Genomic DNA, 118,248 nt, shown 5'->3' on the forward strand with positions numbered 1-118,248 from the left:
GTCCGTGTCACAGGAGCGCGCCCCAGGCACCAGTGTGCCGCGGCCCCATCAGGGACTGAACCCGCTCTGGCACCTGAGGGTCAGGTCCTGACTGGCCTTCCTTGCCCGGCCACCAGTGAGGCGCGGGGATGGGGAGCCCTGCGAGAACCTGTGTCAGGTGGGGTCTGCCGTGGGCCAGCCGGTCCAGCCCCTGCCCGTGGCGAGAGCCGGCCTCATAAAAATAGTTCCACTGTTTCCCCAACTGAATTTTCCACCCAGCCCATGAATAGGGTCATTATGCAACAGTGGACACTGCACTGAGGCTTGCCTTCTGCTCCCACGGTCCCCTCCCTGGCCGGGGGGTGGGGTGGGGGGGGTGGGGAGAAGCTGGCCACCCCAACATGGGAGTACGCCTGAAACAGGCAGGTGGGGGTACTGTTCCAAGGGCCAGTGTCAGTGGAAAGGCCCCCGACTGCAGAGGCTTGCAACTGGCCCTCTCCACCTCCTCAAGTCTGCCATGAGGGAAGTTCTGGGGGGGCATGAGGATGACACACAGGAGGTAGGAAAGTTGGAGTCTGAACGCGGGGTGGGCGGGGGGCTGAGCAAACCAGCAGAAGCTGCCTACCGCCCTCCCTAGAGAGAAAATCCAGGACAGGCCCAAGTGCGGGCCTCAGGTGTCCCCCCATAGGTTGCGTCAGGGAAAATGCTGCATATCAACTAGGAGGCAGGTGGCCATCAGCCCGGACAGATCCGGAGAGGTCATTGCTGTGTTGGACCGTATGGCTCTGTGGGACATAGCTGGGGCTCCAGCCCTGCACTGGGCCCCTGACTGCCTCATGGCTTGGGCCACGAGTCAACGTGGTAACTGATCACACGCCCGTGACAGTGGACACTGGGCACCAACAGGTCCAGCCGTGGCAACTGGCGGAGGACAGGCAGCATGCTGACCCTCGAGTCTGGCCCACCCAGGAAATCCCTGGCAGGATCTGAGTAGCTGCGGCAGATCTGACCCCCAGGCCTTGGGTGGGACCCGGAAGGGGTGCTCATGGTCCCTCCATCCATCTGCAGCCAGACGAGTCAACCCGTGGGAATCCGGCCTGCTTCTGCCTCCAACCCTATCACCCGTCCCCGGCCGGCCTGCCTTCTGGGGAGGCTGGCGGGTTTTAGAGCTCAGCCTCCTGCTGCCACACTCAGCATGCTGACTTCACTCCTCTGCCTCCTCCAGGGTCCGCCATCCCCACAAGGGGCAGACCGGCTGTTTTTAGCACATGGGAAGTTATGTAAGGGAGGCCTCTCCGGGGCAGCTGGGGTTCGAGCGCAGGTGTGTCTGGCACACACCCACACACACCTGCAGAGCACAGGCTGTGACAGAGTGCGGTTGGGGCAGAGGCAGGTAGAGGCCCTCTCTTGCCTCAGTTTGTCTGTGTAAAATGGGGGTGCTGACTTATGTGGGAGCACCTTGTTGGGAAAACTCAGCTCAGAACCCCTCAGCATCAGCCCCCACCCTCCTGATCACCAAGCACCCTGAGTCACAACTAAGGGAGAAGTTTCCGAAGACAGATGGGGCCAGCAGGTCCTGCCAAGACCTCACTCCGACCACATTTGCTGTCTTCCAGGTTCCCAAGGCCCAAGCTGCCCAGCCCTCTGGCCATAGAGCTGATGGCCCCAGCAGTTGAGACAGGCGTGGGCAGCTCGGCTGGCAGCAAATGACAACTGAGACCCTCTCAAACTCCAAAGTCACCCTTTTGGAGCACAAGGAGGAGCTAGCCCTTTCTGCCAAACTTCAGCCCCTGCCTCTTGCACCAATGGCCCTGCTACAGTTAGAGGGATGGCTGTCTGTGCTCACTCCTGAGCATCTTGGCTGGGGGGGCCCATGGCTCTGTGTGGGAAGAGCTACCAGGATACCACAAAGGTTAGAGTGAAGAAAACATCCCCTGCCTGTGGGCTGCTACTCCCTCCCCAGGCCAGGGCTCAAGAGGGGGTCCTGAAGAGCCAGCCTGGAGGTGACAGGCAGGAAGTGTTCACACACCCCACCCCTTCCGGGGGAGACACCTGGCCAGACCCTGAGCCTCCCCCCCCTGCCCACCGCCTGGCTGGAGGCACCTCAGGGAGCCCCTCTGGGCTCCCTGGAACCCCTGCTTAACCCTGTGGTCAGTGTTTGAAGGGGTGGGGAGGTTCCCCATTTGCACCAAGAAGGCCCCTCCCCCTCCCAGAAGCGGGTGGGCCAGCCCACAGACCCCCACCAACCCACATCCACCAGGAATCCACCACACGTGTAGAATCCATGGGCTCAGACTTCACCTCGGTCACACCAGAAGCCCCAGGACCATCTCTAAGCTGCCCCCGAGGGAGACGGGTACCCGCAGGTGAGTAAGCTGAGCCTGGGGAGCCCCAGGAGACAGCAGGCGCCGACAGTCTCTGGGGCAGCCCCGGCCTGGAAGGGGATGCTGGGCACCCTAGGCTCAGCCTCAGTGAAGCCTATCCCTCAATGTCCCAAAGGGGGTGAAACTCAGTACGTGGGGGCCAGCCATCCTACCTTCCTTCTGGGGAGAGGGGTGGAGGATCTGGGGCCACCTGCCTGTCCCTTCTCTGAGGTGTCCTCACATCCTTCAGTACGGTTCTGGAGGGTGACCCCATGGGCCTCCCCTGCGGCAGGAGCTGGGGTCACCCAGTCCTGTCCCAGCCTGCACTCCTGCTCCTCCTGGGGCCGGGGAGGCCTGGGGAGGCAGGAGGAGGGAAGCACCAGGAGGGGAAGATACAGTCTCCTGGCCTGGTGAGACAGCCAGAGTGCTCTCTGCCCTCCCAGAGGTGGGCTCTGGGGTGACCTCCTCCCCCCACGCTGGTCACCGATCCTTGCCCCGGGCGCCTTATGCGTGGGCCCTTCTCAAGCTGTTTCCCCAGGATGAGGGAAGGAGGGTTTGTGTCTTCTGCCTTGAGCCCCTCTGGTACAGGTCATCATCACAGGCTTGCCTCTGTCCCTGGCCAGGGCTCCCTCTCCCACAGGAAAGTAGGGGCTCCTGTTCCCTGTAAGATGCCCTTGGCTGGCTGAGACTCTGGCTAGACTTGAGCCCCCCAAGACCGGGGTCTCCAGGACCCTCCTTCCTGGAAGCACCCTTCTTCAGCCTCCTGAGCCACAGGTCACTCCTGCTCTGATTACCCAGAGCCCCCAGGGCCCTCGCCTCTGCCTAGAGGCCTCCCCGAGGACAGTGTGCCCCCCATCCCCTCGGTAACATCACCTAGCCCACAAAGGAAAGCTGCTCTGTAGAAGAGGGCCTGTGCTGAGTCTGGAGAGCCTGATGGGGGCTTGGGGAGGGGTATCCACACCAGTGGTGTTGGCTGGTCCCACCCCTGAGTCTTGAGCAGGAAGAGCAAACTAAGGCCCATGTTGCACTTGAGGTTGATTAATTTGGGCACGTTCACATGGTAAGTGTCGGAGCCGTGACTCACCCCCCCCACCCCGCTCTTCCCCAGGCAGGTGTGACGCCCTTCCCCCAGACGTCAGCAGGGGCCGTCTACCTCCAAAACCAAGGGGCTGATGGCCTCACCCCTCCTCAGAGCCAAGGCCTCCCCAGCAGGGCCTATGGGAAGCGAGGCCCCCTTCCTCATCCCAGTCCAGGCCCTCCACACTGATTTGGGGTGGGGTGTCAGGAACCTAGAGCTTGCCTCTGTGGGGGAGCGGGGGGCAGAAGGGCCTGAGCCACACCCTCAAACCTGGGACCAGGCTGAGGGTCTGGTTATTGGGATGTGAGGTTTCTGGGTCATCCTGGGGACATGTTGGACGCCCCCCCCCCGGGGCCAGAGGTGGCAGGGCACCCTGGGACTGGGGGGCACTGGGCACCCTGCCCTCAGCACAGCGTCCAGCCTTACCCGGTCACACTGAGGCCCAGGACTTCAACCCCCATGCCAGCGTGATCCGGCCCCCGAGTGTGCAGTGCGTTCTTAGCGTGCGGTGTGTGGTCTTAGTGTTTCTACGGCCAAGACGTGTGGTGTGTCATCTTCGTGGGTGGTGTGTTGTCTTGGTGTGCCGTGTGGTCAGTGGTGGCCTCCGCGTCTGCTGGGCAGGGGAACCGTGTGCCGCAGGGCACCAGGTGCCGCCTCCACACCCAGGGCCTGGGCTGTCCCGCCGTTCGAGCCTGCCCCAGTGGCTGGGAGACCGGCCCTAGACACCGGGGCTCTGGGAGCGCAGGTCCCTGCCTGGCGTCCCTCGGTCACAGACACCCGTGGTCGCAACGTGAGCCGGGCAGGCAGTGGAGGGCCGGGATCCCTTGCTGGCCTGTCAGGAAACCGAAGCGAGGGGCAGCGGGTGTGTGGGGGGGGTTGGTTGCTGCCACCAGAAGAGCAGGTGTCTCACCCCTGAGAGATCTGAGCTTTGGGAGCTGGGGGAGGGGAGGGTCTGCTCCGCGAGAGGCAGGTGAGCCGTGCAAGGGGGTCTCAGCCAACACAGACCTCTCCTCTCCCTCTAGAAGCCAGGAGCCCCTCATCCCCAGACCTCACATCCAGGGCTCTGTGCAAGAAAAGCTCACCGGGGGAAAGACCCCCAGCCCTGCCCTCGTGGCTTCCCCTTCCGGGTCCGGAGTGGGTGTGTCTGGCCCTGGCAGATGGGCCCCTCCCAGCCTCATCCCACGCCTAGCCAGCCTGATATAAGGAGGAGGCTGCCGGGCCAGTGTCGGGCCACGTCCCACGCTGTCTTGTCACCTCCTAGAGCTGCCATCACTGGGGCCACCGCCACGGAAAATGGAGGCACCTGCAGAAGGAGACTCTGGCTTCCAGGTACCAGCGGGGAAGCCCCCTGACGTGGGCTTCCTTTCCCATGGTGGGGGGCAAGGAAGGAAGGTCATCCCTCGGGGTTTCTGGAACCTGAAGGGGAGGGGGCTGTGTCTCACATGTCACCCTGAGCACATGCAGGCACTGAGGGCAAGAGAAGAGGGTCATGCGGTCCCCACCAACCGAGGGCTTGGTACGTGTGACGGGTGTATGTGACTATGTACACACTTGTGCACATGTGTGTGTACAAGGAGGCCAAGCACCCCTGCTGCTGCTGCATCAGACTTGGGGCACCTCCGCTCCCTCAGTGCATCTGGGGCCATCCCAGGTCTGGACCCTGCCCTGTCTCAGGAAGCCCTGAAGCCTCTCAGGGGTCCTCGAGGTCCCCATTCTCCAGGGTGTCCCCTCTTCCTACCCTGCCAGCCCCCACCGAGCCAGGAGGGGGCTGCTTTGGGCTACATGTCTAGAGGAGGGTAAACATGGTTGCTGGAGTCAGAAAGAACTTTCTGGAGCCCCTTGTGCCTAACCTACAACACGCAGCTGAGGATCCTGGCCCACCCTGAAGCCCCAGTGTGATCCTGGGGGGACAAACATACAGGGGCAGAGCTCTGTGCAACATGAGAGCCAGCGTGAGGACCCCATGTTGGCACCCACTCCTGGCCGGACGTTGGGGAGGCCCACAGACTTGAAGCGGGGAAGGAGGACCACCCACCCTCCCCATGTGCCTGTGGCCCCACACGGCCGGCTGGCCTGCTCCGACACGCAGTTTCCCAGAGCGCAGGGGAACAACCTGCTCAGGCCCACCAGGCAGGGCACCTGCTGGCTGAGACGCAGCAGGGGCTTCCCCGCTCAACCCCCTGCCCAGGTGACTCAGGAGGGGGCCAGAGCTCAGGAGGCTCTGCCCTGGGTGCAGGGAGGCCTAGTGATTCAGACCAAGAGACGGACGGTGTGGGAAGTCCCCCGGAGGCCTGCGCGGTGACTCCACAGGTTTTTGGGAAGAGTAGGCCTGGCCTCGTCAGGGTCCCATGTCCCTGTGTGCTGGGGGTCTGGGGGTCTGGAGGTCCTGGGTCTGTGGCCCTACTTCTCCAGGGCCCTCAGGTCCCCACCACTGACTAGCCCACTGGCCCCCGCCCACTCTTCCTGAAGCCCGCGTTTCACAAACAGGATTTCCCTGGGCACAAACTCAGCAGATGCTCCCTCACTGGGGTCCAGAGCACTGAATGGTCCTCAGGCCCAACCTTTGGCCCAGACGTGGCCAGAGCAGCTCGGTTCCATCAGTCCCAATCAAGCATGGCCATGCTGGCCACTAAGAGTGGGTAGAGGCCACTGAAGCGCAGAGGCTTGTCTTTGTAGGGGCCCCAGACCTTCAACATTGGCTCAAGGCCCAAGGACATAATACAGTCCCCACCCCAAGCAGGTCGCCTGGCCTGCCCCTCTCTAGAGGCCCCTGCCCCGTGTGAGTGGACAGCGACAGGGACCCCACCACCAACAACAACCTCAGGACTGCATGCAAACAGGACCAGTGAGGGCTTGGACCCCATGTTCTCTGCTGTCCCTGTCCCCACCAGCAGACCCCACTATGGCTGCAAAAAGGCCTGCGGAGGCTGCCCGGTGCCCTGCCCTGAGGTGGGGGGCTGCAGGGCCAGTCCCAGGCCCCCTGCTAGGGCCTCTTTGGAGCATCAGGGGGCTGGGTAGTGCCATTGGTGACCGAAGGACAGAGATGGAAGTCCTACCAGCCCAAGGTGAGGAGGCCCAAGTTGGAGTTGGGCCAGGCAACAGACTGGGGCCACACTAAGGCCGCTTCTCGGACACAGGGAGGAGCCACGGCCTGCACAGCCACAGCCGGTGGTTCCCTGACAGTCCACCCGGACCAGCGGCCGCCGCCAGCCCTGCAGGAGGACAGGCAGAAGGAGGGGCTGGTGGAGCTGCCCACGTCCTCCCGGGAGCTGCTCACCTTCTTCTGCACCAACGCCACCATCCACGGTGCCATCCGCCTGGTCTGCTCCAGCCAGAGCCGCGTCAGGACGGCCTCATGGGGGCTGCTGGTGGCAGGCGCCCTGGGCGTGCTCTACTGGCTCCTCTTTGCGGAGTACTGGCCTTACCCGGTGGTTGCCACAGTGTCGGTGCACTCGGAGCCCAAGCTCTTCCCAGCCGTCACTCTGTGCGACATGAACCCGCACAGGTGAGGGGGCCGACTCCCACCTCTGCGGCACCTCCCCGGCTGCGGTCACCGCGGAAGGCCAACCGGGTCACAAGGCCCAGGCCGCTGAGGACCCCACCTCGCTCCACCCTTGTGCCCAGTTGCTCAGTCGGGAACCCTGAGACCTCTGCTCCGGGCCGCAGCGGCGAGGGGGTGGGGGCACGGGGGGGCGGGCCGTGTGTTCAGGGACAAAGAAGAGCCAGCTGGGGCTTGGAGTGATCGGAGCCACCAGGCCTGGGCAGTCCGGGCAGGGTGAGGGGAGGTGGGAGGGAGGTTCCAGCAGGGCAGCCTGGAGCTGGGTCCGGGGTGGGGAGCAGGGCGACATTTCCTGTGAGGAGGCAGAGGAGCAGGTAGGAGCTGGGGTCCAGCCAGGGGGCCGGTGGAGTCCACACGGGGTGGGGGTGCTTCTAGGGTATCCAGGCTGGTCTCTGGGATCAGCACCAAGGGGGCCGACCCTACTCTCCCCAGCAATACTTTGGGACTGACGTGGGGGCTCTGACTCACCTCGCACCCCCCCCCGCCCAGGCCCCGCTCAGTCCGCCACCACCTGCAGGTCCTCGATGAGTTTGCCCAGGAGAACATCCAGTCTCTCTACAAGTTCAACTTCAGCAAGAACAGGGACGTCCTCTCTGCAGCTGACCCGCTCCCACAGCCCGCCTTCTACCTGGACCGCAGGGTCCGCCTGCAAAGGCTGAGCCGACCCGGTGGCCAGAATAAAGTGGGTTTCAGACTGGTGAGTGTCCCTAGCCCTGCACGTCCGGGCACACTGTCCCTCTGCGGATCTCTGAGTGGGGGCAGGCGGCTGAGAGGGCCGTGCTGACCGGCCCCCCACGGCCCTCAGTGCAACAGCACAGGTGGGGACTGCTTGTGCCGTGCCTCCGCGTCGGCTGTGACCGCTGCCCGTGAGTGGTACTGCTTCCATTATGTGAATGTCTTGGCCCTGATGCCCACCGCCCACGAGGACGGCCACCGCAGCGACAGAGGCCACTTTGTCCTCTCCTGCCAATTCGATGGCCAGGACTGCCAGGCCCGGTGAGTGGGGGGCGGGGCAGCTGACTGCAGGCACGGGCACCACCCCTGGGGTCCGGCTGGCGGCAAACGGCTGCCCACAGAGGTAGGACAGGCCGTGGTCCCTCGGGCTCCACGCAGTGGGGTCCTGGGCCGAAGGGGTGCCGGTAGGAGTGTGGTCCCCGGTTCCAGGCACTTCCGGACGCTCCACCGCCCCACGTACGGCAGCTGCTACACCTTCGACAGCGTCTCAGCTGCACAGCACCCAGGCATCGCCCGCGGTGAGTGCCAGCCCACAGCCGAGTGGGGCGGGAGACATCCAGGCCGGCCTGGCCTCACCCCCTTCCCCTCCCAGGGATCAGCCTGGTCCTCAGGGCTGAGCAGAGGCACCACCTGCCTCTGCTGTCCACGGAGGCCGGCGCTAGGGTCATGATTCATGGACATGACCACACGCCCTTCCCGGAGCACCAGGGCTTCAGCATCCGGCCAGGGACCGAAACCACCATCGGCGTCCGAGAGGTGGGTGGGCTCACGGGAGCCGGGGCAGAGGAGGGGCCCCAACCCTCCCACTCCCCACCTCCCTCCCCAACCCTGGGGGATCAAGGGCAAGGACAGCTGCCCTGAAGCGTGCCCCCTACCCTAGGACGAGGTACGCCGGCTGGGGAACCCCTACAGCCACTGCAGCGAGGGCGCAGCTGGTGTAGACGTAGGCCTGCTCTACACCGCCTCGTACACCCTGCAGGCGAGTCTGGGGCCGCGGTGGCGGAACAGGAGCTTCTCAGGACGGACAGGGAGGCCGGGAGAGAAGGTGGTCCGGGGAGGGAGACCTGGAGCCTGGGTTGGCCCTGGGAGAGGGAGGCCAGGGGAGGCTTAGGGGAAGGCCCAGGGGAGGTAGAAGGCAGAGACGGGGAGTTGGGGGGCAGCAAGGGAGGCACCCGGGGAACGGCTGGCCAAGGGGGAGGGGAGTGAAGGAGGGGGCGGGGGGGCAGGTGCACTGCTGAGAGGGAGGTGAAGCAGGCCCTTTGTGGGCCCGGGGGAGGCATGACCGCCTCTAGGACCTGCAGCTCACGCCCCCTGCTGTCCCCCAGGCCTGCCTGGTGTCCTGCTTTCAGCAGCTGATGGTGGAGACCTGTTCCTGCGGCTACTTCTTCTACCCCCTGCCGTCGGGGGCCGAGTACTGCAGCTCCGCGAGGCACCCGGCCTGGGGTGAGAGTCCCCCACCGGCCACTGGTGGGGGGTGTGGTCAGGTCTTGCCAACCTGCAAACCTCACCACCACCCCCGGGTCGATCCTGGCGGGTTCATCTGTGACAACCCCCCCTGCACCACCACAGGTCACTGCTTCTACCGGCTCTCCAGGGACCTGGGGACCCACCGGCTTCCCTGTAGCTCACGCTGCCCCAGGCCCTGCAGGTGGGTGGCTGATGTGGGGGCTCGGGGTCAGGGGCTGCCGCCACAGCACCCCAGCAGGAGTGTACCGGGGGGTCTGTCTCCAGGGAGTCTTCCTACGAGCTCTCCGCCGGGACCTCCAGGTGGCCCTCCTCCAAGTCAGCTGTGAGTGCCCTAAAGGGGTGGGTAAGGGACGGACAAGCCGGTGGGTCTCCCAGGTCCCAGAGGCCTCACCCTAGACCAGCCTGTGGTCCCCGCTCTGAACACCTGCCCCACAGCGCCCTGAGGGCTGTGAGGAACAGTGGTCCCAGTGAGCCTTCTGTGCACAGGACTGGATCCTGGCGGCGCTGGGCAAGCACGGCCACAGGAGCCTGAGTGCGGTGCACGCCCCCTCCAGAGGACACGTCCCGGCCCCTCCCTCTGCCAACCTTGTCCTCAGTACCCCTGCCACGCGGGCGCCCGGCCCAGCCCCTCACGCCTCTGCCTTGCCGCAGGAGCAGCGTGGCCAAGGTGAACATCTTCTACCAGGAGCTCAACTACCGTCGGGTGGATGAGACCCCAGTTTACTCGGTGAGCCAGCCAGGGACCCACGGCCTTGGAGGGGCTGGAGCAGTGGCGGGCCAGACCCCCCAGGGCCCAGCCGTGGGCACCTGCTCACCGCCCCCCGATGCCTGCAGGTGCCGCAGCTGCTGTCAGCCATGGGCAGCCTCTGGAGCCTGTGGTTCGGCTCCTCGGTCCTCTCTGTGCTGGAGCTGCTGCTTGACGCTCTGGCTCTGGTGCTGCTTCGGGGCTGCCGCTGGCTCCGCACAGCTCAGGGGTCCCAGCTGGGGGCAGCCACAGGGGCACCCCCCGCGATCCCAGGAACCGAGCAGTTACCCACTGACCGCAGGAATATCCACCATCCGGGGCGCCCTGCTGGCCTCGTGCCCCGCAAATCCTTCCAGGAGCTCTGGCCGGAGTCTTTGCTGAAGAGTTAGGCCACACAAGCGCCCCCTGCCCCACGGCCGAACCAGCAGGAGCTTATTCTGATCCTGAGGGATGTGGCTGCAGCAAGCTCTCCCGGCTGCCCACGGGGAACCAGACCTGCCCCCCAGAGCCACCGCCAGGCAGCCAAGCCAAACCCAGAGCCAGGGAAGCTGCACTGGGGCCTCCAGGCAGGCAGGCAGGAGGGTGCCCAGCCCACCGGGCACTCTCATCAGCCGGCTACCTGCCCAGCAGCGGCCTCAGGGACGCCCAGGGCAGCGGGGAGGGGAGTGTCCCTACCTCTCTGGATTCCCATGTCTAGTTCGTGCACAGCTGGGAGTGTGGGTGCATGCAAGGGGGGAGGGGCCTCCACAGCGGAGTGTGCCCGTGTGGTTGGTGTCACGTGAATATATATGCATTTCTAAGCGTGTCAACACGTCTGTCTATGCCTGTGTGCAGCGATGCACAGGCATGGGGCAGGAGGCGTCCTCAGCTCGGGGCAGGTTGGGGAAGGACTGCTTTGCAGTAAATTAGCCATTCCACCTGGCGGCTGCCTTGTGCACTCCTTCCCAGCAACCCTTCCTGAGGGACCTGAAAGCCCCAGGCTGCTGCTCCACCTCTGGGAGAGACAGACACACTGTGGGGGCTGGGGGAGAGGAGGACACGGTGCCCACGGCCAGCTTGTGGGGTCAGGGCTTGGCCGGGAGAGAGGACCAGCCCGGGACCACACTCCTTGGTTAGTGTCTCTTGCTGCTGCTCCCTCCAGGGGACACAATCCAGGCCAGAGAAAGGCAGGGAATGGGGGCTGGGGGTGTAGGGAGTCAGTTTCCATCGAAGAAGCCCCAGGGCCGCCCGCAGGGCCCCCAGCAGGCGGGGCCTGGGTTCTGGCTTACCGCATCCTTTGGGGGCACTCAGGGCCACCCCTCAGGGGAGGCAAAAAGGGCCCAGAGACACCCCCTCCCCAGTTGAGAGAGTGGAGGAAGGCAGGTGAGCCAATGACAGCCGTTTATTATTAACTGTGATCTGGAGCAGGGGGCGGGTCCTGCCAGCCCGAGGCCCTGATGCGGGTCCTGGGGGGGGAGGTGGGGGTAGAGCGCAAGCAGGGAGAAAGAAGGAAGCTAATTCTGCTCTTTAGGGGTCACAGCCAACAGGCAAGAGAGTTGGGGGGGCTGGGTCAGCACCCACCTTGCCGCCCACGGAGCCTCCCTGGACAGCTTTTGCATAGTGACCAGACAAGCGGCCTTGGCCAGACCAAGGCCGCAAGTTGGGGAGAGGCCCAGCCACAGCCCCAGGGCTCCAGGAAGGTGACTGCAGAATGAACAAGTTGGTGGGCCCTGGGGAGCTAGCTGAGGGACCCCCTGGGGCCCCCCCAGGGCCCAGCTAGAGGGCTGAGGCTGGAGAGGGACAGGGCAGAGCGGCAGGAGCCTCCCCCTGCAGCCGGCAGGGCCAGGTGCCGGGGCAGGTGCGTCAAAGTCATCCTCAAGAGTCCATGGAGAAAAGACGCAAAACAAAGTGAGAAAGAAAACCCGCTCGTTGTAGAAAACCCGCTCAGTCTGTGATAAAGAATGTCGGATGCGGGGGTGGAAAGTGCCAAAGTCCTTTATGCACCGGCTCGGGGCCAAGGGACAGGCCTCTGGCCACCCAGCACTGGGGCCTGCGTGGCCAGCCGCATGGCCTTGGGACGCCTGCGTCCAGCCAGGGTTGAGGCCCCAGGCCGCAGCCCACCCCCCAGCACCCAAGAAGCCCAGCCTGGATGCCGGTCACTAAGTGAGGTACGTGGGTTGATTCCCTGGATGGGCTGCCCCTTCAGCCCTCACAAGGCGCTGGTGGCCAGCCACCAGCCGTAGGGCCTAGCGGAGGGGCTCTGGGGGTGTAGGAGGGACCCAACTAGCAGGTCAGTGTTCTACGGCAGTAAAGGTGGGGCCACGAGGTGACACAGGCCCTGAAGGCAGAGAGGAACATGAAGTGACACAGGTCCTAGGATGGACGGAGGGGCACAAAGTGACACAGGCCCCCGGGGGGGAGGGGCATCTGAGGGCCAGAAGGTGACACCGGGCCTTCAGAGCAGTTTGTGACATGAGCAACCCAGGCGCCCGAGAAAGGGGTCACCTGAAGAGCAGGGTCCCCAGGGGCGGTGATGGGCACCAGGTGACGCAGCACCTCCCAAGGGGAAATGTGGGCTTCTTAAGACTCAGTGTTGGGGTGTCTCCCAGCCCGAGGGGCTGGGACAGCTCCGAGGAGGGCAGAGCAGGCAGCCCGGGCTGCAGGGCCGCCCAGGCACCGATCCGTGGCCAGCACAGCGGAGCGGGCGGGGAGCGGCGGTCCAGAGCCGGCCGCCCGCCCTAGCTCTCCTCCAGGTGGAGGCTGATGAACTCCTGGATGCACCTGCGGTACTGGAGCTCCGTGGGGCTGCTCCCCGCCAGGGGGCCCGGCTGGCCCGCGGGCGCCTCGGCCTCTCGCATCTCCTCGGCCATGCGCGCCAGACGGAGCCTGGGGGAGGCGCCGGATGAGCCGCGCCCCACCCCCCCGCCCTGCCGGGTCCCCCTACGGCCCCGCCCCAGGCCCCGCCCGCGCTCACAGCGTGACGATGTCGGCGTTGGCCTCCTGGATCGCGATGCTCAGCGGGTCCTGCTGCTCGTGGTCCAAGGCATGCTGGTCAGCTCCCCGCTTCAAGAACAGGCAGACCTGACTGGAGGGGGGAGGGGACAAGTCGGGGCTGGCCAGGGGCAGACCAAGGCGACCCCCTGGCCCGGCCCCCACCGCGGGCAGGAGGGGCGACGGAGACTCACCCCGTGCGTCCCAGGAGCGTGGCGTGGTGCAGGGGCGCCCGGCCCCGGCTGTCTCTTTGGTTCACGTCTGCTCCGTTTTGCAGAAGGAATTCACAGACAATCAAGGAGCCCTGGGGACGGAGGACAGTTCAGACTCACCTGGGAAATGGCCCTTTGCTGGCTTCCAGGAGGGTACCAGGGGTCCCCGTGTTGGCGCCACATGAAAGAGAGCTCTGAAGATGCACCTGTGTCCCATGCAGCATCCCCCCGACCCCCGCTCACCCCTAACACAGCCTGCACCAATGGCGTCTTGCCCTCGTCCTCCGCGTCGGCCCAGTTGACCTCTGCCCCGTGTGCCAGCGCTGTGGCCAGTGCCGGGAGGTCTCGAGTGCGCGCAGCACGGTGTGCCAGAAGCCCAGGGTGCAGCTCACGCACGTCTGCCAGGCCCCAGGCCTCAGCCTCTCCATCCGCCTCACCGCTGGACTCCTCGGACTCTGCACCCTCTACGGGGAGGGGTTAGGTCATGAGCTGCCACAGGACGGAGCCCAGAGCGGGGTTGTGGGAGGGCGGGGCTGGGCAGCGGGAAGGCGGGGAGGCGTGCACCCACCCTCCTCAGTGACGCTGTCCACCACGGAGCCTGCGCCGAAGGCCAGCACGTCCGAGCTGCCATCAGAGCTGCCTCCTAGGCCACTGTCGCTGCTCAGACCTGCGGGGTCCAGGGACAGATGGGGGGGGTGCTTAGAGTCCCTGACTCCACCCAGAGCCCTGTGGAAAGGCTAGAGCTCACATCCATCCTCCAGGGATGGCCCCAGGGATGCGATGAGCCCCCAGGAGCGGAGGGGAGCCCTGCCTAGGATGGGGGTAGGGGGAGAAAACAGCTCAAAGGAGCCAGAGGAGCTCACACGACAGCACAGCCCCAGGGAAAGCCCCGCTGTGGGAGGCCGGCCCCAGCAGGACTGATGGGGTGAAACAACCCTGAGCCATGCAGGCCTTCCACTGAGTCTGTGGCAAGTGCACGTGGCCAGCCCACGCAGCAGCTTCGAGGTCTTCACCGGGAGGGCCCGGGGACACCTCCGGCCCACCCCTCCCCCACGACATCCAGTGAAATCTCTGATGGTTTCCCTAGGGCGGCCCCAGAAGCAGGAATGGTGAGGCATCGCCCTCTGCTGCCGGAGGCCATCCCAGTCACCGCCCCAGCCCTGTCAGTTCTTGGCCTGGGTCCATGCCTTCTGCCCACATTGCCCAGAAAGGCTCTAGGGGTACCCTGGACCCACTGGGTACCCATAAATCATTAGCAGGAACCCCTCGGTCGGGAGCCCTGCTTGTAGCATTTGGACCCCAGCTCCAAGAGGAGCTGGCAGAGATGCACAATTGTGTCCCACATTCGGTCTCCAACACAGCTGTTGGCTCCCAGCATACAAACGCGTGTGCACACACACACACACACACACACGTGCACACGGACACATCCACCTGCATATATGCCTGTACACACATTCAGCCACAGACCCCCTTTACACCCACACGCACTCACATACATGCCCTCACTCCAGTGTGCAAACCACACATGCAACTCACACACACACTGTTGCGGATCACGGCCTCAGCCCTCCAGCTCTGGCTGAGTAACCCCAGACCCTCCGGATACTATCTCAGCCTTAGCCCTGCTTGACCCCCAAGTTTTCCCCAGCACCAACCCAATCCTTCCTGCAAGGGACACCTGTCCCCCACTCTCCAAGCGAGTGGCTGTGGCTGTCCACATTCACCCACCTTACGGGGAGCCACACCCGGTCCCTGCTCTGCTGCCCCGATGGAGCCAAGGGGACGGGGCCGCAGGGGCCAAGGGCCTTCACAGCACTTACTACGTGGACCGGCTGCAGCAGCCCCTGCATCAAAGTAGGAGAAGAGGGAGTCCAGCTCATCTGGGCAGAAGAGAGAATCCCGCCGAAACTTGCGCTCCACAGCACCTGAGGCAGGGAGATGGGTAAACTGAGGCACAAGGCAAAGTAGGGTGCCCAAGTCCTGCTGGGAGCCTCTGCCTCCCCCCTGCCCTACTCCACCTTGATTCTCCTGCGGCCTGAGCTTTGGCTGCTCATGCCCCCCCCGGAGCCTGCTTCCCACCCCTGCACGGCTGTGCGAGCTGAGGCTGCAGCCTGCGGATACCTGAGGACAGGGCAGCCACGGAGGGCAGGACAGGCTCCAGGCGGACCTTGCGGCGTGCAGCGGGGGCTCGGGGTGAGCTGTGGTGGCGGTGGCACTTCTGCACCCGCCAGGGCCGAGGGGCCTCCCGGGCTGGTGCTGAGGGCACCTTCCGCAGGAACTTCTTTTCTACATACTTGTCCTTGATCCAGGCCTCCTTGTCCTGCCTGGACAAGGGGTGCACATGAGGCCGCACTCATGCGCGGGGGCTCCCTTGGCCCCATCTCGACCGCCCCCCCACCTCACCTGGAGCTGCTGGCTGTGGGCTTCCTGCTGCCCGGCCCCTCGCACTGAGCCTCGTAGATCTGGTTCACAGTGTTGTTTCCAAGCTCACACATCAGCTAGAGGAGACACGTGTGCAGGCGTCAGCCCCGGCTCACAGGCCAGCCCCCACCCCCCACCAGCGTGGCAGCCTGGATGGCCTCATACACACCTTCAGCAGCTCCGGCTCCCATGAGTCCAGAGTCAAGGACCGCACCTTGGAGCAGTGGACACCCAGGCTCCTGGACAGGGAGGAGGCAGGGGTGAGGCAGGGTGTGGCTCCACCCCAGCCTCCACCTGTGCCCCGCCCCCAGCAGGCCCACCTGTGGATGCCTGAGCACTCGATGCAGAGCAGCACACCCAGGTTGATGCTGGCCCAGCGGGGGTCAGGCTGGCCGCAGTCCCCACACTGGCCATTGCCAGCGACGTTCTGCACGCGCTGCAGCAGGCTCTCCCCCTTGACGCCGCGTTCCCGAGAGTCTGTAGCGGAGTCGATGCTGCTCGTGGAGGGAGACGCCGTGCGGTCCAGCCTCTGGGGGTGCGTGAGGGGCCGCTCAGCCCTCAGAAGCTCCGGCCTCCCTCCCCAGCCCCAGCCAGAGGTGCCAGCTCAGGGGAGGACAGCGGAAGCCTCAGCCTATGTGCCGTGGGCGTGTGCACACCCACACTCACGATGCACACGCCGCCCATACACGGAGCCCCGCTCCCATCCCACATGTGGGGGCCGGCTCCCTGCCGCACGCCCCCGCGCTCATACACGGGGAGGGCGCTCAGGGGCCCCCACCTCACTGTAGCAGCTGTCGGGGCTCTCCCGGTAGGCGGATGCAATGCTGGCTTGCACAGCCCGGACCCAGGCCTGCCGCAGCTTCTCCGAGTCAGCCTGCAGCATGCAGCTCCTGGAGGCAGGGGACCGTCAGGCCCCGCGGGCACGGGCTCCATCCCCCTCCTGCCCCGGGGCGTGCCTCCGCCTCCTTACTTGGTGGGTGACACGACCTCAAAGCAGAACCGTCGCTCGATGTCCTCGCAAGGCTTCACGGAGCACAGACGCAGGTCATCCACCACCACGGTCAGCGCGTCCTGCGGGCAGCCGCACCATGGCCCTTGTGCCCCGCCCCGGCCGCGCACTTACCGCTCCACTCTACGGACACAGACTGAGACCCGAGCGGTCTCTGTGCCCTGACTGTTGAGGCGCTGTTCCTCAGCCCACCCCAGGGTCCCAGCGGGGAGGGGCCGGCCGCCACTGACCCAGCCCCAGCAGCCCTGCAGCGCACCTTGACCTTCTTCTGGTAGACCAGCTGGCTGTTCTGGATGGAGAACCAGCGCCTGGGTGGGGGCATGGGCCAGGAGTGGGTCAGGCAGGGCCAGCCCCGAGTCTGCCCCACAGACCCCCTGAGAAGGCTCCTCCCTCACCGGTTCCATGTCTTGAAGGCATTGCTCGCCCTCTTGAAGAGGTAGCCCTCCATCACCACACCACTGGGCGCATCCACATCAAACTCCACTTTGGGCTCATCATAGGAGAAGTCCTGGGGGCGGTCGGGGCCTCCGTGAGTATCCACCCCTGCTTGTGAGGACACTGTCGCCTTGCCAGGCTCCCCTGAGCCAGCGCTGAGGTGAGGCGCTGCTCTCCACAGCCTCTTCCTGACCCCAGCAGAGACGGTTGCCCTGAAACCCCACGGGGGGGGGGGGCAGACACCTCACACTACAGCTGGGGGCCCCCAGAGCTCCATCACCCACCCCCAACCCCCAGCCCTGTAGGGACAGCAGGCTCTGGGACCAGGAAGGAAGCTGCCTGCCCCCACCCTTCGTCCCCGTTCAGGCTGCCAGCTGGGCCTGTTCCAGCCGGCCCCACAGAGCCCCATTCACAGGGCATGAGGAGACACTGAGTGTTGTCCTGTGTGTCCGGCGGTAGGAGAGGAGCCTCAGCCACCTGCTCCCCTGGCTGAACGGGGGCAGAAAGGGACAGCTGCTGCCCTTCCCGGCCCCCGAGGGGGATGCGGTCCGGCTCAGCCCAAGTCCTGCCCGTGCCAGCCACCGGGGACAGCGCAGAGCTCGCGGGTGCTGGGGACGCCGAGGCCGGGAGGTGTCCTTGGTGCTGAAGCTCCCAGGGGTGGGGGAGGGCAGAGGCCCGCCCTGCCCGGGCCTCCTCTTCCCTCACTCCCCACCCTGGGCAGGAGCCCACTCACCTGCAGCAGCGTCTGAGAGGGCCGGGAGCAGGAGGGGGTGTGAAGAGGGAGAGAGAGCCCGTGAGTGACTGCCCGCCTCCCACCCCGCCGCCAGGCTCCCAGGGATCTGGAAATAGCCACTCCCAGCTGCAGCCCACTTCTACCCTGGGGCTGTCTGGGTAGGTGCCAGCAATTGAGGTCTCCAGGCCACTCCTAGTCTCCCTCTGTCCCCCAGGGCGGACCTCTAAGGGACTGTCCCAGGGCTGTCCCTCCTGCTAGGCTATGTTGAGGCTCCTAAGGATGGAGACCTCTCCCTCCGGGTGCACATTTCAAAGAGAAGCAGTGTCAGCCCCCACAGAGTGGGCGGCCTAGAGAGGGAATAAGGGGGTAGTGGTCTCTTGCCCACCCCCCACCCCCCGTTCATGCAGGGAGGTCAGGGGCTGCAGGGCCTCACCCGCTGCTGGATGGCGGCGTGCTTCCGCTCCATGTCCCGCTTTTCCACGGCTGAGTCGATCACCAGCTGGTCTAGCTGTCGGGGAGGGGACCCAGGGAGCGGGGTGAGCACTCTGCCTCCAAGACCCCGGGGGCCCCACCACAGCCTGCAGGCTCACCTCGGCTGCCAGCTTCTTCATGTAGGGGTCCAGCTGGTGCAGCAGGCTATAGCCTTGCTGGAAGAAGCTGTACTGGGCGTGCATGAAGGACAGCATCTGGGGGTGGGGGGTGGCACAGGGGGGCAGCCCTCAGTAGCCACGACCAGAGGGCCCGCCTGGTGTACTCACATCCCATACACCTCACAGGCCTGTCCTTGCGGCCAAGGCCCCCTCCTCCCCGCCCCCTCACCAATCACTTACAGAATCCAAGATTTCAAACTTCTTCTTGGCCTGGAGGACGTTGATCTGCAAGGGGACGGTGGACAGGTGAAGGGCGTCGGAGCTGAGGTAGCTTGTGACCTGTCCCTTACCACGGTGTCCTCCCAGGCTGTGTGTGGTCCCCTGCAGCTTATCTCCAGCTCCCCACCCTTGGGCTAGCCTCACCCTTTCAAGGTCACAGTGTCCTTCCCCTAGTTAGGACTTGGGTTCCTCCCATGAGCGAAGACAGAAGTTCTTACACCTGTTCCTAGGCTGCCCAAGCCCCGGTCAGCAAGATCTTCAAGGCCTCCGCCTACGCCTGTGGCCTGCACCCACCCCCACTGCTGTGCCTCTGCCTGGGCACCCCTCATGACCATGTTCCTTCCCGAGAGCTGGCATCTGAGGTTTTCTGGAGCCAGAGGGGCTGCTCTGAACGCTAGCTCTGTCTGCAGAAACACAGGAGGAGCTTCCCACCCACTGCAGGCCTCACTACAACTTGCCCGGTGGCTGACCTGGAGCACATAATCCAGGGCCAGGTGACGGAAGCACTTCCGGGTGAGGGTCAAGGCACCTGTGGCCTCCTCTACCTCATGGGGACGGTGCCGTGGGGCCTGGGCATTCCTCACAAGGGACAGTTCCATGTCCTCTCGAACTTTGTCAAACTGCTTCTTGGTCTCCTTGAACTTCCGCACGTCCCTGGGGACCAGCAGGTGTCAGGTCAGGGTCTTGGGAGGGGTGCGTGTTGCATCTCCACCTTAATGAACTGCCCTCCCTTCCCTAGGGCTCTGTCCCAGCAGCCCCAGCCCCCAGCCCTGGCTCACCCCCTTTTCTTTTCCTCTCCCCCCTCCTCTTCCCTCTCCCCCCCCTCCTCCTCCCCCTCCTCCTCTTCCTCCCCCTCCCCCCTTCCTCGTTCCCCCCTCCCTATCCCTCTTCCTCCCCCTCTTCCTCCTCCCTGCCCCCCTACTTTTCTTCCTCCTCCATTTCCTGCTTCTCCCCCTTCCTTTCCCCCCCTTCCCCCAGTCCCCCTTCCCCCTGCCCTTCCCCACCTTACTCCCAGGATCAAGCCGGTCTAGGGAGACCCCCTGCCCCACCCTGGACCTCGCACTCACACTCAGATTCAACTCAGCATCACTCAGGGTACCACAAACACCCCAACTGCACACAAGCTCAGACGTCCACCCAGCCCACACCCCTTCCACCGCCACCCTAATTCCGTCTATAGCCCACCCCAACCCTCACCCTTTGCCCGAGGCCCCCCTGGCTACCCTGTGTGCTCCAGGTACTTTCCTTGCCCGCAGCCTGGTCCCACCTCCAAGCCTCTGTTCCTGCTAAGTCCTCCACCTAGAGTCTTGAGGCCCTGGGCCAAGGCCTCGCCTAGGCAGGCCCCAAGACCCCCCCAAATCAAGCATAGCTGTGTCTGCTTGCTACTCCATCACAGGCCCACCACCAACCCCTCCAGGGCCCACAGAGGCCTCCCTGGGGGTCTGAGGACCACTCACTCTTTGACAAAATTGTGGAGCTGCTGCCGCACAGACCTCTGGGCCTGGTCGAACAGGATCTGGGGGCGGAGGGAGGGAGGGAAGCGGTGTTAGGGTCTACTCCTCCACAGCTCCAGGGGCCAAGCCCCTGTCCCTCCAAGTGAGGACGAGGGAAAGCCCCACCCAGCCCCGCCTGGGCCCCAGCTGGTTGCCCCTGTGGAGCCTCCCAGGGTCCAGGGGAGTGGGTGTGGCCCCAGGCCTGGGTTGGTGCCCAAAGGCCACAGCTGTGACCACCTGCCCATCTCCGCTACTGGCTCGCAGCCAGGCTAGAGATCAAAGCTCTCCCCGACGGGTCCCCCTCCCTCAGCACCACCCCATGCCGACTTAGACACGGCAAGCACACACAGGCCGCTGGGTGACACCCACCGCCCCCCGGCCCTGGAGGCCACCTCAAGCATAGCCAGGCCTACAGGAGAAAGGATCAGGTCAGAGCCCAGAGCTCTCAAGGGACTTGACCTAGGGAACAGGGGAGGGTGATTTTCAGGAGCTGGAAGGCATCCCTAAGCACAGATTTGGCCCAGAATCAGATGCCCCCATCACGGGAGGAGGGCTGGGCACTAACTAGGAACAGACAGACAGACGGACTGGGGAGAATGAGCTCTCCTGAGCTGGTTTATTTCTAAACTTCCCCTGCGGGGGTGGGGCTCCTTGTTTAGTCTGGGGCTCTGGTTCCCAAGCCCGGGTCTGACCACCCACACAGGCCTCAGGCCCTACTCTGTGTGTCCCGGCTAGGGGCTCTGAGGGGCTCGAGGTCACCCAGCCCCAGCCTGGGTCACCGTGAGGCTGGCAGTCATTCAGGGGCCCTGGGGTCAGCCAGGGAGGCACTTCTACAGCCTGGCCAGAACAACTGGGGGGTCCTGGATGAGCCTCTGAGTATCCCCCACCCGAAGACCCCACTGGCCTCAGACCCGGGCTCTGTTGCTCCCTGCTCCCACCCCCAGAATCCAAGTACCTCCCCTTTGTCTGGCCCTAACCTGGGACACCGCAGAGCCCCTCAGGGACACCCCCCACCCCCGGAGACCGGAGGAACAGGAACACGGCTTCCCAGCAGTGGCCAGCTCAGCTCCCCGTGAGCCAGCAGAGAGTCGTTCCAGGCTGGGCGGGGCCTGCGGGGAGCGGGTGGGGGGGCTGCCTGCGTGGGAAGCCAGAGGGACCTGCCCTTGGCAGGTCCCCCCCACTGCGGCCAGGGCTTACCATGTGGTAGTTGACCATCTCCTGGAGGCTGTCTCCAAACCTCTGCAGGCATTCCTGGGGGCGACGGGGGAGAGGAGACCCCAGCTCAGATGAGACAGCGCTGTTCCCAGGGGCGGCTGACACCCTCGCCCCCAGGTCTCGGAGCTACGCGCCCCCGTGGTCCAGTGCAAATGCCCAGGGCTCCCAGTCAAGCAGCTGCCAGCTTGTGCCCACCCATCCAGCGGTCAGAGCTCAGCTGCCCCCTCACCGAGATGACGGCGTCGCCCTGGCACTGCTGGGACAGGTCCCGAACGCCACTCAGGAAGAGCCTGTTGGTGGTGACGTAGGCCTTGCCGGCCTCGATCATGCCACTGCACAGTTTGACCAGCTATGGGGGATGGAAGGGGCCACGTTCACGCTGCCTCCAGGGGCAACCCTCACCTCCTCTGAGAAGCCAGGCCACAGAGGTGGGAACCGCCCAGGGGCGGCCGGAATTCTGCTCAGGGCCCGTCCGCGCCTGGGACACAGCTGTGCCTGAGGAGCCAGCCTTCTCTCTGACCCACTGTGGCTGGGAGCACAGTGAGGGGCTCCAGAGCAGAAGGCCAGAGCAGGGGAACCCAGGGCGGGAGCTGGGGGCTGGCAGGATCTGCCAGCGAGGGAGCTCAGGGATGCTGCCCCTCCTTTCTCCCTCTCCTCCTTCCCCAAGCCTGTCCCTGGGGAGCACCCTCAGCACCCCCTCGCCCCACAGATGGTGGGAGGGGCACACCAAGGCCGACCCCCACTTCATGGGAGACTCACACAGGCCAGCACATGGGCGCCCTGGGACAGGTACGGTGGGCCACGGTGGGAGAGACAGGGACAGCCCCAGGCCCTGTGCACCGCACACAGAGGGGGCACGCCCTGTGCACACACGCACACACACACACTCTCGCACACACGTGTGTCTGTGCAGGGACGAGTCAGGGCCCGGCGCGGGGCGGAGAGGCACCCCGGGACCTTCACCTTGTCCAGTTTGCCTTCCATCTCCACCACGTCCGTCTCCACCTCGTCAACGGCAGCCCTGCAACGGGAACGAGGGTGGCTGCAGGCCCGGCCGCCAACGTGGGGGCCAAGGCTCAGGTCAGCGGGGGTTTCTGCGCCCTGTGCCCCTCGCCTCCTGGGGACGATGAGCGTGCGGTAGGAAGGGACTGCTTAGCTTCCGGCTACCTGCTCCCGTCAGCCCGCCGCTGTCCCATGCTCCCCAGACATGGAGGAAACGGAAGCTGGGAAAGGCAGACGCGCCCCTGGGCAGAGGGTGAGGCTGGACCCAGGCCCAGCTGAGTCCAAAGCCACGCAGTGCCCACCACCACCCCAGGCAGGAAGGGGCCTGGCCAGTTGCAATGTCCCCATCTGGGGTCTGGCTAATGTGGCCCCAGGGAGGAGTCAGACAAGCCCCCAGGGATAGAGGGAGGGGATGCCACTCTCCCAGCCCAGCCACTGCCTTTCTCCGAGGGCACCTCAGCCCCACCATGGGCCCGCCAGCTGCCCTTGGGCACCCTGGGGCGGAGCCGTCTCAGAGCCCGTATGGAGCAGCCAGTTCCGGCAGCAGCAGAACGGGTGCCCCCTGGCTCCTCCAACCTCAGTACAGTTTGCCCAAAGGGAGCAGTGGGACAAGCTTCAGGGGAGTGCCCTCCCACCGCAGCAGCCTGACAACGGGGCTGCCGCAGGGAGGGAAGAGTTAACGAATGACATCACCAGAGAAGCCACAGACGGGAGAATCCCCGGAAGGCGAGGCAGATGGATCAGGCACGTGACCCCCCTCCCCTGTTCTGGGAACAGGAAATAGGGAAAGAGGGCCAGGATCCCAGCACCACCCACCCCACCGCCCCCCCCAACCCGATCAGCTGGTGAACTGGGCCCATCTGGCCTCCTGGGGATGAAGGACAACAGGGCACGAGGGCCAGGGGTGACAGTGGGGGCCCAGGAGTGAGAGGCAGGCCTCCAGGGACAGGTCTTGGGTGGGGGCAGGGCAGAGGCAAGGCCATCCAGATACAGGGGCCCTCACTGCCCCCATGGCCCGCAGGAAGGCGCTGCGTTCCAGGGGTTCCCAGGCCTGGGAACCCAGTCAGGGTTCTGGTCAGGGACTGTCCCTCACAGGAGGCGTACCGCTTTGCCGGCCCACAATTTGTGGAGCTGTTGGGAGGGAAGCAGACGGCTCCAGCCAGGGACTGGACGTTCCCACCACTCTCCCTGACAGGACACAGGTTCATTCCAGCAGGGCTAAGGGAACTCTGAGCTCCAGGGAAGGGATAGACCACCCCCCCCAGGAGCAGACGCTGCAGGACCCCGGGCCACCCCAGCCCCCCCAACCCAGCAGATGCAGAGAGCTGCTGCACTCGGGCAAGGAGGGGGCCCCCCCGACGAGGGTGGGGCCGCACCGGATGCTGATGAATGTGTTCATGGGGGCAAGGAGGGTGTTCTGCAGAGAGCCAAGAACCCGCACCCCGTCGGGGGAGCCCCAGCCTCCAAGGATCCGAGGCCTCCTCTTCCGCCCTCCCTCCAGGATTTCTTCAGCAGCTTGGATGACAAGGAGGAGGGTGAGGCAAGCTTCCCCACCAAAGCCGTGACTCAGCGCCTGAAGCCCCACCCAGGAGAGGGGGCACCTCCCGGCCTGTCTGGAAGGGTCTGGACTCTCCCCCATGCACCCCAGGGCTGTGGGGCTCTCCCCAGGCCACAGGCATGCGTGCATGGTCCCTCTTCCCTGGGCTGGGGCCACCTGGCCTCACATCACTGAGCACAGCCTGCACCCCAGCCCCACTGTGGCTCTCTCCAGGCCTGCCCCCAGGAAGTCCCAAGTTACCCTGCAGTGACAGGGTGAGGGTGGGAGACAGCGGGACCCCAGGAGAACCTCAAACCCCCGTTGAATCTCAGCCCAACCCCGAAACCCACACAGTGTGGCTTCTGTGGCCCAAGAGTCATTCAGATGAATCTCCTCAGCCCCCATCCCGGGGCCCAGATGGGCACTTTTCTGGGGAAGCCCCTCCCGTCAAGGGAGCAAGGCAAAACACAGGCAGGCACTGCGCCCCCAGGGGCCACAGACAGACCAGGCTAGTACAGGAGAGAAGGCCTGGAGGTGAGTGGGGTGCCAATGTCCCAATCCGACCACTCAGGAAGAAGGACCACGGGGCATCTGAGCAACGAGTCAAGGTGAGACCAGGGTGCGTCAGTCAGGACCAAGGCCACAGCTGAGGCCCTGGCTACACCTTCCCCCCTAGCCTGGATCCTGGAGGACAGTGGGCAGTGGTGCAAGCCCAGGATTGTGGATGCCGGAGTTGCTCACAACCCTGCCAATCAGTCAGCAACAGCAGATGGGACAATGCAGAGAATCGCCCCCAAACCCTCTGCGCTGGGGCCCCTCCCTGGGCCAACCTCTGGCCCCTCATTCCTAGCGTTCCCAAGCCTTTTCTCCCCTGTGTGATGGTTGTGCAAGTCAAGGGACGCAGGGCTAAGGGCACCAATGCTGAAGCTCACCAGTGCACACACACGCAGGTCTGCCGGCACACCCAAGACTCAGCAGGCACACATACGTATGAGCAAACACACATGTGCTCATGTGCAAGCAAACGTACCGGGACGCAGTCACACAGGGTACACACAGACACGTGTGCCCATGGGCAAGACACACGCAGGTGCAAGCACACGTAGGCCTAGTGCCAGGATACACGGGAACAGACTAACGTGTGCTGTGTGCCAAAGCTCATGTGTGCAGGGTAAACGCATAGCACCAGTAGGCACCCACGAGAGCGTTAGGGAGGGACAGGCACACATGCAGGCAGCAAGTGTATCAGCTGGGGGGGGCAGCCCACCCACACACTCACGCCAGGGGTCTGCACATCCTGGGGGGCCAGAGGAGCGGAGCTCCCACACATGCACCTGCCACACTGAAGGGGCTCCGGGTGCCCAGGAGTGAACATGCCTGCACTCCCGGGAAGGACCAAAGAGACCGACCCGGTCCTGGGCACAGGGCAGAACCCCTACCCAAAACGCCCACCCCTCCAGGCCCCGAGGTCACCCCTGCCAAGCAGCTGGCCCCAGGCTGAAAACGTGGCTCCACTTGCCTGACCCCGGTGCACTTCTCCCCGGGACAGACGCTCCTCGCACCCAGACAGCCCGGCCAGAGCAGGGCGGGGGGCTCTCAGCCCCGTGCAGGTGGCCGGCACGAAGGTGCAGACACAAAGCTGGGGCGGACACTCCCACGGAGACGTGTCTATGCCGGCGGACACCCCACCCCCACGCGAACAACCTCCGTGCGAGGTGACCAGCACAAGGGGCATCTTTTGTTCAAGGCCTTTGGGCCCCGGGCTGCGGGCTTTGTCCGAGGCGGGGTCCTCCAGCTCCCATCACCGGCTCCCGCGCCCGCCACAAAGGCCGCAACGACACCCCCTCTCTCTGCGCCCACCCACGGCGGCCCCGGGCGCCCCGAGGGGGTGGCGACCCCCGCCGACCACAAAGGGCCGCGCCGCCTCCGGGGGCGCACCTGAAGCGCGGCGAGTCCTTGATGCACTCCTCGAACTCCACCGTCATGGCTGCGGCGGCGCGCGGCGCTCACTGGCAGGAGGACCGCGGCGCTCCGAGCAGCATCCCCGGCCGGCCCGCTCGTCCCGCAGCCGGCCCGCCCGCGCCGCGCTCGGCGCCCGCCCGCCCCGGATTGAGGCCGCCGCGCCGCCGCCCCGCCCCGCCTGTCACCGCCGGGGAATGTCGCCAAAGTCCGCCGCCCGCGCGCGCCGCCGGCTGTCACGGCCGGGGAGCGTCGCCAATGTTCACCGCCCGCGCGCGCCTCCCGCTGTCACGGCCGGGGAGCGTCGCCAAACGCCTCTCCCTGCGGCTCGGCCACGCCTGGCTCCGGCCGGGACGCCCCGTCGTCCCGCCCTTTAGTTCCCAGGCCACCGCGGGCTGGGAAGGGAGTCGGACCCAGCGACAGCCGGACTGTCCGAGGGGCGCGGGGAGGGCGGGACTGCTCGCGCCAGCGGTGCGGCCGTTGCGCAACTCGGAGCATTTGCAAAAAACCGCTTGCGCGGAACGTGGGGACGGACCCACTCCGGGGCAGTAGGGCGTGGGTGAGCGGGCGAGAGGACGGACGAATGAGTGCACGCCCACGGGAGCCCCTCCTGGGCGCCGCGGTCAGAATCCGGCCCATGCGCTCTTCCGCGACTCTGCACTTTGCACCCACTCCCTTAGTTCGGCCCCGCCCCCGCTCCCACCCCTAGAGGCCAGAGGGCGGGTGAGGGCCGGACCGCCGAGACGGACAAACGCTAAGGCGCAGGCGCGGACGCGGGCGTGGCCATACTGCTTCCCAGCGCGCGCACGCGTGAGCGCAGGACGCACGTGCGACCCCGCGGAGCCTGGGCGTGCAGAGTCTGGCCGCGCTCCGCGGACTCCCGCCATGGGCGCTGCAGCAGGCTCGGGGACGGCGCGCTACCTCGTGTACTTCCAGTACTTGGGCACGGAATTTAAGTACGTCTTCCGGGCCTCCCCTCCGTGCCCGCGGCCCCGACGTGGTGGTTGGTGGGGGGGGGGGCGCTAAATTTAGGACCCGCAGGTCCGGTCACCCGGCGGGACGCCCCGGGGAGGGAACAGACTTGGAGGGCCTCAGAGGGCGGGGCATGGCCCGAACTCCGGCCGCTGACCCGGGCCCGCCTCCGCCCGCAGCGGGGTCGCGGCCGTCAGGGGCTCCCAGCGCGCCGTCGGGGTCCAGAACTACCTGGAGGTGAGCTCTGCCGGCCGGCCGCCCGGAGTGGAAAGAGGGGGACCTGAGGGAGAGGCAGATGGGAGACCCCCGCGCTGCCCACCCCGCCCCAGGCTGCTCTGTCCCCGCAGGAGGCTGCAAAGCGGCTGAATTCGGTGGTGCCGGTCAAGTTCACTATCTCCAGCCGCACGGATGCCGGGGTCCACGCCCTGTGCAACGCGGCTCACCTGGACGTCCAGCGCCGCTCAGGCCAACCCCCCTTCTCCCCAGAGGTCCTGGCAGAGGCTCTCAACGCCCACCTGAGGCACCCGGCCATACGGTGAGCACCCATCTGCGGTCTCCAGACTGGTCTACGGGGGGGTGGAGGCCTGAAGTCAGGAAGGACTCTCTGGGAGGGATAGAGATACCAAGGGGCCACTTGGGTGGGTGGCAGGATCCTTCTGGTGTATGTAATCTTGCTCCCACAGGGTACTGCAAGCTTTCCGAGTACCCGGTGACTTCCATGCCCGCCATGCAGCCATATCCAGGACCTACCTGTACCGTCTGGTCACTGGCTGCCCCCGGCATGACCACCTGTCCGTGTTTGAGCGGGACCGGTGCTGGGCACTGCAGGCAGAGTGAGTGTGGATGGGAGGGGTGGGAGGGGGCGTCAGACCCACCTGCTGGCCACTCCCTCCCGACCAGTCCCCTGGCTCCCTGCAGCTGCTTGGATGTGGACGCCATGCAGGAGGCCGCCCAGCACCTCCTGGGGACGCATGACTTCAGTGCCTTCCAGTCAGCGGGCAGCCCTGCCATGAGCTCGGTGCGCACGCTGCGTCGGGCCTCCGTGGCCCCTGACCCAGGCAGCCCCTTCATCCTCCCCCAGGAGAACAGGTAAGGAAGGACACCCCGCACACTGGTCAGAGGCTGAGGGAGCCTGGGTTGAGCACTTGCCCTGCAAGGGTGGTATAGAGGCAGGACACAGTGGGGGCTGGGGACCCCCTGCTAGCCTTCATGGAGGGATCCTAGTCAGCTGAGTGGCACCGCCCCAACAACCATGAATGAGCAGCTGTGCTCTCCCCCCAGGGTGGGTTCCTGCCTTGTGTGTGTGGGGGGGGGTGCACGGGGGCAGAGAACAGAAAATGCTTTCTCCAAGGGCTCCCTGCCCTGCCCTGCCCAGCGTTCATTGTCTAGTAGATGGATCTTGGCAGCTACTGAAAAGGCTTTGCTGAAACAGCAGCACCAGGCCAGTGGTTCCAGCCCTACCTGGCAGAGGGTTGTTTCCACTGCTCCCAGCACTGTCCCTGGGGCTCTGTCCAGTTGTCAGCTTTTGACTTCCAGGACCTTCCCAGTGTGAGCCAAGACTGAAGGGAGGAGGAACTTGCGTATAGTCAGCTGAAGAGCACCTAGCCCGGGGCTTGGGTCTCTGCTAGATGAGCTGGCCACGCTCACCTCCCTCAGATGCCCCAGCCTGCCCCAGGACCCCCACGCCTCAGCAGCGCCTCCACCTGAGGGCCCTGTGCCCACTGCCAAGGCCCCCAGTGCTGCCCCTCCCACTCACACTGTCCCTCCCAACAGCTTTACTTGAGGGTAGGGTGGTCAGTGGAAGCCCCTGGGGTAGAAGAGAGTGGGAGCCTATCTCCCCCAGATCCCTCCCCCTGGCCACCTCCTTGTCTGGGGCCACAGTGTGGACTTGGGCTGCCTGTATTTCTAGGTTGCAGTTCTGGAACCTGGAGTTTGAGAGCCAGTCCTTCCTGTACAAGCAGGTGGGCTCTGTCCTGGGCCTCCTGGGGGCAGGGGTGGCCTGAGGGGCTGGACGCCTGTGGCAGTCTTGGCTTTGGGTTGCAGGTGCGGAGAATGACAGCTGTGTTGGTGGCTGTGGGGCTGGGGACTTTGATGCCTGCTCAGGTGAAGGTGATCCTGGAAAGCCGGGACCCCCTGGGCAGGCACCAGGCACGTGTGGCCCCGGCCCATGGCTTATTCCTCAAGTCCGTGCTATACAGGAGCCTTGGTAAGGTGCCTGCATGCGTCCCTCTGACTGACCCCCTCCTGAGGGGGCGGGGCTCCCGGTGACAGCACAGCTGAAGCCCTCATCCATCCTGCTGGCAGGTGGGAATCCAACCTCTGTTCAGCAGGAAAGTGAGGAAGCCCCAGGTTGGCCAAAGAATCCCCACCTGGAGACCAGAAACCCAAAAGCAAGAGGCCTGGAGTAAGGTTCCTCCTTCCCCTGGAGCCCTGACCCGGGCCATAGGACCAAGTTTCCAGTAGAGGAAAAGCAAGTTTCCTCAGGGAGGAGGGAGGGGGCTGAAAGGCAGGAGCTCTGCAGCCCAGATGAAGCTGTGGACTTAAGCCAGGCCCAGCCTCTGCAGAAAACCTCCTGTGCCCTGCAGGGCTTGCCGCACGGAAGCCACAGATAACCCGCAGATTTCACGGCTGAGGTCAGGACGGCCCGGACACACAGCCTTGCCGCCGGCCCTTGCCCCGCTCTGCACGCCACATGGGCCTCCGGCACCCCACCTCCCTGGGCACCCCGGGCTGCTGCGGGTGAACTGCAGGCAAAAGGTTTGCGCATCAAGAAGGGCACAGCCACGCAGCCGCTGGTTCCGTTTTTACTGGAAATGAACACCTCAGGAGTGTCCCTCCACCCACTGGGGGCTCGGGAATAGAAATAAAGAAGAGAAATCAAGTCCCCAGGCCTGTTTCTTTCCTCAGCCAAGTGTGGCCAGTTGGGCAGGCACAGGACACCGTGGTCTTGTCCTCACAGACAAAAGCCATGAGCAGCCGGGGGCTCCGTGTCCAGGGACAAAGAGGGAAGAGCTGAGGCACAGACACAGCCCTAGAACGAAAGCCTAGGTCCCTTTGGTGACCTGCTGACCTCAGCTGGGGGCCTGGGGGAGGCCCTTCTTGAGCAGTGACGTGAGGTAACTGCCCAGCTCTTCATCCTAGAGCCAGATGCAAGAGGAGACCGTCAGCACATCCTCCCTGAACACACCTGGGGCTGGAAGTGGGGCTCCCTGGGGCGCAGCCCTCACCTGGTAGGTCCAGGACACCAGCAGCACCTTGGTGCCTGGGTCCTCTGAGTGGGCAGCAGCCTGGATGAGGATGGATTCCACAGTCACGGACCCATCGGGAAGGTGCTGCACGCAGTGGTCCTTGAGGACGCTGCCGGGAGGCACAGTGAGACCCCCAGCTCGTGCCCCGCTTCTTCCCAACCCGAGCCACAAGGAGCGGGGTGCCTACCTCTTCAGGTGGCTGTAGACCCGCAGGGCTGTCTCCTGCTCCTTCCGAGGGTCGTGCAGGTGCACGCGGCAGGTGAAGCGCAGCTGGTGCTCAGCCAGGCCCAGCTCCTTGAGGGCCTGCTCTGAGGACACGAGCCGGAAGTTCTGCGGAGCAAGAGCAGGTCAGGGGGGACGGGGGGCACCCCTCAGCCCCTCCCCAGCACGGGCCACTCACGCTGTCCTTCATGATCAGGGTGCCATGCAGGAGCCGGGGCTTTTTGGCGTCAGGAAGCAGCCCTGTGGAGAAAGGGGCAGGGATAGGAGCTGGCCGCCCACCGTGCCTCGGCCCCGCCCCTACCCCGTGTGCCCTGCCTCGCATACCCTGCGCCATCTCCCGCTTCAGCAGCCCCAGCGAGACGCCCACGGGGATGCTGGGGCTTGTGGGCAGCGTCACCGTCTCACCGTTGGCCGGCATGTAGCAGCTGACCCCTGGGCAAGAGGGGGAGCGGCAGAGAGCCTCAGTCCAGGCCGTCCGTTCCGACCCTGGGGGTGGACCCTGCCCACATCCCCCGTATCGGCCCAACCCCCCCTCCCCGCCCCGTGCCTGGGCTCGGGCTGCCTACGGAGTTCCTGCTCGATCTTCTGCTTCAGGAACTCCATCTTCTTGGCCTCCCCGTGCACCAGGAGCACGCTCTCGGGCTCTGCCTGGCCCACCAGCTGCATGATGCCCTTGGCATCTGCGTGGGCGCTGAAGGACATGTACTCCACCTGCATCTTGACCTCCAGCTGTGGCGTCGGACACACAGGCCATTAGCACAAGCGGCGAGCGCCAGGGCCTCCCTGCCAACCCCGGAGGGGCCCGTGGAGCTGCCGGGGAAGCGGGGACTCACCACCTGCCGCCCCTCCATCTCCAGCTTGCGCTGCCCGCTGAGGATCTTATGGCCCACGGTGCCTTGCACGCAGTAGCCAGGCATGATGACCTGCAGGGAGGGCGGCCAGGTCCTGCCTCGGGCTTCCACCCTGCCCATCTGAACCTGTACCCTTAATGGCCCCTTTCCTTTGCCAGTAGCTCCCTATCCCAGACCCCACTGCACCCGGGGGTGCTCAGGGGTCTCCGCACAAGCCCACCCAGGCCTGAGCACCCCATCAGCTCAGGACGCATCACTGCCTGCTGCAATAGGTCGACCCAAAGCAAGAGTCTGAGCCGCCGCGTGAGACACCGGGCCCCCCAGGTTACTGAGCCCTGTCCTGACAACCAAGTGTCCCCAAGCCAAACACAGCCCCTGCTCCTCCACCTCTCTGCCCAACCTCACCGGCCGGCCCTCCCGGGAGGCGGACCTCTTACCATGTTCTTCTCATTCCCTGCCCACTTCCGGAAGATCTGCAGCGACTGGCCAGCGTGCAGCATGCCTGGTGTGGCGAACACCACCTGGGGGGCGGGGGGGGTGGGCAGGGCAGTAGCCCGCCTGTCAAAGAACCAGCACCGGCCATGGGCCCAGCTCCTCTGCCCTGAGCCTTCTGCCCTGCACCTGCCACAGGCCCTACCTTCTGACCCCCACCTCATCTTCCCCCCCCCCCCGCACAGCACACCCCACTTCCTGAGGGAGAGCTGCAGGCAAAGTCCCCTCACATGTCCCAGACACGGAGGAGGTGCCGTGTGTGGACAGTCAGCACACGCCCCAGCCCAGGGCAAGCATGACTCAGCTACAACAGGCACCAGCTAGACATCCCCAGCCCCTCCTGGCCAGGGCCTCACCATCGGACCCGGGTTGTCAGCAAATGCTCGGTCGAAGGCTTTGATGTGCTTAAATTCAAACATGTTCCTCTGGACAAAAGTCTTACGGATCTTCTGGTTGGTCCAGGTTATGAAGAGCTTGTAGTAGTGGTTGGCCTTCTCCGTCAGGCCCGTGGAGAAGTAAATGGGGGCCTTCAGGTTCATGCGCTCCCTGTGGACAGTGCAGGGACCACAGTGGAGGACGCTGCCAGGGAAGGACCAGTCCACGTCACCCTTCACACCTTCAGCCTGGGTTGTGTCTGGCGGAAGAACAACTCCCTGATGCCCCCACCTCGGCCCACTTCCTTCTATAAAATGCTGGTTCTGATGAAGGGGACCCAGAGCACATGGTTCAGTGGGGGTGCCCGGTGTGGGAAAGCACAACACAGGCCTCCCAGCTTGGGCGGGCACCCCACAGGTATCAGACACCCTGACCTGATAGCTGCCAGGGATACAGACTGAGGACCCTCCCAGGCTGGACACAGGCATCCCACGGATGCCCACTTAGGCCAGGGTTCCCAGAACCCAGTCTGGCCGCACCTACCAGAAGGTCTCCAGCAGGATGCACAGCTCCTGAGCGCGGCCCAGGGCAAAGACAGGGATCAGCACCTGCAGGGGGAGGGCGAGGCGGGCTCAGGCAGGAGTCCCTGGCAGCGCTGCCCACCCAAGTTAAGCCACATCTGACCACAGTCGGCAGGCAGCCGTGCCCCATGGCCGCCTTCTCAGGGAGCAGCTGCTCTACAGACCGGCCCCGCTGGGAGCCCAGATGGTCAGAGGCTGCGTCCACCGAGAGCTCATAGCCAGGCACCCCCAAGAGCCAGAGGCCCTTTGCGAACTACAGGCAAGGCCCCCATACTCTGCCAGGGAGTCCTGGCCAGTCCCGGTCTGGGATCTGAGGTGACAGGTGAATAAACACCCCACTAGTCTTCAGAGAAGTTTTTTTCTTAATGCTGAGCAAGTCTCCCTCCCCGCCATGCCCAGAACGCCTGGCACTCGTCTCCTGACAGGCCAGACGTGGCCAGAGGACTGTGCAGGATGGTCAGGGTGGGCACATGGCCCAGAGACCTGCCTGGCACCTGGCCTGCACCAGCTACCTTCCCGCCACGTTCCACGGCTTCGTGGACTTTCTTCAGAAAGTCCCGCTCCCGGCAGCGTTTGGAGTCCCGGATCGTCGTGGCGTAGGTCGATTCTGTGATGAGCAGGTTGGGACGGCACTTGTCAATCCAGGCAGCGCTGCAACAGAGGTGGACGTGGCCAGAGTTGGGCGTGGCCGGAGGTGGACAACCCAACGTGGCTAGGAGCGACACAACGGACCACAGCCACGGCTTCCCTGGACCCAGGGGCAAGCAGCACTCTGGGGGAGACAGGAGAAAGAGACTCTGCACAGGGGACATGTGGCAGAAACCAACACACGGACTGCCCCAGCCCGCAGCACATCCACAAGCCTCACTGTACTCCTGAGGGTCCCCGCAGGATGGAACAAACACATCAGCTTACTCACCCCAAATGCCGGTCCGGGGTCATATTATAATCGCCCTGGCAAAGAATGTGGCAGTGAAACGGGTGGCCCCTCTCCCCAGCCAAGCGGTAGCCCCTGTCCCCCACGGGCTTCCACTGACCGTGTAGACCACAGACTCTGAGCCCACTTTGATCTGGAACATGGCTGCCCCCAGCACGTGGCCTGCATAGTAGGCCTTGATTTCAAGTTCGTCATCCACCTACAGAGGAGAAGACTCAATCAGGTCTTCAGGGTACGCTGGGCAGGTGGTCAGTTGAAGAGGGTGGCAGAGGGACCAAGGAGGTGGACACTGGGGAGGACGGAAGAGGAGAACACGGTTCCAACCCTCTCATCACTTCCTGTTCTCACACCGCGTCCCGTTCTCAACCATCAGCAACAGGACACAAGGGAGGAGCTGACGCCACAGAAAACAAGAGAAACGACCGTCTAGAGAAGCAGACTCAGGACTCCCAAAGCTTTCAGACCCAGAGTTTAGGGCTATGATTAACATATTCAGGAAAATGAAAGATAAAATTAAGAATGTTGACCAGAAAACTAGAAATTATTTTTAAAAGCAGAAATTCTAAAACCAGAGGCACCAGAAATTCATGATCCTGGGGTTCTGGGATCGAGCCCCACATCGGGCTCCCCACTCAGCAGGAAGCCTGTTTCTCCCTCTCCCACTCCCTCTGCTTGTGTTCCCTCTCTCACCGTGTCTCCCTGTCAAATAAATAAAATCTTTAAAAAAAAAATGTTCTAAGACCTTTGCATTATCTACAGGCAAAATCTCCAAATACCTTAGATTTTTGTTGTCATGGATGCATTTTGTAAACTCTACCACTATGAGAATTACAAAAGTATAAAATTACTAGCCAAATAAAAGGGAGAAACAGAGGGGTGCCTGGGTGACTCAGTTGGTTAAACATCTGCCTCTGGAGCACCTGGGTGGCTCAGTGGGCTAAGCCTCTGCCTTCGGCTCAGGTCATGATCTCAGGGTCCTGGGATCAAGCCCCGCATCAGGCTCTCTGCTCCGCGGTGAGCCTGCTTCCTCCTCTCTCTCTGCCTGCCTGTCCGCCTATTTGTGGTCTCTGTCTCTAATAAATAAATAATTAAAAAAAAAAAAGTTCTTGCAAAGTTGAAATTCTGAAAATTAAAAACAAGCAAACAAACAAACAAAAATCATCTGCCTCTGGATCAGGTCAGCATCCTGAGGTCTTGAGATGGAGCCCCGCTCAGGAGGGGAGTCTGCCGCTCCCTCTCCCTCCGCCCCTCCCCCCGATTGTGTCTGTTCTCGCTCGTTTGCTCACTCTCTCTAAATAAATAAACTCTTAAAAAGAAGAAAATCAGGGGACGCCTGGGTGGCTCAGTTGGTTAAGCAGCTGCCTTCGGCTCAGGTTGTGATCCCAGCGTCCTGGGATCGAGTCCCACATCAGGCTCCTTGCTCGGCAGGGAGCCTGCTTCTCCCTCTGCCTCTGCCTGCCTCTCTGCCTGCCTGTGCTCGCTCTCTCCCTCTCTCTGACAAATAAATAAATAAAATCTTTAAAAAAAAAAAAAAAAGAAGAAAATCAGAAATCTTAAAAGACCAATCCAAAGAGCAATATGAGAAAGAAAAACACAGAACAGGCAAGACAAATAGGAAGCAAATGGTAAGAGCAGAGCTGAACTCAAAGTTCTTATTAAACGCAGGGTCCAAATGCTCCACCTGGTAAGTTACCAGGAAGATTAACACCAACAAACCGTCTTCTGCGCGGGCCCACGGCACCGGCGGGATGGGCACGGGCCCGTCTCCATACGGCCAGGAAGCTCCACGGCCACCGATGAGCTCAGAAGTGACACGAGAAACAGTATGAGAAAACCCGTTTGGGAACAGCCCTGGGGGCCGACCCTTGGGGAGACACTTCCCATGCAAAGGGAACTGTGCTGGAAGTAGGAGTTGAAGCCAAATAGTCCAATTCTGCCATCAGAAGTGTGTCAGGGTCCAGCTGATCAAGAATGGCAAAAACAAACCCAAGGATGGCATCTGAATTTTATCAAGGAAAAGGATGAAGCTGTAGGTGCTGGATTTGGTCACAAAGGTCATGCTGTCGGTGACATCTTTTTTTAAAGATTTAATTTATTTTATTACATATTTGACAGAAAGAGAGGCAGGAAGAGAGAGGGGAAAGCAGGCTCTCAACAGAGCAGAAAGCCCGAGGTAGGGCCCGACCCCAGGACCCTGAGACCATGACCTGAGCCGAAGGCAGAGGCTTCACCCACTGAGCCACTCAGGCGCCCATCAGTGACATTTAAGATTGTCAAAACAGGGGCGCCTGGGTGGCTCAGTTGGTTGGACGACCGCCTTCAGCTCAGGTCATGATCCTGGAGTCCCAGGATCGAGTCCCACATCAGGCTCCCAGCTCCACGGGGAGTCTGCTTCTCCCTCTGACCTTCTCCTCGCTCATGCTCTCTCTCACGGTCTCTCTCTCTAATAAATAAATAAATAACATCTTAAAAAAAAAAAATACAGATTGTCAAAACACCCAACGTCTCTCTTCAGCCTTATACAAAGGCAGAAGGGAAAACCCAGATCCTAAGTTTGATGGTGAAAACGTGAGAGTATTAAATTTTCATATGCCAAAACACCCACAAAAAACAAACACACAAGCAAATTACATGCCACTTAAAAGAGCTACATTTAAAACACGATGCAGGGGGCGCCTGGGGGCTCAGGTCATGATCTCAGGGTCCTGGGATCGAGCCCCGCATCAGGCTCTCTCTCAGCAGGGAGCCTGCTTCCCTCTCTCTCTGCCTGCCTCTCTGCCTGCTTGTGATCTCTGTCTGTCAAATAAATAAATAAAATCTTTTAAAAAACACACACACAGACCATGCAGTGAAGCTGAAAGTAAAACCACGGAAAAAGACACACTGTGGCAATAGCGGAGACGGGAAGGTGAGGATGGCGTGGTGTTAGGTGTTATGAGAACAGACTTGGAGGTGAAAAGTGTTATTAAAGATAAACACGCATCGTGCTGACAGTAAGTCCAAGCAGAAATACCTGAAAATACACAGATACCTACGAACAAGCAAAACCTACTGACTCTAAGGAGAAAAAGACAAACCCACAATCTCTGTGATACATGTCACCCAATTTGATTGCATTTGCCTGCTTAAAACCCTTCACTTCCTTGCTGACCCACACACAACAGTTACTGAGGCAAAACCCTAACCCACAGGCCAGTACCGGCTGCCCTTCAGGGCTTGTCCACTCAGTGTCCAGTCTCTGCCCCCCACCGCCCCAGCCTGCACACCCTCTCGGGCGCAGCCACGCACAGAGCCGGGAGAGCCGCGGAGGCCCCACAAGCTTGATGGGTGCTTGGCGCGTTGCCTTGTGTACCCGAATCCGGGCCGGGACCCAGAGTCTGGGGCAGAAGCGCATGCGCTTGCCCCCTGCTGCCTCCTGGTGGACAGCACCCAACACAGAGTGAGACGGCGTCTGGGAGGACCCTGACCTGGACCGTCTGGTGGAGGTGGACAGCTACCACCTTCTTCATACAGTCTTTGATCATCTGGGACGTGAAGAAGTTAGCCTCGCCCTTCTTGTCCACAGCAATCTTGCGGTAGTCCTCCAGCAGGATGGGGCAGATGGCCTGGGTGGGGTGGGTCATGTAGATGGGCCCGTCATAGCCCACCATCTCGCTGAAGTAGGGGAGGGCCCCACAGTGGTCCAGGTGGAAATGGCTGCGGGGGCAACACAGGTCAGCCCAGGGCCACTGCTCCCCAACCAAGCCTGCCCCCCTCCACAGGCCTCCACACCAGCAGAGCCTCAGGGTCATTCCACCCCAGTGTACAAGTGAATGTACACTGACTCCCTCGTGCGCATCAGATGCCCACCTCAGTACCCCAGAGTGACAAAAACTACTACCGTCCTGGAACTTGGAATCTAAATGTCCAATAAATCAGTGGGCATTGATGAGATAACGCTCACGTCAGACAGACACATGTTCTATAGAGTAGTGACAAGAAGCTAAGAAGGGGACAGGGCATCGGACAGTCAGCATCTCTGGCGGATGGGCAGGAAGACCCCATGGCATGTGAACCACAGCAAGAAGGCACCGGCAGAGGGACGGGAATGCTGCGTGTCCACGAGTGGAGCAGACCGGGCTGGGGATGGCCTCCCGGCCATGAGCCGGTTGCCCAAGCACAGCCCCATCGTCCTGGGGCAGTTGGGGCTCAGGGTTCTCATCCGTGACACTCGGGGCACAGCCAGTAGGCACACACAGCACAGTGTGCCCCTTGCTCCACCATGCCGACCAAAGCCCACCAAGGAGCAACCGAGGACACTTAGGTCTCAGGCAAACCATCCAGAGTCAGGGAAGGGCAGCTCCGGGGGCTTGCCATACAGACAACCTAGAGCAGAACCCGGGCCTGGGACACCCCACAGCCTGCAGCCTTCCCAGGCCCTGAGTGGCTCTCCTGGGCTCCCAAGTCCTCAAGGTGGGGCCGGATGCAAACCCGACTGGTGCCCACCTGATGATCACACAGTCCAGAAAGTCGGTCAGCCGGCCATTGCGGGTGATGTAGGAGAAGTCAGGGAAGCGCCTCTGGCAAGCCAAGAGAAAGGGTCAGAACACAGTTACCCTGGGTCTGCCAGCACTCCAGAGAGTGGCTCCCAGGAGTGGGGAACGAGGGCAGAGGCTGAGCCTGGCCAGCCACAGCATGGCCACTGACTGCTCACAGCCTCCAAGAACACACGGAGGGAACAAACTGCCAGAACTCATCACCCAGCCAGAAGGCGTGCCTGGGGACCACCGGGCTGCCCCCTAACTCCACGGGAGCCCAAGAGACCCAGCTCTGGCACAAACCAAGCCTTCCACACGGGGTCCTCCATCTGTCAAGTGATGGGGGGGGCCTGCCAGGGAACGCAGTGACCCCAAGCCCAACTGCCTCCCGCCACTGCCCACTTTCCCAGAGTCCCTACTCCGAGGCTCTGACGCCTGGGGCTCTGCTGAGAACCGCAACAAGGAGCAGCTGACTGAGGTCCCTCCAGGCCGCCTTCCCTCAGGACTCACGTCGTCATTGAAGCCCATGTGCATTCCGCAGTCCAGCATGACGTTCTTGCCTGCGATGGAGACCAGGATGCAGCTCCGGCCCACATCCTGGCCGGCCCCTGAAAAGCAGGATGGGACAGGCTGCTGCCACGCCACAGCCCTCTCCGCGCCGCTGCAAGCAACGGCCCCGCCCCAAGAACAAGGTCCAGCCACCTGCCTCACAACCCCACTGGGAACTCTGGGTCCCTGACCCTGCAGAACCCTCGGTGGTCTGGGAAAGCCCCGCGGCTGCTGTGCTGATGACGTGTGAGGCAGCAGCTCCCCCGTCTCTACACTCAGGCCAGTGAAACGTGCAGGTCGGGGCAAAGGGCCAAGGCTGCCAAGGGAGCTCCACAGCACATGCCCTCCCCCACCACACCTCCAGCCTCAGGCCCTGCCACTACCACCCAGGTCAGATGGAACAAGACCCCCACTTCTTGAGGGGGCAGCCCACCTGCTGTGGCTGACAGGAACCTTCAAAGGCTGGGGCTGTGTAGCAGGTGCTGCTGGACTGTGGTCCTGGCACTTAACAGGGCTAAGCCGGAGCCCCACAGGGCATCACTGCCCCTCTTGAAAACTCCACTGGGGGCACACGTGGGCTATGGAGCCCTCTCCCCAGGACCTACTCCCAGAAGGCATCAAGCATCTCCAGGTGGTGTCCCTGCAGAGGGACACCTGTGTGGCTTTAGCCCAGCCATGGGGAGACCTGGCCCGAGCTGTCCAGCAATGACCAGTTACAGTGGCCACAATGCAGATGGCTCACTACCACATCCCCGCAGGGCACCCAGAGCCCAGAACTTAACCTGAGTCCTACCCACGTTCCTGACTTCAAGCCCTACCCATCTGTTCCAGCCACAGCAGGCCACATTCCAGCCACCTCCAGTAGCCCAAGAAGAAAGGTACACAGCCTTGCAGGGCCTGATGATAGCAAACGACCCACATTCCATCTTGATCCTACAATCTTCCGTCTGCCAGCCAGAGTCAGCGCCTTCTGTTAGCGCCATGCACGTCAAGGTGGCCCAGAGCAGGACCCAGACTGGTCCTTGAGAAGCTTCAGTGACCCGTGAACAGTAGGTGACCCCAGCCAAGAGCTTTGTCTGCATGCTTCAGGCCACCCAGCCAAAGGCCTGGAGATCTCTCAAAAGCCTGCTCCTGCCCCAGCAGAACAACGTCAAGGTCTCAGCTGACTGCTCCCTGCTGCACCTTTAGCCCTCGAGCTGCGCCCAGCGCAGAGGCCCTCCAGACATTTGTGATGGGGTAAAGGGAGGGCTGCCCCTCTTTACAGAGGATGTGAAGGCACAGAAGTCATGGGATCACCCCATGGACACATGGATCCTAAGCATGGGGCCCCAAATGGTTTTCTGGACTCCAGAGCTCGGTTCTTAGGCACTGACCTCTACTCCCAACAAGAACCACAACCACCCCAGGGAGCAAGGAGAGTGGCCCAAACAGGGCTGCAGATGTGGGGAACAGAGTCTAGAGCACACACAAAGAGGCAGGACTCAGAAGAAAACAAAGATGACTTCACGTCTGCAGAGTTTGTGTTTCAGGGAAAGGAGACAATGACCATGTGGATAAGACACACACTGAGTCCATCAGGTAGAGTTTAGGCCCTGGAGAAGATTAAGGCAGGGGAGGGGACACAGAAACTTCCAGATCCACACCAGGGGGAAGTCCTCCTTAAAATGACTTCTGAGCAGGGTGGAGAGGGACAGCCAGGAGATGGGAGGGGCGGCCGTGCAAAGCCCGTGGGGCAGGAGTGACCCAGGCGCCTCTGCACCTGGCCCACATGACCGGCGAGCCAGGAGGCAGAAGCTGGCAGAGGAAGACAAAAGTGCTGTGGCCTTGGGACCTGCTGGAAGACAGTGGGTGGTGAGAGAGCCAAACCGCGAAGGGGCACGATCCGAGGCGGCCCCTGGAGGGCGCCAAAGGCAGGGGAGTGTGGGGTCACAGCAGCCAGAGGGGCATCCGTGCCAAAAGCTATGAGAGGCTGTTGAGGGAGGGATCTGTCCGGCACCGGACCCGTGCAGCAAGGATGTTCAACAGCTCGTGTCCCCACGCGGGCCGGGGGTGCTGCATGACGGCGAACTCACAGCGTGAGGACGCATGCAGAGCTGTGCGGAGCATCTGCACAGGCACACGCTCCCCACGCATGGCCCAGTGCGGGAGGCAGGGCCCAGGGCAGCACGGAGCACAGTGCAGGAAGAGAGCCCAGAGAGCGCTAGAGGGCTGGCCTCCAGAACGCGACCTGATAACCCCCGTTGTTCCTGGGGCCCTGGGCTCTCAGGGACCTTCCCCACTCGGTGCTCTGCACTCTTTGGGCTTTTACAGCTTCTACGAAATGCAAACCTTCCTTAGAAGCAAAACAAAACAAACGCCGCCGCAGAGCCCCGGTGAGCCAAGGCTGAACGGCGCGTGGACGGCTGGACTGGGTGAACGGGAAGCCGCAGGCACCGGGTGCGAGACCGATGCAGGAGGGCAGCGAGGGCCACCTCGGGCATCAGGGCACGTGGACAGAGGCCGGCGCGGCGAGGACGCAGGCCGGGGCTCTCGGGGTCGGCGTCCGGAGGGCGGACCCACCCTCCTCTCACGGCGAGAAGAGCTGGGGACGCAGCAGCACAGCAGCGGCCGACCCTCGGGAGGCGGAGCCGGCCCGAGACCTCCGCGGACGGCCGCCGCGGGTCGGCGACCCCGGCCAGCCCTCGGAGCCCCCGCGGCTCGTCCCCGGACCACCGCCCGCCCCGCGCCCGCGAGGCCGGCCGAGCGCGCCTCACTCACCCAGGGGAGTGACCCTGATCTCGGGCATGCTGCCGGGCGCGCTCCCACGCCCGCAGCCTCTGCCCCCACCGAGCCCGCAGAACCACCGCGGTCGCAGGACACCCAGAACCGAGACTCCGGCGCGCCGTGCCCCGACCCGCGGCGACGTATCGCGCAGGCGCAGCCCCAACGGCGCCAGCTTCCGGTGCGCCCGCCGGAAACGCCTGCCCACGCGTCGAGCCTCCGGATTGGGCAGCCGGTAACCAATCCCGGGCGTCAGGGAGGCGGCCGGGGGCGGGGCAGCGGGTCCAGGGGCAGCCGCGGCGGGGGGCGGCGGCGGCGGCGGCGGCGGCGGCGCAGGTGAGCCACAGGCCCGGGCCCCGGGCGGGGAGCAGAGCTCAACCGAACTCGGCAGGTGGGCCTGGGCGTCGCCAAGGGGCCAGGCGGAGGAGGGGGCGACCGAAGGCCTGGCTTCCACGCCGCCCGGGTCCCGGGCCCCTGCTTAATCCCTGGGCCTCGGCTGGAGCGGGACCTGCCCAGGACTAGGCTCTACCCGAGCGCGGGGTCCGAGCCCGGCGCCACCTGGAGCTCCCTTCCCGAGCAGGACTTGCAGGGCTTCCTGGACAGGGCCTCAGTCCTACCCGCTGGGCCTGGAGGGTGTGGGGCTAGGGTGGGTGCCCTCTTCTCCCGAGGGCCTTCAGCCTGCTGTCAGCCACAGTGGTGCGGCGCTCAGGCAGCCCTCCTGCCGAGACTTGACCTTGGGGTTGTGGGCTGACCCTGGGGGAGCCTTGGTGGTGCCCTGCATCACCTCCCCAGAGTTGGCAGGCTGCCTGGCCCGGGCTGCACAGCCCGTGTCCTTCCTGTTGTTTGCAAGTTCTGAAAAGCTCCCAGCAGCTCCTCTGCGCTGCTGGCTCAGGTTCTAGACAGGAAGGCCAGGCGCACAGGATGTCTGGTGTCCAGGAAGGTAGCCCTGAAGGCCTCAGGAACGGAAGACAGGCCCTGAGAGAGGGGAGGGGTGTGCCGGAAGTCTCTCGAGCTCCCGTCTTCCTGAGGCCAGGCACGACTGTCCCCCACACCTGAAGACAGGATGAGCTCACCTCTGGGGGCTCCGCCCAATGCCAGGAGCCTCCAGGGCCTCAGCAGCCACTAGGCCCCATCAGATGCCCCTGGCATCCTGGGTGGCGAGTTGCAGCTGAGTCCCCAGGGACTGTCAGAGCCCAACCCCCGTGCCAGCCCTGGGTGCCCAGGAGGACAGAGGCTGGGTTGCCCAGTGGCACCCATTCAGTGTGTGGGCACTTGCATGTTTATGGAGCGAATGTATGAATGTGAGCAGAATTCAGGGTGGGACTCTGGCCTCAGGCACTTCCGGAAGGTTCCTTGGGGCTGGGAGAGGGCCTTGTGGCTGTCTTCAGACCTTTGGCCCAGCTGCCCTTCTGTGTGGCACCTGAACCGCTCCAGCAGGAGTGAAAAGATCGGTGTCTGTCAGGCCATGCTGACCTCGGAGCCTCTGCTCTGGCCCAGGATGCAGCAGAAAAGCCAGGAAGCGCCCAGCCCACCTGGCCACCCTTCCCGGCCCTCCGCCTTCCATAGTACTTACTTTGTTTTTACCTACCGTGTTGGACTTTCCCGACTTTCTCCAAGAATATCGCCCTGACAGGCAGGGCTGGCTGTTTGTCTCATGGGCCACCCACCCTGGAAGGATGCTTGGCTCCGGGCAGAGACGTGGCTCTGGTGTTTGACTCTGGTGAGAGAAACAAACAATAAACGAGCCAAAAAACGTGAGTGAAGATGTTTGCCATCGATAAGATGTAGCAGAGTGGTTTGACAAGGCTGAGTGACAAGGAGGGGCCGTGCTACGGTCTGTGGGCACGTGTTCCAGGCCCAGGGCAGCATTGGTCTTTGTGTCCGATCTTGTGGCCCAGGCAGAGGGAAGTAGGCTTCTGGGGATAAGGGCACTGACGCAGGCATGGGGCCCAATGTGGGCTTTTAGTGGGGGGCAGCTGGGTCCCAGCAGTTGTTTTCTGACTGCTCTCGCCTCCCCCCGCCCAAAACAGTGACCCAAGGAGTGAGCTGACTTGTAGGGAGACAACCCAGCAGCCTGACCTCCCACGTGTTCCGGCGCAGAGTGAGAAATGGACGGCTTGGAGTCGGACTTCAACCTGAGGGTCGTCTTGGTCAGTTTCAAGCAGTGTCTCAACGAGAAGGAGGAGGTGCTACTGGATCACTACCTCGCCGGATGGAGGGGTCTAGTCAGGTGCTTGGAGGGGCACCGCCTCGTGGGCGCCCCCGCCCCTGTGTATTGTGCTGGGCACAGCCGACTCCCGCCTGCCTGGGGCTGGTCAGCCGCTCTCACTCACCCGTTGGCCGGCAGCTCCTGCAGGGGCGCGTGTGCTCCAGGAGGCAGGGTGGGGGGCAGTCTCCCCTGCGCCTGGGCTGAACCCCTGCTTCCCCTTGAGCAGGTTCCTGAACAGCCTGGGTGCCGTCTTCTCCTTCGTCTCCAAGGACGTCACTGCGAAGCTGCAGGTCATGGAGCGCCTGCGCGGCGGCCCCCAGCGGGAGCACTACAGCAGCCTGCAGGCCATGGTGGCCTATGAGGTGGGCCACCAGCTGGTGGACCTGACGCGGCGCTCCCGCCACCCGGACTCGGGCTGCCGGACGGTGCTCCGGCTGCACCGTGCCCTGCGCTGGCTACAGCTCTTCCTGGAAGGCCTGCGCACCAGCCCCGAGGACGCCCGCACGGCTGTGCTCTGCACCGACTCCTACAACGCCTCGCTGGCGGCCTACCACCCCTGGATTATCCGCCGGGCTGTGACTGTGGCCTTCTGTACGTTGCCCACACGCAAGGTCTTTCTGGAGGCCATGAACGTGGGGTCCCCACAGCAGGCTGTGGAGATGCTGGGCGAGGCCCTGCCCTTCATTGAGCGAGTCTACAGTGTCTCCCAGGAGCTTTATGCCAAGCATTCCCTGCTGGATCTGCCCTGAGGGCCAGCGGGCCGGGGCCGGGGCGCGGGAGGGGGCAGCCAGCACCTGTCAGTCCTCCCACGGAGATCTGTGGGTGCCCCAGGAATGGGAAGAACACTGTCCTCCACTCGCTGAGCTTGATTGGAGCCCCGGGCCCAGCGTGGCCCACCCAGGCCATGCTTCAAGCCTGCGGTGCACAGGCCACGGCAGAGGACACGGCCCCCGCAGTCTACGCCTCCCCTGTCACCTTGCTCTGCCGGGAGCATCTTTGCTTTACCCTCAGCTGAGATATACATGTGTCCAGTCGGGCCTCACCCAGATGGCGAGGTGCAGAAGGCAGGGCAGGTAAGGGGCAGGATCAGCATTCATGGGAAACCCAGAGAAGCTGCCCCTGCCCGCGAGCCAAGTCGTGAAATGAGGCAAAGTTCCAAGGCCCTGTGGCACAGAGACCTCACCCTGCTTGCCGGCAAACACATTCAGCAGGTGCCTGTCCCCAGGACAGGGATAGAACCCTTGGGCAGCCGTTGGCAACGCAGGCTCTCTCCCCATCGCTCATCTCCTATTAGCCAGGGACCCACATATCCTTGGCAGCAAGAGCCAGGAGCTGAAGCCCTGAGTGGAGGCCTGCCCCGCCTCTCTGCACTCTAATCAGCGGTCACGCCGTCCGTCAGGTGCTCCCCCAGGCAGCTGCCTGTGAGTCTGCATAGCACAGCCCACAGCTCTGCTGGTCCAGGGCTAGCCTCTCCCTCCCCGTCATCCGGCAAGAGGCTGTGTTCCCTCCTCCCTGCCCCACAGAGCTCAGGAGAGCCAGAAAGAGATGGCTCATGGAGGGAGCCTGGACTAGAAGCCTAGCCGACAGGCCAGCCGTCACCCAGCACTTGGGGGCCTGACCTCTTCTACTGGCTCTTCACTGTGAGCTCAGGCCCTCGAAGCCGAGGGGACCATACCCACCACGCAGCAGACGTGCACACGTGTCAGCCGGCAGAGACCCTGGGAGAGTAATCAATCAGGTGATGGTTTTTCCAACATCAATAAATGCCACAGAGCAGGCAGTGTCCTCTAGGTGGAGGTGATTGTGCGGCAGCAGCTGCTTCCCGAAGGGAGGAGGGATGTGACCCCATGCGTCAGCCACGGGGATGTGAGGCCTATCCTGGCCACAGTGGGGCAGGGGAATGCTACCTGTCTGTGCTTGTGTCCCCCAAGCCCCCACCAAGGTCCATGTCATTATCCACATTTTGGATATGCCCACATTTGGACATTTTGGGGCTGGGTTGGAAGGGCAGGTGTGAGGCCAGCTGGACAGGCTGTAGGGAGAAGAAAGACCTTCGCGGCCTGCGGCCTGTGCAGGGAGCTGTTCTGAGCCTCAGCAGTGGTTGGGACAGAAGGAGGATACGTGTTGGGCAGCATACTCTTGGACACCCCAGGGTCAGACCCAAACAGGGTCCAGTGCTGGGTCCCCTCCGCCACCTCCAGGCCTGCTGCTTGGGCCTGTCCTGCACGGACCACAGCACTGTGTGGTGCCCACAAAGGCAGGTGACCGTGAAGGCTGCTGTGTGCACCCGTGTGCATACGGGCATGCGGGAGCCACACACGGCAAGTGTGAACTGTGCGTCGAGTGTGTATTCTACACACACACGTGCATGCCTGAGCACGCATGCAGCTTGGTCCCTCCCCACGGGCAGCAAAGATCAGATCCCAGACCATCTCCAGTAAACATTCGCCAGGGTTGAGACCATCCAGAGCTCCCACTCCACTGCAGGGGTGTCGGTAGCCTCCCTCGTTCCTCTGGGTACCTCATGGGCACCCAGAGGTGACACAGCTGAGCATCGTGTCACATCCCTGGGGCACCCAGAGCCTAGGGAGGAACTGCAGCTGGCACATCGGTCGGGCTCACCTGCACACACCTGGTGCTGACCCAGATTCCGAGGCCCATTTGGTTACAGCCTTTCCTCCCTTGTTTGCATGCACAGCCCTGCAATCCCCGCTGTGCCCTCTGTCCCCCGAAGGAGGCACCTGCTGTGTTAAGAGCCCAGGCAGGGTGTGGGCAGATCCAGGCTCAGGGTCCCTGAAGTTTCTGTCCTCAGACCCTGAGCAGAGCGACAGCCCAGACCTTCAAGTTGCACTGTCCTCCCACAGTCCCCGTCCTGGGAACCACCCACCCACCCCCGCCCCAGCCCAGCCACAGGATGGAGAGCCGGCTGCTGCCCTCCTGGCTGGTCGCCCTGAGCCTGCAGGTGTAGTCATGCCCGCATCCCCCCCTCCCCCGCATCCCCTCCCCCACTACTAACAGTCCTGCCCAGGACTGGAAGATGTGTTTCTGTCCCTACTACTAGGGACACCAGTACCACCTCCAGGCAGCTGGAGACCCCAGGATCCTCTAGCAGAGAAGTCCTGAGTGTCCTTCCTCTTTTCCAGGAAAGGGGAGGGTGCAGAGGGGCTCGGGCACAGCCAGGTAACAAGGTCATGGTCCGTGGTTGCTCAGAGCATGCCTGCCCAGGTCACTGTCAGCCAGAGAGCCTGGTGGGTGGCATCAGGACCAAAGAGTGCAAGGAACAGGAAAGCAAGGTGTCCCCAGGGCCCCTGGGCGTGGCAGGTGCGGACAGGTGAGGATTTTGCTAAGCAAATCCTCTGCTCTCCCCTGCCCCAAGTCATATCGGGGCCCCATTCTCTCATTCACCGGCCCCGCTGGAAGCTGGCACCTGCTATGCTAGGCTGGACTCTCCTGGGCCTCACGGCTCTCTCGGGCCTCGGGGCAGGCGCCCCACTGTGCTTATCCCAGCAGCTCAGGATGCAAGGGGACTACATGCTGGGCGGGCTCTTCCCCCTGGGCACAACTGACGATGCTGGTCTGGGCGGCAGGATACAACCCAATGCCACTGTGTGCACCAGGTAGGGAGGTGGGGGGTTGGGGAGCAAGGGTGACGAGGGTGGGGCGGCTCAGGTCTGGGGTCTCTTGAGTGGGGACAGGGTGTTGGCCGCCCACAACCCTGCGTGGCCCCAGGTTCTCGTCCCTCGGCCTGCTCTGGGCGCTGGCCGTGAAGATGGCCGTGGAGGAGATCAACAACGGGTCCACCCTGCTGCCGGGGCTGCGTCTGGGCTGTGACCTCTTCGACACGTGTTCAGAGCCCGTGGTGGCCATGAAGCCCAGCCTCATGTTCATGGCCAAGGCGGGCAGCTGCGACGTGGCCGCCTCCTGCAACTACACGCAGTACCAGCCCCGCGTGCTGGCTGTCATTGGGCCCCACTCGTCCGAGCTCGCCCTCCTCACCGGCAAGTTCTTCAGCTTCTTCCTCATGCCTCAGGTGTGCCCCCCTGACCCCCCGGGGCCCCCGCCCCCCGCCGGCCCCCCCCGCAGGAGGCCCCACCTCAGGAGCTGCCTCGCTGTCCCTGCAGGTCAGCTACGGGGCCAGCACCGACCGGCTGAGCAACCGGGAAACCTTCCCGTCCTTCTTCCGCACGGTGCCCAGTGACCGCGCGCAGGCCGAGGCGATGGTGGAGCTGCTGGTGGAGCTCGGCTGGAGCTGGGTGGCTGCGGCGGGCAGCGACGACGAGTACGGCCGGCAGGGCCTGAGCCTCTTCTCCAGCTTGGCCAACGCCAGGGGCATCTGCATCGCGCACGAGGGCCTGGTGCCGCTGCCGCCCGCGGGCAGCCTGCGGCCGGGCTCTGTGCAGGACCTGCTGCGCCAGGTGAACCAGAGCCGCGCACAGGTGCTGGTGCTCTTCTCCTCCGCCCGCGCGGCCCGCGCCCTCCTCGGCGACAGCATCCGCCGCAGGCTCTCACCCAAGGTGTGGGTGGCCAGCGAGGCCTGGCTGACCTCAGACCTGGTCATGACGCTGCCCGGCTTGGCCACGGTGGGCACCGTGCTTGGCTTCCTCCAGCAGGGCGCCCCCATGCCCGAGTTTCCGTCCTACGTGCGCAGCCGCCTGGCCCTGGCAGCCGACCCCGCCTTCTGTGCCTCGCTGGACGCCGAACAGCCCGGCCTAGAGGAGCACGTGGTGGGGCCGCGCTGCCCGCAGTGTGACCACATCACGCTGGAGGACGTATCTGCGGGGTTGCTGCACCACCAGACCTTCGCCGCCTACGCGGCCGTGTACGGCGTGGCCCAGGCCCTCCACAACACACTGCTCTGCACTGCCTCAGGCTGCCCCCCGCGGGAGCCTGTGCAGCCCTGGCAGGTAAGGGCGGGGAGCCGCCACCCCCACCGCCCATGCTCTGGAGGAGGAGTTCCGTGCGGAGTTGGGGCTGGAGGCAGCTGCTGGCCCAGCACTCCCTCCACCTGCTCCCACCCACCCACCAGCTCCTCGAGAACATGTACAACATGACCTTCCACGCACGTGGCCTGGCACTGCAGTTCGATGCCAGCGGGAACGTGAACATGGATTATGACCTAAAACTGTGGGTGTGGCAGGACCCGACACCCGAGTTGCGCACTGTCGGAGTCTTTAATGGCCGCCTGAAGCTCTGGCACTCCCAGCTGTCCTGGCACACACCAGGGAACCAGGTGAGCCCCCCTCACCCAGAAACAAGCTCTAGCTCTGTCGGGGGGGATGGGTGGGGTCGGGAGGACGGGTTGGGGGGACCATCCCTAGTCTGGGGGCACGCCCAGCCAAGCACAACCTGAGCCCCAAGACCCCGTGCCAGCCGCCTGTGTCCCAGTGCTCCCGGCAGTGCAGGGAGGGCCAGGTGCGCCGAGTGAAAGGCTTCCACTCCTGCTGTTACGACTGCGTGGACTGCAAGGCTGGCAGCTACCAGCGCAGCCCAGGTGAGCAGCTCTCCCAGGCCTGCTTGAGCTGAGGATGAGTGGGGACCAGGGACACGTGCGGTCTGTGTCCTGGCTCCACGGCCAACTCTGAGGCCAGAGCAAGTGGGTGGGAGTGAGGCCGAGGGGCCGGTGCCCACCCCCCAGTGCCCCTTCTTTCCTCCCACACCACAGATGACCTCCTCTGCACCCAGTGTGAGCAGGACCAGTGGTCCCCAGACCGGAGCACACGCTGCTTCCCCCGCAGGCCCACGTTCCTGGCATGGGGGGAGCCAGCCGTGCTGGTGTTGCTTATACTGCTGGGCCTGGCGCTGGGTCTGGTGCTGGCAGCCCTGGGGCTCTTCATCTGGCACTGGGACAGCCCACTGGTTCAGGCCTCAGGTGGGCCATGGGCCTGCTTTGGCCTGGCCTGCCTGGGCCTCGTCTGCCTCAGCGTCCTCCTGTTCCCTGGCCGGCCAGGCCCTGCCAGCTGCCTGGCCCAGCAGCCACTGCTCCACATTCCACTTACTGGCTGCCTGAGCACACTTTTCTTGCAAGCGGCCCAGATATTTGTGCGCTCGGAGTTGCCACCCAGCTGGGCAGAGCCGCTGCGTGGCCGCCTGCAGGGGCCCTGGGCCTGGCTGGTGGTGCTACCGCCTCTGCTGGCAGAAGCGGCACTGTGCACCTGGTGCCTGGTGATTTTCCCGCCAGAGGTGGTGACGGACTGGTGGGTGCTGCCCACAGAGGCGCTTGTGCACTGCCGTGTGCGCTCCTGGGTCAGCTTCGGCCTGGTGCACGCCACCAATGCTGTGCTGGCCTTCCTCTGCTTCCTGGGCACCTTCCTGGTGCAGAGCCAGCCGGGCCACTACAATGGCGCCCGTGGCCTCACTTTTGCCATGCTGACCTACTTCATCACCTGGATCTCCTTTGTGCCCCTCTTTGCTAATGTGCACGTGGCCTACCAGCCCACAGTGCAGATGGGTGCCATCCTCCTCTGTGCCCTGGGCATCCTGGCCACCTTCCACCTGCCCAAGTGCTACCTGCTGCTGTGGCGGCCGGAGCTCAACACCCCTGCATTCTTCCTGGGAGATGATGCTGGAGTACAGTGCAGCAGCAGTACTGGGGGGCAGGAGACTCGGGGCAAAAACAAGTGACCCCTGACCCAGGGACCTCACCCCAGTGAACCCAGACTTAGCTGCGATGCCCCCAAACCAAGTTCCTATGAAGCAAGCCCAGACTGTACCCCAGCTGCTGAGACCACCCCCAGCCCTCGATCCTGACTGCAGGCTGACCGCTGATCTTGACGCCACAGCGATCCTTGGACCTGAAGCGCCCATTTGGGGCCCCAGAGCAGGGCCTACCCATGTGACCCAGTCCCAGTGGTCCAAAAAAGAGGCCCATAGAAAGACTCCTCAGGGCTCCTGTAGCTCATGCCAAGAGCTCAGGAGAGCCCCCAGCCAGATCACCTGAAGCTCACCAAGCTGGGCATTACTTGCCTGGCCAGGCCCAGCCTGGAGCCTCCAGTCAGCACCCCATCCAAGCATCACAGGAATGGGAGGTTAGTGGGTGGGCTGGAGCTGCTCTGACCCCTCTGCAGGGGCATTCAATTGACCGTGGGCCCCCAGAGTGGGACAGGAATGGTAAGTAGGGTGGGGTCCCACTTGGGGGAGGATGGGGAGCACACCCCACCTCCTCTTCTCTCCGTGGCCCGGCCTGAGCTGGTAAAATGGGGTCAGATGGCCAGCAGCACCGTGGACAGAGCCTGGGGTCAGCACCAAGGCCAGCACCCATGGCCAAGACCCCTGGAGCCAGGAGCTAGCACCACGGACAGAAGACCAGCCACTAGGACCCTGCCAGAAGCCAGGACCAGGGACAGAGCCCCGGTGCGGACCAGAGACCCAGAGGACAGCACCCGGCCAGTCCTCCGTCAGCTCTCAGCCAGGCCCTGGGGAGGCTGGACAAGCCTCCACACTCCAGCCTTCTAAGGTACCCCGGAGAAGAGAAGAGACACAGACCACACATCCATCCCATAAAATTAAATGCTTTTTAGTCTTTAAAATAGCATTTACACAGAAGCAGCTCTATTAACTATCTGGACGGACACTCCGACTTGATACAGTATCTACAGCGCAGATGTGTGCAGGCCAGAAACGCCAGGAAGGAAGCGGCGTGAGAGGGTGGGCAGCCACCCGAGGGCAGCAAGGAGGAGCAGGCTGGCTACCCCCTCTTCCCCACACCCTGCCCCTGCAGCAGCTGTGTGCATCTGGGCCCCTTGCCCCTCAGGGTCACATCCCCACCACCACCAGCCAAAACACGTCCCCCTCCCATCTACCCCCTCGCCAACCCTCCCACTTTCAGATGGGACCTGTGTCCCTGCATTCAGTCCGAGACCCGGTGGGGGCGGGGTGCTGGCCACCACCTCCCCCAGAGCACACAGGCCAGGCAATAAATAAATAAATTAGATCCCTACCCTGGGCATCCACAGAGGAGCCTGGGGGCTCTGATTCCACCTTCAAGAAAGGCCAACCCAGCCCAGGCAAGAGTGGTGGGGCCTGTGATTTGAGCAAAGAGGGGGTGCAGGCCCACTAGCCACTCCTCAGCTTAGTCTGGGGCTCTGTGCACCGCTCTTTAGGCAAGTGGGGGGTCTCTGAGGCACACCCCAAGGGCACAGGGTCTGTACGGACACAAGCTGCTCCAAATAGGAATGGACGGACTGCTGAACTCAGATCATGGTGGTCTGGGCTGCCGTCAGCCCCTCGCCCAGCCTGCTCCCACTCTGTCCAGGCCTGGGCCCCTGACATGGCCCCTTGCGTGCATGGAAGCACAGGCTGGCCTGACCCAGGACAGCCACCAATAAGGCAAGCTCACAGGAGCCCCAGAGACAATGCCCTCCTGCAGGACCACCGGCGCCCCCACCTCGGGGCCGAGCTGAAGGCACTCTCTCCTCAGTCACATGATGTCAACAAAAAATTCACAGGGGTTTCCCATGGCCTTCTGGAAGGACTGGCGGCTGCCTGTCAGCTCTGGGGGAACAGCAGCCAGCTCCCGGACAGGCGGCCCCCCTGGTGGCCCCCCCACCACTGAGTAAGCCTTTGTTAAGGGATACAGTGGGGGTAGCCCCGGGGCAGCAGCCGAGGCCTGGCTGTGTGGGCTGCTGCCCCGGCTGAGCTGGCTAGCCGGACGCTCCCGCCAGCTGCCACCACCGACCCCACTCGGCGCCGTGTGGTCCGACTCGCTGCCACTGCCTCCGGCTCCAGCCGCCCGGCGCTCCTTCTCACGGCCCAGTGCCCGCCGGCTGCTCCCGCCGGCGCTCCGGGTGGACCCACTGCTTTTGCTTCCTGGAGTCAAGGACAGGGGACAGAAATGAGATGCTCAGTGTCACGCCACATCCCTGCCAGGGTGACCGGCCATTGCCAGGGAGCCAGGGACAGAACCCGGTGGTCTCAAGCAGGGTGGGTGTGGGAGGGGGCAGCCATGCAGACAGGAGAGCAGGGCTGGCCCCACTCAGAGAAGCAAGAGCAGGAGCAGCAGCAGCAGCATCAGGCTGGGGGGAGGGGGGAGGCAGGGCGCGCAGACGCAGGCAGGCAGGGACACTCCGGGGCCAGCTCAGTGCCCCCCATCTCACCCCAATGCCTGATCTTGCAGCTGAGAGCCTGAGGCCCAAGTGAGGCCCCGTGTGCCCGGTGCTCCCGTTGGCCATCCTGGGCCCCCCACCCCCAAGACCCACCTTCCGTCCAGCCCCAAGGCCCTGGCCAGTTACTCAGCTCAGCCCCCGTCCTGGGCTCCCAGGAAGAGCAGGGACCCTGAGAAGGCCAACTGGCCGGGAACATGCCGAGAGGGACGCCGGGCGGGACCCTGGCTTACCGGCCCGGAGGGTCCACTCCGCTAGTCCTTCAGTCTAAGGCTTGCTCAGCACAAAGTAAGGGATAGCACGAGTTACACAGTGGGCCCAGCCCGGACACCCGTTCCCGCCTGCGGCGTGTGCCGCCACCAGCCGGGCCTGTCCAGGATCTGCAGGCGCCCGGCACCAGCTTCCTCTGGGCCACCGCTGCCCTCTGACCTGCTCTCCTCTCCCCCATCCCTGTCTGCCTCTACCAGGCTGACTGCCTGACCTCTGTCCCCTGGCTTCAGTTTCACCAACAGCCTCAGGCCACTCCTCTAAGACGCCCCCTCCTCAGGGACGCCCCTGAGCTTCCTGCTCAGCTCTCCGTACATCCTAGGGTGGGTCCCCAGTTGTCTGTGGGACTGTCCACCTCTGGCTCCAGGCCAGGTTGCAGGTGCTGGAGGCAGGCGTCTGTTCTCCACCGCATCCTGGGACCTCTCTGCCGCCCTTCCCCAGCCCGTCTCCTGGCCTTCTGCTTCTGCTGCACCTGGAACATCAGCACCTCCACGACACACAGCCCCCAAGTCTGCAGAGTTCTCCCCATCCTCCTGAACCACTCACCCCTTCCAGAAGGAGCTCACCCAGGGCCTCAGCACAGAGCAGGGAGGAGCGCACGGGGCGGGGGGGCGGGCACACACGGCAGAGCCAGGCGGCAGGGACAGTGGGGAGCTGGGCACCCAGCATGCTGGCTCTCACCTTCGCTCTGCTGACTTCCTGCGCTGCCGCTACCATAGCTGAAGCCAGGGTCCTGGTACGCAGGTGGGAAGCAGGGCGGGGGGCCCGGGTACTGGTAGGGGTAGCCCTGACCCAGGGGCCACGGGGCGGCCGAATGGGGCAGGGGGGCCAGCGTGTCCTGATCCGAGGCCCCGCTGGAGCCGCTGTTGAGGTTCAGGGCTGCGAGATCTGGCGGGAGGGGTGGGCGGGTGAGGGCAGTGTGGGTGGGCCCTCGGGGGACCCCCGGCCCGCAGCCCCCCACTCACTGCTGCACACGTCCCCGAAGACGTAGTAGCACTGCTCCGAGAAGGTGATCTTGTTGACCGTGTGCCGCAGGAAGCCCCGCTTCAGCATGCTGCTGGCGTACTTGCGAGCCTCGCGCCGCTCCTTGAAGCCCTCCACGTGCGTGTACAGCCAGTCCACCACGTCCGCCCCTGACCCGGAGCGCACGTCAGGGCCCAGAGCCTGGGGCCCCGGCCCACCCGCCTGGAGCCAGCCCCCTGGCACCCCTCACCGATGACAGCGTTGGCGATGGTGATCTTGAGCCACATGCGGTCTCGGATCTCCAGGCCCGAGTCTGGCAGCTGCATGACGCGCACCACGGCGCCCATGTCACTCTTCACGGTCAGAGGCGTCTCCTCCAGTTCTGCAAGGCACAGCCCCCGCCCTCAGCCCTGAGCAGCCAATGGCAGGGAGGGCTGGGATGGGCCGTGGGGCCAGCCGTGGGGACCGTGCTCTGGGTTGGGTCTGCGGTCACAGAACCCGGGCGGTGAGGCTATCCAGCCTCTGTGGGTTCCAATCCCACCACAGCACAGACCCTCACAGGGGCGGGGAGCAAGGGGGGTCAGGTCTTTGTCCCCTACCCCTGCAGATGCTTCCTCAGGATCTTGGGCCCAAACCCAGGTGAGGCCACGCCCCCACTCCACCCCTGCCGCCCCCCCAGACCAGAGCCCCACAGGGAGAGGCCTCCTCCCCTCCCCCACTCCGCTCGCAGGCCTGTTAGTCGTGTTAGCTGCAGGAAAGCCGGGTGGGGGCCAGGCACAAGCCCCGCCTCTGCTCTCTGGGGGTCCCCAGGGCTGGCCTGACCCCTCCAGGCATCTTTCAACCCCACCACATGGCCACCCAGCTGGAAGGAGGGCATGCGTGAGGGCAGACACACACGTGTCAGCCACAACCGTCCACATACAGGCCCTCCGCTGCAACACTGCTGGGTGGGCGCCCTGGGGCCTCAGGTCCCTGCTCCCCTGAGCTGCCACTTACGTGGAGCGCCCGGCACAGAGCTGGTTAGTGAGGAGGAGCTGGTGCGTGTGACAGCACTGGAGCAGGGGCTCGTACCATAGCGCGGCAGGGCTCCGGTCAGCGCCGCCGTGTGGGACAGCCAGGCGGCGGGGTCGATGGGCCGGACCGGGTCAGCTGGGTGGCCGCCGTGTGGTAATGGACGGACGGACGGACAGACAGACGGACGGATGGCGGCGCACGATGGAGCACAGAGGCACAGAGGAGAGGACCTTCAGGCTGGGCAGGCGCCCTCACCCCCCCTCCCATAGCAGCCCTGCAGGATCACTCACCCCTCGGGATGGTGAAGTAGCTCCGGGGGGTCGGGTCCCAGCACTTGGCCACCGTGAGGCTGATGGGCCTGTGGGGTGCAGCGGGTCACACAGGCGAAGCTGCAGGGGCCCCAGACGCGCCCCGCCCACCCCTCCACCTCACCCCGTCTGGGACACGATCTCCCGCAGCACCCGCACCGCGTCATCGTTGCTCATGTTCTCGAAGTTGATGTCGTTTACCTGCGGGGTGACGGGTTCAGCGTGGTGGCTCGGCGAGCTGGCCTCGCGGCACCCCCAGCTCCTCCCCGCCGCCCCATACCTGCAGCAGCATGTCCCCCGGCTCGATGCGCCCGTCGGCCGCCACGGCCCCGCCCTTCATGATGGAGCCGATGTAGATGCCGCCGTCGCCCCGCTCGTTGCTCTGGCCCACAATGCTGATACCCAGGAAGTGGTGCCTCTCTGCAGGGGCGAGGGGTGAGCAGGCGCCCCCTGAGGGGGGCAGCCCCGCCAGGGGACCCAGCACCCCGCGGGGGACCCCAAGAAGGCCTCACCCATGTTGAGAGTGACGGTGATGATGTTCAGGGACATGGTGGAGTCTGTGATGCTGCTGAAGGAGGAAGCCTGCAGGGCGACCCAAGTGAGGGCCGGGGAGCAGGGGCTTCATGGGGTGCCCCCCCCCCGCCCCACCCCTGCCCCGCCACCACCTACCCGGTCCGCCTGCCGCAGGCGCTGCTTCCGCCGCCTCCGCTTGTGCTTCCGGATGAGCCGGGAGGACGTGCTCTGCTCCGTGGAGCTGCTCAGGCTGGGGGAGGGGAGGGGCGGGAGGGTTGGGGGCCTGGCCCAGGACTGCAAGGCAGGGGCGGGGTGGAAGACGGGACGCCCACGCCGGCTCCCAGGACACCCCCAGCCAGGTCGGCCTAGGACGAGCTGGGGTAGAGTCTGCCCAGGATTAGGCTCCGCTCCGGTGTGGACACGGCCCCGCCCACGTGACCCGTACCGGCTCCGCACCTCGGTGCAGCATCACTCAGGCAAGACGAACACACAAACGCTGGGGAAGCCAGTGCGCGCGCACACACCCGTCCGCGCATAGATACACGCTGGATCACACACCCCCACGCGTGTGCACACCCACATGCGACAGGACTGTGCACGTGCCTGCTCACACACCCATGCGGGCACACGCATCACACACACACAGGCATGCTTGTGCACACCTGGGATATGCTTGCACACACATCTGGATCCACCCACCCACGCACACCTGTAACACCCGCACACGCACATCCATGTGCACACACACCTGTAACACCCACACACATATATCTGCGTGCACACACACCCATGCACACCTACAGCATCTGCACACACCCGCATGCACACACCCACGCACACCTGTAACACCCGCACACGCACATCCATGTGCACACACACCTGTAACACCCACACACATATCTGCGGGCACACACACCCATGCACACCTACAGCACCTGCACACACCCGCATGCACACACCCACGCACCGGCTTGTGTTGTCATCCTCATCGGAGTCGATGAAGCTGCTGGACTCGAGTTCGCTGCTCAGCACCGCAGAGGCACTGTCGGGGGGCAGCCCCAGGTCTCGCCGCCGGTCCCCCCTTGGGTGCCCATTGGTCCGGGCAACTGTGGGGACAGCAAGTAGGGGAGCCGGCCATGGAGTTCCCTATGTGGCCTCAAGCACCAACTGACCTGGGAGCCCGCCAGGGGACGGTGGGGCTGCTGGCGGGGGGCAGTATCCCTGGGGTCCTGGGCAGACAGGCCTAGGACCTCCACTCTTGGACCCCCATTGGTTTGGGGGCACTACTGGGAGGAGCCAGGGTCATAGGGTGCACCACGGGGTCCTCGTCATGTCTAGGATGCGGCTTCATTACCTTCTTCACGGTTCCGCCGTCGGGCTCGCTCCCGCCGGTGGCTGACCAGAGACTCCGTGCCAGTGTCATTGTCCATCCCATCACGGCTGCTGGCTACGTTGGGGCTGTGCCCACCAGAGAGGGTGGGCTGGGGCAGTCTGCACCGCACCGCAGTCTGCGCTGCGACACCCTCCTGGCTCCTTCCCTCCTCTCCCACCCACACACCTGCCCAGACTGGGCCTTCCTGCCCACCCCTCCTCCACCGACCATGGGTCCCTGGTTAGTCGCCTCTTCCCCTGACAGGCCTGGTAGGCAGCAGGCCCCTCAGGACCACCAGGCTCAGACCCCCCGCCCCGCACCATCCTTACTGGAAAGAGGGTGGCCGGGAGTCCCCGATGCCGCCCGTTCTCTCAAGAGGTGGGGGCCGGTCTGTGTGGCCATCAGTGCTCTGAGACCCGGCATCTGAGTGTGCGCCCTCGGCCAGGACCAGCTGCGGAGGACAGCAACGGCTCAGGGATACCCGCCAGCCTGCCCCCCACCCACATGGGTTCAGCCCAGCCCATCCCCCTCCCTGGCCAACACCCTTCTGCCAACATCCCATGGACTCACCCAGGAGACCACACGGCCATTGAAGCAGGGCAGCTTGGCGTTATCATCGGAGATCTCCTCCTTCACGACCCTGTGGGCAGACAGTGCTGCGAGACCACGCGCAGGAGGGCTGGCTCCCACCAGCGGGCTCTGGGGGGAAGACGCCCCCACACTCTCAGCCAGGGCGCGTGCCAGCCCAGGCTGTCCAGCCGCATGCCCAGACATCAGTCTGTGTGGATGCCCCTGCCGCAGCAATGCGACCTGGGGACCCTTGTCACTCTTCTGTGGACACCTCCCAGGGCCCAGGTCAGAAGGAGGTCCAAACCCCTGACCCTCGAGTGGCAGAGAGTCACCTCGTCACGCCTATAATGCAAGCGTGTGCCCTGCTCTGTGTTTCTGTGCCCACGGAATGTGGCTGCACAACAGCGGGGCTCTATCTGGCTTCTTCTGGCTTCTGGTCACCTCCTCACCCCCCAGACCCAGCCCCAGCCCAGAACAGGGCCTGATTCACAACAGGCCTCAATACAGACGTGAGGATAAGCAGACCACACGAGCACAGGCAGGCCGCGAGAGGAGGGCACGCAGACCTGAACGTGCACACGGAGGGCAGGCCACCGCCCGCCCGGCCCGTCCCCCTGGCCATGGAGACAGAAGCAGACCCCACTCTCTGCAACAGCCCAACTCAAGGCCTGAAAGGACAGCCAGGCACAGGCCGCCGGGCCCACTGAGAAGTCCCAGCCTCAGAGGCCAGCAACCAGCCCCTGGCCTGGTGGTGTGGGGGTGGGGACGGTACCCAGGCAGGACACAGAAAGCCAAAGCAATGCTAACGGGGTGGTAAGCCAACAACACTGTGGTCAGACACAGGTGGGGCATAGGGTCAGCTGTCGGATCCAAAGGGCTGAGGAAAGAAGCAGCCAGCATGGTTCACAAGGGCCGTGCGGTGGGGCAGGCAAGGGTTATGGCCCAGATGCACCCCACACTGTGGCCTCCTTGAGGCCCAGGGATCAGGGCAGGCAGGGCCAGGCCTGCAGCAGGAGGCACCCCGAAGCCCTACCCTCCTCGAGCCCAGCCCTGCCCAACACCGTGGGATTTCCACACGGGGGACTCGGGCCCAGTAGAAAAACAGGAGCCAGGAGAACAGGCAGGAAGCAGCCTTGTGACCGGTTGAGCCTGGACACTGGGACTCTGCCAGTCCTGGGCAATAACAGGTGGCAGGAGGCCTCCACGGGGTGGGCACGCCACACTCCAAGGGAGCGAGGCCCAGGTCCGCCACCCACCACTCAGGCTCCAGGAGACAGGAGAGACAGGGCCAGCCAGGGCCGGAGGGGGCACCCTGCCAGTATCCCGCAGCAACCCTGACACACCCCTCTGCATGCCAGCCATGCAGGGAGCAGAGAGGCGGGCGGGCGGCGGGACGAGAAGACCCTGCATCGGCTGCTCCAACCAACGCAGGCACCACAGCTGAACAGAACAAGGCCCCCGGGGAGCCTGGGACCCAGCCCGGGACTCTTGGCCACCAGAAGAAGACCTAAGGGGGCCTAGCACCACCTGGGGCTCTGCCAGCTGCAGCCAACAGACAGCTGTGCAGCCAGCCCTCCTGGGGCCCAGCGGGCTGAGAGCGAAAGCAGCAGCCAAGACTCGGGAAGGATGTGGCTCCTGTTCCGCGGCCCAGGTGGCCCAACTTCCCCTGCCACTGCCAAGCCCCTGCCCTTTCTGATTCACCCCGGGGCCAGCAGATGAGCTCCCAGCCCTCACTGCACGGAGCCTGCCTGGCTCCCCCAGCGGCCGATGACCCTCCTGGCCTGGGCCTCCAGGTGACCAATCACCCAGGGCTGCCCGAGCCTCAGTGCCCCCCACCCCTGCATAAATGAGCCCCCAGAGCCCAGAGTCCCTGCTCCCCTGCCGGAGGAACCCAAGTCCCCCAGCCCAGCGCGACAGGACATCCCGCCTTCCACCTGAGGCCTGGAGCAGCGGGGGGGGGGGGGGGGGGTTGGGGGGGCACCAAGGCTCCCACCCAGTTAGGCCAGAACAGCCAGCAGGTGGGGGTGGTGCCAGAGCCTCCAGGACAAGGGCACAGGTGCCTTCCTCAGGATGCACGATGCTGCCCACCACTGCCCAGCGTAATCTCTGGGAGCTCCAGGCAGAGCCAAGGGCAGGGGAGGCCTCAGTGGAGCCTAGGGGAAATGCCTCCGAACAGCTCTGGGGCTCCCTCCCTGGCCAGGCCTCACCAGGGGGAAAAGGAGACCTCGGAAACAGTCTCTGCCGACCCTTGGGGCGCCCGCCCAGGGGCACCCCCCCCCGGGCACCGCGCCCCCAACCTCAAAATTCCTGGCGAGATCCCACTTAGCCTCAAACTTGTGGCTGTCCGGCCCCGCCCGCCGCCCCCGCAGACTCGCCCTGGCAAGGAATCTGCCCAGAGCAGGGCCCTTAGAGCCAAGCACAGCCACAGGGGGACCCCCAGGGCTCCCAGAGGCCACGGCATGCCATAGGCCAACCCTTGCCTATCTTCAGAGGCACAAGGTCCCCCCACGAAACTCCTGCCACGGAGCAGGAAGATGGCAGAGCAAGCTCATATGCGACAGAGGAGATCTCAAAGACACCCCCCCCACATGCCCCCACAAGTCAGGGATCCTCAGCTCCCACTGTGCCTCTGGCTGCCCCTCCCCCCCAAGCCCCCCGCCTCCTGACCCTAGAGCTCCCCCAGGCCGTGGCCCTGCAAGCTCCAGGACAAGGGGGTCACGGTCCTCTACACCCTGCCATACGTGCCTCTCTGGACCCTCCCAACACCACTGGGGGCGCTGAGCCCAGATGGACCAGCTGCAGAGGGCAGAGTGGGCCCTCGCCCAGGGAGGCTGGGTCAGGCCCAGCCCCCACGCCCTGCCCCGCCACCCACAGACGGAGGGCTTCAGAGACCAGAGCTCCTGGCCCAGAGATGGAAGCACCCGGGCGGCTGCCAGGCAGATAAGCTAGGTGCCAAGTCTATCCAGGCCTGCAATCAGCAAGGCAGCCCTGGTAGTACGGGACTCCAACCTCTGCCTCACATCAAAAAGCCCCAGACTCCTCCCTGTGCCACCGCCCACCAGAGCCAAAGCTTGGCACCTCTGGGTCAGCCCACCATAGCCCCAGGGACCTTCCCCAGCTTTGCTGTGACCTGCATGGGAAAAATGGGAGGTAGGCACAGGAACACCCCCACTCACTCGGCCAAAGATGGGAGTGGGACCCGGCGCAGAGCCAGGTGGCCAGGGCCACGCCTCAGACTCCCCTTTCCCTTACTAAGTGGCCAACCATGGCTGGGAACAGAGGCTCGGGGAACTCAAGGCCTGGCCTACAGTGGGATGGTAGGCTGGGGAAGGAGGCCCAGGCTCACCAGGGTGGTCCTCACAGCCCCTGATCTGAGACTACCCCTCTCATGGTGGGGCCACTGCCCAGCCCACCCAGGGTGGCCGAGAATGCACGCTCCCTCTCTGCCCCTCTCCAGTAGCGGTGGTTAACAAGAAAGTCTAATTGTCCAAACTTCCCTCAGGCCTCCCAGAGAACTGCTGAATGGCCCCCGCTTGACCTGACCTGGGGCTGCTCAGGGTCCATGCAAACCAGAGAATCCAGGAAATGGCTTCAATGTCAAAGTCCCGAGACACACTCACACACAAGGACACAGGCTGCCTGAGGGCGGCCAGGCACACCTGCTCAGCCCATGAGGCCTCTAAGTACCCCACCCTCCCCCAGCATTGCTGAGCTGGGGACTCAAGTTACCCACGGCTGTGCTGGGTCAAGCCTCAGACAGAGCTTCAGGCGTACAGCCGGCCTCCTGCTCACCGTCCCAGAGGCCCTGCCCAGTGGAAGCGGGAAGTCCCCTCAGCCAAGACAGCCACCACTAGGGCTGGACATGGGGACATTGACCCAGAGGCTTCTGGTGTCAACAGATGGTCCAGGCTGCTCCCAGGAACCCAAGTACTATGTGGCTCAACAAGCACAGAAGCCCAACAGAGAGTGCCCTTCAGGCGGCGGGGTGTGTGTGTGTGTGTGTGTGTGTGTGTGTGTGTGTGACAACCCTTGGCCCTTAGTGATCCTCAACCTCTGCTTTACCCTCAGTACCCTGGAGGAGGGATCCAGAGGGAGGCTCTCTTGAGCCTCTGGAAACTTCCGCAGACTCCTACAGACAAATCTGTGCTCGCTAGAGATCACCTCTTTTCCTATGCTAATTACAGTGGACCCACTGGGCAGCTAGGACCCTGGCCTCATCCCTTCCCTTCCCCCCGACATTCCTCTGACCCCAGGCCCCAGGAATCACAAGCCCTTCAGGTCAGCCCTATAAGCACCTGCCCTCCACAGAAGGGGGCAGGGGGACCCTGAGTCTGACAAGTGCCAAGCTCACCCTGGGGCACGGACCTTGACCACCGGCAAGTCAACACACTCAGCCACACAGGCCCCGGGCCCAGAGCGGGTGGAGAAAGGAGGACCCTCGTCTCCCCACCGCCCAGCGCTCCCAGGCTCCTGGGCAGGCAGCCAGGGCCCCAGGCGTCCCCAGCTCAGGGCACATCCAGGCTGGACGCGCGGCACCCCCGGGGAGCGGAGGCACGGCGCCCGGTCACAGTCCCAAGACTCCCCAAGGCCCTGCCCCGGCGCGGACAGGTGCGGACACCCGTCCCCGCGCACAGGCCCCCACGGCCCACTGACCCGAAGTCCTGGTCCATGGACTTGAAGAAGAATTTGTAAGCGTGCACGGGCCGGTTGCTGAGCACGTTCTTGAAGTCGGCCAGCGTGACGCGCTCGGGCGCCACGGGCAGCTTGACCAGGTACGGCGTCTCCTCCTCGTCCATGTGATAGATGATCTTGGTCTCCGCCATGGCGCGGCGGCGGCGCGGGGCCCGCGCGGCGCTCCCGGCCCGGCCCGGGGCTCGGACGCCGGCGCCTCCCCGCTGCCGGCCTGCGCCCCGCCCGCCCGCCCGCCAGCCGCTCCCGGCCCGGCCGCTCCCAGGCCCCCGGCGCCCCGCCCGGCCGCCCCGGCCCCACCCGCCCCGCCGGCCCCGACTCCGCTCGCGCCCCGGCTGCTGCCCCGCGGCCCGCGGCCGCCCATCCGCCCCGGCCCGGGGACGCAGGCAGGGAGGGCGCGCGAGGCCCGGCCGCGTCCGCGCGCCCCGCCGCCGCCGCCGCCGCCGCCGCCCCCTCGGGCCGCGCAGTTAAAGGGACCGCCGGCCCCGGGCCTAAGCGCGCCCGCCGGGGGGCGCCCGAGAGCGGGCGGGGCCTGACGTCACCGGGCCGCTGGCGGCGCGGCGCGGGGCGGGGCTGCGCACGCGCGGAAGGGCCGGGGTGGGGGGCCGCGTAGTCAGCGGCAGCGGCGGCGGCGGCGGCACTACCGGCGCGGGGCTCCCGCCGCTCTCCCGTGCCCCGCCCCCGCCCCCCTTCTCCCGTCCGGGGTCCCGGGTCCGGCACGCGGGACGCCCCCAATGTGTTCGGGCCGTAACCCCTGCTCGGCCTACGGTGTCGGCCCGTGGGCGGACAGGCGCGCGTCCCCCGGAGAGGGCTGGGGAGCCCCCCGGAAGCAGCCCTGCGGTCCGAAGGGAGACCCCGCCCCAGGCGACGCCAGGTCCCCCGCCGGGGCCCCCGCGGGGGTCGACCGCACCACCCAGGAGTAGGGTTCCGGTTCTCCACCCCCTTCGCGAACGCTCCGGGGCCCGTGGGTGCTCAGAGTCGGGAGGCGTCCCGGTTACGTCGGCGGGCAGCCGGGGGGCAGCACGGGAAGCTGCGGTCCCTGTGTGCGGGCGGGAGCCAGAGACAGCTCGGTCCCGCGCCCGGACGCCCGCTGCGTGCCCGCGCGTCCTCTGCCGGCGCCACAGAGGCTCCGCGAAACGCGCGCCGAGCGCAGGCGGGAGTGCGTGTGCGGCTGAAGGCGGCGGCGGAGGTCGGCGCCGGCCAAGTGCGCACGCACGTGTGCCCAGAGTGCCCCGGGCCAGGCGCTTCTGGCTGCGGGCGAAGATTCCCCCCCATCACCGCCTCTGTAGATCCAACCAGGCTGGGGTCCTCTGGGGACCAAGGGAGACCCAGAACAGCAGCCCTGAGGCTGTGGAGGCTCCAACCACACGCTGACCCCGCGGGAGGTAGAGGGTCTCCCCACCCCCCACGAGGAAGACTTGAGGCCTGTAGAGGGAGTCCCACATGGTGAGAGTGAAGGCCCTTAGGACCCGAGAGTGATCATGGTGGAGGATGACTGATGCCCCTTGCAACCTGTCCCCGCCGACACTCCCCCTGAAGCTGGCTGGAGCCTGGAGCTGTCCCAGATGCCGAGTCATGACCGTCCCTGGGCAGTGGATCAGCACAGGAAAAAGCGCATCAGTCCACCACTGACTGCAGGAGCCAGACTTTGAAGGAGAGCCGCTGAGCTCGGGCTAGAGACTGCCCCCAGGTCAGCCTATAGGCCAAGGGCACTGGCCTCCATCCCCCTAGGCTCTGGTGGGGAGAGAGGACAGGGCTCTGTGAGATGGACACTCAATCAGCAAAGCATGCAGCGTCTCCCCTCGGGTCTTGGTTTCCACAGAGGTAATCTGGGGAAGCCAGGTAGCATGGCCTTGGAGGAAGGGTCTGCCGGGGCCTTCTGCTGGGGGTTTAGGGGAGGGAGACAGCCCCCACTCTGAGAGCTCCCAGGAGACCAGCATCCCCCAGGCCAGACACCAGTGACTGCTGGTCCCACAGATGCAGGTCTGATGCCCCCTCTGCTGCCCGCCCCCCAAACCTCTCTTTCTCGCGTTGCTGCACAAGTCATATGAGAGAGGCCGGTAGCCAGAGGCTAGAGACCAGTACCAGCGGTCTCTGATGTGGTCAGCCTGGTCCAGTGCAAGGAGGAGTGAGTCTGGGACGCCTGGGTGGCTCAGTTGGTTAAGGAGGAGTGAGTCTGTGGTCAGAGCAGTGCAGTCACTATGAGGCCAGGGGTCACCAGGCTGGGAGGCAGGCAGGCAAGCAAGCCACAGCTCGCTGGACCAGCCCCCCCCCCCCGACCCCAGCCAGCCTTTGCCACGGTGGGATCCTCGCAGGTGTGTGGTGAGAGGACAGCCACTCCGAGGTGCTGTCCGAGCATTGCACAGCTGACGACCCTGCTCACATCCGGAGTCCGCACATTCAGGCAAGAGCCGGAGCCTAGGGTGCGGGCTGCACACTCCTGCCTTGTGTCTCCCTCGGTACCTTATTTATTTATTTATTTATTTATTTATTTATTTATTTGACAGAGAGAAATCACAAGTAGGCAGAGAGGCAGGCAGAGAGAGAGAGAGAGGAGGAAGCAGGCTCCCCGCTGAGCAGAGAGCCCGATGCGGGGCTCCATCCCAGGACCCTGGGATCATGACCTGAGCCGAAGGCAGAGGCTCAACCCACTGAGCCACCCAGGCACCCCTCCCCCGGTACCTTTAAATAATGACCACTCAGAACTGAGCCTACAAAAAAAAATCAGTGATCACCTTATAAGTAGTAGGTGTGTGCCGTCCTGCTGTCTCTCTCCTGATCCGGGATGCAGGACTGCCCTTCTGAAGCCTCGCTCAGCACAGCCCCGTTCTGGGATCTGTGAATACTCTTTTTTTTTTTTAAGATTTTAATTTATTTATGTATTTGACAGAGAGAAAGGTCACGAGTAGGCAGAGCGGCAGGCAGAGAGGCTGACAGAAAGGCAGAGAGAGAGGTGGGAAGCAGGCTCACTGTTGAGCAGAGAGCCCGATGCGGGGCTTGATCCCAGGACCCTGAGACCATGACCTGAGCCAAATGTAGAGGCTTTAACCCACTGAGCCACCCAGGCGCCCCTCTGTGACTAATCTTGTGACTTTCCTTCCTTCGTGTCCTGAAACTCTGCCTTCCTCACAGCGGCCCTGGGGTTTTCACTTCGCCAGAGTGGGAGCTTAGATGCCAGGTTACCTGCTGACCCTGTGTGGCTGGCTTGTGCCCCCTAATTCTGCCAGACAATTCAGCCAGACATTACCTGCAGTCTCAACACACCACCTCCAGGTTCTAGCATGGGGTGACAGACATCCTTTCCCACTTCCTGCTGCCCTGGGAGAGTTTTGGGGGTTGAGGTCAGGGCTGGGGAAACACAACTGGCTGCTTCCTCCTGCAGCCCCCTCCTGCGCCCTCACCAGCGTCCTGCTTCCTTTTGTCCTTACATATCCAATCCCATCCTGCTGCTCGCAGGGCTGTCCTCCGAGCAGGTCCAGGCTCCCCTCTTCCTTGTCCAAATAAGCCCTCAGAAGAGAATCTGGAACTCCTTTACAACCCAACCAGGAACAGTGACACGGGATTGGACCCAATGTCGCTCTTCCCAGGATACCTGGACTCAGACCTCCCACTCAAAGAAATGGGTGGGGAAGGAAAGCGTCTTGAGGTTCCCAAGGCCCAGACTCCGCCCCCCAGGACATGAAGTGGGAGCCACAGAGGCATACCTGGGGCCAAGTCTAAAAATCACGTGGTCTTTATTGTGATGGTGGCCATCTCCCAGGAGGAGCAAATGTGGGGTGCTGGGTGTGGCAGCACAAACCGCTCTAGAACCATCTTTACTCCTCCCCTGTCCTCAGCCAAAACAGAACCCAAATGAGGTCTCAGCCCCAAATGCCAGCCCAAGGAGGGGCTGCTGGGGTGGGGGGGAGTCAGAGTCAAAAGTCACATGGAGCCCAGTGACTGTCAAGGCACTTGCTGGAAACAAAGCTGGAATAGGGCGGGAGGCAGAGAAGCTCCAGGGCAGGCCCAACACAGAGCAGAGGGGAATTAGCCTGCGGCCTGGAGTGTGCAATCCTCAGGTCCTAGCTGTAGGATCCCCCTAGAAAGGGGCCAGGGTGCTAGCCCTGAGGTTGACCTGAGCTCCAGCCCATAGCGGCAGGAGCCAGGAGAGCCTGAAGGATTGGTGAACATCAGTGGGGTCGGGGCTGTGCCTGGGGTGGGGGGTGGGGCAGGACCACCAGGGAGTGTGGGAGCCAGCGGGCACCTGCTGAGGGCTGGCGAAGAGGCCGCTGCAGCTCAGCAGAATCCCAGAGAGCCCGCTGCTGCCTGTGAGGATTGCGATGGCTCCCGGGAGAGGCGCTGGAGGCAGCCTTGCTCTGTACAAGTCCAGGCCGAGTTCCAGGACAGCGGGACCAGCCGCTGGAAGGGGGTCGGGTGAGCCGCATGAGGGTCAGGAGGTCATCCTCCAAGGTGGATGGACAGGAGCTGGCAGGGCCGCTGGCCCAGCCAGGAGCCCAGGATCACCTCACTTGCAGTACTCCTTTCTGAACTCTGGAAGCCAAGGGAACAGGTGGGTGTCTGCCCTCTGCCCCTCTGTCACAGGGGTAAACACAAGGCAGACATCTAGCAGGACTGCCCAGGGACTCCTCCTCCTGGAGCTAGTGAGTGTGGACCCGGTGAGGACCCAGCCCTCCTAGTCGCTCACCTCTGTCCAAGTCAATGTTCTTTGTGGGAAGTGCGCTGCGGCCCAGCTCAGCCCTCTCCTTCAGGATGTTGTTTTTGTAATCTGGTGCAGGAAGAGGGCAGGGTGAGGCCCCCCGGTCCCCAGAGATGTGCCTCCCCTACCTAGCTCAGGCCTGGGAGCCGCAGTCTGCACCTGGGTTCTGGGGCCCTCCCTCACCTAGCTGGGTGTCCTCACTCCTGTAAAGAGGCTGGTCTCCGGTGGCCACAGCCAACTCTGCCATGTTCACATCCTTCCTGGAGGCGGAGAGGGTGGTAGGCAGTTAGATCAGGGCGGGATGCGGGGGGGGGGGTGTCTGGTCCCCAGGAGAGCCTGGAGGGGACACTCACCCCTTTGACTTCCCTGATTTCTTGTCCGTGTATTCGTACCCTGGGGAGGAAGACTCATGTTGGGGGCAGTGTCACCCCCTCCCCAGCTCCCTCAGCCCCCAGGAACCCTCCCATCCCAGTTTACCCTCGGCCCAGAGCACTCGCCCCAGGCCCCACCCCCAACTGCGGGGGGGGCTCCCCACCCTGCGGACCCGAGCCCCAGGTCACCTCCGCGGCGGCGCTGGCGGGCGGCCAGGACGACGGTGATAAGCAGCAGGATGAACAGAAGCAGGGTGGCCAGCACGTAGCCCAGCTGCTGGAAGAAGTGCGCCCGGCCCTCGGGGACTATGACGTTGATGACACTGCGGCCGCGCGCCAGGGTGGGATCTGCTCGGGTCGTGCGGGGCGGCGTCAGGGAGTGCGCCGCAGACCCACCGAGCATGCACCCAGCCGCCCCCGCTGCTGCAGGGGACTCGGGAAGGGAGGCGGGGCCGCGGCCCCAGGGGCCCTCCCCTCGGCGAACACCCAGGGCCCCGTGGGGGGGCGGGGGGGTGGGGGGGCACGGCACCTGGGCCAGGGGCGCCGCTGTGGCTGGAGCCGTTGCCCGGCGAGTCCCGCGGGGGCGGCCCGGCGACGGGCTCGGTGACTCTCAGGTGGAAGGTGCGACGCTCGTGCAGGCCGCAGTAGTGATGGTGCAGGTGGCAGGAGTAAGTGCCCTCGTCCGCGGGCTCCAGCGGGTCGATGCGCAGCGAGAAGTCGCCGCGCGCGAAGGCGTCCGCCCCCACCGCCACGCGGTCGCGCAGGAAAGGCGGCCCGTAGGCTCGGCGCTCCCCCGACGCGTAGAGGTCCAGCAGGCGGTCGGCGCGGTCGTGCGGCACCCCGGGCGGCTGGCGGTCCCAGTGCACCACCTGCTGCGCCTCCTCCAGGTGCCGGTCGGTCCACACGTGCGCGCGGTTCACGCAGGTGAGCAGCGCGGGCGCGCCGTGCTCCGCCACCAGCACCTCCTTCTCGCCGTCCCAGTGCGCGCCGGCCTCCCGGGCTGCGGGTGCGGGCGGGTCAGCGCGGGCGGGCGGGGAGGGAGCCCGCAGGGGCGCGTGCCGGGGCGGGGCGCAGTGGGGAGCACACTCACGGTTGTCCGTGACCTCGAGGCGGACGGCCAGGCTCTCGTACAGGTGACAGTAATGGTGGTGCAGGTTACAGGTGTACAACCCCGCGTCGGCCTCGTCCACCGCTGCGGGCCGGCAGAAAGCCCCGCGGTGAAGGGCGCGGCCGGCCCCGCGGCCCCCGCGGGCCCCCGCCGCGGCGCCCAGGCCCCTTACCGCGGATGAGCAGCGAGAAGTTGCCGTCGTGAAAGGCGGAGAGCGGCAGCAGGAGGCGGCCGCGGTCGCGCGGCTCGTACACGCGCTGCTCGCCCGCCGAGTACATGTCTACGAGCCTGCGGGCCGGGCCGCCGTCCGGGCGGCCGCTGAGGTCCCAGTGGACCACGCGCTGGCGGTCGTGCAGCCGGTCCTGGGTCCACACCATTCTCGGGCTCTGGCAGCGCAGCACGGCCAGGGCGCCCGCTGCCCAGCTCACTGTGGACTCGGACACCACGGAGCTGGCGCCTGGCGCGGGCCCTGAGGGCACTGGTGGGGAGGAGGGGTCACTGGGGGAGGGTAGGACCCGAGGGGAAGGGGTAGGATGGGTCTGGCAAGACAGGAGGGTTAGTGTTGTGGTTTCCAGGGGAGGGCAGTCACTAACCTGAGGACAGAAGGACAGCAGAGCCTGGAAAAAGCAGAGAATCGCACTGGGGAGGGGATGACCTGACCCTTTGCACCCAGGTCACCCACCCAGCCCCAGACCCCCCACTTGGCTGCCCAGGTTCCATTACACACCTTGCTGAGGTGGGTGTTAATGATACCCTCTTTTTTTTTTTTTTTAAGTAGGTTTTATTTATTAGAGAGCATACAAGTGTGCGTGAGCACATGGGGGAAGGGGGGAGGGAGAGGGAGAAGTAGTCTTCCCCTTGAGCAGGGAGCCCAAGGCAGGGTTTGATCCCAGGACCCTGAGATCGTGACCTGAGCCAAAGGCAGAGGCTTAACCAGCTGAGTCCCCCAGGATGACACCGTTTTAACAGGTGGGGACAAAGTCAGAGAAGCCAGGCAGACAAGATGGGGGAGGGGGTTCTTTTAGCCTCCCATGGCGTGGGCACAGTCCCCACAGCCCCACCTAACCCTCACAGCCACCCGCCTAGACTGTGGGACAGCTCTTGCCCTTTTGGGGGTGAATGGTAGAGCCAGCTCTGGAGTGTGCTTGTCACCATGGCGGCAGGGAGGCCACCAGAGCACCAAAGCATGACGCTCAAGGCTTTTTCGGGGGCTTCTGCACATTCGTGTCCAATGAGGTACATGCACCTGTCAAGGACCCTGCCACCCCGCCCTCGAGACTCCTCAGACGGCTGGGCAGCCTGCCCCACCTCCAGTTCTCAGGGCCGGAGCCCCCCAGCCGTCCTGAAGCGCAGAGCTCTAAAGCAGGAGTGCTGGACCGTCCACACCCCACAGGCGAGTTCCTGCTCCAGAGATGGGCTGAGCGCCCAGGACCAGGAGGAATGTGCCGGGTCAGCAGGCCAGCCCAGGAGGCGGGCTCAGGAGGCCTGGGAGCCAAGGGGGTGACTAGAACAGACCCCGAGAGCCCCACCATTCCCAGGCCCCCTATATCCCCCAACCCACTCCTCTTCTGACCACAGGAACAAGTGCAGACCTGAGGGGTTTTCTGGAAGAGTGGGGTGGGGGAGGGACCCCAGTGAGAGGCACCTCCCTGCCCTTCTTGGCCCTCTGGCTCCCGAGTCCGTGGAAGTGGAAGCCGTGTGAGAGGAAGTTCTGGTGGAGATCTCACATAAAACCTCACCCCCTCCTGGGTCCTGGGGGCCCCTTATCCTGGTGAGCTGCCACCCTGAGCACCCCCACCCCAGACCCAGCCCCTTCCTGGCAGTGGGAGCGCCCCACTCCTCCGCACTCAAGCTCAGACAGGCAGCTTTGCCCAGAACACAGACTCCCGAAGACTCCGGACCCCCACCCACCCCGCACTCACTCTGCAGAAGCACAAGTTCCCAGATCATAACCTGAGGCCGCAGCTCCATGGCGCCTGCCTGGCCCGACTGCCTGGCTTTGTCTCACTTCTGTTCCAACTCTCCAGAAAAACAGCCCGGCCCCCTCCCCCTCCTTAGCCCCCACCATGACATCACGGAGCCCTGGGCGGGGTCAACAGTCTGCAGACCGCCCCCTCTGGCTCCTGCTGGTCCCTAGTCCTCCCCTGAACCTTTGGCTGGCCTCCTGAGGAGGGGTAGGAACACAGGGCCCTGCGTCCAACGAAGTGAGGAGAAATCAGAGTAGAGACCCTGTCCCTCCTCTGGCCCAGGTACTGGAGAAGGAGAAGGGGACAGGAGGGTTGTGTGCTTGGTCCCAGATGCTGTGGGGTGGCTGTGACATATGAGGCCAATTGGGGCCGCTGCAGGGTGGGGCTCTGGGGTGCACATCATCTCACGTGCACCTCTGTCAGGGGAACCGGCCCAGGGTGCTCCCCTGTGTGGACAGCATGGGCAGGTCCTCCCTTCTGTGCACATTGTGGAGCCCGGGATGTCCCTCCTATCAAAAAGGCATCTTGGGACTGGTACCCCCAAGGAGCCCAGGGTGCCAGACCTACCCTCTTTCCCTCTTCCCCTCAGCCTCCTCTGGGGGCCCGCATTTCTTCATTTGTGAAAGGAAATGAACAGTCACACCCACCCTGGGTGGGGGGCAGGCTGGAGGCTCCCCTAGGACAGGATGATGGGCTCTGTGGCCCAGCGGCACTTTTACCGCCCGGAGGGGCCTGCCAGGGCATGACGATGGTCACGCTGAGCACCGAGGGGCAGCGTTGACCAGGCCCTGCCCCGGGCCTGGACCTCCATCTGCCCACCATTAAGGAGGGAGCTTGGTGTCCCTGAAACCAAACCCTGGCTAGGATGCTCCCGGTCCAGGGTGGAGTGGGAAAGGCGGGTATGGGAGCCTCCCCCACAGAAGGTACAAATTTGAGCTCTGGGAAAACTTACAGAGTCACATAAACAAATGCAAAATAGCAGATCACACACTGTTCCAAACCCACTCTTTCTAGTTAAGCAAACCTCAAAAAGAAAAAAAGAAAAAGAAAAAAATCCAAACAACCACTAGAACCCACAGTGCATGTTTTAGACTATCCATTTGCACAGAATTATGGTCACAGCCCCAGTCCCTGGTGGGCAGGGGTGTCACCCCGGAACCTTGTTCTGGCCCATTTCCTCAGACAAGCAGCGACTCCAGTTCAGCTGGACCGTCCAGCTTCAGGCAAGGTGGGGGGACTCAGTGCTACAGCAGAGGGAATGACATTCTGAGGGTGTGTGGAGCCCCCGACAGTGGACCCATTTCCTCAGCAAGACTCAGGCCCTGGGGGTTGGAGCCCTTCTTCAAACTGGAGTCAGAGCTGGTCCTGGTCCCAGCACCTCCCTGGGCCTTTCATTCTGGAAAAACAAGCCCCGCCTGGCCTTGAGGCCTGGCCTCTCCTCCTGTTTGTTTAACTGGTTTCTATTAGCCCGTGACCTCCCTTCTCTGCGCCAGCCCCTGTCTCTCCATCTCTGTCCTCTGTTCCCGCCTCTGTCTGCTGGGCAGTCTCTCCCCCATGGAGGGAAAATGTCCAGGCCATGCTGGAGAGAGGCAGAGATGGCCCAGCGCCGGCCCCTCTGTCAGCTCCCAGCCCTGAGCCCGGAGCCTGTGGGCGTCCGCCCTCCCCCAGCAGGGTCCCTGGCCTCGAGCCCTGTGGGGCATTCCCAGCAGAAACTGAGCCCTCACCTGGGCCCAAATGTGTAAGTCTGAGGGGACCGCCACTGTGGGGAAGCTGACCCCCAGGCACCTCTGGGAGAGAAAGGACAGAGGCAGTGGAGGGCTCCGACCCCCTCTTCCCTCGCCGGCTCTGCCCGAGGCCAGCAAAACCCCCACTTGCCACAGTTATTACCACGGGTGAGAGTGGCGTCCGGCGGGCCTCCTGCCCCTTTCCAGGTGCCCGTGGGTGGCTCATTTCCCGTCTCGCCTGGCACCTCCCCTCCCGGAGAGGAGCGCGCACCGGGACAAAGCTACTGACATCAGCAGTTGCACCCGGAGCTCTAGCCACGCCCCCTGCCAGACCAGAACCCAGTACCCACCTCCCCTCTTCTAGGGAGGTGTGACTGGCGGAGGCAGGCGTCAACCAGCCCCACTGAGAATCAGGTACTGGCTCCCGCTGCGGGGGACTCGGACATTCCAGGCAGCCAGGCTCGCTGGGAGGAGAAACCACAGGCATCCCGAGCCGCCACGACACAGCCAGACGGAGACACGTGCCCACACCCACTGTCCTGTCACTCGGCAAATATGTGCTGAGCGCCTACTGTGTGCCAGGGAGCCAGCAGCTGTTGGAGGGAGGCAGACAGACGGCTAAGATGGTTTTCATGCGTGGGAGAAGTGCCATCAGGAGACGAAAACAGGGCAGCTCTCCCTCCACGGGACGGACTGGGATGGCCTCCAGGTGAATGTCCAGGCTGGTGCCGGGGGAGCTGCCTCCTGGGTGGGAGAGCAGAGCTAGGTGCACGGGGAGCGCTGGGCGGCGGCCATCTGGCCCATGTGCTGAGTGAGCGAGTCAGGCTCAGAGGGTCTCAGTGAGGAGGACGTGGTCTGGGGATGCGGGAACGTGCGGTGGCTTCGTGCGCCAAGGGTTTCCGCGAACAAACGGGAACACAGGCCTCCGGGCACACGGGGGCACACCCCCTGTCCTCCCCTTCAGGCCTCCCCTCAGGAGCCAAAACAATGCCGGAAGAGCCCTGGCGCTTTAAAAAAAAAAACAAAAAACAAAACAAAAAAACAGGGCATCTGGGTGGCTCAGTCAGTTAAGTGTCCAACTAGATTTCGGCTCAGGTCATGGTCTCAGTGTGGAGGGCTCCCTGCTCAGTGGCGAGTCTGCTTGAGATTCTCTCTCCCTCTGCCCCCCACAACCTCGTGTCCTTGATCTCTCTAAAAAAAATCTTAAAAAGACGAACGAAAGGGACACCTGGGGGCTCAGTCAGTTAAGTGTCTGCCTTCGGCTTGGGTCCTGATCCCGGGATGCTGGGATCGAGTCCCTGATGGGGCTCCTTGCTCAGCGGGGAGCCTGCCTCTCCTTCTGCCCCTCCCCCTGCTCATGCTTGTGCACACACACACTCTCCCTCTCTCTGACAAGTAAATAAATAAATACAACCTTAAAAAAAAAAAAAAGAAGAGGGGCGCCTGGGTGGCTCAGTGGGTTAAGCCTCTGCCTTCGGCTCAGGTCATGATCTCAGGGTCCTGGGATCGAGTCCCGCATCGGGCTCTCTGCTCACGGGGAGCCTGCTTCCTCCTCTCTCTCTCTCTCTGCCTGCCTCTCTGTCTACTTGTGATCTCTGTCTGTCAAATAAATAAATAAATAAATCTTTAAAAAAAAGAGAGAGAGAAGAATATGAAAATAATAGAGACATTGTATCATGAACCAGCCAATCTTTCCTTTTTTAAAAATTTTTTTTAATTTTTAGATTTTATTAATTTGACAGACAGAGATCACAAGTAGGCAGAGGCAGGCAGAGAGAGGGAAGCAGGCTCCCTGCAGGGCAGAGAGCCCGATGCGGGGCTCGATCCCAGGACCCTGAGACCATGACCTGAGCTGAAGGCGGAGGCTTTAACCCACTGAGCCGCCCAGGCGCCCCCCACCCCACTTTTAAAAGATTTTTTTTATTTGTTGGACAGAGAGAGCGAGAGAGCATAAGCAGGGGAGCGGCAGAGGGAGAGGAAGAAGCAGGCTCCCCGCTGAGCAGGGAGCCTGATGTGGGGCTCGATCCCAGGACCCCAGGATCATGACCTGAGCCGAAGCCTGAGGCTTCCCCGCCTGACCCCCCAGGTGCCCTGTGCTTGTGATTCCTTTGAGCATCTCGGCTTTACAGCGGGCGTGGAGTCGCGCTCTCCCGGGAGGGAGGCTGCACGAGGACAGGGTGCTCCCGTGGGCTGGGCTGGGCCAGCTGGGTCAGCGGTGCCACAACACACTGTCCCTCGCCCGCCTGAAAGGGTTGACCCGGCCACCGTAACCTTCCCCCAGGGCTCTCAACAGGGAAACCTGCCCCCCCGCAGTGGGCCCCGGCCGTGCAGCCTGGAGCGTCCCCGTCACCTCACGCGCCCAGCTCTCCTACCTGGACCCTCACTCACTGGACCTCATCATGTGGGTCTGGGCTAAGCTGGATGCTCCCAGGCCGCCTGCTTGGAGATGGGTGGGGTCCGCCCGAGACCCACAGGGACACCCCACGGAGGCTGAGCCTGGGTGAGGGAGAGGCTCTTCCTGATTCAAGCAGGAGGCAAGTGGCCTCCCTCTATCATTGCCGACACTCCGGCTCAGTTTAGCCGCAGCCGTCCGCCTCTCCCGAACCGGCGTCCGGCTCCGGGGACTTGAGTTCATCTACATGCACAACATGCACGTCACCGTACCTTTACCAGCCAAACGAGACAGGACCTGAAAAATCCAACGTTTTTATATAGTGAGCGCTAGCTCTGTCGTGTTTGGGAGTTTCAGTATCTCTAAAAATTACCCACTATTTCCTGTAGCCTCTGCTCCAGAACAAACCACCTTGAAAGGAACTGGCTGTACACCGGCCAGCTGGGGTGAGGCGTGAGCACGGAAGCCATTCTGCACGGGATCGTCCTGGTGGGCGAGTGACCCCGTGCGCTTACCAAGATTCAAGGAAGAGCACAGCTCCGTGTGAGCCTCAATGCACACAGAGTCGTAAAAAAGCTAGTTTAGGGGACGCCTGGGTGGCTCAGTTGGTTGAGCAGCTGCCTTCGGCTCGGGTCGGATCCCAGCGTCCTGGGATCGAGTCCCACATGGGGCTCCTTGCTCCGCAGGGAGCCTGCCTCTCCCTCTGCCTCTCTGTCCGCCTGTGCTCGCTCTCGCTCGCTCGCTCTCTGACAAATAAATAAAAAAATAAAGAAATGAAAAGCTAGTTTAGGAAGTTGGGAGGACCGGAGTGAATCAGAATTCGAAGAAATGACCTTGTGTAGAGGGTGGCGACGTGCTGACCCAGGTCGCTTCGGGATGAGAACCGTTGCAGGGACGGGGGACTGGGCGCGGCCTCCTCGCTGGCTCTGGTCTACCGAGCCCGGGGCGCCAGCGATGGGCAGCTCTGCAGGTGCCGCCGCCAGGCTCGCGTCTCCGTGCTCGGAGTGAAGCAGGGAGAGGCAGCTCCAGTGACCTGTGTGGTCGCGGGGGCAGCCGGGGACAGCAGCCGCAGCTTGTGCTCGGGCGAGCACGCGACCAGCCTCCTCCCGCTCTGCCGCCGCGAGGCCACAGGCCACCGGCCCCCGGACCCTCGTTTCTGAGACCGGCGTCCGGCACGAGGAACCAGGGCGCCTCGGAGAAGCGGCTGGTCTTGGGACTGGCGGAAGGGACCGGCACCACCGCCCGGAGAACCGCGGCGCCGGGGGAGGCGGTGCTGGACCCTGACGGGACAGCGATGCGCCGGGGCCGGGCCGCGGCCTCCAGGGACAGTCAGCGCAGGTGCTGTGGGTCGTGACCCACCGGAAAGTAAGCATCACGGCTCCACACCGATTAAATGAAGCAGGAGAGTCCCCGATCGCGGTCAGCGAGCGCAGAATCGCCGAGGGCAGCGCCCCAACCCCCACTGCAGGGCAGACCGCACCGCGTCCGTGACCTTCCATCGCTCGGGACTCCGTGGGTCAGGAATTCTGCCAGGACAGCTCGTCGGTGTCCCACGCGGTGGTGGCGGCCAGGACGGCTCAGCGGGGGCTGGGATCCAGCCGGCTTCGCTTTGGCGCCTGGGCCTCAGAGTGGCTATCAGGTGGGTCCTGTCTCCCGGGACCCTCCTCTCTGTCCACTGCCCCCCCCCAATCCACATGGCCCTTTCTCTCCCCACTGGCACCCTCTGTCCACGTGACCCACTCCCTCTGCACAGCCTGCTGGCATTCAGGAGTCTAGCCCAAGCTCCCTTCCACTGGTGGAAGCTGCCAGGCCCCTCACACCGAGGCTTGGCAGCTTCCACCACACTCTGTGGGTCAGAGCAGACCCAGCCCTCAAGCGGAAGGGAGGTTGACCCCAGCGTTCAACAGGAGCAGCAGCGAAGTCACACTGCCAAGCAGCATGTGCCCAGGGAAGGGGAGGTAATGACGGTGCCTTCAGAGAGAACATGCCACGGGAGCTGACAGGTAAGTGACATGATGAAGTGCAAGTAACTCGGAGCACTGAGGTTCACAGGGAGAGAGAGCCGGTACTTGATATAGTTAAACATACGTGTGTGCATTTACACGACCTTAACGATTTTTTGGAAAAATAACTTGCCTGGGGCACCTGGGTTCATTCAGTTAAGCCTCTGACTCTTGATTTCAGGTCAGGTCATGATCCCAGGATCGTGAGTTCAAGCCCCATGTCAGTCCCCATGCTGGGTACACAGACTACTTTAAAAAAAAGAGAGAGAGAGAGAGTGCAAGAAAAAGAACTTACCTGATCTGTAAAACCAGACCAGGAAATCTAGTAAAGTTTAAATGAACTTTGCATCATCAGTAAATAACTCAATTTTTCCAGAAGCTATAACTTCCTATTATTTTATACCCACATAATTTTTTTAAGGATTTTATTTATTTATTGGACAGACAGATCACAAGGAGGCAGAGAGGCAGGCAGAGAGAGGGGGAAGCAGACTCCCCGCTGAGCAGAGAGCCCGATGCGGGGCTCGATCCCAGGACCCTGAGATCATGACCTGAGCCGAAGGCAGCGGCTTCACCCACTGAGCCACCCCTCCACATAGTTGTTTTAAATCAAAATTATAAAACCAGTCTAATTTGTCCAAGGGTTCACCTTGATTAAAAATATGACCTGAGGGACACCTGCTCAGTGGGGGTCTGCTCCTCCCTCCCCCGGCTGCTCCCCCTGCTTACGCTCTCTCTGACAGACAAAATCTTAAAAAAAAAAAGTATGATCTGAACTTTTTCCCAATAGAAATTGTTAAACCCACATTTTTCAGCCCAACATTAAAACAATGTTGAATTAATGCTCCCATGAAGTCAAGTCTTCTTGGTGTTCTTTGCTCCCCGTATGAATTTACAGCTCTTTGCTTCTTAGGCAACAATCAACCGTTATCTCCCATTTTTTTGGTGAGGGGGGATGCGGTTGTGTTCTTTGTTTTTATTTTTAAGCTGTGGATTCCGCAAGAAAATGACCTTTCTTAAAGGGTGAACTTTCTTAAGGGATTAGAAGCTCAATTTCTTTCTTTCTTTTTTTTTCCCCCCCTTTGGAACTGTCATGTCCTCTATTTTAAATCTAGCAAGCATGTATTAGCCTACTTAAGCATCAAACTTCAGAGACTTTATAATCGTATACATTTTTGGTTCCCACTAAGATGGAAAATTATACTAGTGTGCTCATAAAATGTTTCTGGTCATACAGTCAAGAATCTAATCGGTGTTAGGAGTGCCTCAACACCTCTCGACCCGCCGCGGAGAGCCTTTCCCAGGGGCCCTGGCCCCCCGGACCCATGCACAGCCGCCTCCCGTGCTGTCTGGTACAGAACGATACACTGGCCCCTGGCGCCTCCTGCCACGGACCCGGCCTTGCGGCTCCAGATTAAATAGAGCACAGGGCATACTTATAACGAAAATTACTTATTGCATATCCGAAATTCCAGCTGAATGAGGGGGCCTGTATTTTTACTCCTGAAGCTGCTAGCTGTGCCTGGAACCAACCATGTCTCTGAAGCATCCTGGGTCCCACGAGAAGTGGAAAGGACCTTCGAGACCCCTTCTGGGCCTCGGCCAGTCCTCGTAAGTAGACAACCACGTTCTACCATGGCAAAGCCAGTAACATGGAGACCAGAGTCAACAAGCAGGAGGAACCACCTCAGAAGCAGACACTAGACGGGGCCAAGGAGGCAGCGAGCCTGGGAGAGCATCATTAACATCCTCACAGTCGGGGACGTCAGGCGGGGACACAGGGCAAGTGCTGTTAAAAATATCCCACATACCCCCAAACAAAAAGTCTCTTAGGAATTAAAAACGGCAGAGCAGTTTTTTGTTTTGTTTTGTTTTGTTTTACTTCATTAAATGGGGCCACCTGGGTGGCTCAGTGGGTTAAGCCTCTCCCATCGGCTCAGGTCATGATCTCAGGGTCCCAGGATCAAGCCCCACATCGGACTTCCTGCTCAGCGCGGAGCCTGCTTCCCCCTCTCTCTCTGCCTGCCTCTCTGCCTACTCGTGATCTCTGTCAAATAAAAAAAGAAAATCTTAAAATAAATAAATAAATACCAGAAGAATCGTCTAAGAGAGCTTAAACTGCCTCTGGGAAGAGTGGGGGGGTTCCCTTACCCAAGCATCACTGAACTACTGACCGAGTTAGGCACACACAGGCATAACTTCTATTAAAATAATTTTTTTAAATCAAGTTCTGAAGCCAGCCAGACTTGTAGCTGAATCATGAATGCCTTTTGGGCACGTGACGGCAGGCAAAGTCCCCTCTGTGGGCTGAGCACAGACGGACTGGGCAATGTCGCCGCTCCTGCAGGAGCCCAGCACACCTTTTGTGCCTGGAATCCACTCACTGGTGGCCGCCAGCCCTCGTTCCGCCCTCTCGACCCCGGGGCATCCCTCCTCGGGAAAACATATTCCCCGAGGGCCGCCGGATGGCTCAGTCAGTTGAGCATCTGACTCTCGGTTTCAGCTTAGGTCCTGACCTCCGGATCGTGGGATCCCGTCTCCTTGAGATGCTCTCCTTCTGCCCCTGGCTCAGCAATAAATAAACAGTAAATAAATATAGCAATGTTTATTGCAATAAAGCAATAAATAAATAAATATAGTTTTTTTTTTTCCTAAAAAGAAACTGTACTCCATGGAAAGAAGGGAGAAGACTGCGCAAGAGAGGAACGTGGTGACCCAGAAACAGGACCCAGTGGGTGGGGCCTGGGGCAGCCCAGACAGGGGCCACCGGGAGAATCATTTGAGAAATTGGACCAAACTGTGACTTTAAATTCTGTCAGCAAGTCTGGGGCTGAATTTTGATACATCAATAAACAAACATGCAGAAGGAAACAGGAAAACCAACAGTTGTCTGAGAAAGGAAGGCCACGGGAGCCACCTCTGTGACAGACCCCGGACGCCGAAGCAGAAGCTGCTGTTTTATTACGAGCTTTGCAGAACTTCACGTGGAGCTACAATCTTACCTGGCTAGCACGTTAAAAAGAAAAGAAAATTAAAATAAATACAAAGTAAGGAAACCAATAGGACCAAAATGAATGGGCTCCTCTTGGAGGCCAGGAGGGGCCCAGAGCACCCAGCACCACCCCCCACAACCGTCTGAGCCCAGAGGACCCTGTGCTTACCTGACCCACCTCAGGGAGAACAGGCGTGAGAGGGACAGGAATCCCCAGCTCTGCTCAGCAGGAGGACCCTGGGCAGGATCAGTCTCCTCCTGGACCAGATTGTCCACACCAGTGTGAGGCCAACTCAGGGCAGGCCATGGCGGGCACACAGGGCGCTCCCCCCGCGTGCCGTTGGAGCTGAACCCTGCGTTCCCAAATTGCCTGGGACAAGTGTGCTCCACAATTTTACTTATTTATTTATTTACTTATTTTTTAGATTTTTATTTATTTATTTATTTGACAGAGAGAGAGATCACAGCAGACAGAGAGGCAGGCAGAGAGAGAGAGAGGGAAGCAGGCTCCCTGCCGAGCAGAGAGCCGGATGCGGGACTCGATCCCAGGACCCTGAGATCACGACCTGAGCCGAAGGCAGCGGCTTAACCCACTGAGCCACCCAGGTGCCCTGCTCCACAATTTTACACTCTACAAGATGCCATTAATGCCACCTGGTCACCCAGCTCAACCCTGGCGTCAGCCACGTTTTGGAGGTTCTCCAGGAGTTGGCCCAAGCTTGTGCCTGGCCCGAGGGCTCCCTGCACCTTGGCCTCGGGGTCCTGCCAGCCCTGCTGTTGCCCCCCACACCCCCGACTCCCCATGGGTCACCTGGGAATGTTCGGTGCTTCCCGCCCCCGTGCAACCAGGAGTGTTCGTCAGCACACGCAGACACACATAGGCCATCCCACATCCTACAGAGAATCCCCAGCCTCCAGACGCTGTTCAGACGGCCCCCCGACCCCCCTGAAAGCATCCAAGTCTGGGCCTGGACTCTAGTCCCTGCCTTAACACTCAGCTGTCGTGTGACCCTACGTCCTGGATCGGTTTCCTCCACCAAATGGCCTTGTGAGGCGGAGGTCAGCAGGGGACAGGTACATGGGCTGGCCTCTAGGGGCCCAGCCAGGTGGCAGGGGTTGTCACCTGCCGGCTCCCACCGTGAGGCTAACTCCAGACCCAGCTCTGGACTCCTCAGCCCTATCCCAGAGGCCACAGCTCAAGAGCCCTTCAAGGGCTTTTCCCACAACTCAGCCCTAGACAGGATGGTTCCCTCCCGCCCCTGCCCACCGAGGTTCCAGCAACCTTTCTCCGTGAGCTCAGCTGGCCACGGCCAGGCCCGGCGAGCAGGCCTCCTTCTGCAGCCTCTGTCCCACTCTGAGACGGTCACCCACCCCAGCCCGCATACTGCTTGGACGGCAGGAAGCGCAGCCGTTCATGGCCCAGGGGCCCTGCAGGTCATCCGCCTTAAGCAGGCCACAGTCAGCCCCTCTCAGGGCCCAGCACCCGGCCTCAGCACCCTCCCCTTCCTGGCCCCTTCCTGGCCCCACTGTGTAGTCAAGAACACCCGGAACATACTGGCTGGCACGGAGCGGCAGAGGGACAGGCATGGGGGTTGAGTTGATGCCTCCACATCAGGCCCAGGAATCAAGGCCCTCAGCAAGTGCCCAAGAACACCCCCAATAGCTCTGGCCCTGGCTGGTGTCTCCTCTGGCCAGCACCCCAGCCCTACACAACGCCAGGAGGGGCCTCTGACACACCCCTCCTGCCCCTGCCGTTTCCCCCCGTGGCGGGTGTGGGGCCTGCAGGGAGAAGGGGCAGCACATCCCACAGGCTGGGGGGCAGGGCAGAGGCCCCATATGGAAGAGGGAAGTTTCTTATAGCCTGGGAGGAACTGCAGAGATAAAAATAAAGCACCAAAATTGCCTCCTGAGGTCGTGGTTGGGGCGCGAATACACCCAAGCCACAGGCAGGACGAGATCTGCACAAGGGCAGCCCAGGCAGTGGCGGGGGCGGGGGGGTTGGGCAGGCTCAGGACCTGACCCCATGGGAGCAGTGACGTCTGGAGCAGAGGTCTCAGCCGTGGCACCACTGATGTCTGAGAGACGTCAGACTTGCAGGGTCGGCTGCCCTGTGCATTACAGGGCATTTGCAGCCGTACTGCCACACTCCCCCCACTGTGTCAGCAGGACCCCAACTGAGACAACCAGAAATCTCTCCAGACGTGGCCAGGTGCCGTACCTCAGCCCCCCCCCCACCAGGTGGCAGAAGTTGGAGCAAGGGCTGTGTGGCGCCCTGTGGCTCTGTGGCTTCCTGCACAAGCTGGCCGCTCCCACCTCCTGGAGTCCCCAGCCGGCCACGCTCAGCTCGGGCAAGATCCTCGTCTCCAGATGGCGGATCAACTTAGCATCCATCCAGTTGATGGCGGATCAACTTAGCATCCACGGGGGGAAGGGCGGAGAGAGCTACAGGGCAGCCACTGTGACAGGGCTGGGAGCGGTCATGGGTACCCAGCAGCCGTGGGCACTGCCCAAGGGCGCCACCGGCAGACGGAGGCCCTGCTGAGAGGCCAGGCGGGTGAGGCCATGCTTGGTCCTAACAGGTCACGGTCCTCTCCACCCCAGAAGGCTCCATCACTGGGCCCTGACACCTCTGCCCCCACCCTGCAGCCCCCAGATAGGGAAACCAAGACCCAGGAAGGGTGCCTGGGACCCTAGTTGGGGACCTTCCAGGGGCTCCCTGTGTCTTCTCAGGTGACTGGGCTGGCAGGATGCTGACCCCAGGGGCTGGGTTCACATCACCCTCCTCTGCCACACCCAGCACGTGCATGGGCTGTGTCCCATGACCCACAGGGACTCAGACCCACCCAGCAGTTAGAAGCCTGGTAACCGGGGCGACTGGGTGGCTCAGAGGGTTAAGCCTCTGCCTTCGGCTCAGGTCATGATCTCAGGGTCCTGGGATGGAGCCCCGCATCAGGCTCTCTGCTCAGCGGAGAGCCTGCTTTCCTCTCTCTGTCTCTGCCAAATAAATAAATAAAATCCTAAAAAAAAAAAAAAAGAAAGAAAGAAAGAAAGAAAAAGAAGCCTGCTAACCTAAATGGCTGGCTGCCATGCATGGGGCAGGGGCCTGCCCAGCACCCTAAAAGAATGTGGGGTGAACTGCACAACCAAGAAACTGCAGGTTACCCCTGCTCCTCCCCACGATCTGCCTGATGTGCACAGAACCCAACCCCCACTCCCAGACACCTCTCTGTGACGAGGCAAGACCTTCCACAGCCCCATGAGAAGTGGTGTAGCTCTAAACGGGTTCTGGGGATCAAGGGAGAACACCAGCATCCTAAGAGCCTCTAGCGGCCGGCCCAGGAGAGATGCACCCTTCTCCTGGCCTCTAAGTGTGCCCTCAGGGAGCCAGGCAGAGCCTGAGAAGAGCCTCTGCCACATTCAGGGCCTCTGGCCTAGCTCCCCTGCCGGCAGTCCAGCCCTCGCCCAACCTGGCTGCGGTGGTCCACGGGCTCACGCGAAGTCTCCAGCTCCACCAACAGCACCACTTTCTCCGCCGCCCCCAACCCCGCCAGGGCACACCCTCCCAGCCATCCCTTCCCGATCAGCCCCCAATCAGGGTCTCATGAGGCAGCAGAGGCCAAGGGAGATCAGGGATCCCCAGCCCTAGTAGAGCAGGACAGCTCGGAGAGCCACTGGAGGTCTGGGGGGACTGCAGGGTCCCATCCATCATCTCTGGGGGCAGAGCCTGCCCCTCAGTCTTCCCCATGAGGTCCTTCCTGTCCCCTCCCAACTTAACCACACTCCCAACTCCGTCTGGGCACCCCTAACCCCCCAGCATTGGCCCTTGGTACTTCTGCCCCCAGCGTGTTAAGAATCTGCCTCCCGCAGTAGAACATAAGTGCGGAGACAGCAGGACTGGGCCTTTGTCCGCAGCTAAATAGGGAGATTGTCACTCCTGCTCCTTGACACCAGGACAAGGGCCCTCTTGGGGAAGGGACCCCAATCTGCACCCTGGGACTCTTGTGCCTCCGAGAAAACCAGAGGCTGGCACCAGCATCAACCCCAAGATCGCTCCCGCTAGGCAGCAGAGGGACCAGGTGCCCCAGGGCACAGCTAAGTTCCTGAACATTTATTAGTGGGTCATCAGCAGCAACAGAGGTGGCACAGAGCAGAACCAGACTCATTTGCTCTTCAGGTAGATCTTGGGGGTCTGCCAGCCTGCAGGGGCCTCCTTCAGGCCTGCCTTCAGCCAGATGCGCCTCAGGTCTCTCTCGAACTTGATCTGCAAGGGAGGGACCACCGATGGGTCTGAGGCACGGTCACGCGTGCTCAGCCGCCTTGCCCCACCCTAGGCTGAGAGGCCCGCACCCCACACTTACCTGCTTCCGTTTCAGGCGTCCTTCCCGCACCTTCCGCCGCAGGAACCGGGTCCTCTTGACCAGCTTGCGGTACTTGTGATGATTCATCTTCCGCCTGCGAATCTTCAGCACGTTCTTGCACTGCATCCCGGGGGCATCTGAGACCTCCTCCATCCCCTGCTCGGCCCCTTCCCCCACTGGGCTGGGTGGACACTCATAGAGCAGGGATGGAGCCACCGGCCCTGGGGCCCTGGCCGCTAGTGTGGGTAGGAGGTAGTGCGCGGTCAGCCAGCTCTCCAGAGGACTGACAGACATCTTCCTGGGGACCAGCATCTCCTCAAGCTCCAGCTGGAGCCCCTTGCCGGGGACGGAGGCAACTCCACTTGGCGCTGTGGGCTGGGTGCTGTAGCGAGGCCTGCAGGCGCGCCCACCTGGCACCCCCGACACAGGCCAGGGCCCACCGCAACCTGCAGGAAGCAAGACCGCACAGGCACCAGCCACGCAACGAGGCTCGAGCGCGGCCAATCCTGCCTCGGGGACTGGGCAGCAGAGCCGTGTCCCCGCCGGAATTCAGGCTGATGTTGTAAGGCCCGGACTTTCCCTTTGTGCTCCTTGGACGATGGCGAGGAGTTTGCGCGGCCAGGCCGGGGCCTCCAGCCGGTGAGGCCCGGCCAGCAGCGGGCCGCTGGGACTACTCACCCCACAGTCTGCCCGGCCGCCTTGCCCCCCACGGGGCCTCTTACCTGCCCGAGGAACAGCCCTCAGCAGCCGAGAAGTCAGGCGCACCAGGAGCATGGTCCGTGGGTGGTGGCGGCCCCAGTGGTCCGCGTGGCTGGAACACAGGCGCGCGCGGGGGTCACGCGGGAGTGGCCGGGGGGCGCGTGCAGCAGCCCCGGGGAGGCCAGGACTCCCGCAGCCCGTCCCCCTCATCCCCCTCGTCCCGCTCGTCCCCCTCTCCCACCCCGTCACGCCGCAGGGGGCGGTTCCCGTCGGGCCCCAGCCTCACCCGGCCGCCGTGCCCCCGCAGCCGCGGCCGCCCGCCGACCCTCCCCAGACCTGAACCGGGGGCCTGAAACTGACCGCTCCGCCGCCCAGTGCAGGCACTTCCGTCCCGTCCCCAAACCGGCCCCCGGTCCCGCGTGCGGCCGCCCGGCGCGACCCACTCCCGGCGCCCCCTGGCGCCCTCCCGGTGTCCGTCTGCGTGTCGGCGCTGGGGCCGCCGACCCCGGAAAGCAGCCGTTTCCGGCCGGAGGAGCGGCCCGCCCCGCCCACAGCCCTAGGCTCGGCCTCTCCCTCGAGGCGGCCAGAGAACTACATTTCCCACAATCCTAAGGGGGTTACCCCGTGCGCCTGCGCGGCCCGACCTCGCAGTACGACCCGAACGGCCAATGGCCAGTCGCCCAGAGCGAGCGGAAGTGGCGTTGGCCCCCGCGGCGGAAGTAGAGGGACAACGAAGCGGCCGGGGCGGGTGTCGCGCCGGGCCAGGGCAGGAGTCCCTCCGGAGGCGCCGGTGGTGCGCGGAGAACACGGGCCGTGCGGAAGCCGACGAGCCCCGTCCTGTGCCGTGGGGGGTGGGGGGTGCAGACCCGGAAACCGCAGGCAGTCCGCCCTCGGTCTGGCTGAGTTTGCGGGGACAGTGGACGCTTCTGCCCCGGGGCCTTTCGGGAGCTGCCGCCCTGGCTCCGAAGTAGAGAGGTCTGCTAAGGCGGCCAAGAGCCCCCCGGACGGCAGGTGCTGGGCCGCGCTGACCCGCACCCACCCAGGGGCGCCCACCGCCCAGGGCTGCTTGCCACTGTCCCTCGGAGCCGCTCTGGCCTCGCCCAACCCTCCCTCCCTGCCCCGGAGGAAGCAGCCTGGGTCCCAGCTCAGGCTCAGAGCAGGCCTTCCACGAAGAGCAGCCGCGCAGCTCGGGGCAGACCCCAACACGTTAATATTAGAGATCAGAGGCCGCGGTGCAGACCGGCCACTACAACGGGGCCTGCACGCCGTGCACAGAACAAGCAAGCAGGACAACAAACCACACACTCTGGAACATCCAAATGTCCTGAGTAGAGAGAATTGTTTATTTAACCACATAAAATGCATATATAGGAAACTTCTCTATTTGGGAGCTGGTGGCCTGCACTCAGCATCGCACAGATAAAAATATACGACTTTCAACACAGATCTAAATACCTTCACATTTTAAAAATCAGAATTCTCTACACAAGTTTTAAGCTAACAATTCAAGTTCTGAGTTCTCATGTATAGCTTTAACTTGTAGTAAACACATGTTTATTTACAGGGTGAATGGAGAATAAGGGGCGTTTAAGGCCATTTTCTCACTGTGAAACACTGCAAAATATGTACATAAGTACAACCTAATATAGGCAAAGGTTCTAAAAGTCATTTTCTTGGTTTAACGTAATTGAGTATTGGTATGGGAGTGAAGACACAGCCTGTCGTTAGCACCAAGCCACACCACCAGGATGTCCACATCTGCTTCCACAGGGCTGCTGCTGAGGTGGGCCCTGTACTGGCACGATGAGGGCGTGCTGTGCCCAGGCGCGCTGTGCCCAGGCCGGCCTAAAGGGCACCTCGCCGGCCTCTTGATTCCATCTCCAAATTCAACACAAGGTCCAGAGCCAACATCCACTTCCAAAGAGCTGCACCACAGGGCCGGTCATGCCACAGTGCGCACACCAAGGGTCAAAGGGCAGCGCTCTGGGAGCCCAGTGCCTCACCTCCGATGCCTGCTGTGCCCAGGGTGATCCCGCTCGTAGCGATGGCTCGTTCGCTCGTAAGACCGGGAACGCTCCCTGCGCTGATCTCTATAGTAATGACTTTTCTTCTTATACTTCCCGGAATTCTCTGCCCGCTCCCGGGAGCGGCTTCGAGAGCGGGAAGAGCTCCGACTCCGGGACTTGTGTGGCTTCTGGGTGGGGTACTTGCAGTCCTTGGACTTCCGGTAGCTCCTCACCTTGGAGCCTTTGTAGGGAGCGCCTCTGTGCGCCTGTCTTGGTGGGGAGTCACTTCTGCTCCGTGATCGGCTCTGTGACTTGGACCCGCCAGACGTGGAGCCACTGTCACTTTTTCTGTGAGGAAGGACAGCACCACCAAACAGGTGGCCACTCACTCCAAGCACCCCGGAGTCAGGAGTGACTTTCCTGTGAGGGGCAGCCACCCTGGGGAAAACATCCCTTGTCAGGGGCAGGCGCCCCCACCCCCGCAACCCCTGAGTAGCACGTACCTCCTCTTAGGAGAAGCAGATCGTGATGGGGACCTTGAGTAGCTCTGCTCTCGACTCCCGCTCCGACTTCGGCTCCCTCGCCCCTTTGGCAAGCTACAAATGATGGGAGCAGTTACAGGCTTCAAGTCTCTCCAGCCAACCCCAAAGGCCTACTGGGAGCTTGGGTACTCACCCATTCACTGGGCTGTCAGCCTTGACTTTCTTCACACCCTCCATTTTCCTTTTGGCGTTCTTCACAGAGAGTGGGGAAGGCTTGTTTCCTTTACTTTCTTTGGGGGATTCTGCTAGAATCAAATACAAGTTAAAACCTAACCACCAAGAAAATGTTCTGATTGAAAACACATTAGCAGAACGAGAGAATACTAGGTCTATGGGACTTACGGAGACTCCCCATTCCCAGCCTGGGACTCAGAAGCTAAATATGCCCCCAAAAGACACAGAAAAAGCCACCTGTCTCACTTTCCCTCAGGGACTGGAGATGTACATCATGCTTAACTCTAATATGACCCGAAGACACAATCTACCACCCCGGATTTATAAAATTTTCATCAGAAGACAAGTTAATCAGGCGGGCTGGGTTTAAAAAAAAAAAGGCATTTTGGAAAGCCTGTCCACATTCCTTGTTAATGAAAATGTTAAAACAAGGGGAGCCTGGCTGGCTCACTTGGTGGAGCAATTCTTGCTTTCTCAGGGTTTTAAGTTTGAGCTCACTGGTTGTAGAGATTACTTAAAAATAAAATCTTGGGGGTTGCCTGGGTGGCTCAGTGGGTAAAGCCTCTGCCTTCAGCTCAGGTCATGATCTCAGGGTTCTGGGATCGAGCCCCGCATCGGGCTCTCTGCTCAGCAGGGAGCCTGCTTCCTCTTCTCCCTCTGCCTGCCTCTCTGCCTACTTGTGATCTCTGTTTGTCAAATAAATAAATAAAATCTTTAAAATAAATAAATAAAATAAAATAAATCTTGGGGCACCTGGGTAGCTCAGATGGTTAAGTGTCTACCTTCAGCTAGGGTCATGATCTCAGGGGTCCTGGTATCAAGGCCCACATTGGGCTCCCTGCTCAGTGGGGAGTCTGCCTCTCCCTCTCCCCCCTAACGCGTATACATGCATTCATTCTCTCTTTCTCAAACGAATAAATAAAATCTTAAAGAAACCTTTAAAAAGAAACAAAAAGAGAAAGACAATATAAAAACGATCCAAATCCTTTAGGAGGATCCCTCACTTCAAACACCAACAGATGTCTGCTGGGGACCCTGGTGTCTGCAGACTGCTCAGGCCAGCAGCAGACACAGCTCCACGAGAAGCCTGGCGGACAGGAGGCCCACACCCCGTTGCACTCACCCAGCTTGGGGGCGGGTGAAAACCCCGAAGTGCTGTCCAGAACCCGGGGGCCGGCAGGCAGCAGGCCCTTGGCTTGGGCCTTGGCCTCCTCCATGGCACGTCTTCTCTTTTCAACCTCACTTTCCAGGTGTGTCAGATCCACCTACGGAGTCAAAATCCGAAACAATTCAGAGCCGGCTGCTTCTAACAAAATACAAATGTGTACGTTACACGAAAACAACACAGAACCTTTTTCCGAGTGTAAAGCTGCAGGATTTTCAGGCAGATCTCTTGAATTTCTTCTTCAGTTGCTCCAAACAGAAGGAACCAGTGGGGACGGTTGGGCAGTGGGATCTGTGAACACAAACACCTTGTGAGCACTGTCCTGCGCGGCCGACAAGACGGCAAGAAAAATACACCTGCGGGTCACCAAGAGAGAGGCTTTTCTTGGCATACGTGAGCATAATCTGAAAAACACTATGCAGAAGTTGTTTGGAGGCTGGAGAAAGCAGCAGACCAGGACCCCCTGCGGGAGCACAACACTGACCTCCAGCGTCCGGGCAGCAAGATAAATGCAGGCACAGGCGATGCTCTCGGGCTGGAACCTCACGAAGACATCTGTGCGGAGGCTGTCATTCATGTAGTTCCTGAAAACCAAATGCAGGAGGACTGCAACGGCCCGGGCACCCCCAGAATACCCGTGTGCGTCACCTAAATACAATCACTACTCTATGCGGTCTACTCCTAGGCTTAGAGCTACACAGTCCTGTGAGGCTCAGGATTCCTGGAGAGACATTCTAGCTGCTTTTTGTGACTATAGGACAGGAAAACAGGGAAATTACTGGGGAGAAAAACAAACCTAAAAAGCTGGCTGAATGTCAGACAACACATGTTGCTATGAAAGAGAACCGACTTTAACTTTACTTTTCCCTCAACTTCTGGCTGTTCTCGTGCAAAGCACAATGCCTCAGAGAGAAAATGCCTACTGTAGTGGCTGAAATGTACTTGATGAAAGAAATCTAAATGCTCAAAATCCATAGTGCAGAGAAACATGCAAACTCAAATGAATGGGCTGAGCAGGCAGCCTGCGAGGGCTCTTCTGTGACAAGCCGTCCTCTTGCATCCCTTTTCCTTGAAGAGGCGCTCGGGGCCTGGCCCTTCTCCTTCCATGAGGGAGTCCACTTGGAAAGGGAAAACACCCCTGGGCGCATGGGAACATCAGGCAGAGGAAGGCTCAATGCCCAAAGGGAAGTCCTCTTCTCAGGCTTATCAAAGAACCGTTTCCAAATTGTCCCATTTCAATAACGAGTCTTGAAATGAACATTCATAAAATCAGACAAAAGCAACAAAACACTAGAAGTTTCATCATAATCAATACATTTAAAAAACATTATGATACTTTAGAAAATACAAAAATACAAAACATTTGCATTTTTTAAGTATAAGGGTTTTAAAATTGACTACATTGACAACATTTTCCTTTAGATATTATTTGTCTAGGATTTAATAGCCCAAAATCAGGATCTCATATTAATTTCATCAATATTGCAAAAACAACAATTAATTCCATGAGAAAACAGTCGAACAAATGATACATTTGCTGCTCCTAACATACCCCACTACTGCAACCATTAGCATCAGGCCACACCCACAGGGTAGCCAAGTCCCACTGTGTGATCTGATTCAATCCACCCCCACTCCCACCCCCACCCCCACCCAGTAACTCTGCCCTAAGCCCTGGAGAAGGTGACACCCAAACCCACTCAGACTTCTCAGTGACATATTCGACATATGCCAACTCGTGGCACCTGGCTCTGGAAGCTCCTGCTCCAGGCATCAAGAGATAATCAAGGAAAAGACCTACACGGCGGCACCAAGGCCGTAGGTCTCAGATCACTGCCAAGTGAACAGTTGAAACACTTCAGAAACAGAAGCATCAGTAACTTCCTTGGCTCTAATAAATTTTCAGTACTCAAGTACTGATAACATTAACTTTTAAATCGTAAAAACAAAACAAAGTCCTTGAAATGTGTATTTAAACTTACTGCTTATCTAAGTTACAATATGAAGTGTCCATGAAATAATTTAAAGATGCACACCTTTTACTAGAATGTGTCAACACGTAGCTGTTGAGAAGAGCAACTTTAGGACTTCCAGGAATAATGACATGATCCCATACTGAAGGTAAAACTTAGCCAGGACATGTCATTCAGTCTGAATTCCCATCAGCCAATTCTTGTAGCTTTCCATAGCATTTTTTTTTTTTTTTTTTTTTTTTTAAGAGAAAGGTACTGCATCTTTATTGCACAGGTACAGCAGTTTTAAAGGGACAAAATTCAAGTCAAGACAGTTAACTCTAATCAATACAGTTACCAAAGCACGACAGAGGATTAACAAGAAGCACAACCGTCAGAGAACCACAGCAGCAGTCGGCCAGCACTATACTATCGTGCGCATACCACCATCTAGAGCCAGCCTTCGGTGGAGAGCCTGCACGGGATTGGCTGAGGACGGCCGCTGTCCCTGCACCAAAGCGCTTGGACAGTAGAGGAGAAGTCTTAGTCACTTACCCTCAGAGGCTACCCTTTGATTGAAAGAGTACAGAAAAGAAAAGTCAAAATAGGTTCTCTATTAGATATGGCATAGCACCAGACAATTCAGGCAGCAAAAATATGACCCTTACAGACTTAACTCCGTGGAAGAAAATTCACAAACACCCAGCACTATTACTTCAGGATTCATTTCTAACATATGCATTGTTAAAACCAGTCCCCAGATAAACTTTATCCTGACCCTTTCTCCCATAGGATCCTCTTTAACAAGAGGCAGTTAGAAGCAACTTCCAAGGAGATACAAGACCACTACCTGGACAATGGCACCTGTGGGAAAGATCCCAGTGTGCCAAGTCAACAGCCCTCAAAGGGAAGCCCAGTGAAAACTCTCCTGGAAGGCTGGAGGGGGGGGGGGGCACCTTACCGTCAGACTAGTGCCTGATATTTTGGGAGGCTGGTTAGAATTTACACAGCAGGAACACTGGGCACTCAGACAACTCCAGCCCACAACCGAGTCATGGGACCGACTACCCACTGCCCAAGTGCCTCAAATCAACATAGTCCTGCACTGCCCTTGCTGGTCTCATAAAACAAGGAAGGTCAACTCACCATGAGGTCTGGACCAGGTGCTGGTTACGCTCACACTCTAACACCTGAAGGTACATAACGATTATCTGGAAGATACAGGTCATGCAGTTATTACCAAGAACCTCGAGAACCCAAAACCCAGATCTTGAGAGCATCCATGGAGTAAATATGAGCTGCAGGCTAGATCCCCAGGGGGGGTGGTGGTGGTGGCGGCTCCTGGTCATTCGCCCCGTGCACAGCTCAGCTGGACGGGAGATTTTGCTGACAGACCCTGCTACCTTCTTCCGAACCCAGGCTGCACCCACAGCAAAGGCGGCTGGACTTTTCATGGCCGTCCCAAAGCTGATTCTCACTTTCAGCTTCAACATAGTCTCCACCACTGAGATCAGCTTGTCCTAATCATCTCTGTACCCTAGTCACCACCTTACACAAAACAGGTTATGAAAGTACTTCCGGCAAATAAAAAAAAGCTCTAAGTCTACAGTAACTTATCAAGAACTTAAATTAATGCCAGAAAGTCAAACAAGCAAGAGACAAAAGTTAGGAAGAAATCCAGCAATAAAAAGGGAATAAAAGCAAAGGCGCAAATTCCAATCCTTTTTTCCTCTTCTTTCTTTTTCAAAGAGGTTTATGGGGGCGCCTGGGTGGCTCAGTGGGTTAAAGCCTCTGCTTTCAGCTCAGGTCATGATCTCAGGGTCCTGGGATCGAGCCCCACATCGGGCTCTCTGCTCGGTGGGGAGCCTGCTTCCCTCTCCCCCTGCCTGTCTCTGGGCCTGTTTGTGATCTCTGTCAAATAAATAAATAAAATCTTAAAGAAAAAAAAAAAAAGAGAGATTTATGTGTCGCACAGGAGGTTCCCATGGTACTGGACAGCAGCCATGCTCCTCAACTGTCATTAGCTGCAAAGCTGCTTCAGTGTATTTCCAAATAAAGGGTTCAGAAGCCTTCCCATTCCCCCATAAAAGAAAATACGGCTACCACTAAAGCAACTTTAGAAAACGAAGTGCTGAGAAAGAAAAACATAAATGGACAAATTCCATTTTTACAAATTCACCACTATTTTTTCTGAAAGTGCAAACTTAAAAGACACCATTTCCAAACCCTTGGAAACACCCAGTTCAAGTTAACAGGGAGCTCAAAGACCACTAACAAACAAGAAGCTTCAGACTTTGGACATACACCGGGAACCCACGCGAGGAGCACATTCCCGGCTCTTCAGAGCTGTCAATCTGGGCGAGAGCCGGGCGGCCGGTGGCTCCCCAGCGGCCGGGCACGGACTCACCTTGTGAGGATGCTTCACGTGGACACAGAAACCCAGCTCTTTGAGAACTCGTCTCTCTGCCTTTATGATCTGATTCTTTAAGTTAACGTAATCTTGGTCCAGCAGCAGAGGCACAGGTTTCCTACGCAGACAGAGCACACGTCCTAAGAGTCCGGGCCGCCAGCGCCGGTCGAGTCCCAGTTACCGCCACGCGCTGAAACCCACCGCAGGCTCCGCCGTACAGACGCAGCGGTAACAAAACCGCACAAAGCCCCGCGCCCACGGGCTTTTTCCTTCTCCGCAGGCTCCTTCCCCCGCCGCGGGTCGGAGCGCACAGGCCCCGCGCCGGCTGGCCGCTCTCGCTGGCCGCGGCTGGCCGCGTCTCGCCGCACGGGCCCCGCGGGCACCACCCCCGGCTCACGACCCACGCGCACGCGCTCCGAGCGGAAGGTTCCAGCCGCCCGAGGCTCTACTCCCCGAAGGCCGTCCCTCCAGGTGAGGGTCTGGCTGTCCAGGCAGCGGCTGTCCACCAGGGGCAGCTGGGCCGGGGTCGCTGCCGGCTGCCCGACTGCGAAGGGGACCGCTAGCGCTTGGATTCCTGAAGCCGGGGCGCGGCTCCACGTCCCTCCGCGCCCGCGACCGTCCTCGCGGCCCCCAACGGCGCGGAACTGCGAGCCCCGCTCCGGGCCGGCGGCGGGCCTGGGCCAGCGGGACCCGCCGGGACGAAAGCGCAGGCCCCGCGCCCGCCCTCTCCGCCGCGGCCCCCACCCCGGGCTCCGCTCGGAAGCGTCCGCCGGCGCAGCCGCCTCAGCGGGGCCCGGACGCGAGCGCGACGGACACTCACTTCTTCTCCCGCAGGTGCCGCAGGCGATGGAACACGTTGATGACGTCCCGGATCCGCCGCGGAGCCTCCTCGATCTTGGAGGCCAGGTGCACGCACGCCATGGACACGTGCTGGAACGCAAGCACCGCACCGCGCGCCTGTGTCCCTCGGCCGAGCGCGGCGGACGCGAGAGCCGCGGCGCGGGGACCCCCCCCGCCAGGCCGGCAGCCGGGCGCCCCCCGTCGCTCCCGCAGGCGGCCGGGGCGGCCCTTACCTCCATGGAGTGCTTCACGAAAGACTTGGTGTAGAAGAAGCGCTGGAACAGCACCTGCCCGGTGGCCATCGCCACCTGCGGAAGAGCAGCGCCGCCGTCACTCCGCAGAGCGCGACCCCGAGCCTCGCGGGGAAGCCGCTCGCTCCGCGCGACGGACAGAGCCGGACGCCGGCCGGCCGGCCCTCACGGGGTCTTCGCGCCCCGCCTCGCCCCCAAGGACAGCAGCGGCGAAACCCGGGGCCGGGGGCGGCGCTGGCCCGGACCCCGCCGCCCACAAAGGGCCCGGTCGCCTCCCCCGGCGCCGGCGCGGCGGTTACCTCGACCCGAGGCTCGCGGCCGCGCCCTCACCTGCGGCAGGCGGAGCAGGATGCCGGCCGCCTGGATGAGCTCGCAGCCCACCACGCGGAGGTCGGTCTCCGTGTCGGTGTCGAGGCCACTCGACATGGACGGCGTGAAGCGGAGCTTGTCGTCAGGCAGGAGGCAGTTCTCCAAGGTGATGAGCACCCCGGAGTACAGCCGGTCGCCGATCAACATCCCCTGCGACCCGGGGGCTGCGCTCCCCGAGCCCGGAGTGCAGGCCGCTGCGGCGGGGACCGCCGGGCCCGGAGCCCCGGCAGCGATCGTCGCCGCCGCCGCCGCCATTTTGTGCCGCCGACTCCCCTTCGGGCTCCTTCCCGGCAGGGCGGCTCCTCGCGACGCACTACGGCCGCGACCGCCCCGCCCCTCTGCGTGTCATTGGTTCGCTCTGCGGGCGGCCCGGCGCCGCCTTGCCGCGATTGGCTGGACGACCTACCCGTCAGCGTCGCGGCTGACGTCGACGCCGTAGCTCAGAGCGGGCGGGGCCGGGCTCGTTACCCAGAGGGCCCCGCGGCGCCCGGATGGTCCCAAGGGCCACAGCCCCCCGGATGGTCCCAAGGGCCACAGCCCGAGGCCACAGCCCGACCCGGAAGCACTACCGCGGGTGCCCGCCCCGGGCGCCCTAAGACTCCGTACTCTTAGCACGGAGACGCGGCCGCTCGCGGAGCTCCCGCCCCGCAGCCCCGGCCTGCCCTGAGGGGGGCCCGCGCACGGTAGGGTCCGGATCCGCGGGGGCGCGCGCGGGTGCTGGCGGAGGTCGCAGGCGTTCCCGGGGGTGGCTACGAGCGCGAAAGGGTGGGCGCGCGCCGGTGAGTCGTCGCCAGCCCGCGTCAACGACGTGCGATCGCCTGCGTCCGTCCGCGGCTGCGGGCGTGGCCACGCGTTTCCGGGCCTCACTGAGCCCGCGCTCCGGGCGGATGCTCACGCGGGGCTCCTGAAGTTCTTGCCTTGAGAACCGAGTCCTCAGGGGAAGAGGAGGAGGAGCTGCATTTGGGGTTTCGGCAAAGCCTGGGGAAAGGCAGCGGTGGCTCCCGGGACGGAGGGGCGGGGAGGGGAGCCTTCGGAGGAAGCCCTCGCGATCCCTCAGCAGTTCACCAGGAAGGCTCGGGGGTTCCTCGCGGAACCCACGGCAGTGCTGCCCTCGCATCCGGACCGGAGCCCGAGCCGCGGATTCGTCAGCTGCCGCTGTGCGCTGAGCCCCAGCTTTCACCAGGACTAGCGCAGGAACCCGCGTGCGGGTCGGGGGAGAGCCTGGGCGAGGGGCGGCTGGGGGTGGGCTACGCTGGGGAGGAGATTCCGGGTAGGAGCCTGGGCGGGGCAGGTCCGGACACTTGGAGAGGTTCCTGACGGCGCTCCGCTCCTATGAGCCGCCGGTTTTACCCCCGGTGAAATCTGCCCTCAGTTCATAGAGGGCCAACCAAGACCCGACCTCGCTTTCTCTCCAGGGGCTACACAGGGTCCCATCTCCCTCCCCCAGGCTCTCCGATCCAGATGTCCCGCTCTGCGGGTTGAACAGCACTCGGTTCAGGAAAGGAGGAACACTCGCTTGTCAGCCAGCAGCTTACTTCTCACTGGCCCCGCCTAGGTTGTTCTATCATGCCCTAAGCAGTGGCCAGAAAAGAGGGAAAAGGGGATGGCTGTAGCCAGTTCGAGCCAGGCCATGCACCCAGGCTTACCTGAAGGAAAACCTGGCCCTGCTGCTGGAAGGGGAGTGGGTGCTGGGAGCAGCCGGTGGTGGTTTGTCACATCGTTGTGTTCCTTTTTTGAGGTGGACAAAGGAGAGGCTCATTGTACAGAGCTCAGTCTCACACACCAGAGGAGTTTTGTGTCCTCCACGCTGGTGTATGCAGAACCCACTCACTGGTAAACAGGGTGCCCTGAGCACCTTGTATCCATAGCCAGGCACTAAACTAGGTATAGCCCGGGACAGTGAACAAGACCTCCAGATGGTCTGGTGGTCATCACTGGAGTGACAAGAGCCAGGAGGAGGGGACTGTAAGGGGGCCAGTACAGTAATTGGAGCCTGGAAAGATGTTGGCTTGCAGGAGGATGAAGAGAAGGGGACAGATTCAAGAGATCGCCAAGTGGTAGGTAGTCAGCATTTCATTGGCTCTCCATGGGTCTGGTGGTGGGGTCTTGAGTCCACAACAGGAACCCAGAATGACTTCCAAGGGACTACTAGCAAAGGATGGGAGACCTGGCATAGGACTGCTGGGAGAGGGAGGGGGAAGGTGGGCACTCATTTTGGGTAGCCAGGTGTACATTGCGGGGTAAGTGGAGACCCCAACCGCTACCATGGGCCTCTGCCCCTCCTGGGGCGGAGGGTGTGTGTGGAAGCGCAGAGCAGAGGCATAGTGCAGAGTGAGGGAAGAGGGGAGGAAATCCATGGTCACGGGCTGACTGTATGTTGGATTTTGGTTCCAGATGGCTTTGGTGAGTGTACCCGGGCATGTTGGGACCGACTACAGACCCAGTGGTAGCAGGAAGCAAGAGACCATAGCCGGCCAAGAGGGGAACAGAGCCAAGCTGGAGGGAGCTCAATGTACATGCGAGAGAAGCTGAGGGTAGAGAGCTCACCAGTGGAAGGGACGTGGACCTGAGCAAGGGACGGACACCCCAGCAAGGCAGTAGGCAGAGACGGACGGACATAAGGGAGGCAGTCAGAGCTGCTGTGAAAGAGCATGTTGGGAAATCTGGGCTTGACTCTGTACTTAATGAGGTAGAGTATCTGGAGAAAGGACCCAAAACCCTTACATGCAGATCTCCCCCCGGGGGATGTGATGATCACCCAGCTTGTGAGCATAAAGGTGGGACTGGAACCAGCACCGACACCCAGCCTGCTGCTCTTACTGGCCTCAGCAGTGAGGCAGAAGGCAGAGAAATTGAAACTGGGACTCAGAGTGGCCCGAGAGCTCAGCACCCAGGTCCCTGCTGTAGCGTGGAGAACCGGGGGAGGGCTAGAAGGGTAGAAGACTTAAGTCAGGCATAGGCAGGGCCAGTGTGGGGTTGGGAGGCTTGGGTTCTGGACAGGCTACCAGCACAGCCCTGAAGGGGGAGCCAAGGTCAAAGTTCGGCCATCTGGCTCCTGCTCTCCAGGCTGTAGATCATGCTCAGCTGACCCCTCACCCTGGCAGTCCTCCCCCACCCCCACAGGGCACCCAGGGCATGCCAGAGAACACAATTCAGAGCTCTGAATACCACACGAACTTTATTTGTACAATTTGTGCGATTTCTAGATCTGTCGCAGTGAGGGGAAAAGAGGCCTCTTACACCTATTACTAAAATGTAAATTAGTAACTGGTGATAAACCACACTGGTGACAAATAATTCTTAGCCCCTACTTGAATTACTGTGATGGGAAAAGACGACTTCCTAAGACGCTCGGCTGCAAAGGGCAGACAGTGTTGCAGTCCCCCTCAGTGATACTGCACCACTCTGGAAAATATGCCTTCGGGTTCTTTCCCATCCCCCAGGGCAGCAGCAAATCCTTCTTGTCTCCTTGTTTTGGCCAAAGCAGCCAAAGATTTAAAAGTCTTTGGTTCATAGATGGCTAGATCCGCAAGTACTTTCCTGTTGAGCTCCACCTGGCACTGGGAAGAAAATCAGAGCCTGTGTCAGCGTCAGAAATGTCTTTCAGTGAAAAGCGGCAAGACTGGGGTACCTGGGTGACTCAGTGGGTGAAGCCTCTGCCTTTGGCTCTGGTCATGATCCCAGGGTCCTGGGATCGAGCCCTGAATCGGAGCACCGAGCCACCTCCTTCCTCCTCTCTCTCTGCCTGCCTCTCTGCCTACTTGTGATCTCTCTCTGTCAAATAAATAAATAAATCTTAAAAAGAAAAGAGGGAAAAGCAGCCAGACTGAACGCAGCCAAGAGTCCTATGGTTTGAGTCAGCCAGAAGCATCTCCTCTGCTGAGCACCAACTCCAGGGCAGTCTCTGCCCTCCTGGGACACATGGGCTCTCTGGGGAGGTGGAGAGCCTGTGGCAAACGTATCCAAGCAGGACGCTGAAGGTAAACGTGGACAAGGGAAAGGCATCCTGCAGGAGGTGATGTCCCATGAGCAAGGATGCTGGCATCTGGTCCTGGTGGACCCTAAGAACCTTGGTAGGGTCAACGATCGATCTCATCAGTCACCCCAACAGAACTAGGACTGCTGGCCTGGGGAAACCTTTAAGGCAGCTTCAAAGAGGAAATCACAATCCCCCTTGTAGAAACAACAAAATGAGACACAGAGAAGTAGGTGAGATGCCGGCAGAGGAGTAAAGAACAAAGCGGGTATTCTCGATTCCCACAAGGGAATGGAACCAGATCATCCATCAGGTAAAATAGATGTAACTTCCAAAAACAGACAAATGTGAAAAGCAAAAGGTAGGATGATCCTGCGTGTGAACCGTAACTGCAGGGGGTTCCTGCTCTACCACCGGGGGCAAGGTCCACTCTCTTGAGCCTAGAGCTCATCGGTGCAATGAGGAAGTCATGCATGAGGATACTTGCAAAGTACCGAAGACAGGATGTGGCACAGGCCAGAAGCACAACACCCACTCCCCTTTTTAGGAAAAAATTTAAATGTCAGAGGGATTAGGGTAAACACGATTCAACAACTAACCAAAATGTTGTGACACATGCTTAATCTCTCCTGTCCAAGACACTCCCCCTGCTGTCTGAGTTTCAACTTCATCTGCTACCTCCTCAGAAATCTTTCAGTGCAAAACTTTGAAATTACACTTTAAAGGTCCAGCCAAGTTTTCTGCCACTTTTCTCTTGATGGGGAAACACAAGGGCTCAAGTCCTGGTATCGCTGCCCTATTTCCAATTCTGCTACCAGTGAGGCAAAGGCAAAGCAATTCCAGTGGGTCCCTGACCCTGCCACAGCTCCACCTTGAGAATGTGCCAAGGAGCCAACACTCCACAGCCTGTTGTACTGGACCTTGTCAGCTGGATCACGTTCTGTAGATTTCAACATCTCAACAGGACCACATCCTCAACCGTACCTTAATTAAATTGACAATGAATGCTGGGTACTTCAGGCCATGTTCCTGGGAGGCAGCTGTAATTCGATTAATCCAGAGCTGAAATAAGAAAACATTGAGATGCTTAAGAACTAATTGTGCATTATGTCCGCATCTCCCAGCAAAGGTTCTGAGTCACGTAAAAGTCAAACGCTTTTTGCAAAAGTAAATACAACAGTCCGTGATTTCTCTTCACGCACACTAGCCTGCAGTACAGTTGGCAAAGGTTGATGCCCTTCATTCAAATGCCCGCTTCCTTCTAAATAAGTAGGAAAATCACATGCCCTAAAGAATTTCTTAGACCCTGAGAATACAAAAGTGGGCAAAAGACTCTGACAGACAGAGTTCAGTGCAGAAAGGACCCGTGTGGATGAACTACAACAGCCACTGAGATCAGTTAAACCAGGTGAGGATGAAAACCTGGAGGTGGAAGCTGTGCAGAGATGGAGGTAAACACGGTCTGGGGGGAAGAGCAGGACTGGAGGAGAAGGGAGGGGAGGCATCATGAGAACCTTCCTGGCAAGGAGGAGGAGGGTAAGTTCCAGGCACAGCAACAGGTCCGAAAACTACACAGAAATCAAGAATAACCTGGGAGGGGAAGTCAGAGTGACACGGACGCTTCTGAATAGATGGGGTCTGTTAAACAAGGGGGTGCATTATGGGGCGCCTGACTGGCTCAGCTGGTAGAGCGTGCAACTCTGGAGGTTGTGCTCTCAAACCTCACACTGTACAGATCACTTTAAAAAATAAAAATAAGGCGTTGGATTCTTGTCATTATTTTCTCAATCTCAAGACAGTATGCAAGTCCATTTTCTCCCTTCAGTGGTTCTAAACTTTGAACACGCATGAGAATTAGGTAGAAGTTTGTTAAAACAGATTTCTAGCCGCCACCCCCGCCACCGAGTTTCTGACTCAGTAGTGGGCCTGAGAAATGGGCTCTCACAAGAGGCCGCAGCTGTACGGGGACCCCAGCCCACCCTGAGGTCCTCTGCTCCCAACAGCAGCAGACGCATGTGTGCTGTTGGCCACTGCCCACGGGTCGTCCCATGCACTCGTGCACTGACCAGGCCCAGCGTCGCAGGAAGCCGCACCAGGCTAACATTCTGAGTGAATGGAAGGCTGGAAGAACAGAGCTGGGATGCAGAGGTCACTCCTGCACACGAGACCGCGGTGCACAGGGATAGTTTCTCAGGCTGTGACCCTGGCCGACAGGTACTGAGGCATTTCTGACTTTAAAGGGTGAAAACTATGCGCCTGGGTGGCTCAGCGGGTTAAGCATCTGCCTTCCACTCAGGTCATGACCCCAGGGTCCCGGGATCGAGTCCCGCCCCGAGCTCCCTGCTGCCCCCCCACTGTACTCTCTCTTGTCAAATCAATAAAATGTTTTAAAAAGGGGGGTCAGGGGCGCCTGGGTGGCTCAGCGGGTTAAAGCCTCTGCCTTCGGCTCAGGTCATGATCTCAGGGTCCTGGGATCGAGCCTCGCATCGGGCTCTCTGCTCATCCGGGAGCCTGTTTCCTCCTCTCTCTCTGCCTGCCTCTCTGCCTACTTGTGTTCTCTGTCAAATAAATAAAATCTTTAAAAAAAAAATAAAAAGGGGGGTCAGAATCATGCCCTCTTCCTCATTCGTTCAGCCAATATTTACGAAGCGTCACTGACGAAGGCCAGCGCTTCCAGTCGAGGTCTCGGCACCCGAGTCCGGCTGGGGTCGAAGCCACCCCAGGGCCTTCCGCGGAGAGCAGGGCGGTGGAGGCAGGGGGGCTGGCGAGGGGCTGTCACATCGGCCCAGGAGAGAGCCCGGCTAGCCCAGACTCCGTCCGCGGAGCAGGCAGAGCTGGCGGCGGCTTCGGACGTGAAGCGAGAGAGGGAGGACCAGGGAACCGAGGGCGGTCGCAGACGGAGAAGCCATCCGGGATGGGGGCCGGCGCGGGTCGGGACCCGGGGGAAGGGGTGGGGTGGGAGCGGCCGTCCGCGCTTACTGTCCTCATGTTCCTCTTCTTCAGTCGTCGCGCTTTCGTGCATTTCACAAACGCTCTGGTCACCGCTCGCACCGCCAGGCGGTAGCACCGGTTCTTCCTTCCGCGGAAGTGCTGGGTCGAGAACGGGGAAGGAGGGTGGTCAGCGCGCCCCGCGGGCTCCGCGCCCCGTCTGCGGGCCCCGGGCCGGGGGAAGACGCGGGGGGACGCGGGGCGTGCGCGGCCCACTCACCCGCGCATGCCGCAGCACCTCCTGTACCCGCCAGTAGCGGTCAGTGAGCCGGCTCCGCAGCCACAGCTGCGCGGTGAGGAACACCATGGCGCCCGCGGGCCGGCGGCTCTGCCCAGCCGCGCATGCGCCGCGCCGCCCCGCCTCCGGCGGAAGCGGCGGCGACGCCCGAGTACATCCGGGTCAGCGACCCGGCGGGGACTTCCGGGGTGAAGGGCGTTCTGGGGCGGGGTTCCTTGCGCCGCTCGTCCGAGGTTTGGGGCTCGGCGGGCTGCGGCGGAGCGCCCTCCCCCCGCGCCGGCGGCCGGCTGCTCCTGCGGGGCCGGGGCTCGCCGTCTGGAGAGAGTAGCCGGTCCGGAGCGGTGGGTACGGTGAGGAAGATGGACGCTAACGGTCCCGCTCGTCCGGGACGCGCAGAGTGGGCGGGTCCGCCGACGGAAGCCGGCGGGAGGCGGGGTTCGCTGGGCGGGGCGCGGGGTCCGCGGGGCGGGGCGCGGGGTCCGCGGGCGGGGCGCTGGGGTCCGCGGCCGGGGGGCCGGGGGTCCGCGGGGCGGGGCGCGGGGTCCGCGGGCCGGGTAGGGGGCCGGGGGCGCGGGGTCCCCGCGGGCCAGGAAGGTTCTGCGGCGGTGCCGAGGCTGCCTGAGCGTGTGAAGGTGCCGAACCCTGGAAATGGGCGGGACGCGTGCTCGCGCAGCACTTCCCGTAAAACGGAGTCCCTCAGACGGTAAGTTCTGTGTTTTACCACCTTCCCGCCGTGTTACCGTTAAAATGAAAAATAACGAAGCCGGGGGCCGAATGGGAGGGGGCAATTTCTTTGTAACCTTTTAAATGACAGAGAAGTTGCAAGACTACTTCAGGGAACTCCCCATGCGCTTTACCCCAAAGCACCAACGGTCTACATTTTTTAAACATTGTTTTTTAAAGATTATATTTCTTTATTTGACAAGGAGGGCACAGGCTGGGGGAGCTGCAGGCAGAGGGAGAAGCGGGCTCTCCGCGGAGCAGAGAGTCCAATGCGGGTCTCGATGCGGGTCTCCATCCCAGGACCCTCAGATCATGACCTGAGTTAAAGGCAGAGGCTTAACCCACTGAGCCACCCAGGCTCCCCCAATCCTCATTTTTTTCTTTCTTGATCCCAGCATTCTTGAAGAGTGCAGGTTAGTTATTTTGTAGGATGTCTGAATTTGAATCTGATGTTTCCTCATTAGAGTCTGGTCGTACGTTTTTGGCAGAATACTACGGAAATTATACTGTGTTTTTGTCTGTGCACAGTATCCAGCCGGATGGCAGCCTGTCCCAACTTGGGTGCTGTCAGCTTTGACCACTTGGTTCAAGGTTTTGTTGACCAGGCTTCTCCACCTTTTTTATGCTTATAAGTACTAAGTATCTTGTAGAGAAGGACTTTGTAACTCATGAAGGGTTTCCTGCAAGCAGACCCAGAGGTGGAGGTAGGAGCGCAGAGGTGTCTTGTGGAGAGCGAGGAGCAGGGGCACAGGGTGGCTCAGGCCGCTGAGCATCTGCCTGAGGAGCAGGGGCACAGGATGACTCAGGCCGCTGGGCATCTGCCTGAGGAGCAGGTGGTGATCTCTGGGTCCAGGGATGGAGCTCAGCAGGGAGATTGCTTCCCCCTCTTCCTCTGCCCCCCCGCCCCCCGCTTATGGTCTAGATGCTCTTAGGGTCAAGTAAATAAAATCTTTAAAAAAAAAGAGAGAGAGAGAGGAACCCGGATCAGACAGGGAGGGCCTTAGATAGGATGCAGGTCAGACAACATGTCAACTCACACAGTAGTTGTGAGCAAACATGGCTATTAGGGATGCCTTGTGTTGGACGGAAATGGGAGACCCCAGTAACTTTGCATGCTCAGCCTGTGTCAGGGGCCACCGGGAGAAGTATACAGTCCACTGAGAGGTGCTGTGGTGGATGTGAACCCGAATGAGGAGCGCAGTCTGGAACGGGTGAGCAGCACCCCTCCAGGGCCACCACACTTTGAGACCACATACATATCCTGTTTCTTGGCAAATCTGCATTCATTCATCGATTTTCTAACCTCATCATTCTTCCCATACTTCCTGGCATTCTGCCTGAAGAAGAGCTTTCTCTTGTGGGGGCACGATTTTAAATAGTGTTAGTGTGTGCACTGACGGTGGCGGTGAGTGAAGGAAGTGACCGAGGCACAGGTTGGTATCTGTGGGGTGGAGCGGCGGGCAGAGGAGGCGGCCAGGGCAAAGGGCTAGAGGCAAGAGCACACCTGGTGTGGTCAGGGTCAGGAAGACAGCCAGTGTGCAGGTAGCTGAGAGCCCGCGGGCCGCTGAGCCTCAGAGATGGTGGCACATGCTGCTTCCAGGCTTCCTCGCTGCGCGGTGGCTTCAGGGCCGGCGTTCCCGACACGGTGGCTGAAGGGCAAGGTGACAGGCTGCCTTATGCCTTCGTGGCTCACCCTGGAGAGCCGCACAGCATCATGTCAGCAGCCCAAGTAGTCACAAAAGTTCACTCAGTGTCGAGGGGCAGAGACCGGGCCTCCAGTTCGAGGTGGGAGTGTTAACATTGCAAATAAAACTGCCACGGGCGCCCCCAGCAGCTCCGCGGTAAAGCCTCTTCCTTCTGTTTGGGTCATGATCTCAGGGTCCTGGGACCCCGGCCTCTCTGCTCAGCGGGGAGCTTGCTCCTCCCCACCTCTCTCTCTGCCGACTTGTGGTCTCTCTCTGTCAAATAAGTAAGTAAAATCTTTTAAAAATTTTTTTAAAAATAAGAGAATTGCAATCCAGGGCAAGTCAGCTTCTCCAATACCAGGAGAACAACCAAGGGAGGATTTTTATAAAGGAAAACAAGGGGTTGGGGGGGCTGCTGCAAACAAAAGTCCACTTGAGTAAACAAAGTTTGAAATACAGTGGCTTCTTATTGGCTAAATCGTGGCTGTCTCTTATTAAAGATTTTTTATTTATTTGAGAGAGAGGTCACAGCTGGAGTGGGGGCGGTTAGGGGGACAAGTAGGCTTCCCACTGAGCAGGGACTCGGATGTGGAGCTCCATCCCAGGACCCTGGGATCATGACCTGAGCCCAAGGCAGAGGCTTCACCGACTGAACCACCCAGGCGCCCCTGTCTTTGGCTGGGCTGTGAAAGTCTCTCACTGGCTAAATTATGGCTGCCTCTCGTTGTCTAGGTTGTGACAGTCCCCTCATTGGCTGGGCTGTTGCTGGGCAGACGAGGAAAGCCTCTCTTCCTCCTGCTGGGGGTAGTGGAAGTAACACCCACTTGCAGAGTCCCTCTGCTGGCTGGGTCAGCAGTTGATGAGTGGTGGGGCCGGAGGGCGCCCTCTGCCCTGAGCCTCCCAGCTACATTATAGTGAGGCTTTCCGTTACTAATTTTCTTTCTTTTTTTTTCTTTTTTTTTTTTTTGAGATTTTATTTATTTGACAGACCGACCACAAGCAGGCAGAGAGAGGAGGAAGCCCGATGCAGGACTCGATCCCGGGACCTGGGATCATGACCTGAGCTGAAGGCAGAGGCTTTAACCCACTGAGCCACCCAGGCACCCCTCTGTTACTAATTTTCACAGGAGGCACATGGAGATCCCACGGTAGAAGGAGCATGTGAGCTGGGTGAGGTCATTAGGGCATCTGAGCAATACAATATCCCACATTTGGTTTTTGCTTTCATGAAAGGAGGAGTCAGTGGGGACATTTGGAGCGGGAGGGGAGCACCACCAACTTTTTAAATGAGCTGCTAGCTGTTGTTTAGGGAAGACTGGGGGGTGGCCAGGGCTCAGGCAGGGAGACCAGTTGGGCTGGGAGCTGGCTGGGCTGTGGCAACATTGTGTCCCCCGTGAAGCCTATGGTGGTGTAGGCCATAGCGGACCCGTGGAGGAGTGAGAGGCACTTGGGTGCTGGGTGTGCTGGGTGTGCCTTGAAGGTAGAGCCCTTGGGCTGGGTGTGCCTTGAAGGTAGAGCCCATGGGCTGTGCTGCCAGCTCCGTGTAGGGCCATCCTGCCCCTCTGGAGACCATTCTCACTGAGGATCCCAGAGATGTCATTCCAGCCCTCACCTTTTCCCTCTTGTCGTCTCCTGTGGGTCTGCTCTACCCATGGAGGAAAAGGTCTATCGCCGACATCCCCAACTCAGGCCTAGGTCTCACTGGGAGCCACTGCTACCCCTCCTACCTCGCCTCCCATGTCCAGCCCGTCACCAAGTCCAAGGGACTCTGCCTACAGAATCAGCCTGATTCTGCCTGCTTATCCCAACCCCTGCTGCTGAGGTGCCACCATCTCCCTGGCTTCCCTGTACCTCCTTTCCTCAGGAGCAGTCCGCTGTGTATTTGGCCAGTTCCAAGCAGATCAGACCATGTCACATTCACACAAACTCCTTCAAGGCTTCCTGTTAGCCTGGATGTAAATCCAAGCATTTCCATGGCCCGTGGGCCAAGGTGCTAATTGGGCTCCCTGCTCAGTGGGGAGCCTGCTCCTCCCTCTCTCTCTCTCTCTCTGTGTCTCTCATGAATAAATAAATACAATCTTTTTAAAAATATTTGGCAGAACTCACACTTTTGAAAAATGAAATCCGTTCCATAAAGCTGTTCTCTCAGAAAAACTATAGTTTTAAATTGCATATGATGATGATTTTCTTTTTTTTTTTAAGATTTTATTTATCAGAGAGATAGAGTGAGCACAGGCAGACAGAGAAGCAGGCAGAGGCAGAGGGAGAAGCAGGCTCCCTGCTGAGCAAGGAGCCCGATGTGGGACTCGATCCCAGGACGCTGGGATCATGACCTGAGCTGAAGGCAGCTGCTTAACCAACTGAGCCACCCAGGCGTCCCTGATGATGATTTTCTATGAGGATCCGGAGGTGGGTCATCATCTGTTTCAGCTGTGCCACAGCCACGGGAGTTTTAACTTAGAGAGATGGCTGAGTAATGACAGGGAGAGGCTGACATCATTGAGGAACATTCTTTACTACCTGCATTTCCTGCGAGGAGAGGCTGTGCCATGCAGAGAGGCACCCGTGTCCTCCAGAGCCAGAAGCAAGAAGGAACAAAAAGCTTGGGCCAGAACCTCTATTGGGGTCCTACAGGGAAGACCAGGCAGGGCAAGGGAAACAGTTTGCCTTGGCTTGTCTGAGCGGTTCTGAGAGCGGGCTCTGGATCACAGGGGTATGTGAACAGCTGTGCCCATTAGTTCAGCCCCGTGATAAAGAGATGCCAGCAGGGCACCTGGGGGCTCAGAGGGTTGAGCAACTGCCTTCGGCAGTCATGATCCTGGATGTCTAGAATGGGGTCCTGCATCGGGCTCCCTGCTTGGCAGGGAGTCTGCTTCTCCCTCTAACCCTCTCCCCTCTTATGCTCTCTTTCTCTCAAGTAAATAAAATCTTTTTTAAAAATGGGTGCCAAGGGACGCCTGGGTGGCTCAGTTGGCTAAGCCGCTGCCTTCGGCTCAGGTCATGATCCCAGCGTCCTGGGATCGAGTCCCACATCGGGCTCCTTGCTCGGCAGGGAGCCTGCTTCTCCCTCTGCCTCTGCTGCCACTCTGTCTGCCTGTGCTCGCTCGCTCTCTCTCCCTCTCTCTCTGACAAATAAATAAAATCTTAAAAAAAAAAAAAAAAGATTCTCTCTTAAAAAAAAAGGGTGCCAAGAGGCAAATACCAGATACAATGAACGAAACACAGTAAGAACGTCCCCATGTCACAGCGAGAGCAGCTGAGGGTGACCGCCCCATGGTGGACACGGGAGACTGTCTGGTGTCCGTCGTCAGATCTGTTGCCACGACTCCGTCTCTGCTGAAGCCGAGTGTGGAGGAGGCCGCGGCTGCAGGGTAGACGTGATCCCAGGGGGCTGCAGAGCAGTCCCAGGTCCATTCCTGGAGCTCAAGTCACTGCCCCCCTTCTCTTCTGGGAACCTCTCTGCTGTCCTCCCCTCAGGGAGGCAGGCAGCCTCGGTCCAGGGGAGAGGAGCGGGTGCACACCGAAGGCTGTGGGAGCCAGAAGACTTCTGTCCAGCTCTGGGCCTCGGGGGCTCTGTGCCCCTCCCACTCCTCTCTGCAAAGGGTGGGCAGTGCCTAGGGCAGGCCCCCTCAGACAGCAGGTCCTGGACCACTTCACCCCATCGTGTCCTCAGGGTGGGGCTAGCCCCTCGGCTCAGCAAAAGCTCTGCAGTGGGGCTGTGGCCATGCTCCATGGCAAGGTGAAGGGGGGTCTTGTGGAGCCATCCAGCAGCATTGACCTGCGCTCCCCTGTCTAGGAGGTGGCTGGCCACCTCCGCGTGGCCTCCCCGAGCAGCGTGGTGTAGAGGTGTGAGGCCCAGCGAGTCGCGAGCATCCACCTCTGCTCCCCAGGCTGCTAGCAGCTGGACAGCGGGCAGGTGTCCCCCGGCAGCAGCCCTGTGGAGTGCAGAGCGACTGTGCCTGTCCTTGAGGCTGGGGTCTGCCCCGTGGTCAAGCAGCACCTCCATGTCCTAGAAGAGGAGGGACAGAGAGGGCAGGTGCTGGCCCTGACCCATGGGCTAGCACCTCTGCGGTCCTGGAGGGCTCCTCCTCCATCCTCTTACAAGGTCCAAGACTAAGCAGCCCGCGGCCTCCCTTCCGGCTGCCTGGGGGCCTGCTGGACTCCAGGACAGCCCTGGTGCTCGCTCCGTATTTGTTGCTGCCAGTCACCAGGAGGAAGTCCAAATGCCGGGCCAGGCATCCTCACCGGCCTCCCAAGAGAGGTTACAAACGGCGAGGCCGCTCTCAGACCCCCGACAGCCGCCCTCCCGGCTCTACCCGGCGGAGGAGCCCGCCCGCCCGCGCCCTCCCCGCAGCCAGGCCGAGCCGTACCTGCCTGCGGCCCAGGCTCGCCGCTACGCCGAGCGCCGCGGTCCCCACGCCGTCCCGGGCGTCCACCCGTGCCCCGCGCGCCAGGAGGAGGCGGAGCGCAGCCGTGCGCCCGGCCGCGGCCGCCACGGTCAGGGCCCCGTCCAGGCCCGCGCCCTCCGCCGCCAGCAGCTCCAGCACCGGCAGCCGGCCGCCCGCCGCCGCCCAGTGCGCCGCCGTCCAGCCGCGCGCGTCCGCCGCCGCGGGGCCCGGTCCCGACGCGTCCAGCAGGCGCCCCGCCAGCAGCGTGCGGCCCAGCGCCGCGGCCCAGTGCAGCGGCGTGAGGCCGGCCCCCGAGCGCGCCGCCGCGGGGGCCCCGCGCCGCAGAAGGAGCTCGGCCACCCGCGAGTGCCCGTGCCAGGCGGCCTCGTGGAGAGGTGTGCGCCCCGCTCGGTCGGCAGCTGCCACCGCCGCCCCGCGCCGCAGCAGGAGACGCACCAGGGGCACGTGGCCGCGCAGCACGGCCAGGTGGAGCGGGGTCCTGCCCGTGTGGTCCCTGTGGGCAGACAGGGGGGCACGCACGGGGGCAGAGGCGCAGGTGGAAGGGCCCTTGCCGCCCTGCCCAGAGAAGGGACCCCTGCCAACCCGGCCCCGGGGCTCACCTCTCCTCCACACTGGCCCCCTGACGCAGTAGCTTTGTTGCCAGGCCCAGATGACCCCACCACACGGCTTGCAGCAGGCGCCCCCCGGCTTGCGGGGCACTGGGACCTTCTGTCCCGACTCCCAGGGCCTCCTCGGAGCCTAGCTCCACCCACCGAAGTTCCTGCGCAGCCCCTGCCTCTGTCACGTCTTGCTCCCCTGGCTGGGAGCTCCTGGTGTCCATCTGTGAAGAACAGGAATCCCTCATGGTTACTGGAGGCCACTGGCCATCCCCAGCCCATGCGTCCCAGCCCAATGTGAACTCCCCGCCCCCCATCGTCTCCCCAGGGGACCAGACTACCACTTAGCCTTCTGAAGGGTTTAACTCCCCATTTCCCCTAGAGGGGGTCCACCCTGGGCTCTGTCCCCCAGTTGGGGTCCTCTCCACCCGGTTCCCAGGCAAGCCACAGCCCCGTAGCCCTCTCGTGACACACCTGAAAGTGTGGAGGTGGACTGCCTGCTCCCAGAAGCTGGGAGGCTGGGGCTGCAGCTGTGGGTGGGGATACACTGTGGTCTCCTGGGCCTGGTTACTGGTTGCTTCCCTGCACTGTTTACCCAGCAACTTAAGGAGACACACCCAGGGGGCTGGCAGCAGCCCCTGCCCCAGCACCTTTCCTCCCCTGCCAACTGCCAGGGCTCTTGGTTCGGCCTCCCTCCTGGGAGACAAAGGCCAGGCAGGCCGAAACAGGCCCACAGCCTTTGCTGTGCCACGACGTGCCCCAGAGAGGCACCCACGTGCCTCCCTCGGGTCCCTCCCTTGGGCCCTGCTCCTCCCCCGACTCCTGTCTTCGGGCTAAGACCACCTCTGCGGCTAGAGCTTGGCTTCTCTCCTGATTCCAGGCTGGGGAAACCAACAGGGTAAGTGGGGCCCCTCCCCCCACACAGAGGCCACGCCAGGAGAGAAGACTGACCAGGGACACCAAGCAGCCGGGATGACACTGTGGGGAGTAGGAAGCCCCTTGAGGGCAGGTTGAGGCAACTCAGCAGAGGCTGTGAAAGGGGCAGAGCCCTGCCTGGACACTAGAAGGAGGGAGTCAGACAAAGGAGTTTTAGGAGAGTCAAGTCCAGAGGATGGGAAGTGGCGCTTCAGGAGAGGGCCTGTGTAAGGCCTCCAGGACTGGTCACCTCGATGTGGGGGCCCTGACTTGGAGAGTACCTTATCATCCCCAGTCCCCGGGTAAGGCCACCTATCCAGACCCCAGATAGGAGAGGGTGGTATAGCCCAGCTGCCTCTTGTGACTGTCCACTGGGAGGCAACATGGCTTGGGGCGGGGGGTCATGTCTTTCCCCGCCCCGAGTCCCCAGCTGCTGCACACACTCCCAGGAATGAGGTGTCCTCAAGGCCCTGCCTTGCCACACCCCAGGCCCCAGCTCCTGCTCTAGAGCAGCAGCAGAACACTGACATTTCCCCTCCCCCCCACCCTGAGAGCAGCCTCTCCAGGTACCAGATCCAAAGGGTGGATCTCTGCCAAGGGGCTGAGTGGCCCCATCTCCGCCCCCCCCAAGCCGCATGGACTCTATCCTGTGAGCCTCAGTCACTCTGTTCAAATGTCGCCTCCCCAGGGTGCCTGGGTGGCTAAGTCAGCTGGGCGCCCGCCTTTGGCTCAGGTCATAGTTTACCACCTAAGCAGCAAAACCAAGAGATCAAAGCTGTCTGTTCCCTGCTTCCCTTGGCAAATGTCGGGGGTGAGGGGATGAGCGGGAGGGGTTGGGGGGACAGGGCGGCTCTTGCCAAAAAGCTACGTCCATGTTTCGCTGACCCCTGGCAGGCCTGGTGGAAAAATCTCACACCCTGCAAGAGCCAGGGAAGCCTAGAACCTGCCCTTCCTGAAGGCGGACATCCGTGGGAGCCGGCTGCTTGGCTGGTCCTCCCGCCGTCTGCCCCAGCCCAGAGCCCTGCCGTTCACTCAGGTGTGGATTCACGCAGGCCTGCCGGGGCCCCCACACAGAGCTGTTCCTTACAAAGCAGAGGCCCACGTTGGCCTCCTTTACCACTGGGCCCACAGAGCCTAGGGCAGTCATGGCACACTGAGGGAGCTCGGCGAGTGTGTGCTCCGTGAGCGAAGGAACGCGAGAGGGACATGAGCAGAGGCGGGAGCTTATGAGCCGCAGACAGGCAGCCTCTCCACCCGAACTCTGCGTCTGAACGTTATCATTTGCACCGTTTTCTACCCTAAATTATTTGTATCTGAATAAGCAAACAGCTAGTATAAGATCTGGATACGTGTGCACTTGGGAAAATAATTCAGTTGCGCGCGTGTGTGTTGGGCAACAGGGCTTGGCGTGGGCTGCAGGGAGCCTCCGCTCACCTCCTCACCGAGGCCTGCCTGAGGCTTGCAGCCTTCGCCCCGCCGTGCGTGACCGCTGCCATCCGCCATCCACGTGTGTCTGCAGGGAATTCACGTGCAGGAAAGTGTCCGAGGAAAAGCTGGATAGCAGTGGAGCCCATGGTGGGGAAGGCATGAGAGGGCGCCATCATCCGATGCCTCCAGCTTGTCCGTTCAGCTCGCACGCAGGAAGCTGCTCCCAGTGTCAGCTAGTTAGGTAAGCGCTGTTTAAATGGGCCGTGTTATGGGGCGCCTGGGTGGCTCAACGGGTTAAAGCCTCTGCCTTCAGCTCAGGTCATGATCTCAGGACCCTGGGAGCGAGCCCCGCATCAGGGTCTCTGCTCAGCGGGGAGCCTGCTTCCTCCTCTCTCTCTGTCTGCCTCTCTGCCTGCTTGTGATCTGTCTGTCAAATAGATAAATCTTAAAAAAAATAAATAAAATGCCACCTGCTCCCTTGTCTGAGGAAAGCAGCTGCATCTGGGGACTGACTGGGAAGCAAGGGCTTTTGGTGAATGCACTCAACGTGACATCCATGCTTTCTCCAGCCTCCTACCTCCAGGTCCGGGGTCTGAGCTGCGGCCCACAGACCACGTCCGTCTGTCCTGCCCACTTCTCCAGCTTCATGGGGCATTTTTGCAAGTTGGGAGTTTTTTTCCGTAATCTGGTCCTTGCCAGCTTTTAGTAAAGCCTAGGACCGACCTCTCTGACTTTGCCTCCATTTCGAAGCTGTGCCTTTCCAGTTGGCTGAAATTTTTACAGACTTCTGTTAGTCCTATACTATCTCTCTGATAAGATACAAAGCCTGCTGCTTCACGTGGTGTAAAGGCCTATGGGACGCCTGCGTGGCTCAGTCCTCGGTATCTGCTTCCACCTTCAGGTCATGATCCTGGGGTCTTGGTAAAGAGCTAGTTTTCCTGCCCAGCAGGCAAGCCTGTTTCTCCCCACTACCAACTCTGCTTCTGTTGCCCTCTTGTCAAATAAAATCTTTTTTTTAAATATTTTATTTATTTATTTGACAGGCAGATCACAAATAGAGAGGCAGGCGGGGGCGGGGGGAGCAGGCTCCCCACTGAGCAGAGAGCCCGATGTGGGGCTTGATCCCAGCACTCTGGGATCATAACCTAAGCGGAAGGCAGAGGCCTTAACCCACTGAGCCACCCAGGTGCCCCGTCAAATAAAATCTTAAACAAAATAAAATAAAATAAAATGTTATGTGCTATGTAAGAAAAACCTAATGTCTGTTGGGAGTTAAGAGCATTTCAGTGATATTTGGGGAAATAAGTTGGGGTTTACGGAAGGTCAGGGAAGGCTTTCTCACCTGTTGAAATAATGGAATGCATGCTCTCTGTCTTCAGGACGGATGAAACTCCAACACAAAGGATGCTTGTATTTGTAGCCTCTGTTATTGAGCACCTACTGTATGCGGGGTCCTCCACTGAGCAGTTCACGTGCATTGCTCACGTGGCCTCTCAGCAGCCCCACAGTCTAGGCACCACGGAGTGTTGCCCCTGTTTTACTGAGGCTGAGGAAGGCCAGGCTTGGGATGAGAGCACCAGCAGGGACGAAGGCTGGGAAGTGCAGTGTGTGGCCACCTCAATACAGCAGCCGCTGATGGGGCAGTTGTCAGAGTCACGACCTATGAAATGAAGTCGTTGTGTGGGGGAGCTGGAAGCAGGGAGAGGGCGGGCCCGGGAGGGAGGAGGGCCCCAGGGCCAGGACAGCTGTGCAATCCCTGACCAGAACACACAGGAGCTGGCTGGGGACACTAGCCAGGGCTGGAGCTGCAGTTGCCTGGCAGAGAGAGTCCCAGCCTGGCAGCAGGGGAAACTGAGGCAGTGGTGTGGCCCTGGATACTGATGGTCAGAGCTGGGCCTACCTGGGCCAGGGCGCTGTCCTCCATCTGGGTCCACCATGGTTGCTGGGCTCTGGGTGGGAGTCTGACCTGGGGACCCAGGTCCTGCCCTCTGACTACTGCTGGGAACCCACCAGGCCTGCTGCCTGGGAAAGCATGAGTGAACAGGAGAAGGAGACAGAGGAGGATGAGGGAGGGGGCACTTCTGACACGGCACCCATGCTGCCAGGAAGACTTCCTGACTGCCAGGCCTCAGCCGGGATGTCCCCAGGATGGGTAGGCCTGGCTGTCCACGGCTTGGGGACCCTGTTGCTGCCTGGCCAGGCCCTGGCGGGGCTCCTGCTGCGGCTGCTGCTGCCTTCGACAGTGTTCCTGCTCGTGCTGCTGCCCTCGGCTGCCATCGTGTTCCTGGGATTCCTGTGCCACTCGAGGGTGAGCTAGGCCCTCCATGGGCAGGCTGGGGGCTGGCTGGGGCCCTTGGGACCGGGGGTGGGGGTTGTCCTGCAGACCTTCAGGGCCCTGGGCTGTAGGTAAATCTCGCCCTTTCAGCATGGCCCCCTTGTCCCGGAGACACATGTGCCCCTCCCTGGAAAGCCCCTTTTTCTGCCAGGCACCCCCCCCCAACAGCCACAGAAAAAGGGCTTTTGTCTGTCACTGGAGCGGACAGCTCCCTCCCCTTGGCAGGTCCCTAGCCTTGTACCAAGGGCCACCAGGGCCTGGACAGCTGGGCATGGTGGGAAGAGGGGGGGTTCCAGGAAGAGAAGATGAAGATACGGCCAAAGCTCTCCAGGGCATCGCCCCTACCCGTCCCCACGGCTACTAGGAGACCCTTCCTGCCCTGGGCTGGATTTCCCCGTGTGGAATGGGCTATGGCTTGGTTTAAGGAAGGGGCACGCATGTAGGTAGCCATGCCATGGGTCCTTCTTCTGTAGGCATGGGGGGGGGTTGCAGGGGGACGAAGACGGGGCCGCGGGAGAGACGGAGGCGCCTGAAGAGACACGGGGAGGAGCTCGAGGTCCAATGCCCACCTGGGGAAGGGCCCCGGGAAAGCAGAGACGGGAGGAAAGCCGCGATGAGACAAGCGGGGAACAAGTTTCTGAGCCTCCCCTCAAGGGACTCCTAATCGGGGCATTTGCCGCTTGGGCCCCGGATCTCCCGTTCATGACTCAGAAATGCCTGGCCCCGGGCGGCCCCAGCCACCCCCTCCGCCAGGCCTCAGACCCGCGCCCAGGCCCCAGCCCTCGGGTCCGCGCGGACCTGGCGCCCCGCCTGGTCCCTCACCAGGCCCCGCCCCCGGGCAGCAGCCCCGCCCCCCGTCCGTCCTCCGGGCCCCGCCCCCCGTCCGTCCTCCGGGCCCGGCCCCCAGGCCTCTGCGGGGCCACCTGCTGCCCTGCCGCTCCCCGCCCCGCCCGACCGCTCGCCTCGCCCGCAGGTTCACCCGGCTCCCCGCCCCGCGTGCCGCGCGCTCCTCTCGGACAGGGGCTCCGCGGCGCTCATCGTCCTCGGCTTCCTCTCGCTGCCTCCGCTGCTCGTGCTTGCCTCGGCCGCCCGCGCCCGCCTGGCCCGGCGCCTCCGCGCGCTGCTGCCGCCCGAAGCCTGGAGCCCTGGAGCCCGCCGCCGCGCTGGGTGCCGCGACCGTGGGCGACTGGGACGCCACCCCGACGGCGACGAGCCGCTCTGCGCCTGGGTGTGAGCCCCGGAGGCCTCTCCAGGGCCGAGACTCCCGAGTCCGGGAAGGGCTCCCCGGCCTCCGCCCCGCCCCGTGAGAGAGCCCGGGCCTGCGCGCTCGGGACGTGCGTCCCGGTGCCCGCGTCCCGGTGCCCGCCTGGAGACCCGCGGGGCTCCGTGCGCAGCGCGTGGGGCGGCCGCGAGGTGGCGCCAGACGCGCCCGAGCCGAGGCCGCGCTTCCGACGGCCGCCCCGCCCCGCCCCGCGCCGCCCCGCGCCGCCCCGCCCCACCCCGCCCCGCCCCGCCCCGCCCCGCGCCGCCCCGCGCCGCCCCGCAGGCCGCAGCTCGGTGGAAACGCCCGCGGCCGTGTGTCCCGGCGGGCGTCCCGCTCGCTGGCTGTTTCCGACCCCCGGACTCTGTCTTGCGCTCTGGCCAGTTGCTTCGTCTCCTTCCAAGTCTCCGTAGTGGCGGGGTGAAGTCTAATCTGCCGATTAGCAGGGTCACTTAATTTCGTTCTTTTATTGGCGCATCTAGAGGTTAGACTTGTTTCGTCATTTGTGACGGTCTCTTCACGCTCGTTCACTTTTAGGTTCCAGTTTTGCTTCCAGATCCCATGTGGGAGCAGTTCCCACACGGTTACTTTGTGACACCTGACGGCCACGCTGTCTTACTCTCTCGGGGCGGGGGGTCCGAATCCGTTATTTGTCGTTTCCGATGAGGCTCGCTGATGCTGTATTGTTTCTTTGGGCGGTGGCTCCCTTCCTCTGTCCGCCGCACCGTGAACATCCTGGGGACACGTCGCTCCGGGAAGCAGTCCCTCTGCGACGCGGCCCTACCTGGGCCCCGCTCGGTCCCGGGCGGGCTTCGGTAACGGCAGGTGCGCGTCTCCGTCCTTGGGTCGCGGGCCTCCCTGCTATGCCACCTGTTTCCTTTCATCTTCCCGCGTTTGTTTGTTTATTTATGTATTCTTAGTGCTTTTAATTTGGGGGGAGCCTTGAAGATATTTACTTACTTATAAGCCCAGCAGTATATTAAAAATATATTTCTCGAGGCACTTGACTGGCTCAAGTCAGCAGCGCGTGTGACTCTTTGTGTGTGTGTCTTTAGAGCTTGTCACTCTTGGTCTCAGAGTTGTGAGTTCATGCCCCACGTTGGATGTACAGTTTTTTTTTTTTTTATAAAGGCATTTTCTTTTATTTATTTGTTTAAAGATGTCATTTATTTGAGAGAAAGAGAGAGCAAGAGAGCACAAGCTGGAGGGAGGAGCCCACTTCCCGCCCGCAGAGAGCAGCCTGATGCAGCCCATCCCAGGACCTGAGCCAAAGGCAGATACTTAACCGACTGAGCCACCCAGGCGCCCCCAAATGACTTTAAAAGAAAACAAACAAGCCAAAAATGTGTTTCTTGTAATTTGTTCAGAATCTTGGAGTAGCTGAAAGGCCTCTTCAGGGATCTAGCATCCTCTGCAGCCGGCAAGGCTGTGTGTGTGAGCAGCAGGGTGGGGACTTTAGATGTGCCTGAAGATCAGGGCTCAGGGTTCAGGCTCATTCTGTGGCCTCGAGCAGAGCGCGGTGTGTGGCGGCTCAGATCCCACAGGAGTTCTTGGGGTTTTCCAATTGTCTGCGCCCAGTCAGACAGGAGCCTGGCCCGCTGCCCAGCGCCCAAGGCTAGCTTCCCCTGGTCTGAAGTCGCCTTCCTTCCCCTCCTGCCCGAGGCTGGGCAGGCTCTGGCCAGGCTTCGGAGATGAGGGCCCTCCTGAGGATCCTCCTGGCCCCAGTGTCATCAAAACAACAGCTGGGCCTGGTCGGGGGGAGGCCTTGGTGGGGAACTCAGCTGCCAGAGCCTCAAGGGTTCCTAAGGTGTGTCCCAACTTCCCAGGCCGGCCCCAGGGGCCCTGCATGGCCTCCAGCTGACCCCAGGGATGTGCTGCCTCAGCCCCAGCTCTGCCCCCACCCACTCACAAAAGGAGCACCTGCGAGGGGGTAGGTGAGTGGGGAGTAAGAGAAGAGGCCGTGTGGTCTGCTTCTAGAGCGTCGGTCGGGAAAGCCAAGGGCTGAGGCACTGGATTACTGCTGGGGCAGGCACAGATCTCTATTTGGGGCAACAAATGCTTTTTTCCCAAGTGCCTAGGCCCCTGACCTGTAAATGTACCTGGTCATGGGGGTCTCCACAGTCCGTGTGTGTGCGTGTGTGTGCACACTGCATGTTTGTGCATGTTTGTGTAGATGTGCACGCATCCGTCTGTCTGCTTCCCGAGCACCCCAGGCAGAGTCATCGTCCCAAGCCCACGGATGCGGAGATGAGGCTCTGTCAGCTTCCTTGACTTGCCCCAGGTCATTTACTCATTCAGAGTGTTTCCTGCGATGAGCGCTCAGGTGTCCCCCTCAGGCCCCGGGGGCAGCTAGCCGGGCTCTGGGAGATGAGGCCAGTTCATTCCCTCTGAGGGCTGAGTTCCTCCCTCCTGCCCCCTGGGCCCCACCCTGACCTCTGTGGAGCCCCCCCACCAAGGTGCTGGTACTGGCCTGTCCCTCCCCAGTCTCTATTTACCAATCCAAACTGGACTGGACTGTGCCTGGGGCTGGGACTGAGTTTGGTGATCAGCTCCCTGTGGCAGACGTTTCCAGCAGAGGGAACCAAAGCTGGGGTCCCGGGGCGCCTGGGTGGCTCAGTGGGTTAGGCCTCTGCCTTTGGCTCGGGTCATGATCTCAGGGTCCTGGGATCGAGCCCCGCATCGGGCTTTCTGCGCAGCAGGGAGCCTGCTTCCCCCCTCTCTCTGCCTGCCTCTCTGCCTACTGGTGCTCTCTCTCTCTCTCTCTGTGTCAAATTAAAAAAAAAAAAAAAAAAGCTGGGGTCCCACCTCAGGACGGGCCCACCATTCAGGTCTCTACAGGCCAGAAACTCAGGAGTCTGGATGCCGGCCTTCCTCTCTGCCCCCTCCCACCCCCCACCCCGGGCCTCCTAACTGTCCTGACACACCGGCCAGCTGCCTCCCTAGGGTCTCGGCACTTCCTGCAGCTCGTGCCCACCCGGTCTGCGTGGCCCCACCCTTGTCAGGAAAAATAAGTAGACGTGCATCCTGGCAGGCACACGCCTGCTTGTCCCCCATCCAGCTTGGCAGCCCTTGGAGCACAGGCCTGCGTGTCCCCAGAGCAGAATATGGCATTGGCTGGCCCTTGCAGAGACCTGATGGGATGGAGGCGGGCAGGGTGATAGCCGCCCCTTGCCCAGGCTGCCCGCTCTGCTGTGGCCAGCTCTGGGACCACAGAGGGCAGGCCTGGGCTCCTGGGCCATGAGAGGACAGACCTCCAGACCCTTGGATGCTGGCATGTCCCTGACCATAAACAGGCAGGTGGAGTCCAGAAGGATGTGTGGGTGTGGCAGCTGGGCGGGGGCCCGAAGGGACCTCTGGGCCCTGCTGCTCCGGCCCCCCTCCCTT

The 118,248-nt window shown here is 61.8% G+C and overlaps 13 protein-coding genes across 27 annotated transcripts; 5 read left to right on the forward strand and 8 right to left on the reverse strand.

Moving 5' to 3' along the window:
* Positions 1-1,266: 1,266 nt before the first annotated feature.
* Positions 1,267-10,360, forward strand: SCNN1D (sodium channel epithelial 1 subunit delta). Its single transcript, XM_044236259.1, is given in 16 exon segments — positions 1,267-1,891; positions 2,240-2,345; positions 4,682-4,749; positions 6,558-6,925; positions 7,469-7,676; positions 7,785-7,975; positions 8,144-8,232; positions 8,307-8,470; positions 8,595-8,693; positions 9,040-9,157; positions 9,284-9,362; positions 9,446-9,503; positions 9,668-9,718; positions 9,807-9,908; positions 10,016-10,270; positions 10,272-10,360. Coding segments are annotated over 16 exon segments (2,031 nt in total). The 5' UTR covers positions 1,267-1,852; the 3' UTR covers positions 10,308-10,360.
* A 929-nt stretch (positions 10,361-11,289) lies between these two features.
* Positions 11,290-25,868, reverse strand: ACAP3 (ArfGAP with coiled-coil, ankyrin repeat and PH domains 3). 2 transcript variants are annotated; one of them, XM_044236892.1, is made up of 24 exons: positions 25,764-25,868; positions 22,250-22,307; positions 21,516-21,635; positions 21,269-21,322; positions 20,036-20,094; positions 19,049-19,232; positions 18,540-18,584; positions 18,300-18,395; positions 18,143-18,217; positions 17,710-17,721; positions 16,937-17,049; positions 16,798-16,849; positions 16,503-16,603; positions 16,311-16,422; positions 15,853-16,061; positions 15,702-15,771; positions 15,515-15,609; positions 15,233-15,435; positions 14,932-15,036; positions 13,677-13,775; positions 13,352-13,572; positions 13,091-13,200; positions 12,880-12,990; positions 11,290-12,791 (listed from the first exon to the last, which is right to left on the reverse strand). In XM_044236892.1, the coding sequence occupies exons 1-24, from the start codon at positions 25,808-25,810 to the stop codon at positions 12,644-12,646; spliced, it is 2,499 nt and encodes an 832-aa protein (XP_044092827.1). In that variant the 5' UTR covers positions 25,811-25,868; the 3' UTR covers positions 11,290-12,643. The 2 variants fall into 2 exon arrangements, with proteins under 2 accessions (XP_044092827.1, XP_044092828.1); XM_044236893.1 differs by lacking the exon at positions 17,710-17,721.
* A 723-nt stretch (positions 25,869-26,591) lies between these two features.
* On the forward strand, positions 26,592-29,637 carry PUSL1 (pseudouridine synthase like 1). Of its 2 annotated transcripts, XM_044236896.1 has the most exons (9): positions 26,595-26,740; positions 26,936-26,993; positions 27,104-27,291; positions 27,440-27,589; positions 27,675-27,845; positions 28,666-28,717; positions 28,800-28,962; positions 29,061-29,160; positions 29,342-29,637. In XM_044236896.1, the coding sequence occupies exons 1-9, from the start codon at positions 26,670-26,672 to the stop codon at positions 29,571-29,573; spliced, it is 1,185 nt and encodes a 394-aa protein (XP_044092831.1). In that variant the 5' UTR covers positions 26,595-26,669; the 3' UTR covers positions 29,574-29,637. The 2 variants fall into 2 exon arrangements, with proteins under 2 accessions (XP_044092832.1, XP_044092831.1); XM_044236897.1 differs by having other exon boundaries at positions 26,592-26,740; positions 27,086-27,291; positions 29,061-29,434.
* On the reverse strand, positions 29,545-41,440 carry INTS11 (integrator complex subunit 11). 2 transcript variants are annotated; one of them, XM_044236894.1, is made up of 17 exons: positions 41,286-41,440; positions 38,490-38,587; positions 37,948-38,021; positions 36,930-37,158; positions 33,563-33,661; positions 33,445-33,479; positions 33,038-33,176; positions 32,488-32,552; positions 31,926-32,115; positions 31,515-31,598; positions 31,060-31,149; positions 30,793-30,955; positions 30,551-30,658; positions 30,405-30,466; positions 30,192-30,334; positions 29,984-30,113; positions 29,545-29,893 (listed from the first exon to the last, which is right to left on the reverse strand). In XM_044236894.1, exons 1-17 carry the CDS (start codon positions 41,311-41,313, stop codon positions 29,828-29,830), a joined length of 1,803 nt encoding a protein of 600 aa, XP_044092829.1. In that variant the 5' UTR covers positions 41,314-41,440; the 3' UTR covers positions 29,545-29,827. The 2 variants fall into 2 exon arrangements, with proteins under 2 accessions (XP_044092829.1, XP_044092830.1); XM_044236895.1 differs by lacking the exon at positions 41,286-41,440 and adding an exon at positions 38,962-39,091.
* A 156-nt stretch (positions 41,441-41,596) lies between these two features.
* Positions 41,597-45,287, forward strand: LOC122899332 (ceramide-1-phosphate transfer protein). Of its 2 annotated transcripts, none has more exons than XM_044236902.1 (3): positions 41,597-41,624; positions 43,319-43,518; positions 43,724-45,287. In XM_044236902.1, the coding sequence occupies exons 2-3, from the start codon at positions 43,397-43,399 to the stop codon at positions 44,244-44,246; spliced, it is 645 nt and encodes a 214-aa protein (XP_044092837.1). In that variant the 5' UTR covers positions 41,597-41,624; positions 43,319-43,396; the 3' UTR covers positions 44,247-45,287. The 2 variants fall into 2 exon arrangements, with proteins under 2 accessions (XP_044092837.1, XP_044092836.1); XM_044236901.1 differs by having other exon boundaries at positions 41,620-41,679.
* Positions 45,288-46,929: 1,642 nt separating this feature from the next.
* Positions 46,930-50,921, forward strand: TAS1R3 (taste 1 receptor member 3). The gene is made up of 6 exons (XM_044236898.1): positions 46,930-47,114; positions 47,227-47,527; positions 47,619-48,401; positions 48,524-48,727; positions 48,868-48,988; positions 49,160-50,921. Exons 1-6 carry the CDS (start codon positions 46,930-46,932, stop codon positions 50,116-50,118), a joined length of 2,553 nt encoding a protein of 850 aa, XP_044092833.1. The 3' UTR covers positions 50,119-50,921.
* Positions 50,922-50,989: 68 nt separating this feature from the next.
* DVL1 (dishevelled segment polarity protein 1) lies at positions 50,990-62,474 on the reverse strand. 2 transcript variants are annotated; one of them, XM_044236900.1, is made up of 15 exons: positions 62,256-62,474; positions 57,603-57,672; positions 57,362-57,483; positions 57,015-57,118; positions 56,628-56,766; positions 55,817-55,910; positions 55,660-55,729; positions 55,428-55,567; positions 55,272-55,348; positions 55,130-55,197; positions 54,897-54,974; positions 54,076-54,207; positions 53,828-53,995; positions 53,544-53,750; positions 50,990-52,302 (listed from the first exon to the last, which is right to left on the reverse strand). In XM_044236900.1, the coding sequence occupies exons 1-15, from the start codon at positions 62,423-62,425 to the stop codon at positions 51,914-51,916; spliced, it is 2,028 nt and encodes a 675-aa protein (XP_044092835.1). In that variant the 5' UTR covers positions 62,426-62,474; the 3' UTR covers positions 50,990-51,913. The 2 variants fall into 2 exon arrangements, with proteins under 2 accessions (XP_044092835.1, XP_044092834.1); XM_044236899.1 differs by having other exon boundaries at positions 54,822-54,974.
* Positions 62,475-66,008: 3,534 nt separating this feature from the next.
* Positions 66,009-70,496, reverse strand: MXRA8 (matrix remodeling associated 8). 2 transcript variants are annotated; one of them, XM_044236905.1, is made up of 10 exons: positions 70,389-70,496; positions 69,060-69,083; positions 68,639-68,944; positions 68,449-68,550; positions 67,888-68,358; positions 67,548-67,706; positions 67,341-67,380; positions 67,171-67,247; positions 66,976-67,056; positions 66,009-66,821 (listed from the first exon to the last, which is right to left on the reverse strand). In XM_044236905.1, exons 1-10 carry the CDS (start codon positions 70,435-70,437, stop codon positions 66,796-66,798), a joined length of 1,335 nt encoding a protein of 444 aa, XP_044092840.1. In that variant the 5' UTR covers positions 70,438-70,496; the 3' UTR covers positions 66,009-66,795. The 2 variants fall into 2 exon arrangements, with proteins under 2 accessions (XP_044092840.1, XP_044092839.1); XM_044236904.1 differs by lacking the exon at positions 70,389-70,496 and having other exon boundaries at positions 69,060-69,264.
* Positions 70,497-83,637: 13,141 nt separating this feature from the next.
* Positions 83,638-85,107, reverse strand: AURKAIP1 (aurora kinase A interacting protein 1). 2 transcript variants are annotated; one of them, XM_044236260.1, is made up of 4 exons: positions 84,962-85,103; positions 84,625-84,713; positions 83,903-84,348; positions 83,638-83,805 (listed from the first exon to the last, which is right to left on the reverse strand). In XM_044236260.1, the coding sequence occupies exons 2-4, from the start codon at positions 84,674-84,676 to the stop codon at positions 83,704-83,706; spliced, it is 600 nt and encodes a 199-aa protein (XP_044092195.1). In that variant the 5' UTR covers positions 84,677-84,713; positions 84,962-85,103; the 3' UTR covers positions 83,638-83,703. The 2 variants fall into 2 exon arrangements, with proteins under 2 accessions (XP_044092195.1, XP_044092196.1); XM_044236261.1 differs by having other exon boundaries at positions 83,741-83,831; positions 84,962-85,107.
* An 816-nt stretch (positions 85,108-85,923) lies between these two features.
* Positions 85,924-94,596, reverse strand: CCNL2 (cyclin L2). Of its 3 annotated transcripts, none has more exons than XM_044236907.1 (11): positions 94,272-94,596; positions 93,924-93,998; positions 93,671-93,780; positions 92,848-92,968; positions 91,587-91,651; positions 88,973-89,072; positions 88,675-88,779; positions 88,447-88,588; positions 87,283-87,391; positions 87,111-87,203; positions 85,924-86,955 (listed from the first exon to the last, which is right to left on the reverse strand). In XM_044236907.1, the coding sequence occupies exons 1-11, from the start codon at positions 94,563-94,565 to the stop codon at positions 86,601-86,603; spliced, it is 1,569 nt and encodes a 522-aa protein (XP_044092842.1). In that variant the 5' UTR covers positions 94,566-94,596; the 3' UTR covers positions 85,924-86,600. The 3 variants fall into 3 exon arrangements, with proteins under 3 accessions (XP_044092842.1, XP_044092841.1, XP_044092843.1); XM_044236906.1 differs by having other exon boundaries at positions 87,283-87,394; XM_044236908.1 differs by lacking the exons at positions 85,924-86,955; positions 87,111-87,203; positions 87,283-87,391; ... (1 more) ...; positions 88,675-88,779; positions 88,973-89,072 and adding an exon at positions 90,444-91,009.
* Positions 94,597-97,469: 2,873 nt separating this feature from the next.
* Positions 97,470-101,639, reverse strand: MRPL20 (mitochondrial ribosomal protein L20). The gene is made up of 4 exons (XM_044236909.1): positions 101,495-101,639; positions 101,266-101,376; positions 99,271-99,348; positions 97,470-97,870 (listed from the first exon to the last, which is right to left on the reverse strand). Exons 1-4 carry the CDS (start codon positions 101,579-101,581, stop codon positions 97,697-97,699), a joined length of 450 nt encoding a protein of 149 aa, XP_044092844.1. The 5' UTR covers positions 101,582-101,639; the 3' UTR covers positions 97,470-97,696.
* A 5,401-nt stretch (positions 101,640-107,040) lies between these two features.
* On the reverse strand, positions 107,041-113,470 carry ANKRD65 (ankyrin repeat domain 65). Of its 6 annotated transcripts, none has more exons than XM_044236911.1 (5): positions 112,611-113,470; positions 111,275-111,353; positions 108,929-109,149; positions 108,291-108,822; positions 107,041-107,929 (listed from the first exon to the last, which is right to left on the reverse strand). In XM_044236911.1, exons 2-5 carry the CDS (start codon positions 111,341-111,343, stop codon positions 107,228-107,230), a joined length of 1,524 nt encoding a protein of 507 aa, XP_044092846.1. In that variant the 5' UTR covers positions 111,344-111,353; positions 112,611-113,470; the 3' UTR covers positions 107,041-107,227. The 6 variants fall into 6 exon arrangements, with proteins under 6 accessions (XP_044092846.1, XP_044092848.1, XP_044092845.1 ...); XM_044236913.1 differs by having other exon boundaries at positions 111,275-111,501; XM_044236910.1 differs by having other exon boundaries at positions 111,275-111,516.
* TMEM88B (transmembrane protein 88B) lies at positions 113,301-114,837 on the forward strand. The gene is made up of 2 exons (XM_044236295.1): positions 113,301-113,576; positions 114,577-114,837. The coding sequence occupies exons 1-2, from the start codon at positions 113,301-113,303 to the stop codon at positions 114,835-114,837; spliced, it is 537 nt and encodes a 178-aa protein (XP_044092230.1).
* The last annotated feature ends 3,411 nt before the right edge of the window (positions 114,838-118,248 follow it).

This window comes from Neovison vison, chromosome 2, assembly GCF_020171115.1.
Source record: "Neovison vison isolate M4711 chromosome 2, ASM_NN_V1, whole genome shotgun sequence".
NCBI classification, from domain to species: Eukaryota; Metazoa; Chordata; class Mammalia; order Carnivora; family Mustelidae; genus Neogale; species Neogale vison.

Coding starts and splice junctions, on each gene's coding strand:
- ANKRD65 (XM_044236911.1), bottom strand. CDS start 111,343: ATGGCGGATGGCAGCGGTCACGCACGGCGGGGCGAAGGCTGCAAGCCT. Junction 109,150..111,274: donor AGGCAGGCCTCGGTGAGGAG/GTGAGCGGAGGC, acceptor TGTTCTTCACAG/ATGGACACCAGGAGCTCCCA. Junction 107,930..108,290: donor CGAGCCTGGGCCGCAGGCAG/GTACGGCTCGGC, acceptor CTCCTCTTCTAG/GACATGGAGGTGCTGCTTGA.
- PUSL1 (XM_044236896.1), top strand. CDS start 26,670: ATGGGCGCTGCAGCAGGCTCGGGGACGGCGCGCTACCTCGTGTACTTC. Junction 27,846..28,665: donor ATCCTCCCCCAGGAGAACAG/GTAAGGAAGGAC, acceptor CTGTATTTCTAG/GTTGCAGTTCTGGAACCTGG. Junction 29,161..29,341: donor CCAAAAGCAAGAGGCCTGGA/GTAAGGTTCCTC, acceptor TGTGCCCTGCAG/GGCTTGCCGCACGGAAGCCA.
- MRPL20 (XM_044236909.1), bottom strand. CDS start 101,581: ATGGTGTTCCTCACCGCGCAGCTGTGGCTGCGGAGCCGGCTCACTGAC. Junction 101,377..101,494: donor AGGTGCTGCGGCATGCGCGG/GTGAGTGGGCCG, acceptor TTCTCGACCCAG/CACTTCCGCGGAAGGAAGAA. Junction 99,349..101,265: donor AGAAGAGGAACATGAGGACA/GTAAGCGCGGAC, acceptor TTCTTATTTCAG/CTCTGGATTAATCGAATTAC.
- LOC122899332 (XM_044236902.1), top strand. CDS start 43,397: ATGGACGGCTTGGAGTCGGACTTCAACCTGAGGGTCGTCTTGGTCAGT. Junction 43,519..43,723: donor GGATGGAGGGGTCTAGTCAG/GTGCTTGGAGGG, acceptor CCCCTTGAGCAG/GTTCCTGAACAGCCTGGGTG.
- TMEM88B (XM_044236295.1), top strand. CDS start 113,301: ATGAGTGAACAGGAGAAGGAGACAGAGGAGGATGAGGGAGGGGGCACT. Junction 113,577..114,576: donor GATTCCTGTGCCACTCGAGG/GTGAGCTAGGCC, acceptor CCTCGCCCGCAG/GTTCACCCGGCTCCCCGCCC.
- DVL1 (XM_044236899.1), bottom strand. CDS start 62,425: ATGGCGGAGACCAAGATCATCTATCACATGGACGAGGAGGAGACGCCG. Junction 57,484..57,602: donor ATGGCCGTGTGGTCTCCTGG/GTGAGTCCATGG, acceptor TGTCCTCCGCAG/CTGGTCCTGGCCGAGGGCGC. Junction 54,975..55,129: donor CTACTTCACCATCCCGAGGG/GTGAGTGATCCT, acceptor GCGGCCACCCAG/CTGACCCGGTCCGGCCCATC.
- MXRA8 (XM_044236904.1), bottom strand. CDS start 69,186: ATGGAACCTGGGCAGCCAAGTGGGGGGTCTGGGGCTGGGTGGGTGACC. Junction 68,551..68,638: donor CTTCTCGCTGCTCATCCGCG/GTAAGGGGCCTG, acceptor GCCGGCCCGCAG/CGGTGGACGAGGCCGACGCG. Junction 67,248..67,340: donor AAATCAGGGAAGTCAAAGGG/GTGAGTGTCCCC, acceptor CTCCGCCTCCAG/GAAGGATGTGAACATGGCAG.
- CCNL2 (XM_044236906.1), bottom strand. CDS start 94,565: ATGGCGGCGGCGGCGGCGACGATCGCTGCCGGGGCTCCGGGCCCGGCG. Junction 88,780..88,972: donor TTGCTGCCCGGACGCTGGAG/GTCAGTGTTGTG, acceptor TTGTGTTCACAG/ATCCCACTGCCCAACCGTCC. Junction 87,204..87,282: donor GCTGACAGCCCAGTGAATGG/GTGAGTACCCAA, acceptor CATCATTTGTAG/CTTGCCAAAGGGGCGAGGGA.
- TAS1R3 (XM_044236898.1), top strand. CDS start 46,930: ATGCTAGGCTGGACTCTCCTGGGCCTCACGGCTCTCTCGGGCCTCGGG. Junction 47,528..47,618: donor GCTTCTTCCTCATGCCTCAG/GTGTGCCCCCCT, acceptor CTGTCCCTGCAG/GTCAGCTACGGGGCCAGCAC. Junction 48,989..49,159: donor CAGCTACCAGCGCAGCCCAG/GTGAGCAGCTCT, acceptor CCCACACCACAG/ATGACCTCCTCTGCACCCAG.
- AURKAIP1 (XM_044236260.1), bottom strand. CDS start 84,676: ATGCTCCTGGTGCGCCTGACTTCTCGGCTGCTGAGGGCTGTTCCTCGG. Junction 84,349..84,624: donor GAGGGCTGTTCCTCGGGCAG/GTAAGAGGCCCC, acceptor TGCTTCCTGCAG/GTTGCGGTGGGCCCTGGCCT. Junction 83,806..83,902: donor GACGCCTGAAACGGAAGCAG/GTAAGTGTGGGG, acceptor CCTCCCTTGCAG/ATCAAGTTCGAGAGAGACCT.
- ACAP3 (XM_044236892.1), bottom strand. CDS start 25,810: ATGACGGTGGAGTTCGAGGAGTGCATCAAGGACTCGCCGCGCTTCAG. Junction 18,585..19,048: donor CCCTGGATTATGTGCTCCAG/GTCAGCCACCGG, acceptor GTCCCCTTGCAG/ATCAACGTCCTCCAGGCCAA. Junction 16,850..16,936: donor GCCTTCAAGACATGGAACCG/GTGAGGGAGGAG, acceptor GCCCCCACCCAG/GCGCTGGTTCTCCATCCAGA.
- INTS11 (XM_044236894.1), bottom strand. CDS start 41,313: ATGCCCGAGATCAGGGTCACTCCCCTGG. Junction 31,150..31,514: donor CAGGGAATGAGAAGAACATG/GTAAGAGGTCCG, acceptor CCCTCCCTGCAG/GTCATCATGCCTGGCTACTG. Junction 29,894..29,983: donor TGGTGTCCTGGACCTACCAG/GTGAGGGCTGCG, acceptor ATCTGGCTCTAG/GATGAAGAGCTGGGCAGTTA.